We start from the raw sequence: 144,179 nt of genomic DNA, 5'->3' as shown, positions 1-144,179 counted from the left end.
CACTTTGAACAGTGGACGTTACATTTCAGATGTGTTACGACCCGTGGCTCTACCCTTGTTTCGATCCCTGCGAAACCCTACATTTCAGCAGGATAATGCAGGACCTCATGTTGCAGGTCCTGTATGGGCATTTCTGGATACAGAAAATGTTCGACTGCTGCCCTGGCCAGCACATTCTCCAGATCTCTCACCAATTGAAAACGTCTGGTCAATGGTGGCTGAGCATCTGGCTCGTCACAATACACCAGTCACTACTCTTGATGTACTGTGGTATCGTGTTGAAGCTGCATGGGCAGCTGTACCTGTACACGCCATCCGAGCTCTGTTTGACTCAATGCCCAGGCGTATCAAGGCCGTTATTACGGCCAGAGATGGTTTTTTCTGGGTACTGATTCCTCAGGATCTATGCACCCAAATTGCGTGAAAATGTAAGCACATGTCAGTTCTAGTGTAATATATTTGTCCAATGAATACCTGTTTATCATCTGCATTTCTTCTTGGTGTAGCAATTTTAATGGCCAGTAGTGTATTTAGACAACGATTCGTGTGAGTCCTGCATGCGCCAGTAATATCTACACTCTAGCTCTTTGCGCATATGGTCTGATAACTTACCCTGCACGACCAATTGCCTCAGTTGGCAGATCGTCTTACCCTGCTGTAAGTTTTCGGATAGCAGATTACTTAAGCTACCATGTGCTAACTGGTAGAGTGCGGTAAGTATTTCTTAATGCGTCAGCATGTGACTGAAACTTAACTAGCAGCCACAATACCTGTTGTATATTTTCTAAGGTTTCAGTTGACAATTACCGAATACCATTTCAGAGGCACATCATCGGGTTAGGGAAGCGGGCAAAATATTCCCCAGACCGATCACTTAGACCACAGGCACACATCCACATTCAGCTATTGGATTGACAGAAACACATTCTATATTATTTGTATCAGCCCCACTTTCTAATTCTAAACCTGTAATCTGGATTTGCAAATCAAACAAAGTATTATTTAACCGAATGACATGTGCTAACTGCTCAGGGCTTTTCTAGAAGTTTAAGATCCTTTACGCTATTGCGCAAGTGGGCTAATTGTGCATGAATGCGCTTCACTTGCCTCATGGTTGGTTGATTATTTTGGAGAAAGGAGAGGTTTTCTTGTAACTGATTCAATGCTACCATAATAGTTTGTAAATTTTGGCTCAACTCACCAACTGTGCTGACAGAAACGGAGAGTGGTGTGACAACACTACCTGTAACCTGGCTGCCAGCCCCCCACTGTACCGTCAACATTTTGTTGCCTAATGCTCAGCTCATACTCGAGCTGATCCCGTTTTCGGTACGAAATATCGGGATACTCACGTGGATTCATGGTGTGGCTGAGGACAAAAGAGAATAATTAGACGATGCCCCAGAAGAATAAAGTACAAAATTTAAACTGAAGTAGGTTGCATGAAATGAAAATCGTGACAACCCACCGCTAACGGGTCGAAAACAACGTTCTGCTACCAAAGATATGCGATACTTACTGGACTTAAGCAAAACGTGGAATGGAAGACCCACCAATGTAACTTTCTTTTCGTACAACCTGTTTATTTAACAATATACAGGGTGTCCCATATGTACCTTAAATAACTGTTTGTCTAGAAGCAAATTACAAAATGTTTCAAGCAAATTTTCTTTAGCCGTCAGGGGGACATCAATCAGCATGATTGCCATCGTTGTTTTTTACAAAGATATGAACAACGGTATGACTTTTTTAAAAGGCACCCTGTATTTTTTATTCGGTAATTCGTTTCCTCTCCTAAAGGCCTATTCAAAAATGTATCACAGTGTACCATTTACTGAAACACAAAACCATATTAATTACAAAACAGAGCATTGATTTTGAGCCCAGGATCACAAACTAGTTCACTTGCTGAAGTTGTCAGAAAACAAATGAAAACCAAGTAAAAACATAACACAAAATTGACTTTGACTCTCCTGCACCATTGCTCAGGAGTAGAACATCCAAAGTTGCTCAAAGTGGTGACCCTGGTCACCAATACACTGGTGCACTCGTTGAATGAAAAAAATTATTTACTGCTTCCAGAGTTACCTGCTGAAGAGAATTACAAGCAAGCACGATACACTCCTGCATGTCCTCTGGAGTTGTTGGAATATCTCGATGGACGACGTCTTTAATACATCCCCAAAGAAAAATGTACAGAAGATTTAAATCAGTAGACCGAGCAGACCAAGTAACTGTTCCTCCTCGACCAGTCCATCTGGCAGGATATCTTCGGTTCAGAACACGACGTGCACGCAAGGCATTATGTGCCAGACATTCATCGTGCTGATACCACATAAGCATTCTGCTTCTTAGCAGCACTTAATCCAGAAGAGGAGGAAGAATTCGTCTGAGAAAGTTGGCACACACTGTGCCGTTTACCACTGATTAAATAAGGGCCAATAATTGTAGTGCCAAACATCCCACACCAGACGTTAACTCTCCATTGACGCTGATATTCCTCCTGTTTAACCCATCGTCGGTTGTCGAGGGACCAATAATGCATGTTACTTGTATTTACCTGTCCTTTATTTGAGAAGGAACATTCATCGGTGAACAGAACATTATAGAAGAAGTTCGGGTTGGTGAGGATTTGCCGCTGTGCCCACTGACAGAACTGTAGACGATTCTGGAAATCATTCCCACGCAATTCTTGATGTAGGTGTACATGGCGAGGGTGGAACTGGTGATGTGTAAGAATACGATGTAGACTGGTTTTAGGAATGCCAATCTCGTGTTCAAGCTGTCGTGTGCTCACACGTGGATTCATAGCAATGGAAGCGAGAACAGTAACCTCGGCAGCTTCGCCGAGCTACGACGATTGCGTTGTCGTGGGTTGAAACTTCGCGCTTCCTGAAGCATCGCAACAAGACGAGAAAACCTCCGTCGGGGAAGGTGGGTTCTTGTCAGGACATCGCTCTCTGTACAGTTCCGCTGTCTGCGTAGCATTTCGCCTACCTTCAACAACAACAACAAATGAAAACGCAGTTTGTAGGAAGGACAGCCAATCCGTACCCTGCCGACCCAGCGTACGATGCGGGACAAAGGCAGTAGCAAAAGAAGTAGTAGTTTGGTAATAACGGAGGTTTAAATTCTTTGATTTCTAAGTGGAACATTGCGATATCTGTATATACAGTGTGTACAAAAAGGTACGGCCAAACTTTCAGGAAACATTCCTCACACACAAAGAAAGAAAATACACTCCTGGAAATGGAAAAAAGAACACATTGACACCGGTGTGTCAGACCCACCATACTTGCTCCGGACACTGCCAGAGGGCTGTACAAGCAATGATCACACGCACGGCACAGCGGACACACCAGGAACCGCTGTGTTGGCCGTCGAATGGCGCTAGCTGCGCAGCATTTGTGCACCGCCGCCGTCAGTGTCAGCCAGTTTGCCGTGGCATACGGAGCTCCATCGCAGTCTTTAACACTGGTAGCATGCCGCGACAGCGTGGACGTGAACCGTATGTGCAGTTGACGGACTTTGAGCGAGGGCGTATAGTGGGCATGCGGGAGGCCGGGTGGACGTACCGCCGAATTGCTCAACACGTGGGGCGTGAGGTCTCCACAGTACATCGATGTTGTCGCCAGTGGTCGGCGGAAGGTGCACGTGCCCGTCGACCTGGGACCGGACCGCAGCGACGCACGGATGCACGCCAAGACCGTAGGATCCTACGCAGTGCCGTAGGGGACCGCACCGCCACTTCCCAGCAAATTAGGGACACTGTTGCTCCTGGGGTATCGGCGAGGACCATTCGCAACCGTCTCCATGAAGCTGGGCTACGGTCCCGCACACCGTTAGGCCGTCTTCCGCTCACGCCCCAACATCGTGCAGCCCGCCTCCAGTGGTGTCGCGACAGGCGTGAATGGAGGGACGAATGGAGACGTGTCGTCTTCAGCGATGAGAGTCGCTTCTGCCTTGGTGCCAATGATGGTCGTATGCGTGTTTGGCGCCGTGCAGGTGAGCGCCACAATCAGCACTGCATACGACCGAGGCACACAGGGCCAACACCCGGCATCATGGTGTGGGGAGCGATCTCTTACACTGGCCGTACACCACTGGTGATCGTCGAGGGGACACTGAATAGTGCACGGTACATCCAAACCGTCATCGGACCCATCGTTCTACCATTCCTAGACCGGCAAGGGAACTTGCTGTTCCAACAGGACAATGCACGTCCGCATGTATCCCGTGCCACCCAACGTGCTCTAGAAGGTGTAAGTCAACTACCCTGGCCAGCAAGATCTCCGGATCTGTCCCCCATTGAGCATGTTTGGGACTGGATGAAGCGTCGTCTCACGCGGTCTGCACGTCCAGCACGAACGCTGGTCCAACTGAGGCGCCAGGTGGAAATGGCATGGCAAGCCGTTCCACAGGACTACATCCAGCATCTCTACGATCGTCTCCATGGGAGAACAGCAGCCTGCATTGCTGCGAAAGGTGGATATACACTGTACTAGTGCCGACATTGTGCATGCTCTGTTGCCTGTGTCTATGTGCCTGTGGTTCTGTCAGTGTGATCATGTGATGTATCTGACCCCAAGAATGTGTCAATAAAGTTTCCCCTTCCTGGGACAATGAATTCACGGTGTTCTTATTTCAATTTCCAGGAGTGTATGTTCTGTGGACATGTGTCCGGAAACGCTTGCATTCCATGTTAGAGCTCATTTTATTACTTCTCTTCAAATCACATTAATCATGGAATGGAAACACACAGCAACAGAACGTACCAGCGTGACTTCAAACACTTTGTTACAGGAAATGTTCAAAATGTCCTCCGTTAGCGAGGATACATGCATCCACCCTCCGTCGCATGGAATCCCTGATGCGCTGATGCAGCCCTGGAGAATGGCGTATTGTTTCACAGCCGTCCACAATACGAGCACGAAGAGTACATTTGGTACCGGAGCTGCGTAGACAAGAGCTTTCAAATGCCCCCATAAATGGAAGTCAAGAGGGTTGAGGTCAGGAGAGCGTGGAGGCCACGGAATTGGTCCGCCTCTACCAATCCGTCGGTCACCGAATCTGTTGTTGAGAAGCGTACAAACACTTCGACTGAAATGTGCAGGAGCTCCATCGTGCATGAACCACATGTTGTGTCGTACTTGTAAAGACACATGTTCTAGCAGCACAGGTAGAGTATGCCGTATGAAATCATGATGACATGCTCCATTGAGCGTCGGTGGACGAATCTAAAATGAGCTCTAACATGGAAATTAAGCATTTTTCGGACACATGTCCGCATAACATCTTTTCTTTATTTGTGTGTGTGGAATAATCCTGAAAGTTTGGCCGTGCCTTTTTGTAACACCCTGTATACATGTACAGCATACTCGGCAAGGCACCAAATGGTGTGAGACGGAGGGTACTTTTGGTACCACTATCTGATCGCTCGAACCCTGCTCCACTAGCGAATAGTGCGTGGGAAGAATGATTGTCGGTAAGCCTCTGTATTGGCTCTAATTTCTCGAGTTTTCTGCTCGTGCTCAATACGCGAGATATATGCGGGGGGAAGTGACATGTTGTCCGACTCCTCCTGAAAAGTGCTGTCCCGAAATTTAAGTGGTAAATCTCTCCACGATGCAAGTCGCATGTTCTGCCATAGAAGTATGATAGATTTTCCATGGAAAATGATGTCCAACCATAAGTAGGATACAGAATTTTGTGGGAAACTGATATTTCAAGAGTCACAGTCATAATGCGGAGGCATTTCCAATACTTCTCTCATTGTTTAATATCATCAGATTGGCACTGGATCATAATATTTAATTGTGATTACACTGATAAATACGTGGCTCGCCTGATAGGGGAATTTCGCTTTGCATCCAGGGCCATGGTGGAGGTAGCCAGTGGCCTGAATGAATGGACATTTCCATCTTAAGTCCCATGTCACTGCTGAGCCTCCCAAACCTCTCACATGGGGCACAAGGGTGCAGTTGACCTAAGCCTGTACCCCCCTGAGTGGGTTAATAGCGAACCGATACGAAGTGTGTGTTGGGCAGCCTTCACAATCGCATGTGTTGCGAGTGTTACGTGGATATTTGAGAAGGTTCAATATGGCGAGTGTTTGGACTTGTCAATCATTCCCAAACATGTGAATTGGTCAGCTGATTGCTTGGTGGTCACAGTGACACTGACCAATGAGCATCTGGTATCACTGTAGATGAGCCGGACGTAATGGCCGAGCGGTTCTAGGCGCTTCAGTCTGAAACCGCGCGACTACTACAGTCGCAGGTTCGAATCCTGCCTCGGGCATGGATGTGTGTGATGTCCTTAGATTAGTTAGGTTGAAGTAGCTCTAAGTTCTAGGAGACTGGTGACCTCAGATATTAAGTCCCATAGTGCTCAGAGCCATTTGAACCATGACTGTAGATGTTTGGCCAAGTGCAAGTGTGACCGATGCATGCCCAGACCTCTCCCATTTGGTAGGCGCATGAAGATGCGATATTATGGTCAGCGCCGTTCCTGGCACCCACGTAATTGATTCACACTTTGCAATCGCAAGTGTCTGTGATTGGAGGTTTTTTCCACCAGATGTGTCCAGTGTAAGGTGGAAACGTTGTGGTGGATGAGGATGCTTGTGTTGTCAAACGTCGGTGCATACAAGACTTTGGATATATTGAGTGCTACAATCTATTTGTGGCCTAAATTTAATTATTTGCTTTGTAAAATCTTTGTGTTGGTTTACAGACATTGAAAATATGTTTTATTATGAAAAATAATCATCATAAGGTGGTGATCAGTGTCTTAAGCAGTCTGCTTGACACCTCTAAATAGTTCAACAATTAATTTGATAGGATACCAATTATCCTGGACAAATAGTGAGTATTGTGACGAATACAGGGATTAGTGACCACAAGGCAGTTGCTGCTAGTCTGAATACCGTATCACCTTCAGTAGAAGGACAAACTTCGTGTCAGAGCACTGTGCATTGTTGCCAAATTTATTCAGGATGGCGGCGATTTCGTCATCCAAGATGGCGGCATGTAGACTTGACAACATCGCATAACGTCATCCAAGATGGCGGATTTTGGCGGGAGAATAGTCCAATTGTGCTACGTCCACTAACCTAAGCGTCCAGAAGAAAAAATGACAGGAAGTTTGAATTCCAACAGGATAATGCATGCATTATTCATTATCATTTATTAACATTCATTATCATTTATTAACATTCATTATCATTCATTATTATTTATTATCATTTATTATTATTTATTATTATTGACCTGCCTCCACTAGCAAATTCCCCCCAAAATCAAATTCCAGCACAATAATGGCTGCAAAACCTTACTTTTGTTTATTATTATTCATTATAATTTATTAACATTCATTATCATTCATTGTCATTTATTATCATTCATTATCATTTACTGTCGTTCATTATCATTTGTTATTATTATTTATTATTATAGGCCTACCTCCACTAGAAAATTGCGCCAAATTCAAATTCCAACTCGATAATGTCTCGAAAACTGTACTTCTAGTTATTATTATAATTAATTATTTATTCAAGGTGTCCGATTTTCTCGGCAAGAAATCCATTTTCCTTACATCCATAACAAAAATCTATCACAAGTTCAAATCCCAACACCATAATTGATCACACGTACGAACTTTCTCCATCACTTATCTTTTTTCACTAGTAGCCTATCATAATCGTGTCAAATAATAAACTGCTCTTATAGTAACGTAAGTCACGTCCTTTGATTTTGCAGGGGGGAAAGGGACTGAAGACTTTATTTCAAGCAGTGCGGTCATCACTTGTTCTCCAACACAGTCAGCACACACTTGTTTGATATCGCAGTGCAGTCACCACGACGTCCGCGCTCCAACTGAATTAGCTCAAATCCTCGCCACCCCCTGGCCAGCGCGCGGAGACACTGCCGACGCCCGTCACGTGAGGCGGCCGGCCACTCGCGCTGGACTGACGGGACGCTGGGGGCGAGCCCAGCGATCGCTCCCACGTCGTAAACATGTTTTCGCTGGACACGCTGCAACTTGCCGAGATTGACGTCACAGTGGTCTCTTGTCCGCTCACCACGTGTATTCGTCGCCTCTGCACGTTTCCCGCCAAAATTGTGTGCCTCGGGCTGAATCACACAACAGTCGGCTGTTCCCTGCAACACCTATGGCGCCAAAGTTGTTTTCCTGGGCACGTTCAAACCTGTCGATGCCGACCGCTCACCGTCCACCACGTGTCCCTGTGCGAGTGAGAACGCAGTGCTACACTTTTGGCGGCAAAGTTTGCTCGACAGTGGAATCCGCCATGACTATATAACAGCACGTTTGGACCACACTAGAACGCTCGCTAGTAGACTCTCTATAGCGCACGCGTAATAACTGTACAATCGCTGCGGCGCCGCCCCGCTTACGTCACACACCCTCCATACACGCGACGGACCTAGTCTTCTGTAAATACCTAAGTACTTAATCCCATTTCGCTTTTGATCATATTAAACAATTCAATTTACAATTTCATATATGTATGCAAAGGTGTTCAACTACCTAATTTCAACTGCAATTCGAGGACCAGACGCCCGCATCTCGTGGTCGTGCGGTAGCGTTCTTGCTTCCCACGCCCGGGTTCCCGGGTTCGATTCCCGGCGGGGTCAGGGATTTTCTCTGCCTCGTGATGGCTGGGTGTTGTGTGCTGTCCTTAGGTTAGTTAGGTTTAAGTCGTTCTAAGTTCTAGGGGACTGATGACCATAGATGTTAAGTCCCATAGTGCTCAGAGCCATTTGAGGACCAGACAGCCACCTCTTCCTAGGAATCAGCGCTGAGTTGGAATTCTGGCAGTAAAGAAAGGGCACTTCTACCAACCTCCTAGGAACCAGCGCCAAGTTTGAAACCTGTCAGTATACAAAGCTCACTTGCGCTCCCGCCACCAACCTAAGAAAATTGTTGCAAACGAAGCTCATGACCACTAAACTAAGCCACCAGCACTTAACCTCTTCCTATATGTTTCGGCTAAAAGGACTCACCCTGCACTAGGCCCATGGCTGGAGGAACCAATTTACTTTATTTAGGAATGGAGTGTATGTATCACACCGACATGTTCCACAACATACAGACCTGCAAAACACTCATACATAATTCATTTAAAATGCTCCAGACACACACTTGCTAATTGTAAACAGTTAAAAATAAGTCATAGCACAGCCTACAGACATGCGAACCGCTCATAAATAATGCAAAACATTTATGTCCAAATAGCCAAACAACCGCTAATTTTCCGCAATGATTTCAGTGCATAGGCTGATGGAAGGAGGAATGAGTCAACTTTATTTATTTGCGACGTATCTTTTTGAAACTTTCGATATGTAAGACTGACATAAGGCAGTTTCTGAACTCCAGTAGTGCACTACATGTGGCAACCCAACCACACCCACCAACATATTCATTCCAATCCAGACCTCTAACTCCTCTACAGATAAATTTGTCCAGTTATTTGTTGACTCACTCACAGTCTGACTAGATTGCAGTTTTTGCGCAAAAACCACTCAGACTGCGCTGTGCTGCTCGGGGAAGTAAGGAAGGGCTGCACTCTATTTATCTGGAGCCCTTTTATTTAGTCGTTGAGTATATTTGTCACAAAACACTCACACTGATCCGGCTGTGGTCAACTGACGCAGGCCACAAACATGTAAACAACTCCTAATTTCACCACACAGTAGCAAACAGCTCTTAAATAAAGCACCGCACAGTGCACAGACATGCTCGCAAAATAGTGCAACAGACGCACCCAAACACGCTCAGCTGCCAAACCGACCGAAAGTCTCTGCTCGGCCTCCCTCAAACATGACCTCAACACATTCGCATTCGCACCTAACACCGGAGAAATTGATATCGCCTATGCGCCTTAGATTACACTCCAAGGCAGGTACGCGCGCGTGCGGTCGACGGGGAAGGGGGTTCCAGAGTCTCCAGCCAAGTTCAGCTTCCAAGCGCTCGTGACAGCCGACACATGTGGAAGCTGCATTGTCCTCCTCATGTATACCGCGAGGCGTGCATGTACATAAAGATACAGAAAACAGAGCAAGCACTCTCCGAATGTGGAGGTGACTGGACACTCCTTGATTACATTTAGAGGCAATTTTAGAATACAGAACGATAACTTATGTCGCGATCGCATGGGGGCATTTGTACACGGAGTCAAGTATGCGACAACAAGAGGAATGTAGGAAAACGATGGCATCGAAGAGAGCTGTATAAGGAAGGCAGTCAATTTTTTCTCGTTGAGTTCGTATTATAGTGTATGTCTACTGATGTAGCAGTGATACACGCGAGTGAATACTGTATTTGATGCCAAACGTACTGACGTCTGTGTTAAAGGATAACAGAGGGTGTACGGGACGATCGATTGAGACAGAGCTGCAACTAGGTACGATTCAAACGTTGACTCATTTATTCTAGAGAAGCACAAGTTGCTGAAGGTAGATTTTTTTCCCAGTGTTCTATTTGGATGCTTTAGTCACGTGATATAGCCAGCGTTCTGGTCGTATGCGGCTACGTGTTCGGTATGTGGTTTAAAGCACTGTCTACTTGCGATCGTTAATGATGAACCCGTGGGTCATCAGAGGACTTCCGTGTGACGAAAGTTGACACATTCCTCTAAACGCACTTTGATTTACGCGATCCCCACCCTGTCACATGCTTGGTGTAAAATCGAGACTTCAGCGTCATAACTAAGTTAGCTGTGGGTATTTGTGAGGGGCTGTAACCATTGTGTACACACTTACCCGACAGACGGGTGTTTACAGAGCTGCTGATGGGATGACTTGTAATTTTCGCATGTTGGACGCTGCTGTTATACGTATCGGTTTGCTTGTAGGATGTACCGGATGCCAATAACTATCATTTTTATATAGACCTGATGGAGTAACAGTATTATTTCTGACTCGTGATCTGGTGTGATAATTGGGCACTACACGTGTCCGCAGGGATATATTGGGCTTGTATCATAGAAAGGAAAAGTTTTACGATTGGGGTAGAGATAGCTCAGCGTAGGGTGACTGGGGAGAAGGATGTATGTCTGACAGGACGGAAAAGTAAGCGACCTAAGGTTATTGCCCGTTTTAAGTGCTGAACATTCTAGTCATAGGAGTGTGTGTGTGTGTGTGTGTGTGTGTGTGTGTGTGTTTATGTTCTCTCTCTCTCTCTCTCTCTCTCTCTCCTCTCTCTCTCTCTCCTCTCTCTCTCTCTCTCTCTCTCTCTCTCTCTCTCTCTCTCTCTCTCTCTGACCGGAACCTTTGCTGCACCGATCATGGACTCAAGGACAATACTTTACACATGATAGATTGGATGATTTACTTAAAAATCTATCGAACTACGTTGTGTATAAATATCGCTCCATTCTTGTTCTTCTTAACTGTATGCTATTAAATTAAGGAACTTTGAGATCTGTTACTATAGATCGATATGGTGTGCTAAGCTCTAAGACTTGGTTACATTTCGAGAAATGTGGTGCGCTTGGAGGGGTTAGGACTAGGAATGCTCTATTCAGTCAAGAGAGGTAGAGTGTAGCTGTATTCGTCTGGTCGGTTGAGGAATAATTGGGTAGCGATGTTGCGGGATAGGTAGGTCAATGCCGAGGTGAGGATGGTCTTTTAACATAAGAGGACTAGATAGCTCTGTGACCGCCATACGCATAGAGATTGATCGAGTACTATGGGTGAGGTCTTAGAAATATCTATAGCGTTGTTTGGTATAATTTGATCGTCTTTATGTGTTCGAGAATTAAGTGTGAATGGTCGTGCTGAGCGGTCATCTATGAATGTTCGCAATGATACTTGCAAAGTAGAGGATGTATGGTTTAGCTATGATACTGAAATTAAGAAAACAAGCTGTCACATGATTGGCTAGTGTTGGACTTACTGTAAAATGTTTCGCGATATCAGCTGTGATGGATAATATTACAGTAGATCGGTGGTGTCTTATCCATCGTGTCTGTGCACTGGGTACGACATAATGATTGACTGACAATGCTTGCTTGAGTTGGGGGCCAAGTTTTGGTTGATGGACCGCAACTTCCGGGGTTGCTAGCACCAAAAACGGTGATCCCGTACTTGTGTGCAAAAATGACCAATCACTAGAAATGGAATGCAGAGTTATAAGCTATTTGGTCACTGCGACATATGAGTTTAAATGTAGAGGCCGTCAATCACTTTCGAGGGCAGTGGCTACAACGCCAGCAGGCTCTTCTAGTTTCCTTGTGTTGTGGCTGTCCTTTATTTAAAATCATTCAATGTTATGGTATCGACTTTAAGAATATGATTTACAAGGTGCAAGGTATAGTTTCCTGTGAGAGGCCGTGCATCAGTCCGTGTTAATGCCTGTTTAGAATCAGACACTGACTTCGAAGTCGCGGCAGAAAGACTAAATGCTCGGCAGTGTGCAAAAGCGTGTTAGAAAACAGTTTGAACAAGGGCCAGAGGCAGCTTCTCATTCGCTTAGAGTATGGGTGATCAAACTTTAAAGGGGTCTCTGCAGCGTGTGTGTATTTAATATGCTCTTGTTCATATAGGCAACTGTAGTCTGAGGTGTCGGACTTGGCGAGCTGTTGGGAATCCTTGGATGGTCGCACTCTGAGTTATTTGGGGGGGAGTCTTGTGAATTCCGTTTGACCGCGCTGGAGATGGATTGCATTGGTGCCTTCGTGACTTTTTCACTGTTTGATGGTAGAGGATAAAGATGATAGGGTGTTGAGGATCTGTTGTACTTGTACCTAGTTTGAGGGGTACAACATTGCGCGCATTTCCGGCGAATGGTCAAAACAAGGTCCTGTTGTAGTAACTGAGATCGTTCTGTTTATAGACAGGTTGTAGAAGGTAATAGATATGTCTTTCTCCGACTTAAGTTGCAGAGATCAGATGGGTGAAGATAAATGCATACTCATCTATGCTTAGAAAGGGAGAATGCTTTCTTATTATTAAGTGAGTTTTGACAGGAGTGAATATGGTTTTATATATGCGAGTGTTTCAGCGAAGGGTGAATGACTTCGGGTTTGCTGGCTGGGGGAGACACTGTTTACATGTCCTGTTGGAGATGCAAGGGGGATATAGAGATCTGCGCTATTCAGGAATCCATTTGTGCACTGTATGTCGTTAGACAATAGCTGGAGAGCAGGTACAGGGAGGGCCCACTTCAGCATTCTGGTCCTGGGGCTGAGTGGACGGCTGTTTGGATGGACAGCAACGTGGCTTTGACATGCCGCCGGCGGCGCTCGGACACTCGCTTTGTAAGGCGATATGGGATTAGTTTCAGCATTTAGTACGTGTTTTGGTGGTTATTGGATTAAGAACTGTAATATTGAAGCTCATGTCCTCAGCAGGGCCTCTGTGTAATTGAGTACGTGTGTTTACGTATTTGAAGATATGTTTGGCAAATGGTGATGTTAACTTGATGGCGCAATTTAGCCACCACTGTAAAAAACTAGCTGTCTGCTGCTGAAAGAAAGAAAGAAAGAAAGAAAGAAAGGGGTGACCTCGCCCCCAGACCTGATGGATGAGTTATTAGATAAGAGCAAGTGACAGCTGAATGATGCTATGTGTTCGGATACAGGAGTCTCTAAACGGCAGGGCAAGAGTTTTTTATGTGGAAATTTATGCAATCTATAGATAGTGATATTCGACCGCTAGTGACAACAGTTAAGAGAGGAAAAATAGGTACAAATCGACCGCTGGCACAATGTTGCGGCGATGGTAATACTATTCAATTCAAGGTGGAGGTGGTAAATATGGACCAGGCGTTGAATATTGTCATATGTGCTCGATGCTCTGTATAAAAGTTTGACTCTTTAATTGCGTTTGCTATTTCTGGGTGTGTGTAGAATTTATTTTACTGTTGAAAGTGCGAGAAAGATGAGTTGATTGGTGTTTAGATAGAGGCTACGTTTGTAATTCGAAACGAGGGGATGAGAATGGTAAATTGATTGATGGGCATGGTTTGTGGGGTGGTATGTGAGTGTCAAGATAAGGTTGAGGACGTTTGCGTACGTTGATGTGGGACGGGTGTGAGGTTAGGTGTGGTGGGAGGTGTAAATTAGATCGTGTGAGGAGCAATGCGCAGTGTGCTACAGGGTCATAGGAGGTAAAGACATGTGCTGCTATGATGTCTAGCGTATGGTGGCTGTGGTTTGGTAATTATGCTACGTTGATGTAAAGTTGACTTTCACCCGCGTTCGGTGGTAGCGGCTCGGGGTTGTGATGGATTGCGGTCCTGGACGGACGTATGTGTGTGCTTTGACCGCTGACGAGCACGTTGACCGTGCCAACTCACGCTTGCGGAAGCCGAGCAGGGGCTGTGCGAGGTCTGAAATCAGACGGATGGGTGACTTCACGATCCTGTGGGCAGGGTGAGGAGTGGGGGGTACCTGCGCACGCCTGTTGAGTTATTTTGCGAGCGGATCTGCAGGCTCTGCTATGCGTTATTAGGATAGTTTACAAGTACTGAGCGTATCTACACATCTGTGTGAGGAATTATTTAGTAGCAGTTTGCTACAGTGAGTACTGAAATTATGATTGGGTGCGTGTCTGTGGGCTGTGCAACATGGCCCAGGGCACATCTGGGATTGGTGTTTTGTGATAGCGTGATAGATACACTGTATGGTTAAAGAAGTTGTTCGAAAAAATAGAGTGTTCTCAATGATTACATGCGCCTGCATAGCAGATTAGAGTGATTAGTTTTCCGTCACCATCTCGGTTGCATGCAAGTAGTAAATGTTTTCCCGGGCGCGTTAATCGTGTGTGTCAACGAGCTATGAGCTATTATGACAATAGACGTGAAGGCAGGTTCAGACCTGAGACGGCGGCGGTATACATGAGGAGGACAATGCAGCTTTCACATGTGTTGGCTGTCACGAGCGCTCGGAAGCTGAACTTGGCTGGAGACTCTGTCACCCCCTTCTCCACCGACACCGCAAGCTGATAAAAATGCTCTTAATGCCTTTTTAAGAGACAGTCTTCAGTCCTTCCCATCTGATCCTGTAAGTGTAGAAAAGTTGTGGAATGTTTTCAAAGAGGCACAACCACCGCAGTTGAAAGATATATATCACATACATTAAAAAGTGATGGTACTGATCCCCCGTGGTATACAAAACGGGTCAGATAGTTGTTGCAGAAGCAACGAAAAAACCATACCAAATTTAAAAGAACGCAAAATTCTCAAGACTGTCAAAGTTTTACAGAAGTTCAAAATATAGCGCGTACTGCAGTGCGAGATGCTTTTAATAATTTCCACAACGAAATTCTGTCTCGAAATCTGGCAGGAAACCCAAAGAGAGTCTGGTCATACATAAAGCACACCAGTGGCAAGACGCAATCAATACCTTCACTGAGCGATTACAACGGTGAAGTCACTGATGAAGTGCCACTAAACCAGACTTATTAAACACGGTTTTCCGAAACTCCTTCGTCAAAGAAGACGGAGTAAATACTCCTGAATTTGAATCAAGAACAATGCCAAAATGAGAAACATAGAAGTAGATATCCTCGGTGTAACAAAGCAGCTGAAATCACTTAATGAAGGCAAGGCCTCCGGTCCAGATTGTATACCAGACAGGTTCCTCTCAGGCTGTGCTGAAAAAATAGCTTAATATTTTGCAAATACACTCCTGGAAATGGAAAAAAGAACACATTGACACCGGTGTGTCAGACCCACCATACTTGCTCCGGACACTGCGAGAGGGCTGTACAAGCAATGATCACACGCACGGCACAGCGGACACACCAGGAACCGCGGTATTGGCCGTCGAATGGCGCTAGCTGCGCAGCATTTGTGCACCGCCGCCGTCAGTGTCAGCCAGTTTGCCGTGGCATACGGAGCTCCATCGCAGTCTTTAACACTGGTAGCATGCCGCGACAGCGTGGACGTGAACCGTATGTGCAGTTGACGGACTTTGAGCGAGGGCGTATAGTGGGAATGCGGGAGGCCGGGTGGACGTACCGCCGAATTGCTCAATACGTGGGGCGTGAGGTCTCCACAGTACATCGATGTTGTCGCCAGTGGTCGGTGGAAGGTGCACGTGCCCGTCGACCTGGGACCGGACCGCAGCGACGCACGGATGCACGCCAAGACCGTAGGATCCTACGCAGTGCCGTAGGGGACCGCATCGCCACTTCCCAGCAAATTAGGGACACTGTTGCTCCTGGGGTATCGGCGAGGACCATTCGCAACCGTCTCCATGAAGCTGGGTTACGGTCCCGCACACCGTTAGGCCGTCTTCCGCTCACGCCCCAACATTGTGGAGCCCGCCTCCAGTGGTGTCGCGACAGGCGTGAATGGAGGGACGAATGGAGACGTGTCGTCTTCAGCGATGAGAGTCACTTCTGCCTTGGTGCTAATGATGGTCGTATGCGTGTTTGGCGCCGTGCAGGTGAGCACCACAATCAGGACTGCATACGACCGAGGCACACAGGGCCAACACCCGGCATCATGGTGTGGGGAGCGATCTCCTACACTGGCCGTACACCACTGGTGATCGTCGAGGGGACACTGAATAGTGCACGGTACATCCAAACCGTCATCGAACCCATCGTTCTACCATTCCTAGACCGGCAAGGGAACTTGCTGTTCCAACAGGACAATGCACGTCCGCATGTATCCCGTGCCACCCAACGTGCTCTAGAAGGTGTAAGTCAACTATCCTAGCCAGCAAGATCTCCGGATCTGTCCCCCATTGAGCATGTTTGGGACTGGATGAAGCGTCGTCTCACGCGGTCTGCACGTCCAGCACGAACGCTGGTCCAACTGAGGCGCCAGGTGGAAATGGCATGGCAAGCCGTTCCACAGGACTACATCCAGCATCTCTACGATCGTCTCCATGGGAGAATAGCAACCTGCATTGCTGCGAAAGGTGGATATACACTGTACTAGTGCCGACATTGTGCATGCTCTGTTGCCTGTGTCTATGTGCCTGTGGTTCTGTCAGTGTGATCATGTGATGTATCTGACCCCAGGAATGTGTCAATAAAGTTTCCCTTTCCTGGGACAATGAATTCACGGTGTTCTTATTTCAATTTCCAGGAGTGTATATACAACCACTCGCTCACAGAAAGATTGGAAAAGACTGGAAAATTGCTCAAGTCACACCAATACACAAAAAGGGAAGTAGGAGTACTCCACTGAATTACAGACATATATCAGTAACGTCGATTTGCAGTAGGTTTTTGGAACATAGACTGTATTCGAACATTATGAAGTACCTCGAAGAAAACGATTTATTGACACATAGTCAGCACGGATTCAGAAAATATCATTCTTGTGAAACACAACTAGCTCTTTATACCCATGATCTAATAAATGCTATCGACAGGGGATGTCAAATTGATTCCATATTTTTAGATTTCCAGAAGGCTTTCGACACCATTCCTCACAAGCGTCTTCTAACCAAACTGCGTGCCTACGGAGTATCGCCTCAGTTGTGCGACGGGATTGGTGATTTCCTGTCAGAAAGGTCACAGTTCGTAGTAATAGATGGAAAGCCATCGAGTTAAACAGAAGTAATATCGGGCGTTCAGCAAGGAAGTGTTATAGGCCCTCTATTGCTCCTGATCTATATTAACGACATAGGAGACAATCTGAGTAGCCGTCTTAGATTGTTTGCAGATGATGATGTATTTTACCGTCTTGTAAAGTCATCAGATGATCAAAACGACTTGCAAAATCATTTAGACAAGATATCTGTATGGTACGAAAAGTGGCAATTGACCCTGAAGAAGGAAAAGTGCGAAGTTATTCACATGAGTACTAAAAGAAATCAGCTAAATTTCGATTACGCGGTAAGTCACACAAATCTGAAGGTTGTAAATTCAGCTAAATACTTAGGGATTGCAATTACAGATAACCTACATTGGAACGACCACATAGATAACATTGTGGGTAGAGCAAAGCAAAGACTGCGATTCATTGGCAGGACACTTAGAAGGTGCAACAGGTGTACTAAAGAGACTGCTTACACCACGCTTGTCCGCCCTATTCTGGAGTATTGCCGTGTGGTGTGGGATCCGCATCAGGTGGGACTGACGGATGAAATCGAAAAAGTACAAAGAAGGGTAGCTCGATTTGTATTACGGCGACGTATGTGAGATTGTGTCACAGACATGATACGTGAATTGGAGTGGCAATCACTAAAACAAAGGCGTTTTTCCTTGTGACGGGATCTTTTCATGAAATTTCAATCATCAGTTTACTTCTCCGATTGCGGAAACATTCTGTTGGCACCCACCTACATAGGGACGAATGATCATCGCGATAAAATAAGAGAAATCAGGGCTCGGACAGAAAAATTTAAGTGCTTGTTTTTCCCGCGTGCCGTTCGAGAGTGGAACGGTAGAGAGACAGCTTAAGGGGGGGTAGGGCGTCAAACGGGCCGACTTGGAGCAGGAGAGGCACCACAGGACATTTTAATTTCCACTGTCTATACTTTTACAAATAAATTCATAAAACTTTGTCACCATGACCAGGAAGGATTGAGGACTCACACTCGTAGCAGAGGAAGGTCAAAAACATAATAAAGGAAATTTTTTTTTACATATGAAATTTCATCATTTTTTCACTTGGTATTGGCTGCATTTGTTGCTGTTTTCTTCATAAATAAGAGAGATTCTTCGATGAATTTTGCACAGCATGCAAACCATACTTACAGGTGTATGGAGCTCTAGAATTTCCCAAATATGTTAAAAACTGTGGTAAAAATTGAGATAATTAAATATAAAATTCGAGTTTTCTCTAAACACCAAGTTTAAAACGTAACAGCCCATTCATTTTTCCATAGATTAAATAAATTCTAGAGTTTCATACACCTGTAAGTATAGTTTGTAAGCTGTGCAAAATTCATCGAAGAATATCTCTTACTTATGAAGAAAAGTGTACCTATAACAACAAACGCAGCCAACGGTAAGTGAAAAAAATCATGAAACTTCACATTTAAAAAATATTATTTTTTCGTGTTTTTGAACTTCTATTGCTATGAGTGTGAATCCTGAATCCTTCCTGGTCATGGGGACAAAGTTTTATGAATTTATTTGTAAAAGTATAGACAGTGCAAATTAAAATGTCCTGTGGTGCCTCTCCTTCTCGAAGTCGGCCCGTTTGACGTCCTACCCCCCTTAAAGGTAGTTCATTGAACCCTCTGCCAGGCACTTTATTGTGAATAACAGAGTAATGACGTAGATGTAGATAAATGTAGGATAGTGGACTATTTCCCTCTGTTTTTCATATTACAATTCTACTACCTCTCCGTTTGTCTCTAGCAATTGCCAATAAGTGCGCAATATTCTGGGGAAGGATGAAAACCTCCATCTGTCTGTTTGGAGAAATTGGTTTCGTTGGTCAGTTAAGAAAGGGTGGAGTAGTTTAATTTTTCATCGCATTATTCATCAGAAACCAGCTCGAGGGAAAAGTCAGACTGGTGTCTGCTGTGACAGATGTAACGAAAATTACTAATATAATACGCTGAGTAAACTGATCTCTACATCATTGAAAATTTAATCAATTTTTGGAAGAAGTCGACACGGTATACGGAGACATACTTCTTCATTCCGAAAGTTGTTGGTTGAGTGCAGGAAAATGTTTAACTAGTTTCTTTGTACTTAGAACATACAACGAAGAGACCAAGAAACTGCTACATCTGCCTAATATCGTGTAAGCACGCAGAAGTGCCGCAACACGACGCGGCATGTACTCGACTAATGTCTTAAGTAGTGCTGGAGGGAACTGACACCATCAATCCTGCAGGGCTGTCCATAAATCCGTAAGTGCGAGGGGATGGAGATCTCTTCTGAACAGCACGTTGCAAGGCAGCCAAGATAAGCTCAATAATGAGCTTGGTGGCAAGAGGAAGTGCTTACCCTAGGAAAGTGTTCCTGGAGCCACTGTGTAGCAATTCTTGTCGTGTAGGGTGTCGCATTGTCCTGCTGGAATTGGCCAACTCCGTTAGCATCACAACGGACATGAGTGGATGCAGGTGATCAGACAGGATGCTTACGTGCGTGTCAGCTGTCAAAGTCATATCTAGACGTATCAGGGGTCTCATATCACTCCAACTGCACACGCCCCACCTACCATTACAGAGCCTCTACCAGCTTGAACAATCCCCTGCTGACATGTAGGGTCCATGAATTCGTAAGGTTGTCTCCACACCCGTACACGTCCATCCGCTCGATATAATTTGAAACGAGACTCGTGCGACCAGACAACATGTTTCCCGTCATTAACAGTCCAACGTCGGTGTTGACAGGCCGAGGCGAGGCGTAAAGCTTTGTGTCGTGCAGTCATCAAGGGTACACCAGTGGGCCATCGGCTCCAAAAGCCCATACCGATGATGTTTCGCTGAATGGTTTGGACGCTGACACTTGCTGATGGCCCAGCATTTATTCCGTCTCCCTTACTCCACCTCTCACTTTTTTTACCACTGGAGTTAATTTTATTCGGCTTGTGGTTTTATTTATTTAGATATGATTATATGTGTGTGGCAGCAAGTATGTTGGCACATGGTAACTAGTAACTTTGCTTTACGATATTAAAGTTTGAATTTGCAATGTTCAGACTGATATAAAACTGAAACTGAGAGCTGATGGCAGTACTCAAAATTATTTGTAACAAGTTGCTATGGTTTTGATTCAACGTTATTACTCTGTCTTTACTTGGTAATTCTTTTTCTTCGTAAAAGCAAGTAACTTTGAGTAATGTTGAATAAATATTTCACTTTGGCTGTATGAGTCACACTAGCACACATACGTTAAGTTCAGACATGGAGTGTGGTTGAGGGAATAAACACTTTTATCATAAATGTGGCACACCGTGGATAAAATTATTGCTTTCCGCATCTGCTTTGGATAATCATGTAGGGAACATTCAGTTGCTACTGTAACGTAATCAAGAAAGACAGAGACAACTGTATCTGAACTCACTTCCTTGCATCGTGTTCAGAAAAGTCAGTAATGACATTCAAATGATCGTTACAACACTAATGTTGTTTACGTTATGCAGTGGATTTTTGAATACTGTTAATTAGAATAGGCGCGCGGCTAGCCCGCGTTCTCTCAATCTCAGAGAAAAAATTTAAAGTATTGCTTTAGTTTCACAGAGCAGACCTTGCCACAAAATGTGAAAATGATAAAGTCATCACACAGATATTCGTTATATTTTTTGCGGCCGTATGGAACATGTCGCACAGCACCTTCCAAATCAAACTGAGAAATGCACTGAATAATATGATATAGTCTGCCGGCACTGCTGGAAGCTGTACGAAAATGTTAAATATTATTTTGTTACCTCGCTTTACTGGCGAGGAGACTGCGATGCCTGAAATAAGTATTTTTTAAATGTGCCGCGTCTGCGGCCGTTGCCCTCGCAGACTGGTACAGCGGCTTCCGCTAAATTAAGTGCTGAAAATGTCTAAATTATTTGCGGGACGAATGGCTGGCAACTTTTCAAATTATTTTAAAGACATACACTCCTGGAAATTGAAATAAGAACACCGTGAATTCATTGTCCCAGGAAGGGGAAACTTTATTGACACATTCCTGGGGTCAGATACATCACATGATCACACTGACAGAACCACACGCACATAGACACAGGCAACAGAGCATGCACAATGTCGGCACTAGTACAGTGTATATCCACCTTTCGCAGCAATGCAGGCTGCTATTCTCCCATGGAGACGATCGTAGAGATGCTGGATGTAGTCCTGTGGAACGGCTTGCCATGCCATTTCCACCTGGCGCCTCAGTTGGACCAGCGTTCGTGCTGGACGTGCAGACCGCGTGAGACGACGCTTCATCCAGTCCCAAACATGCTCAAGGGGGGACAGATCCGGAGATCTTGCTGGCCAGGGTAGTTGACTTACACCTTCTAGAGCACGTTGGGTGGCACGGGATACATGCGGACGTGCATTGTCCTGTTGGAACAGCAAGTTCCCTTGCCGGTCTAGGAATGGTAGAACGATAGGTTCGATGACGGTTTGGATGTACCGTGCACTATTCAGTGTCCCCTCGACGATCACCAGTGGTATACGGCCAGTGTAGGAGATCGCTCCCCACACCATGATGCCGGGTGTTGGCCCTGTGTGTCTCGGTCGTATGCAGTCCTGATTGTGGCGCTCACCTGCACGGCGCCAAACACGCATACGACCATCATTGGCACCAAGGCAGAAGCGACTCTCATCGCTGAAGACGACACGTCTCCATTCGTCCCTCCATTCACACCTGTCGCGACACCACTGGAGGCGGGCTGCACGATGTTGGGGCGTAAGCGGAAGACGGCCTAACGGTGTGCGGGACCGTAGCCCAGCTTCATGGAGACGGTTGCGAATGGTCCTCGCCGATACCCCAGGAGCAACAGTGTCCCTAATTTGCTGGGAAGTGGCGGTGCGGTCCCCTACGGCACTGCGTAGGATCCTACGGTCTTGGCGTGCATCCGTGCGTCGCTGCGGTCCGGTCCCAGGTCGACGGGCACGTGCACCTTCCGCCGACCACTGGCGACAACATCGATGTACTGTGGAGACCTCACGCCCCACGTGTTGAGCAATTCGGCGGTACGTCCGCCCGGCCTCCCGCATGCCCACTATACGCCCTCGCTCAAAGTCCGTCAACTGCACATACGGTTCACGTCCACGCTGTCGCGGCATGCTACCAGTGTTAAAGACTGCGATGGAGCTCCGTATGCCACGGCAAACTGGCTGACACCGACGGCGGCGGTGCACAAATGCTGCGCAGCTAGCGCCATTCGACGGCCAACACCGCGGTTCCTGGTGTGTCCGCTGTGCCGTGCGTGTGATCATTGCTTGTAAGCCCTCTCGCAGTGTCCGGAGCAAGTATGGTGGGTCTGACACACCGGTGTCAATGTGTTCTTTTTTCCATTTCCAGGAGTGTATTTGCTCAAACTCTATATATTCAAACAAAAATGCATTAATTTTAAACACCTTTTTACACCAACTCGCCCAATGGCTGATGTCAAGCTTCATGAACAAAAGAATCACGGCTAGCCTATACATTTGCTTAAGACGCAAGTGTTACGCGTAACGAAACCCAAAGAGAACAGAGAGATTATTACAATGATTTTTACTATTTATAAATGTACTGAATTGTCCTTTTTATATGAGGCACAGATCATAATCACTAATTCATTTTACAAGATAATAATATGCCATGGATTCAAAGTTAAAAAATGCCTAAAACGTCAAATCATTATGAACGTTCTACATACACATTTAATACATTCGTGAAATGTTTACACAGTCTCGCTTTATTGCCTCACTTGATCGTGTTTATTCGTGTTTAAGTTATTTCTCTTTCGCCATGTGCGTGGCACTAGATCGATACATGTTAACTGGTCTTACACACACGGAAAAAATTCTATCACACGCTTTTTATGACGACTGGCCAGGAGTCGCTACACATTGAAGTCCGCAGCAATTTGCGGTAGGGTTGCACTTCTGTCACGTTGAACGATTCTCTTCAGCCGTCGTTGATCCCGTTCTTGCACGATCTTCTTCCGGCCCAAGCGATGTCGGAGATTTGATGTTTTGCCGGATTCCTGATATTCGCGGTACACTCGTAAAATGGTCGTACGGGAAAATCCCCACTTCGTCGCTACCTCGGAGATGCGGTGTCCCATCGTTCGTCTGCACACTGTAACACCACTTTCAAACTCACTTTAATCTTCATTTTCTGTCTTATACAGGCGTTGCCGACCACAGCACCGTATCTGCCTGTTTACATATCTCAGTAATTGGATACGCAGGCCTATACCAGTTTTTTTTTGGCGCTTCAGTGTATTACAGAAATTATTTCTATTAGTTTCATACGAAACTCACAAAACTCACAAAACGCGAAGCTGACAAAAAATATTTGGCTACAGCAGTGCCGTAGTTCTCATCCGATCTGTTCTCAGTCCAGTATCTTGGTGCCTCAAACAAATCTTCTTCTGTAGCGGTCAATCCAAGGATTGGCTTGCAACAGATACAATGGCAGCTTGTCTCCATTCTGTGCGTCTTTCAGCTTTTCTCTTCATTTCTTCATAGGTGTTACATCCCACATCTTTCACGATTTGATCCATGTACCTCAGCCGTGGTCTTCCTCTTGGTCTTTTTCCCTCGACATATCCCTCTATGATTGTGTTCAGGAGTCCTTTATGCCTTAATAGATGGTCTGTAAATTGCACTCTTCTTTTAACAATGAAACTCCAGAAGCTTCTCTTCTCACCTGCTCTTTCCAGAACCACTTCGTTTGTGACCTTGTCGATACATTTTATTTTGAGCATGCGTCTATAGCACCACATTTCAAAAGAATTTAGCTTCTGGTCTTCCTCTGTCCGAGAGCCCATGTTTCACAGCCATAGCATGCCACACTCCAAACACATGATTTCAAAAATCTTTTCCTGATTTCAAGGCTGATGCTCTTAGATGTTAAGATGTTTTTCTTCTTGTTAAAAGCAGCCTTTTCTTGAGCAATTGTACTTCTCTCTTCTGCCTTGCTCCTTCCATCCTCGGTAATATTACTGCCCAGATAAGTAAATTTACCAACTTGTTCATGCAGTTCATTGCCTACATGAACTTGGACTTTCACTTGATCTTCTTTGTCGCATGCCATTACTTTTGTTTTTGCTTTATTAATTCTCATATTATATTCTTCACCCATAACTTTATCCATTCTATTCAGTAGGACTACAAGATCTTCTTCACTTTCAGCCAGGACAGCTATATCATCGGCATATCTTATCATAGCTATTCGTTGGCCATGAATTACTACACCTGTCTGTGAATTTTCCCTTACTTTTTCAGCGCCTCTTCAATGTATAGGTTAAAGCTAACAGGGGATAGTGCGCAACCTTGGCGGACACCTTTCCGTACCTGCACCTCTTCTTGTTTTGTCCGTCGACGGATAACTGCTGTCTCGTTTTTGTACAGGTTCCATATCATTTTTCTATCTTTATAGTCTATTCCTACTTTTTTGAGTATCTCAAATATCTTACCCCATTCAACATTGTCAAAGGCTTTCTCTACATCTACGAAAGCTATGTATGTTGTCAGGTTCTTATCTAGTCGTTTCTCTATTATTAGTTTTAGAACAAATATTGCTTCTCTGGTTCCTCTATCTTTCCAAAATCCAACACTTGCGGAGAGTGTAGCTTCGACTTTTTGTTCTATGCGTTTTAAGATAGTTGAGGTTACTATTTTAGAGGCGTGAATAACTAGGCTGAGCGTCCTCTAAATTTCACATCTTGTAGGATTTGCCTTCTTTGGAATGGGGATCATAATGTTTTTCTCAAAGTCTGTAGGAATTTTACCCTGCTCGTACATGTTGAAAACAAGATTATACAACTGATACAGTTTTGCTCCTCCAGATTTCAGAAGTTCAGCTGGGATATTGTCTATACCAGGCGATTTGTTGTTTTTCAATTTTTTCAGAGCTAGTTCAAACTCTTCTTTTAATATAGGTCACCTATGTTGTGTGCATCTACTTCTGTTTCTTCTTCCATGATGTTTTCAGACAGTTCTGGTCCGCTGTACAGTTTCCCTATATATTGTTTCCATCTTCTTGCAACTTCATCATCGTCATCCAACATACAGCTAGTCTATGCCAAAACTCAGCTCTGATCGGCCTCGATTACTGTACTTCAGTCGCCGAAATGTTATTAACATTTAATTATATAACAAATCTCAATAACATTGAGGCGTATTCATGAATCTCAAATGCGTCGTTACCTTAAAACAGCTTATTCTCATTACATGAGAGTTATAACACGAAAATACCTAAATACGACTATTCTTTAACCACCAATATAACGTCTCCCACCGTTTTACTACGACAAATCGTACCAGTAACAATTCGTTCTCGAGACATTGAACGTGTTGGTGCTTTGAAGAGCATATATTCAGTGGGTGTAACGTATAACATAAAACCCATTGAATATGGGCTTCTGCTGAACGTGACAAATAGAATACGATGTCTTGCGTTCTGCTTGTGACGTAGGGAGCGTTCTTGCTTACTATTGGTTCTACTTTACCAGGCACGTTGGGCCGGTATTACACTATCATAATTCTTTGACAAGGAAATAGAATCAAATATTCGTCAAATTTCTTTGACAATAACGTGGCGCTAAGAAAGGGTATTACACTATCTTCATATTTTTGGTCAAATTTCAACATGGCGGACAAAATGGCTCAAATGGTTCAAATGGCTCTGAGCACTATGGGACTTAACATCTATGGTCATCAGTCCCCTAGAACTTAGAACTACTTAAACCTAACTAACCTCACACAACACACAACACCCCAACACACACACATCACACAACACCCAGTCATCACGAGGCAGAGGAAATCCCTGACCCCGCAAGGAATCGAACCCGGGAACCCGGGCGTGGGAAGCGAGAACGCTACCGCACGACCACGAGCTGCGGACACATGGCGGACAATAACTTGTTATTTGCGCTCCAGTTGCTAGTACCACAATATGATTGTGTGGTGTGTCGAGATAGTAAAATTATTCAACAAAATTAGTTACAAGAGGTGCAAGTCTTAATATGTAAATTACTTACGAATGGATGAAAGTGTATTTCTGTGTTTGCTCAGTAAAGTGGCTCCTACAAAACAAAATACTCTCTTGAGAAATGCAAATGAAGACAGTCAAACTGTTATTTCTCGATACACTATAGTTTACAGCACAGCACACGATTATCAGATTGCATTTTAAACAAAATAATTCCAGAAACATGTGAAGCGATTTAAAAACCTCTAAAGGAGGAATGTGTGAAGGTAAATAAATGTTTAGTAGACTATATGGGCCATAAGAACTATTTTTAATTTTGAATAATTTAGTTAATGCAGTTAGCGTTCCAACAAGTACAGATTTAATTAAAAGTACGAAACAGATGAAGTGCTTTTTAACTTGTGACGTCCCGAGTTCAAAAATAGACAAAGTAGAATGGCAAGCTAAGAAAGAATTTTTTATTTTACTATGTGACCACATTTTTTTCTATCGTGGCTTGCTGAAAAGCTGCCTGGATGTTTCGATATGTAGAGGTGGATGGCTGTAACTGTGATTGTGGACATAAAGTCGCCTGCAGGATATTCCATCTGTCCATCAACACACAATTAATAGCATGCACTGTGCCTCTCGCTCAACCCCTACCCTAGTCGAAGCAAATTTATTAAAAAAAAGTGAAGCAAAACAACTACTCTGAAGTCATGTTTACAGACACACTACAGAGACGTCAAATCAGAGGATGTTTCAGTTACATGGATATCTTTGCTAGAAATATCCATTTGTTTCCCATTTTTCACTAGAGTTTTCCATTTTCTTTTACTTTATAACATGATACACTTATTTCAATTTGTTTAAATTTCACAACTCATACACATTTCTTTTAGGATTGTTAGCAAAAGCATCTTGTGAATAACTTTGTCACACATTTCAATTGTTTTTGGTTTCATTCTGTTTTCTTTAAGGGATTTCGATTCTGTATGATATTCACCTGCTAGTCACAATTACATTTCTGTTCATGTATCGTTGTAAAGATGTTAAGTTGTAATGATGTAATGTTAATAAATAAATTCCACAAAAAAGCGCGCCCTTCGGGCGCATAATTTTTGGAAGTCGGGATTGCGTTCGAGCTAACCAGACGGAAAAAAAAAAATGTAGCGACGCCAGCGTTCCCAGCTGTTACATTTCACATTGCAGTGAATGGAAGACGAACTACTTTCATGATCAAATCTACAGCAGAGCCCTAGATTTGATCATATTTATTTGACGACAGGCGTGATTTGATAAAGTTCCGTACTACACCATAAAATTTCTTTCACATTAAATATTTGACGTATCAGCTTTGAAAAAGAAATATGGTAGTTTAATGCCGGTCTTGGCGAAATATAGCAGAGCTTATTTTGTGTTTCATGTAACGAAATGGCTTCTCTGCGAGAAATAGCGGGAAGTGACGTCACAAAACTCGCAGAGCGCCACGTCTACATTAGCAAATTCGCCCCGTCTGTCGACGGCTTTGCTGTACCCGCACTCCATATGAGAAACCATAATACGAGCTACAGTGGGAAGTACCCTCTGCCACGTACTTCACAGTGGTGTGCAGAGGGTGAATGCAGACGCAGAGCCTCAGTGGGTGTGGACGTGGCTTTACTCTTCCCGCACTCCATACGAGAAACTGTAATACATGCTACAGCGGAAAGTACCCTCTGCCACGTACTTCACAGTGGTGTGCAGAGAGTGAATGAAGGCGCAGAGCCACAGTGGGCGTGGACGCGAGTTTACTCTTCCCACACTCCATACGAGAAACAGTAATACGAGCTACAGTGGGAAGTACCCTCTGCCACGTACTTCACAGCAGTCTGCAGGGAGTGGATGCAGACGCAGAGCCACAGTGGGTGTGGAGGCGGCTTTACTCTTCCCGCACTCCATACGAGAAACTGTAATACATGCTACAGCGGAAAGTACCCTCTGCCACGCACTCCACAGCAGTCTGCAGACAGTGGATGCAGACGCAGAGCCGCAGTGGGTGTGGAGGCGGCTTTACTCTTCCCGCACTCCATACGAGAAACTGTAATACATGCTACAGCGGAAAGTACCCTCTGCCACGCACTCCACAGCAATCTGCAGACAGTGGATGCAGACGCAGAGCCACAGTGGGTGTGGAGGCGGCTTTACTCTTCCCGCACTCCATACGAGAAACTGTAATACATGCTACAGCGGAAAGTACCCTCTGCCACGCACTCCACAGCAGTCTGCAGACAGTGGATGCAGACGCAGAGCCACAGTGGGTGTGGAGGCGGCTTTACTCTTCCCGCACTCCATACGAGAAACTGTAATACATGCTACAGCGGAAAGTACCCTCTGCCACGCACTCCACAGCAATCTGCAGAGGGTGGATGCAGACGCAGAGCCACAGTGGGTGTGGAGGCGGCTTTACTCTTCCCGCACTCCATACGAGAAACTGTAATACATGCTACAGCGGAAAGTACCCTCTGCCACGCACTCCACAGCAGTCTGCAGACAGTGGATGCAGACGCAGAGCCACAGTGGGTGTGGAGGCGGCTTTACTCTTCCCGCACTCCATACGAGAAACTGTAATACATGCTACAGCGGAAAGTACCCTCTGCCACGCACTCCACAGCAGTCTGCAGAGGGTGGATGCAGACGCAGAGCCACAGTGGGTGTGGGCGCGGCTTTACTCTTACCGCACTCCGTACGAGAAACCGTAATACATGCTTCAGTGGAAAGTACACTCTGCCACGCACTTCATAGCGTTGTGCAGAGCGTCAGTGGGTGGGGGCGCGGCCGATGCGACGTCGCGTGACCCCGCCGTGTCCTCTGGGGCCTGCGAGGTGCTCTCTGTCCCTGGCAAGTGGATGATGGCGGCAGCCATTTCCTCATTGACCCGGTCGCTCGCATTCAGCCGCACCGTCACGTCCGCGCTGGGCGAGATTTCAACGGCGTGATGAGGCCGCCGCTGGGACGGAATGACTCCACTCGACTGTCGGGTTCCCACAGAAGGGCGACCACTATAGAGTCTGCTCTCTTCTGGTGTGCGCGTAATTTCTGGAGTACCGCAAGGGAATGTTAAAAGATGGTCACTCTTAACAGTACATACACAAATAACATTACCGGAATATTCCGACGCTACTTGGAACAATACTGACGTACTGAAATATGGTTCAAATGGCTCTGAGAACTATGGGACTTAACATCTGAGGTCATCAGTCCCCTAGAGCTTAGAACTACTTAAACCTAACTAACCCAAGGACATCACACACATCCATGCCCGAGGCAGAATTCGAACCTGCGACCGTAGCGGTCGCGCGGTTCCAGACTGAAGCGCCTAGAACCGCTCGGCCACACTGGCCGGTAGACGTACTGAAAAACTAAAATATACAGTACTATCGTTCGTTATTATTATTATTATTATACATTTTTGCCCTTAAGTTAGTGATTGAACTCGAATGTTCCATATTATCCAGTTTTTTTTTCCTTTTTTTCATATTTTCCTCTTTCTCTCTTCCCAATAACTCTTCGTTCTTTGCCTCTGTTCGTGTTTCCTTTCTTCTGTTCATGTTTTCCTTGGTCTCTTCCTGGTTTTTACTTCAAATTTCGTGTTCATAATTTTGTTTCTGAATTTCTCTCTTTCATATATCATTTCTTTATAGATTCCAGCTTGTCTTAGGTGTTCTTCTGTTTCGTAAAATCAGTTGGTTTTTCTGATTGAGCTTTTGACTACGTCGAAAATCCTGTTTGTGAGTCTAGTGTTGTTTATTCTGTGTATGTGACCACATAATGTTAATCGACGTTTTCTGATTATGTCTGTGAGTCTGTATGTTCATATAGTTCTTTGGTTGGCCTCTTCATCCATATACCATCTCTATGTTGTTGTTGTTGTTGTTGTTGTTGTGGTCTTCAGTCCTGAGACTGGTTTGATGCAGCTGTCCTTGCTGCTCTATCCTGTGCAAGCTTCTTCATCTCCCAGTACTTACCACAACCTTCATCCTTCTGAATCTGCTTAGTGTATTCATCTCTTGGTCTCCCTCTACGACTTTTACCCTCCACGCTGCCCTCCAATGCTAAATTTGTGATCCCTCGATGCCTCAGAACATGTCCTACCAACCGCTCACTATGTCCCTATGTACCGCTCCAAATTTTTTTTGTCTCTGTAGATGCCTGATGCCCCGATTGTGGTCGTTTCTGATGCATAGAGGGCTTCTGATAGTACAACTGTATTATAGTGCCAGAGTGTCGCCTGTCTTAAGACACTTCTTTTATTGTATATGCATCCATGCGAGTTTGAACACTTTCTGAAGTTTTTCTGTTCGTTCTGTATTGGATGCCTTGTTTGATCCTCCTATTTGTATGTATTCTCGAAGATACTTAAATTTTTCCACTCTGTTAACCAATCCGTATTTTGTGTGCAAGAGTTGTGTGTTGTTGTTGTTCTTTCTTTCCATGTATTGTGTTTTCCCCCATGATATATTTCCTTGTCTGACCCCTCGATGTATCTCAATGTTAGTAATGTTTATTTCATAATTGGTTGTGATCCTGCTTTAGGATTCTGAGGCCATTCTCAGACAATTAAACCCATTCATGTTTCTGGCGACAATTGTGTACATTAACATCTACAGTGTCCTAGCTGCAACAGAAGTATTTCCTCCCAATGGAAACCTGAGATACACGTTTCTGAATATTCAACCTTTCCATCATGCACAAGTACTACCAACTGTTGGGCAGCACTATGAAAATACCAGCAAGTCAATGTACCACTGAACAGGAGTTCAGTGACCATCACAATACATGTTCGTGATTGGTTCACGATATTCCACTATATAACTGAATGTTATATTGTTTCCTTGCATGGTAATTAATGAATAATCATTTTACTATTTACTACAATAGAAAATATTTCATAATTAATTATTTTAGTCAGTAAAATGTAGCCAAGTGTACAAAGTAATTTTCAAAATGAGTACATATTTTGGATACATCTTGCATCTAAAATCATTAAAAAGAATCACCTAAGAGCATTACCACACAAAGAAAAATTTTCCTTCCCCCAGAAAAAAAAATCAGTCCTGGAAAGGATAAGACAAAATAAATGCCCACTCTACTTCACTGTCAGATTATAGCTATTCAGAGGTTTTTTTTGTGAAGATGTATGACCTTTTACGATTATATACCTATACAACAAACGCAAGCGTAATGAAATAAACAAAGAAAGTACGAACAAATAACCACAAAATTATATTATAATCAAAGTTTAAGGGTATAAGAACAGTATACAAGTGAGTACTGGAATAGAGTACTATATTATATGGGCAAAATAACTGGTGAATGTGACAGACAGGCAAAAAAGGGGGGAGGCATTGGGGAGGAAGGACACAGTGGACTGTGGATGGGGAATATTTATACTACATGTATACATATTATCTTATGGCGAGAAAAATATTAACTGGCAGCTACTACTTCAGTAATGTGATGGTCCCAATAGAGCAGATGAAGGCAGAAACTAACATTACTCCAAATTGTAGCTGCCATAAATATCAATCACAGGTCTGCCCCAATAGCTGAGTGGTCAGCGCGAAGGAATGCCGTGCAAAGGGACCAAGTTCGATTCCCGACTGGGTTGGGGATTTTTCTCCGCTCAGGGACTGGGTGTTGTGTTGTCCGCATCATCGTCATCGTGTTGTGTTGCCTTCATCATCATCTCGTCCAACGGGGTGGCTACAGTAAGGGTGTCCGGCTGCCCCTTAAATTAACCATGCCAAACCTGCCATAACCATGCCGAGCTGCGACAATGCGAGACAAAGCCACAAGGAAAAGAAGAAAGATAAATATCGATCACAGAATCCTAACTTAATACTCAATGATCTAACGCAGTTCTATAATACACTCTTGCTAAAGTGGCATTAGTCAGTTAATATTGTCTCACCATAAGATATAAGGCGACCATCCTGATTTAGGTTTTCCGTGATTTCCCTAAATCGCTCCAGGCAAATGCCGAGATGGTTCCTTTGAAAGGGCACGGCCGACTTCCTTCTCCGTCCTTCTCTAATCCGATGAGGCAGATGACCTCGCGAGTTTGGTCTCGTCCCCCGAGCAACCCAACCCAAGATATCAGGGTTGCCCAGAAAGTAATGCACCACATTCTTTTTTCTTCAACAGTTGTTTATTGAACATTATGAGAATTACACACACAAAAGAATGGTGTTTTATCTAGGCATCTTATTTTTCCACGTAATTTCCATCCCGTTCTATGGCCCTCCTTCTATGGCGGGAAACAAGGGCGTGTATGCCCTGGTTTAAATGGTTCAAATGGCTCTGAGCACTATGCGACTTAACTTCTGAGGTCATCAGTCGCCTAGAACTTAGAACTACTTAAACCTAACTAACCTAAGGACATCACACACACCCATGCCAGAGGCAGGATTCGAACCTGCGACCGTAGCGGTCGCTCGGTTCCAGACTGCAGCGCCTAGAACCGCTCGGCCACCCCGGCCGGCGTGTATGCCCTGTCGGTACCAGTCCATGTTGTAATGGTTGTTATTTACGTGACCATTGCGGCACTCCAACCCCAGTTCTCGATACCAGTAATATCGTACTACTTTTATGGGAAGTAGCGGACATATTTTTGTGACAATATTCACATTGATACCAGTAATATCGTACTATTTTTCTGGGAAGTAACAGACATATTTTTGTGACAATATTGACATTTGGTTTTATTAATGTTTAGGTACTGCGATGTATCGATACATTACAGTGATATGGTTTTGTGTGTATTCATTTCTGTGAGACTGTCATAATCTTTGACTTACTTGTAACCGTTTTAGCGCGAATGCGCACAGAGCAGTCTTTGTTTCAATTTGCAGAAGTTAAGTTGTTATTTCGCTTTTTAAAAGAACAGTCGGTTAAAGTGGAAATTAAATATATGAAGATTGATACAAATCTGTTTTCTTGATGATGTGACAATTAAGAAGAAGTATATGTGAATTTACAAGTAGTTTAACAATAATGTAGATCGTTTACACCAAGTCAAAAATTATTTCTACCATACCATTGATCATTAAGAATTTCCTGAGAAACACATTTGTTAGGTCTTCAGATATTGCTAAAATACAGATCTGGACCTTCTAGCAGTCAAAGTGGAATCACCCTAGAATCAACAAGATGAGCCATAACAACTTCGACGAAATCTACGTGGGAATCCATTCAAGGTGAGTGCCAAAATTAATGACTTTTTTACAGTGACTTCATAATTTCCATTCTGACGATACCATCCACAGTAAATAACTTCGTTGTTGCCCGATAAAGCGAACATATGCTGCGTGGGCAACATTACTAATCTGATTTCTAACCTTCTTTGCACGAGGTGGTATTGTTAGAATGTCCTGGTGGGGGAGCCAGTGCTTCACTGTGTGAATCCGCTCCTCATCGTTCTCAAAATGTCTTCCACGAATGCCAACACCAGCTCGCTGCAACATATCAGGTGCGACAGCCGTGGATGGTCTCACCGACTGCTGCAAATCGTGGAGCTCCGCCGAGCCGCCTTCTGATGACCTCACCATCCGTGCCCAGCGACTAACTCTACATATATCGATAGCTGATGCACCACAGACTTTGCACAAGCGTTTGCGAATATTCCCCACAGTTTCCTTCTCTACGATGAGAAATTCAATGGCGGCAGGTTGCTTGTAACGTACATCACCTACAGACGCCATTTTGAAACTGTCCTGCAGCTACGCTATCTGTCGGAAACGACGGAAACCTGGCGCGCTCACTCAGGACACTTGAAATAATACACAAGTAACGTTCCGCATTCGTAGCATTGTTTTCGGCTGAGAAAAAAAAAATGCGGTGCATTACTTTCTGGGCAACCCTCGTAGTATAGGACACAGATGACATGGCCATACATTTGCAGTGCTTAATGTGATGTAGTGGTCCTCCACAGCTGAGTGGTCAGCACAATGGAATGTCATATGAGGGGCCTGAGTTCGATACCTGGCTGTATTGGAGATTTTCTCCACTCGAAGACTGGGTGTTGTGTTCTCATCATCATCATTTCATCCTCATTACCATGCAAGTAGCTGAAGTGGCTTCAATTTTTCGTGTATTTCATTATGTCTGTCTGTTTCATGTAATGTATAATCGTAAAAGATCACATATCTGCAGCCCCGGATCTACGATATTTCCGAACCAAAGAAAAATGTGATAGTGGTCCTCTGCCCCTCTACCCTGCGAGCGTTTGAGATAGGACGACAAAACTTTTAAAAAAGATTTTTCATAACTAAGTTCATTTTGTAGCGCTCATCTTTATGAAGACTTTGATATGTAAAACATATATGTTCGAGGAAATGTAAGACATATTATCTGATCGTGAGTGTGTCGTACTGCAGTGCCATGTCTCTTCACGCAGCATTCTTCTATCTTACGTCACTGTATTCCGGTCTGTGGAAGTCAAATGTCTAAATGTCTTTATTTTATATTGGAAACCATCAAACCTATATTCAGGACAGTGGAAATGAAAATGTCCTGGGGTACCTTTCCCGCTCCCAGCCGACCGCTATGACGTCCTACCCTCCCCCCCCCCCCCTTAAAAAGAAAAGCCCTCAGTTAATACTGGGCTGGATTATTTGTGACAGGGAGAATAAGAACTCTTCAGAAAATTTGCTCTGTTTATTGCCTGTCACCTAATAGCTTTCTCTTTTGTATGATATAAAATTAAATATAGGTAACCTAAAACCAGTAAAAAATATCAGACTAAGAACAGCCGACCAGTTGCAAAGGATAAAGTAATCTTTACCTAGGTTTCAATAGATATAAATCTATCTTCTTCAGAAGACGGCCTGGGGACAATGAACATCGTAATATATATTAAGGTATGAAACATGAGTCAAGAATAAAGTTTAACATATATTAGGAAAATATATGTTGCTTTTGATGGCACTGATCATGAGTTAGAGCATCTCTTTAACACTTTCAACGGTTTACATGAAAAAATTTCCTTCACAAAAGAACTTCAAAATGATAAACGTGAACTTAATTTTCTCGATTTAACAATTTCTATAGAAGATAATTCCTTCCATTTTAATATCTTCCGCAAGGAAACATATTCTGATAATGTCATTCCTGCTGACTCAACCCATCCAAAAGCTCATAAATTGGCATTTTTTCATTCCGCCATTCACCGAATGGTAACCACTCGTTTATCACCTGCGGATCAAAAAAAGGAATTGAATGTCATCAAAGCGATTGCGGTTAATAATGGGTATAACCAGAATATGATCGATTACCTGCTCAATAAGAAAATCTCCCAAAAATGTTCGACTTTGAGAAATATTCTCCCCACGGATACCACAGAAACTAAAAAATTTATTTCCATCCCTTTCCTGGGTAACTTATCGTATAGGATTAAACGTCTTCTAAATAAAAAATATAACTGTAACGTCTCCTTTTCTACAGATAACAGTTTAAAAAGAAATCTTGTACAGTCAGTAGAGATTGCCAGCGATTGGTTTTCTAATTCAGGTATTTACAAGCTAACCTGTAATAACTGCCCCTCTTATTATATTGGTCAAACCGGCAGAGCTGTGAAAACACGATATAAAGAACATCTGTTAGGTAAAAAAGGAACGAATATTCGCAACTCTACCTTTGCTGAACACCTCTTGATAACCGGCCATACGCCTAAACAGTTAGAAGACACGGTTATCCTACATAGACAGGTCAAAGGACGGAGACTAGATCTGTGGGAAGAGCTATTTATTTTTAAACATCTAGAGCTCAAAGACGGCAATATTCTGAATGATCAGTTGAACCTTGCCTGTAAACAATTTTTCGAAGGCTTTAAACCCGTACTGTGTAATATATAACATTAATGCTAGTAACCTCAGTAGTCTATTTCCTCAGGAAGCTATAATGCACTTTCAAATCTTCCAGTTCACTATCGTTTATATAATGTGTTCTTTTCACGATGTATGGCTGCCACTACAGCGGCCCTCATGTAATTTTCTCTTATTCTATATTTCGTAGTAACTGGATTGTAGACCAGGTCTCGTAATTTTCTTAAAAGCCATTACTGATTGTTCTTGATGTTCTGACTTATATACGTTCTATGGGCTTCACTAATATGGTAATATAACTTTATATTTTGGCTATATAGACCACTGCATGTAACTCACGGCGGAAGCGCCACCTGTCTTTTTGATGTATGTATCTACGTTATTGTTCCTATACCTCCCACAATGTCATAACGGGAGTGTTAAATGCTTGCCAATTTATTTATTATCACTCTATTTAAGAACGCATTTAATATTGATGTCTCAAATATTGCTTCAGTACGCCTATCGGCACATAGTTCGCGACATGAGCGCCACCTGCCCTGGCCGCTGTGCTACTACGCTGGCCGATTTTACTCAGTCGCTTAGGCGCTCTGCAACTTCTATGTACCTATTTTATTTGTTTGACAAACCCTGTTGTCAGGGCTATATTTTATATGATTAATGTAACTATGCAGATGTTTGCCTAAACGATAAGGACATATCACTTCATGTTGTTATAATACTGTAAGCACCAAGAATCTTTCTCACATCTTGTAATACAATATTTTCCTAATATATGTTAAATTTTATTCTTGACTCATATCTAGAGGGTTGGATCCCCTCCTTCGAAAGCGTCAGATTGCAAAGCCTGGGCTACTCTCAGGGTGGAATCTCCGTCTTCGAAGATTGTGTCTGCTGGCTGTCCATCGCCGTCGTCGCAACCGCTGCCGCTGCCGCTGCCGCCGCCGCCGCCGCCGCCGCCGCCGCCGCCTGCCTGCTGTTCGTACGTCTGTTCGCCGCCGCCGACGCAGCCGACGCCGCCTGCTGTTCGCCGCTGCCCATCGCCGACGCCGACGCCGCCTGCTGCACGTCCGTCTGTCCGTCGCCGTTCGTCTGCAATGAGTACTCCCACCTCCACCGTCATCTACACCTCCCCCTCCCCCTCTCCCACAGTCACTTCCTGGAGTGCCGCCTCTGGCCTCCCTCCTTCCACCTCCCCTTCCCTGCCTCCACTTACCCACCCCCCTATCTCCTCCCCTGCTGTATACCCACACCTCTACACCCTTCCTCCAGCCTCCACACCCTCAACAGCTCCCACTACTACCCTCGCCCTCACGTACGCCTCTGTTGCCGCCTCTGCTGCCGCCCCTCAGGTGGTTGGCTTCCCCTCTCTCACCGACCCCGTCGCGTCGTCTTCTGCATCTCCCGCACGCATCACGTTGCGCCGAGCCACCATCGCCACCACTGAACCAGCTGCTTCTCCCGGTGCCTCCACTACGCCACAGGGATCTGCCACCCGCCACCTCCCTCTCCTCCCCGTCCCTCTCCCCTCCTCCCAGCCTCCAGTCTCCAAAAAACCCCAAAAGCGCGTCCTTACCGACTCTGCTCCCGCCACTTCCCACAAAATATCAACGCCACCTCCCCCTCCCCCTGCCGTCACCATGGACGCCACCCCTCCTCCTGCCACCCCTACCTTGGCCCCCACCCTCCACACCTTTGTCCTGTCAACTCCCGATCCTAAGTTCCTCGACACTCGTACCCTCACCAAGGAAATACGAAAGTACTTACCTGGTGCTCCCATCTCCCAACTCATTCCCCGCAGGGACTCAGTCCTTATCAAGTCCCCGTCCCCATCATTTCACACAGACCTCCTGCGAAAACTCCCACGAGTTATGTTTGGCCCCCACGCCTCTCTGACACCCTTCCTTTCCGCTTCCACTCCTCGTCAGCCCCAGCCTCCCCGTCGCCCCCCCACCTACACCGCTGTGATCACCAAGCTCAGCCCGGTGATCACAGAGGATGAAGTGTTGGTAGAACTGAACTCCCACCCGGACTTGGAAATCCGCTCTGCCCGCCGTATCCACAATGCCTCTGGTCCCACCTACCTCATGCGGATATTCTCAGAGTCTGCCCCGTCCATAGACCATCTCCTCACCCAGGGTGCCCTGATATACCACCGTCACCACCCTGTTGAATCCTCCAAATCCCCTCCCCAATCCTACCGTTGCCAACGGTGCCTGATGTACAATGACCACCTGACTCCCAACTGCAAAAACCCCCCCACCTGTCCCCATTGCAAGGCCTCCCACTTTCTCAAGAACTGCCCCAACCTCGCTGCTCCTCCTTCCTGTAATACCTGCAATGGCCCCCATCCCACATACTCCCACAAGTGTAAAGCTAAACCCCCTCCAGCCACCCCTGAACTTACAGTCCCAGTTCGTCCCGTCGATCCTCCTGTCCATCCTAACAATTCCCTCCGTCCACCCCCCACGGCCGAGGACATCATCCGGTTCATTACCGTTGTACTCCAAAACATTCACCCTTTTCAACGCCCGCACACCTTCCAACAAATATCCCTTGCTGCTCGCTCTGTTTTCCACCTGAACCCCTTCGCCACTTATTCCCACAACCAAGCCCACTTCACCTTCACCCGCCTCGACACCCTCGTTTAAGTCTCTTCCCTTCCCTCTCTTCCCCCCCTCCTTCCCGTCATGGCGCGGCACGAGTCTCGCATCCTCTTCCAGAACATTCGCTCCTTCCGCTCCAACAAATACCTCCTCATGCACACCCTCTCCCACCACCAGGTCGACACCTTCCTCTTGAACGAAACCTTTCTCCAGCCCCACCATTCTATCCGCACCTCCCCCTATATCCTCCACCGCACTGACGCTCCTGGTCCTCGTGCGCAGGGTGGAGTCGCGATTGGCCACCTTAAGCATATCCCCGTCCGGCCACAACCTCTCCTCAATGACCCCACTGAACACCTTATCCTTAGCGTCTTCTTCCCCTCCCTCACCATTACCTGTGCCACCATCTATGTCCGCTCCACTGCTCCTCTTCCTTATGACTTCATCTCGCACATTGACCGCACCTTCTCCACCTATGTGACTGCCGCCGACCTCAACATCCATAGCCGCACTCCTGCTGCCCTTCGGCGGTGGCATCAGTTCCTCTCCACAATCCAGGGTGACCTTGTTCCCATTCCCCAGCACACCCGACCCGAAAGTAACACCACCCCCGATGTTGTCATTGCCTCCGCCAACCTCCTTGGGCGTATCACTGTCGCCGTCCTTGACCCCACAGGTAGCGATCACCTCCCTGTCCTTCTCACCATAACGTCTGCAAACCGCCCCCCTCCGGCTCCGCAACCTGCACCCCCTCCCAAGGTCGTCCATGACTATCGCCGTGCCAACTGGGATGCCTACCGGGACTCCATCTCCACCCAGGTCGAAAGCCACCCTCTTACCTATCGCCATCCTGACGACATCATCCGCGCCTCGTCCTTCCTTCAGACGGTAATTACTGACGCCGTGGAGGCCCATGTTCCTACTAAAACCATCCACCCACACCGTCCCACTCTCCCCCCGCGGACTGTCCTCCTCCTCCGTGAATCCCGCCGCCTCTATCGCTCCTTCCTCCGCACTCGTGACAGGGATACACTCCAACGCCACCGGCAAATACAGCGACACGTACGGAACCTTATTACAGCAACGAAACGCCGGGACTGGCGCCAGACCTGCACACGACTCAATGCCACCCTCCCTATCAACTCCTCCAAGTACTGGTCTGCCTTCCATCGTCTTACTGGTTCCCTTTCCGCTCCCCACTACCCCCTTCTCCATAACGATCGCCCCCTTCCAGACAACCTCAGTAAGGCCAACCACTTCGCTTCCCACCTTTCCGAGGTCTTCTCCATCCCCGATGATCCCCACTTTGATTATTCTCTTTTCCCCACCGTCATGGAACGTGCTGATACCTCAGTCGCTCCACTTGCTCCTAGTCTCCAGTACTTGGGGCAGTTGCCCCCCTCCGACGTCAACACTCCCATCACAGCACAAGACATTAAACTTCTCCTCCAGTCCAAACGCAACACGGCCCCTGGTCACGACTGTGTCACCTACCGTCACCTTCGAGAAAGCCCCTATTCCTTCCTAACTGTCCTCGCCCATCTCTATAATGTCATCCTCTCTACTGGCTTCTACCCTGACCTGTGGAAGACCTCCCGCGTCCTCCTCTTCCTCAAGCCCAACAAACCCCCTTCTGCTGCCTCTTCCTATCGTCCCATCTGCCTCACCTCCGTCTTCAGTAAGATCCTTGAATCCATCCTCTCCCACCGTATCCATCGGCACCTTGCTCAACACCACCTCCTCCCCCTTACCCAGTGTGGCTTCCGACCCTCCTTCTCTGCTGACGACCAACTCCTCAACCTTGTTCACCTTCTGTCCCTCCAGCTCAACTCCCGTCGGTCCGCCATTTTTGTTTCCCTTGACCTCCAAAATGCCTATGACCATGTATGGCATCCCGGTCTCCTCTTTAAACTCCAAACCTACGCCCTGCCTATCAATTTTGTCCGTCTGGTCGCTTCGTTCCTCTCGCACCGTCCTTCCTATGTCACCCTCCACAACACCAACTCCCGTATCTTTTATCCCACGGCTGGCGTCCCCCAGGGTTCTGTCCTCTCCCCTCTCCTTTATCTCTTGTATACAGCTGATATGCCCAAGCCACCCCCACCAGTTCACCTTCTCCAATATGCTGATGACACCGCCTTCCTGGCTCTCTATCCTACCCTTCAACGGTCTCAACGTACCCTCCAAACCCACCTTAACCAGTTCACCACTTGGTGTAACCAGTGGCTCCTCCGTCTGAACCCCTCCAAAACCCAGGCAATCATCATAGGCCGTACCACTCGCTCCTTTCGCCTCCAAGATTTCTACCTCACCCTTTATGGTCGTCCTATCCAACTCACCCCCACCCTGAAATACCTTGGCCTCACCCTTGACCGACACCTCACCTGGACCCCTCATCTCCTGACCATCCAGCAGAAAGCCCATTCCCGCCTCCGCCTGCTGAAACTCCTGTCCGGCCGGACATGGGGACTGCATCCTTCTACCATCCTCCACACCTACAAATCCCTCATCCGTCCTATCCTCTGTTATGCCAGCGTCGCCTGGATCTCCGCCCCCACCCGCTTTTACAAGGCTCTCCAAATCCTTGAACGTCATGCGCTCCGCCTTGCCTTCCGTATCCGCCTTCCTTCCCCCACACGGCTCCTGTATGAACTGATCCCCTTCCCCCACCTCCCCTTGTTCCTCCAACATCTCCGCATCCTTTACATTGATCGCAGGGTTGATCCCCCCCACCCTCTGGTTTCCTCCTTCCTCTCCACCCCTCGCCCGTTGCCGCGCCTCTATCGCTGTATCCCTCCCTCTCTCCACCTCCACACCCTCCATCTCCTTCATCAGGGCAATTTCCAACGCCTCCCCCTCCCGGATGACGAACTTCGCCGTGACGTATACCCTTCCTTCCAACTATAACCCGGCCTTGTTCCCCCCCACCCCCGCCCCAGGGCCCCTTCTCCTCTTTCCTCCTTCTCCCAGAGCGGATTTTCCTCCATCCCCCCCTCCCCTGAGACCCTGCACCCCATACTTGCCTCTCTCCTTCCCACATCCCTCCCTACCTGGCCCTCTTCCGAGCGCCCCCCATTCCCCTCCCCCATCTCTTCCCCTCCCTCCCTTCTTCAGGTCTCCCTCATCTCCTTGAACCTGGCAGATCCTCTGTATTGATCATCATCAGTGTGCCACGTCAATGTTGTGTTTAGTTCTGTTTTCTCGTGTGCGTCAAGAGGTGTGATTTTCATTGTGTACTGCCGTGAGGTTCGCCGTGAGTGTTACGTTGTGTGCTATGCCATCCGTCAACACCTTTATGCTCTAGTCATACTGTGCCTTGTGTTCTTTTAATCGTCGCAATGTGTGGCTTTTTGTGTGTGCTACTTTTAAACAGTTTTTTTTATCTCCATTTTACAGTCACCCCGTTTTTTGTATATTGCCTTCCATGATGTTCTCCCTTTTTTATATCTATGTTCGCCTTCTTCTCTCCTTTGCTGTTTTTAAATGTCTTCTCTTGTTTTGTTCTATGTCTTTCGGCTGAAGAGCAGCGCATGTGCTGCTGCCAGCCCGCCCCGATGGGGAATTGAAATACAATAAAGAAAAAAAAAAAAAAAATCTTGACTCATGTTTCATACCTTAATATATATTACGATGTTCATTGTCCCCAGGCCGTCTTCTGAAGAAGATAGATTTATATCTATTGAAACCTAGGTAAAGATTACTTTATCCTTTGCAACTGGTCGGCTGTTCTTAGTCTGATTTACGTGGAACCATTGCTGTAGCGCAGCTATGTTTAAAGTAGTAAAAAATATGTTGAAATGTGTGTGAAATCTTATGGGACATAACTGCTAAGGTCATCAGTCCCTAAGCTTACACGCTACTTAACCTAAATTATCCTAAGGACTAACACACACACCCATGCCCGAGGGAGGACTCGCACCTCTGCCGGGATCAGATGCACAGTAAAACCAATAAAGACAGGAGAAGCAAGATAGTAGACGTTTCTTCAATCCTTACGTCATAGCATTTTTTCTCTCTAATCTTGCTACAGCTTTATACAGAGTGCTTTCCTTCATGTGAAAGAGTCTATTATCTCATTAAAGTTCGTCAAATGTTTTGCTACATGAAAAATCAAAATATCGTTGTCTCATACTGGAAAAGCTGTTAATAAGAATAGTAACCAAGACTGGTGTCGTTTCTCGACCTGATTACGTCTATTTTGTCACTGTCTGCTAGATAAAACAAAGTAGGTCTTTCTAATATTGCAGCAACTGTAACAGATGCCAAATAAGCGAGACTGATTTGGCACAAATGGTCATTTTTGTCTACCTCATTTACAAAAATAACACTACAGAACATAGTTCACGAAGTACCAATATGAGATGCGTATTAGACCCACTACAAGCAAAAATTTGTATGTTACGAAATAGTTTCACATTTCATTCATACACTCAAGTATGAGCTCGGAAAATAGTAGTAGTTGTACGAAGTTTTTATATAAATTTGTAATCATCATATTCTTCCATATAATTTGTATGATGTCCCCGTTTCTTCTCCTCTTCCTCGTTCAAACAAACAATGTTGTTATCACTAATTCTGTTACTGTTCCTGCCATTGTCAAAAGTTATTCTCCCGTTGACTTCACTAAACCTGCCAGAATCACTGGTTTAGTTATCCGGCTTTTATTCTCCGCTTAGGCATTATTACGTGTTCGTACAACGCGTTCTCCGTGTTACTCCGAGAATAGATTTAAGTGGTCGCTAACCGTGGACTGCACAGCTGGCCCTTAGTAGTGTAGCGATCTCGCAAAAATTTTATGCCAAAATTTCATTTTCTTTTGTACACCGATAACACACTATGTAATCTTTCTTACCTGTTATTCTTGTTAGTCGTTTATTTCTACTCTGATAGTCTGAATCTACGGATTTCGCTAATTATTAGAACAACACTTATTATTCGCATAGCCAATCAACCACATAAACAATCAGCGATTGCCATTCACCCATTCGGGTTTATTCGGCTCAGCTAGTATAGCCCCGTCCCCTTTTATCTGCGGGCAAGTTTTTGTTTCTAGATGGGACAGAGATTGCCCTGGCAGAGACATCACATGCTTTGTGCGCACATACAAAAATCAACTTATGATTCGTTTAGAAATCATCTTAGAATGTGTTAAAAAATGCTCAAAAACCAACTCTGATGCGTTTCAAAATCATATGAACAATCGATAGACCAAAGTGCGCTGGATGCTAAGCGTTTTGTCAAACGCGGTTTTTTCTTGAAGAATATGAATTTGGCGCCCCCTGAAATTGCTGCCAGGAGCGGATACCCCTGTTTGCCCCCATTCCACAGATCCGGGCTTGTATATCTTTAGAAAAACAATCTTTGTACAGCTACAAACTGTCGCTGTTGTATGGAGTATCTGTTTAGTCTTACGTTGCCCGAGGATGGCCTATTGAGCTGAAGGCTGCATCACAACGAACTGCTAAATAAATATACTGTCTAATGAAGTTTATACACTACTGGACATTAAAATTGCTACACCACGAGGATGACGTGCTACAGACGCCAAATGTAACTGACAGGAAGAAGATGCTGTGATATGCAAATGATTAGCTTTTCCGAGCATTCAAACAAAGTTGGCGCCGGTGGCGACACCTACAACGTGCTGACACGAGGAAAGTTTCCAACCGATTTCTCATACACAAACGGCAGTTGACCGGCGTTGCCTGGTGAAACGTTGTTGTGATGCCTCGTGTAAGGAGGAGAAATGCGTACCATCACGTTTCCGACTTAGATAAAGATCGGATTGTAGCCTATCGTGATTGCGGTTTATCGTATCGCGACATTGCTGCTCGCGTTGGTTGAGAACCAACGATTGTTAGCAGAATATGGAATCGGTGGCTTCAGGACGGTAATACGGAACGCCGTGCTGGATCCCGACGGCCTCGTATCACTAGCAGTCGAGATGACAGGCATCTTATCCGAACGGCTGTAACGGATGGTGCAGCCACGTCTCGATCCCTGAGTCAACACATGGGGACGTTTGTAAGACAACAAACATCTACACGAACAGTTCGACGACGTTTGCAGCAGCACGGACTATCAGCTCGGAGACCGTGGCTGCGGTTACCCTTGACGCTGCATCACAGACAGGAGCGCCTGCGATGGTGTACTCGACGGCGAACCTGGGTGCACGAATGGCAAAACGTCATTTTTTCGGATGTTCTGTTTACAGCATCATGATGGTCGCATCCGTGTTTGGCGACATCGCGGTGAACGCACATTGGAAGCGTGTATTCGTCATCGCCATACTGGCGTATCACCCGGCGTGATGGTATGTGGTGCCATCGGTTACACGTTTCGATCACCCCTTGTTTGCACTGACGGCACTTTGAACAGTGGACGTTCCATTTCAGATGTGTTACGACCCGTGGCTCTACCCTTGCTTCGATCCCTGCGAAACCCTACATTTCAGCAGGATAATGCACGACCTCATGTTGCAGGTCCTGTATGGGCATTTCTGGATACAGAAAATGTTCGACTGCTGTCCTGGCCAGCACATGCTCCAGATCTCCCACCAATTGAAAACGTCTGGTCAATGGTGGCCGAGGAACTGGCTCGTCACAATACGCCTGTCACTACTCTTGATGAACTATGGTATCGTGTTGAAGCTGCATGGGTAGCTGTACCTGTACATGCCATCCAAGCTCTGTTTGACTCAATGCCCAGGCGTATCAAGGCCGTTATTACTGCCAGACGTGGTGGTTCTGGGTACTGATTTCTCAGGATCTTTGAACCCAAATTGCGTGAAAATGTAATCACATGTCAGTTGAAGTATAATATATTTGTCCAATGAATACCCGTTTATCATCTGCATTTCTTCTTGGTGTATCAATTTTAATGGCCAGTAGTGTATGAGAAGCGTCCAGTTAGTAATGCAACACATTTTTTTCTGGGAAAATTTCGTTTGAAAAATGTGTAATTTGTCGTGGGACATTGTAGAGCATTCCCGGTTCGTCCCATATGGTTTCATGTAGTTCTGATACGTGGTGGAGCTATGCATATCCTTCAAACAGGCGTCTGTAATGGAGATACGTTCCAAGCAGAAACCTGTCGTTGAGCTGGTTTTGGCGGAAAACCGGAGCACTGCAGATAGCCATAGGCACTTGCAAATGTGAAAGGAGACCTAGCAGTGAACAAAAGCACGGTGACTCGTTGCCAAGGCGTCATCATCACAACGAGATCGCGCAAACTGGCCAATCAACCGCGCGCAGCGCACAACTGTGACCCCAGCAATGTTGGAACGTGCAGACACTCTCATTTCAGACAATCAACGGAACGCAATCAAGCACTTCGCTCCACACCTGGACGCCTCCGTTGGTATTGCTGACACTCTCGTTCACCAGATGGGGTACTCAGTGGTGTGTGTTCACTGCATTCCTCACCCCCTAACAGAAGACCATAAAGAGCGACGAATGACCTGTGGAATGGCTTGCGAATATGTGGACCATGGGGAGGTTATTTATGCACTCACACACTGTCTCCGACGTTGAGCAATAGAGTGGCATCATGACGGCATAGAGGCCCTCCCAGGAAGGTGGCACTGAACGGAGATTATGTTGAAAAGTAGGTTCAAAATGGTTCAAATGGCTCTGAGCACTATGGGACTCAACTGCTGAGGTCATTAGTCCCCTAGAACTTAGAACTAGTTAAACCTAACTAACCTAAGGACATCACAAACATCCATGCCCGAGGCAGGATTCGAACCTGCGACCGTAGCGGTCTTGCGGTTCCAGACTGCAGCGCCTTTAACCGCACGGCCACTTCGGCCGGCTTGAAAAGTAGGTTTTGTGGCCAGAAGAGTGTGGAATAATGCGATGCATTGGAACCCTGAACAAAGGCAACCTCTTTCACAAAAAAGTTGTATTGCTTATCGAAGGCCTGTCGTAAATATGGCGTGTAAATAAATACAGGGTGGTCCATTGATAGTGACCGGGCCAAATATCTCACGAAATAAGCATCAAACGAAAAAACTACAAAGAACGAAACTTGTCTAGCTTGAAGGGGGAAACCAGATGGCGCTATGTTGGCCCGCTAGGTAGCGCTGCCATAGGCCAAATGGATATCATGTATCATATTGGAACAACCGAAATGAAATGTTCAAACGTACCTACGTTCTGTATTTTAATTTAAAAAACCTACCTGTTACCAACGGTTCGTCTAAAATTGTGAGCCATATGTTTGTGGCTATCAGAGCGCCATCTATCACAAAGCGAAAAAAGTGGTCCAACTAAAACATTTATATTTCTTTACGTACTAAACGAGTACGTAATAAAAATGGGGGTTCCTATTTAAAAAACGCAGTTGATATCCGTTTGAGGCATGGCAGCGTCATCTAGCGGGCCAACCATAGCGCCATCTGGTTTCCCTCTTCAAGCTAGACAAGTTTCGTTCTTTGTAGATCTTTCGTTTGATGTTTATTTCGTGAGATATTTGGCTCGGTCACTATCAATGGACCATCCTGTATATCTCGCAGATAACTTAGTTAATAACGGCAAAAGCCTCGTGAATCTTCTTGGGGACTGTGATGTATACAGGAAGACATCAGCTCCAGAATATTGCAGAGATTTAGAGGAAGACCGAGCAGGATTAGCGAGTGGTACAGCGAATGGCAGCTGTCTCTGAACACAAGTAATTGTAACACACTGGGCATCAACATGTCAAGAAGTACGCAGCTGTAGGGTTTCACTGTTGGTGAAAAATCACCAGACACAGTAACTACCGTAAAACACCTAGGAATGACCATTCAGACCGACCTAAGGTGGAAAGACCACATAAAACAAAAAGCAGAGAAAGCAGGTGTCAGCTTGGTGGAATCTTGAGGAAACATAGGTCATCCAAAAAAGAAGTGGCTAACAAAACATCGTTCGATCGATTCCTCCATTTTTTTTCATAAATCTGGGGCCATTCCTGTATGTTGTTGTTGTGGTCTTCAGTCCAGAGACTGGTTTGATGCAGCTCTCCATGCTACTCTATCTTGTCCAAGCTTCTTCATCTTCCAGTACCTATTGCAACCTACATCCTTCTGAATCTGCTTAGCGTATTCATCTCTTGGTCTCCCTCTACGATTTTTACCCTCCATGCTGCCCTCAATTACTAAATTCGTGATCCCTTGATGCCTCAGAACATGTCCTACCAACCTATCCCTTCTTCTAGTCAAGTTGTGCCACAAATTTCTCTTCTCCCCAATCCTATTCAATATCTCCTCATTATTTATGTCATCTACCCAACTAATCTTCAGCATTCTTCTGTAGCACCACATTTCGAAAGCTTCTATTCTCTTCTTGTCCAAACTATTTATCGTCCACGTTTCAGTTTCTCACATGGCTACACTCCATACAAATACTTTCAGAAACGACTTCCTGACACTTAAAACTATACTCGATGTTAACAAATTTCTCTTCTTTAGAAACGCTTTCCTTGCCATGGCCAGTCTACATTTTATATCCTCCCGCCCCCTTCCCCCCCATCATCAGTTATTTTCCTCCCCAAATATCAATTTCTGCACAGGATTAACAAAAGAGACAGACAAGATCCAATGAGGAGCAGCACGTCTTATGACGAAGTTGTTTAGCCAACCTGTTTCTCAATGTACTTTGTCGATCTTTAAATAAAATTCCCTGTGATATTAGAAAAGAGAAGTTTTTCGGATGAGAAGCAAGCCACGAAGGCTCTGCTTCCCTCGCCCCTTACCCTCTTCACCGCACCTGAATCGGCTGCCTCCTAAATTACCTCTTGTTTCTCACTTTCTTTTTCATGAGTGTTTACCCCCACAGATCTCTGCATCTATATAATTACTCTGCTGTTCACACTTAGGTGCTTCGCAGAGGATTCATAGAACAACAATTTATCAATTGATCCAATCTCGAACAAGCACATGCGAAAAGTGAACAGTTAAATTTGATTTCTCTTCTTTCATTATGGTGGTCATTTCTTTCTATGTAGGTTGGAATCTACAAAACATTTCTGCAGTTGAAGGAGAAAGTTGGCGATTGATATTTCGTGACAAGATCTCCACGCAACGAAAAATACCTCAGTTTACTGTTGATCAAGTTACAGGATTGTGCAACCCAGAAAACTGAACAAATCACTTTTCGTGCACAGGGTTGACTCTTCAGTATCTTTTTGGCTAAAGACTTAGGGTGTCTCCATACAAAGCTCTAGTATTTCCTCCCTGACTCATGAATCCAGGTTTCATCTTCAGTGATGATTCGTTTCAGAAACATTTCACCTTCACGAGGATGATGGTCCAGTTGCTGAAGACAGAGTCTCACGTGTGTGCGCTCGTGCTTTTCATTGAGTTGCATTGGCACCCAGCTCCGACAGAGCGGTGTCATATGTTGAACCGTGAGTAATGTGCATTTGGTTTACCACTTCATCAAAACGTAGTAGTCTGTCACACTATGTGTTTCATGCAGGCAATAAATTACTCAAAACTACAGCCTGAAGCTATTTGCTTCCATTCCACAACGGCAAGAAGAATGTATTCGTGCCCGCAGCTGTCACAACTGATACTGTTTCTAGTGGTGTAGGTTCCAAATGGAATGAAAGTTTCATCATTTAATAACTGTTCTACGATACACGTATCTGCATAATTTGACAAATACTGGACTGGTGCTTTGTGGTGCAGTACTCTCCATTCTTGTCAGTGTATCTGCCTGGAGTGTGAGCTAATAGGGGAGCAAAATGTGGACGATTAAGAATACACAAGACTCTTAAAATCTGGTCAATCCTTGCACTTATGTGTGCCAGATTATCCAAAGTGCCAGACTATTGACAGTGTCTTGAATGTAGTGCAAATGCATGAGCGTCATACTTTACTAAACCTGAAGATACATAAATTTTTATAGAAAAATGGAGTCCTTGAGTGTGTAAATACGCAATAGTACCACTCACTATGGGACGTGTCCCAGATTTTTAGTTGTTGCAATGATGATACATTATGTCAGTAAGCTTTGTCACACAACCACTTTGCAAGCATTACTTGAGTGCTGCATGTTTCTGATTGTTGCATACTGTACACCAGGAAGACGCCTGCAACTGCAGCACCAGCTGTGTGAGATATCTTATATTCTCTCCTCCTATGTCCTTTTCTTCATCTTTTTATTGCAACTTTCCCATACTATTCTGCTTATCTGTTCGTCTAACAGTTTGGTCATAAACAGTTGCTTGACCGGCATTGTAGTCAGCAGCTCCTCCCATTTGACTGATGAAGTCATCCGTTTTTAAGGTATGCGATCATTCGGACTTGACATGTAGTAATTCCTTGGAAATTTACCATAAATAAAGTAGCGATAAAGAAGATTCCAAGGAAATACTACATGTCAGTTCAACTTGTCTCTAATTTCGTGTTCCTGTTGGAGGTCTAGTAGAACGTGTTTTCTTTTAGAATCCACGATACTGAAGTGTACATAAAACTACAATTTCAAACATTAATGGAATAATTTAACATTTTAATTAACTAATAACATTGTTGCAGACAAGAATTCATTGTTGTGTTCGTCATTTCTACTTAAACGACTGGAAGTTGGATGTGGGCCATATTACTGAGTGGCCGGACAGCAGAGGGCTAGATTAGAGAGAGTTTGGTGTACAGTAAAGGAGGTACTAGGAGTTTTTGACTTCTGCTGCTACAGAAGAATGCTGTAGAACAGATGGCTGGATCTAAAAACTAATGATGAATCACTGAATAGTTACCGAGAGGGAAAAGCATTTGTGTAGGAGAAGGGGTCATTTAATAGGAAACATCTCGAGACATCTGGGAATAGTCACTTTGGTATTGGAGAGAAGTGTGGAGGGCAAAGACTGTAGATCAGTGGTCGCCACTCTGCAGCCCAGAGGCCGCATGTGACCCTCGGATTCACACCGTAGTTAATAATAATATGCAGCCAGCAACTAACAGCCGAATCCTGAAAGGTCACTTTATGCGAGAGCTTCTTAAGAGTGTACCGAGCGATGTGGTGCAGTGGTTAGCACGCTGGATTCTCATTCAGCAGGTGGCCAGTTCAAGCCCACATCTGGCCATCCTGATTTAGGTTTTGTGTGATATCCCTAAATCCTTCCAGGTAAATGCTGGGAGGTTCTTTCGCAAGGGCACAGCTGGCTTCCTTCCCCATCCTTCCCTAATCCAGAGGGGCCAATGACCTCAGTGTTTGGTCCCCTCACCCAGGTCAACCAATCAATCTAAGAGTGCAGTTTTCTTGTACTGTGACAAATAAAAATACTTATAGTCACAGTAATGTTTTAAGATGTGCGTAACTGTAATTGACGCTGATGAATTCGGTGGTGAGCTAGGTCGACCGCTTATCTGGCGGGTAGAGGAGTAAGGATAACCCGTGGTCTAGGCGTAGCGTCTTTGATCTATACTCAAAACATCTTCGGTCCCGGGTTCGATCCCTGCCACTGCCTAATATATATAATTGATAAATAATCAGCATTGGCGGCCGAAGACTTCCGGCATAAGAAGTCAGCCTCATTCTGCCAACGGCCTTGTCAAAGAGGGCGGAGGAGCGGATAGAGGTTCAGGGCACTCTCTTGTCCTAGGGGTGGGAAATTGCCCCTAAAGGCGGAAGAATCAGCAATGATCAACGACATGAGGATGCAGAAGGCAATGGAAACCACTACATTAAAGACACGTATCGTGTATCCACAGGACATGTGGCCTGTAATTGAAGAAGTGTCATGATGATCTCTCCATTGGCAAAAGATTCCGGAATAGTCCCCCATTCGGATCACCGGGAGGGGACTGCCAAGGGGGAGGTTACCATGAGAAAAAGATTGAATAATCAACGAAAGGATAACGTTCTACGAGTCGGGGCGTGGAATGTCAGAAGCTTGAACGTGGTAGGGAAACTAGAAAATCTGAAAAGGGAAATGCAAAGGCTCAATCTAGATATAGTAGGGGTCAGTGAAGTGAAGTGGAAGGAAGACTAGGATTTCTGGTCAGACGGGTATCGGGTAATATCAACAGCAGCAGAAAATGGTATAACATGTTTAGGATTCGTTATGAATAGGAAGGTAGGGCAGAGGGTGTGTTACTGTGAACAGTTCAGTGACCGGGTTGTTCTAATCAGAAAATCGACAGCAGACCAACACCGACAACGATAGTTCAGGTATACATGCCAACGTCGCAAGTTGAAGATGAACAGATAGAGAAAGTGTATGAGGATATTGAAAGGGAAATGCAGTATGTAAAGGGGGACGAAAATCTAATAGTCATGGGCGACTGGAATGCAGTTGTAGGGGAAGGAGTAGAAGAAAAGGTTACAGGAGAATATGGGCTTGGGACAAGGAATGAAAGAGGAGAAAGACTAATTGAGTTCTGTAACAAGTTTCAGCTGGTAATAGCGAATACCCTGTTCAAGAATCACAAGAGGAGGAGGTATACTTGTAAAAGGCCGGGAGATACAGGAAGACTTCAATTAGATTACATCATGGTCAGACAGAGATTCCGAAATCAGATACTGGATTGTAAGGCGTACCCAGGAGCAGATATAGACTCAGATCACAATATAGTAGTGATGAAGAGTAGGCTGAAGTTCAAGACATTAGTCAGGAAGAATCAATACGCAAAGAAGTGGGATACGGAAGTACTAAGGAATGACGAGATACGTTTGAAGTTCTCTAACGCTATAGATACAGCAATAAGGAATAGCGCAGTAGGCAGTACAGTTGAAGAGGAATGAACATCTCTAAAAAGGGCCATCACATAAGTTGGGAAGGAAAACACAGGTACAAAGAAGGTAGCTGCGAAGAAACCATGGGTAACAGAATAAATACTTCAGTTGATTGATGAAAGGAGGAAGTACAAACATGTTCCGGGAAAATCAGGAATACAGAAATACAAGTCGCTGAGGAATGAAATAAATAGGAAGTGCAGGGAAGCTAAGATGAAATGGCTGCAGGAAAAATGTGAAGACATCGAAAAAGATATGATTGTCGGAAGGACAGACTCAGCATCCAGGAAAGTCAAAACAACCTTTGGTGACATTTAAAGCAACCCTGGTAACATTAAGAGTGCAATGGGAAATCCACTGTTAAATGCAGAGGAGAGAGCAGATAGGTGGAAAGAATACATTGAAAGCCTCTATGAGGGTGAAGATTTGTCTGATGTGATAGAAGAAGAAACAGGAGTCGATTTAGAAGAGATAGGGGATCCAGTATTAGAATCGGAATTTAAAAGAGCTTTGGAGGACTTATGGTCAAATAAGGCAGAAGAGATAGATAACATTCCATCAGAATTTGGGGGACTATTCAGGAATCTTTTGCCAATGGAGAGATCATCATGACACTTCATCAATTACAGGCCACATGTCCTGTGGATACACGATACGTGTCTTTAATGCAGTGGTTTCCATTGCCTTCTGCATCCTCATGTCGTTGATCATTGCTGATCCTTCCGCCTTTAGGGGCAATTTCCCACCCCTAGGACAAGAGAGTGCCCTGAACCTCTATCCGCTCCTCCGCCCTCTTTGACAAGGCCGTTGGCAGAATGAGGCTGACTTCTTATGCCGGAAGTCTTCGGCCGCCAATGCTGATTATTGGGGGAAGTGGCAACAAAATGACTATTCACGTTGGTGTGTAGAATATGTGAGTCTGGCGATATACCATCTGACTTTCGGAAAAGCATCATCCACACAATTCCGAAGACGGCAAGAGCTGACAGGTGCGAGAATTATCGCACAATCTGCTTAACAGCTCATGCATCGAAGCTGCTTACAACAATAATATACAGAAGAATGGAAATAAAATTGAGAATGCGCTAGGTGACGATCAGTTTGGCTTTAGGAAAAGTAAAGGGACGAGAGAGGCAATTCTGACGTTACGGCTAATAATGGAAGCAAGGCTAAAGAAAAATCAGGACACTTTCATAGGATTTGTCGACCTGGAAAAAGCGTTCGACAATATAAAATGGTGCAAGCTGTTCGAGATTCTGAAAAAAGTGGGGGTAAGCTATAGGGAGAGACGGGTCATATACAATATGTACAAGAACCAAGAGGGAATAATAAGAGTGGATGATCAAGAACGAAGTGCTCGTATTAAGAAGGGTGTAAGACAAGGCTGTAGCCTTTCACCCATACTCTTCAATCTGTACATCGAGGAAGAAATGATGGAAATAAAAGAAAGGTTCAAGAGTGGAATTAAAATACAAGGTGAAATGATATCAAGGATATGATTCGCTGATGACATTGCTATCCTGAGTGAAAGTGAAGAAGAATTAAATGATCTGCTGAACGGAATGAACAGTCTAATGAGTACACACTATGGTTTGAGAGTAAATCGGAGAAAGACAACGGTAATGAGAAGTAGTAGAAATGAGAACAGCGAGAAACTTAACATCAGGATTGATGGTCACGAAGTCAATGAAGTTAAGGAATTCTGCTACCTAGGCAGTAAAATAACCAATGACGGACGGAGCAAGGAGGACATCAAAAGCAGACTCGCTATGGCAAAAAAGGCATTTCTGGCCAAGAGAAGTCTAATAATGTCAAATACCGGCCTTAATTTGAGGAAGAAATTTCTGAGGATGTACGTCTGGAGTACAGCATTGTATGGTAGTGAAACATGGACTGTGGGAAAAACAGAACAGAAGAGAATCGAAGCATTTGAGATGTGGTGCTATAGAAGAATGTTGAAAATTAGGTGGACTGATAAGGTAAGGAATGAGGAGGTGCTATACAGAATCGGAGGGGAAAGGAATATGTGGAAAACACTGATAAGGAGAAGGGACCGGATGATAGGACATCTGCTAAGACGTGAGGGAATGACTTCCATGGTACTAGAGGGAGCTGTAGAGGGCAAAAACTGTAGAGGAAGACAGAGATTGGAATACGTCAAGCAAATAATTGAGGACATTGGGGACGTAGGTTGCAAGTGCTACTCTGAGATGAAGAGGTTAGCACAGGAAAGGAATTCGTGGCGGGCTGTATCAAACCAGTCAGTAGACTGATGACAAAAAAAAAAAGAAGAGGAGTAAGTAGTATGGCCACTGAGGGTTTAACAGAAGTGAGAGAGAAATTTTTTTACTGTGTGTCATCCAGTACTGACAATAACACTGCAGCCACTGCAGGATTAGAGAATATGACAGGATGAATGTTATATTGTGTTCCAGTACTGACAACTCACAGGTTTGTGACTAGTACCGATCAGCGGTTATGGTATAAATTTTGACACAGAAGGAACATGGAGTAAGATTGAAGAGACAGTCATCTTCAAATGCAATATATATTTGTAGGAATGAATACGAAATTAAATTAAGGTTTTTTTAATGCTACGTATTGAGTAGAAGGAAAAATACATTTAAAAGATTTAGTAAACATTTTTGATCCTGTCTCATACTGCATAATGCATTTAAATACGTGTACACTTATTTGTTATTTTTGTTATGGATTGTGAACCCATGAAGTCAACATCACAGATGAGATCTTCTTCATTTGGGTTCACTATTAGTTTCGGCTGGCAAGCTAGCTATCTCCAGATCATAAGACATTCTCGATTAGTGCTGGTGAAGCCGTCCGTAATGACACCAACAATAAACAAGAATGTTTTATGACCTGAAGCTGTCTAAATTGTTGGCCAAAATTACATATTTGTAGGAATGAATATGAAATCAAATTAAGGCTTTTGTAATCCAAGAAGAAAAATGATCTTCAAAACACTTAATCGTGTCTCATACTGCATAGTCCAATTAAATACCCATACAATTATTTTTTTATTTATGTGGGGGTTGAGAACCCGTGAAGTCAAGATGACACATGAAATCTTCTTCGTTTGCATTCATTGCTAGTTTCTGCTGACAAGTTAGATATCTTCATATTATAAGACACTCATGATTAATGTTGGTGAAGCCATAATGACGCCAACACGTATCAAGAGTATTTTATGATCTGAAGGTGGCTAAATTGTTAGCCGAAACTAGTAATGGATCCAAATGAAGAAGACTTCACGTGCGATCTTGATGTCATCGGTTTCCAACCCCTAACTTAAAAAAAATTACGACAGATCGCGTGTCTTTTGGTTCACAATGTCAACAAAGTTGATAAGTAAAGTTATTATTAACGCATGGGATAGTCTAAGCTGACTTGTCACGGTCCGCGCGGATCCCCCCATCGGTGGTTCGAGTCCTCCCTCCGGCATGGGTGCGTGTGTTGTCCTTAGCGGAGGTTAGTTTAAGTTTGATTAAGTAGAGTGTGAGCTTAGGGACCGACGACCTCAGAAGTTCGATCCCGTAAGTGCTTTCCACAAATTTACAATTTGAACTTACCATTGTTACTGAATTACGCATCTGCTCACACAGATAACACAAAAACACCTTGTCAGGCAATTGCAGTGTCAAAACTGTGGGTTCGTTGAGGATGACAGCAATCTCAAACACAGAAAAGTTGATACGAAGTATTCAGAAAGGTGCCGATTTTTAACGATGAGTACCTGGGGGCCAGCGGGAAATCTGTCGTGTCCTTACTGTAGCTAAAATACATGGGTCTCGTAACATGCAAAATTATACAGCGTGTTACAAAAACGTACGGTCAAACATTCAGGAAACATTCCTCACACACAAATAAAGAAAAGATGTTATGTGGACATGTGTCCGGAAACGCTTAATTTCCAAGTTAGAGCTCATTTTAGTTTCGTCAGTATGTACTGTAGTTCCTCGATTCACTCCCAGTTGCCCCAATTGAAGGAAGGTAATTTTGACCTCGGTGCTTGTGTTGACATGCGACTCATTGCTCTACAGTACTAGTATCAAGCACATCAGTATGTAGCATCAACAGGTTAGTGTTCATCACGAACGTGGTTTTGCAGTCAGTGCAATGTTTACAAATGCGGAGTTGGCAGATGCCCATTTGATGTACGGATTAGCACGGGGCAACAGCCGTGGCGCGGTACGTTTGTATCGAGATTTCCAGAACGTAGGTCTCCCGACAGGAAGACCTTCGAAGCAATTGATCGCCGTCTTAGGGAGCACGGAACATTCCAGCGTATGACTCGCGACTGGGGAAGACCTAGAACGACGAGGACACCTGCAATGGACGAGGCAATTCTTCGTGCAGTTGACGATAACCCTAATGTCAGCGTCAGAGAAGTTGCTACTGTACAAGGTAACGTTGACCACGTCACTGTATGGAGAACCAGTTGTTTCCGTACCGTGTACAGCATGTGCAGGCACTATCAGCAGCTGATTGGCCTCCACGGGTACACTTCCGCGAATGGTTCATCCAACAATGTGTCAATCCTCATTTCAGTGCAAATGTTCTCTTTACGGATGAGGCTTCATTCCAACGTGATCAAATTGTAAATTTTCACAAACGACATGTGTGGGCTGACGAGAATCCGCACATTGTGCAATCACGTCATCAACACAGATTTTCTGTGAACGTTTGGGCAGGCATTGTTGGTGATGTCTCGATTGGGCCCCATGTTCTTCCTTCTACGCTCAATGGAGCACGTTATCATGATTTCATACGACCTGTACTGCTAGAACATGTGCCTTTACAAGTACGACACAACATGTGGTTCGTGCACGATGGAGCTCCTGCACATTTCAGTCGAAGTGTTCGTACGCTTCTCAACAACAGATTCGGTGACCGATGGATTGGTAGAGGCGGACCAATTCCGTGGCCTCCACGCTCTCCTGACCTCAACCCTCTCGACTTTCATTTATGGCAGCATTTGAAAGCTCTTGTCTACGCAACCCCAGTACCAAATGTAGAGACTCTTTGTGCACGTATTGTGGACGGCTGTGATACAATACGCCATTCTCCACGGCTGCGTCAGCGCATCAGGGATTCCGTGCGACGGAGGGAGGATGCATGTATCCTCGATAACGGAGGACATTTTGAGCATTTCCTGTAACAAAGTGTTTGAAGTCACGCTGGTACGTTCTGTTGCTGTGTGTTTCCATTCCATGATTAATGTGATTTGAAGAGAAGTAATAAAATGAGCTCTAACATGGAAAGTAAGCGTTTCCGGACACATGTCCATATAACATATTTTCTTTCTTTGAGTGTGAGGAATGTTTCCTGAAAGTTTGGCCGTACCTTTTTGTTACACCCTGTATAGGTTAACAATTAATAATAAGATGGGTGCCGGCCGGTGTGGCCGTGCGGTATTAGGCGCTTCAGTCTGGAACCGGACGACTGCTACGGTCGCAGGTTCGAATCCTGCCTCGGGCATGGATATGTGTGATGTCCTTAGGTTAGTTAGGTTTACGTAGTTCTAAGTTCTAGGGGACTGATGACCTCAGATGTTAGGTCCCATAGTGCTCAGATCCATTTGAATCATTTTTATTGACACAGCCTTCATGATAAACAAGCACGAAAGCGGTTTTAGTAGGTGGCGCCAGGATCGTCGATGTTATCATTGATCGAGCTATAGGCGAATGCAGATATCGATTATTTAAAATTTTCGTTTCGTATCCTCGCTTTGTATTGGCGTGGCTTCCTGTAGTGCACGTGTGATTTGTGAGTGTAATTTTTAACCGAGTGAGTTACGTAAAATATTTTGCTACGCCTATACGAAAGTGTACATTTTCTGATGTCCATTCCTGCAAATATCCGGCTTTCAAGAAAGGGAGAAATAAATTTGAAGCGGAATGTAAGATATGAGGAGGCTGTAACATACGTCTCAGTGGCCAATAAAGGTAAGAAATAACCCGACAGAGTGTCATGGTTTTATTTCATTGTTTCATAGTCATTCAGTTTATTTGTTTTCGGAAGGTTAAAGTACAGTTTACATGCCGTCAGCTGCTGCTTGAATTGTAGGTGTTGGTAGCGATGCGTCGAATGAAGGGAGGTGAATGCTCTTACGTTTTTCGCTTTGTAAACAATTCCGTGTTGTTGACATAACAAAACAATTGACGCCACACTGTCACCACAATCAATGTCTTTAATTTCTTTATATTGCTCAGTTAACCAACACCTGACCATTAGTAACAATTGACAACTAGTTTTAATTCCCGGCAGAAGCACGCAATCTTATTGGAGACCTGAGCGCTATAAAACGAAATCCATGTTGCTTTGTCACTGAAATGTTAAATTTCGTCCAGAGGTGGCCAATATATTGAACATCATATTGCCACTCTGAAGCATAAAAAAATAATAAACTCATTTATTAAAAGTTATCGTATCTTTGGTGGGGAATACTGCAGGTGAGGATACCACCCGTCAGATTTGGACAAGTAACATGGAAGTAGCCAATCAGGAGTGGCGTTTAGGCAGCCGTATTTGTTAAATCTTAAAACTACGCGTAAATATAAAAACAACTGATGCCACACTGTCACCACAGTCAATGTTTTTAATCTAAAATAAAAAGATATTGCTCTGGGGATCACCAGCTGATCACGAGTAACAATTAACTACTATACATACGAAGACAGTAACTTGTTCTCGAAAGAACAGTTACTGTTGATGACTGTGCAGCTTTTCCCTGGAATAAATGATGACTAACTGAAAACCTCAGCTGCCGACAGGTGTTGTTGATATACTTCGATGTGGACAGCTGAAAAATGTGTGCTCCTACCGGGAACTACAGCTTACATGGCAGACGCTCTATCCATCTGAGCCACCGAGGAAACAGATGAATAGCGCGACTGCAGGGATTTATCCCTTGCACGCTTCCCGTGAGACTCACATTCCCAACTGTCCACAATTCTACATATGTATTGTACCTTATAGACATTTGCCCAACCACCCATTACTCACGCACACTTTGGCGATTCCCGTAAGAGTTTGGGCAACCTGTGCGCATTCGCACAGACGAGGGTCAATGGCTGGGTAGCCTTTAACTGTATATATGAAGACAGTAACTGTTCTCGAAAGAACGGTTACTGTTGATGACCGTGTAGCTTTTCCCTGGAATAAATGATGACTAACTGAAAACCTCAGCTGCGCACAGGTTGCCCAAACTCTTACAGGAATCGCCAAAGCGTGCGCGAGTAATGAGTGGGTGGGCAAATGTCTGTAAGGTACATTACATATGTAGAATTGTGAACAGTTGGGAATGTGAGTCTCACGGGAAGCGTGCAAGGGATAAGTCCCTGCAGTCACGCTGTTCATCTGTATCCTCGGTGGCTGAGATGGATATAGCATCTGCCATGTAAGCAGGAGGTCCCGGGTTTGAGTCCCGGTCGGGGCACACATTTCCAGCTGTCCACATCGAAGTATATCAACAACACCTGCCGCGCGATTAGCCGCGCGGTCTAAAAGCGCTGCACTCATGGACTGTGCGGCTGGTCCCGGCGGAGGTTCGAGTCCTCCCTCGGGCATGGGTGTGTGTGTTTGTCCTTAGGATAACTTAGGTTAAGTAGTGTGTAAACTTAGGGACTGATGACCTTAGCAGTTAAGTCCCATAACATTTCACACACACACAACACCACCTGTCGGCAGCTGAGGTTTTCAGTTAGTCATCAATTAACTACTAGTTTTACCGGTAATTTCCGGCAGTCACGTGACTTGTCCACACGTGACGGGTGGTATCTTCATCTGCAGTTCACATGTGTGATGTGTCCTCTTTTTTTTCCTTTGTCCTCCTTTTTGAAGCTGCTTGTCCTGCTTTTTAAACAACTGCATCTGGTCACCCTATGTACAGCTGTAAGCTGCAGTAGTTATGCCAAGACGAAGAGTGTTGCCCAGGATGGACTAGCGCAGAGAGCTGCGTCAAACCAGTATTTGCGACTGAATACCGTAACAACAGCATGTAGCTGTGTGACGTGCGTCTAGCAATCTTACAATTGAGTCTGCACGCGGGAGAGCGGCCAGGCAGGTGACGTCAGGGAGGGAATTATCAGACCGACCAATGGCCTCCAAGCGTCCGCAGCAGCCAATAAGAGTGCGCTGAGCGGTTAGGCTCACTAGCCAGCCAGTGTGTCGAGGGAGCAGAGACCAGCGGACATGGCGGGGCTACGGACTGTGCTGCTTCTCGCGCTGCTCTTCGTCGCTTCGTGCCACCTCTTCTCAGCAGGTAAACACCGCCACTGCAGTCGTGAATCACTTATGACACACAACAAACTTTTTATTTATTTCTTGTACTTATTACATCGAACCAGGGAGTTACACATGCAATAGGGCTGGCGCTTATCGCTGAAATAACCGGTATTCAGTTATATCGGTTTTTTTCAACTCCAGTTTAACTGGACTGTTAAAACCGCTCAAAATAACCGGTTTCTGAAATGATTTTCGGTTCTTTAGTCTTATTATTTCCTAACGTAGTAAATTTAGAAATCAAACAGTTTGAAGAATTCATACTCGCTCATTTTTAAGACACACCGAATCAAAATAAAACTTCCTGGCAGATTAAAACTGCGTGCCGGATCGAGACTCAAACTCGGGACATTTTCCTTTCGCGGGTAAAGGTCCCGAGTTCGAGTCTCGGTCCGGCACATAGTTTTAATCTGCCAGGAAGTTTCATATCAGCGCACACTCCGCTGCAGAGTGAAAATCTCATTCTAGACTCAAAATATTCAATTAAACAGGTTAATAAAAGAAGACTTAGTCGATCCACCACTCGCTGCTTTTCTCGAAAACTGATACGTGATTGAATACTGCAATACAAAAAAAAATCACCAGTGTTCTCTTATTGGTTCTTATTTTTTCCAAACTCTCCTCAAAAATCATGTTGTAATCGTGGACCATTGGGCATTACCAGTAGTCAGTGGTAAAGGATGAAAACGGAGAGTGGAGAATTCTATTTTTCGTGTTAATTTGTCCGTTTTCAAGGGCTACAAGGAGACAAAGGTTTGTTAATTAGACACATGCAGCAGATCGGCTGTTTTCTATTTTTATTGTAAGTATGAGTGAATTGTTATGTTACGGGTTTTCTCCTCATATTATTGTCACAAGTTTCTTGTAGCTTCTTCCATTTTTAATCTTTTAAATCAAATGGAGCATTGTACTTGACTCACGCTGCACTTCGTAAAGACTTTCAGCCTGGGGATGGTTGGCATTCTGTAAAACAATTGATGCCTGACGACGGAGAAACTACCATACAGACTATATGCGGAAAGTCTCGCACATTGCACGTACACACGTGCCATCCAACAAGCCACGCCAATTCTTGCTCGTTTCTGCTGGCGTTGCCGGCCGGAGTGGCCGAGCGGTTCTAGGCGCTTCAGTCCGGAACCACGCGGCTGCTACGGTCGCAGGTTCGAATCCTGCCTCGGGCATGGATGTGTGTGATGTCCTTAGGTTAGTTAGGTTTAAGCTGTTCTGAGTCTCGTGGTCCGATGACCTCAGATGTTAAGTCCCATAGTGCTTAGAGTCATTTGAACCATCTGCCGGCATTATTCATAAAATAGCACTGATTACATTTCCCATTTCCTACAATAACAGAAGATTTTTGAAGTAATGCAAGTTTTAGAAATAAAAATTACCCGTTCTCTAAGAAAGGATTATTTAAAACGAAAAATTTTAGCACTGAAACCACGGTTAATTGATGTTTCGGTTTTTTATTAAGTTACTGGTGAAAAATAGAAACAGCTGTTATAACTGACACCAAACAAATAGCGAAAAATACCGGCTATTCGGATCTAAAATATCGGTACTGGTTTAACCCGTCAGTTTTTCCCGTCCCTAGCATACAGTACCTTTTTTATATCACAGGTACCTGAGAATTAACAATTTAGTATGACATGTAGTATTAGTATTAGAATCTGCGCCACCCTCCCACCGTCCATGGCAACATATCAACTTTTTAGACAGACTAGACACTCTGTCAAAGTGCAAGAACACAAAGAAAGCCGGTGATGTGTGAGCAGCTTTCCCTCACACCCAAATGCAGTTATTAATATTTATGTGTGCCGTCAGCCCACCAGTTAAGATGCAGTGATCCCAGTACTCTGCCTGCTCTGTAGTCTTTGTCACGCAGTAAAAAGATGGTATTCAGTTAAGAAATTTGACTCTTTTTGCATCTTATAGCCTCCATAGTGATACGCTTGTGTTCCCGTTAATGACCATAATTATTGTCATACTTCGAAACTGAGTAAGCAACTGCAAGAAACTTGAAAAGTTTGCAATGAATTACAGGAGTCATAACGCAGTTACGTTTGTTGCAAATTAACTCACACATTGCAAAGAATGAAATGTACCTAACAAAATGAAATCTTTATGCAATCACCACAGAGTTTACAAAGCCTCACCACAGCATCACGCTAATACACTTGCCATTGCAACGAAATTCTGAACCAGAGAATCATAAATAAGCATCTGAGGGCAAGACACATAAATTTCGCTACTAATTAGGATACAACTTGTATACAAACTATACACTTGGCCACCTCTGACTGCCCTCTCTGCTTGATGAACAAAACCTTCACGTGCTTCACTTCAGCCTTAAACTAACGGTTTATTTGTTACTGTATTTATTAGATGATTTGCACTACACCCATTTGTAGTCTTTCTACTTATAATTTTTAAATGAGTTCCTTTGACTCATAGCGGCATTTTTGTGCTACATACATAAAGAAATGCATAAATATTACATGAAAATCATTTGTTTTGCTTACCATCACGTATTCCCTGAGGCATCCCAAACTGACAGTGCTCCTTCAAAAACAATAGTAGCTGCTGAGATAAAGCTGCACTGAATTAGGGGACTTGATAATATACGCCAGCAGCTGGAAATCTAAACCCTAGCAGTGCCAACGTATTTTCAGTAAAGTGTATTTCCAAAGAACCATGAGGGTACTTTGTGAGCACCGCAAAATGTTTTAAAAAAATATAAATTTCCGTTAATTATTTTTGACTGTCTCTTGGAACATACTTTTTAAAGACATGTTGAAGTGTAAGTAGGGTATGCAACCTGAAAGTGTCGAACATGCCATTCATTGTGCAAAGTCACATCTTCTACAAAGGGGGGAGACATTGTGATCACCTCACGTAGGCTTAATTTTTTTGGGTTAAAATAACTGCAGAATCCGGCAGGAGAACTCGTTCAAAACAATAAAAGCTGACTATAAAAATGCTGATAAGTGGCCTACGTAATACATATCGATATGGTATGGAATCCATTGTCATCAAACGCATTTCGGGTGTAGCCCATCACCAGGTGACATTGTGACAAATAATAAAGACAAGTGCAAATAATGATATCATACAAGGCAGCGCAATCAAAGAAATGACATTATATGAACCTCAAATGAAATTAATTGTATACAACTTAAATACACGCCATTTAAGATCATTACAAGCATTGACAGGGACGTTGAATAACTTCAGTACAAAAGTCTAGCAAAACATTTGTCATTGTGTACAAAGAGTAAACCTAACAGCAGCTGATTACAGTTGCAATGTTGAGGTACCGCTAATGGAGCCATAATGTAAACCCTTATCGCTAGCGGATAGCACTTCTGATGCATGTTAAAAAAGGGAATATTAATACAAAAGAGCAAAAGTTCAGCCAGCACTTGTGTGCACAAACGTCAGTTGTAAAAAGCAGTATTCTATTAACAACAACGTCATACAGAACCAAATTATGTGATTTGCTCGTGATTGCAGTAGAGGGTATCACATCTGATGCAAAGTTAATTGAAATAATTATTTTTAAATAAGGCAAATATAATTAAAATTATTTCAAATTTACCATCACAGTTATGTAAGAAAGTCAACAATAAAGTACAACACAACAATTCAGATTTCGTAGAACAAATGTATTACTACATGCCAGCTTTATATTTACAGTAAAACTTCTGAAAGACCGTTCACTAATAAACTTATATGTCGACATTAAAATTCCATAAATATAGTGAAACCTAAACGAAATAATCTGGATGGGTTTTCATTGCTTTTTCCTATTCGCAAGAAAATCATTGAAAAACTCAAAGAACCACCTACTAATGCTTGATATCTGCTCATTTTTTATAAATTCTCACTCTAACTGATTACCCATATACATTTCAATTTTTTCTAAAATATCCAATATTATGCTCTTATTACTAAAATGCAAACTGGACAGCTCATATTCAGTATTTTTAAGCTGATAGTTCTCCTTTAAATGAAATTGCAGCGCTCTCCGATTAATTACATATCCATGTTCATGAAATCTAATTTGAAACTCCCTTCCAGTTTGCTAGATGTAATATTTCCCACATGAACCGCAGAAAATTTTATAGATACCAGTAATACAGAATTTATTAGGTGGTGGTTCTGAGTTGTGTCGCAGCAATTTACCCAGTTTATTATTCGTTTGATATCCCACTGCATTATTATATTTGCGGAAGACATCTGCTATCCTATCTCACATGGACTCATAGTATGACAACGAAACATACTTTTCCGCCTCCTTGTTAACCACTTCATTCTTTTCTAATCTGTCAAATATCTTTCATTCAATTCTCCTGACTGCCGCCGCTGTGACGCCGTTAGATATTCCGACTTGAAGCACCATGTCAGTTTCCTCCTCAATCATATCTTTTGAGCAGCCTAACTCAGCTAGCCGATAAAACCTTCAAGTAAAATAAACATACTTTTGAGTTGGTAGGTGACATGACTCTTGCGATGTAATCAAAATCGTAGCAATTGGCTTACGATATGTTTCAATTTTAACAGTATGTCCTGTTCTGGTGATTTGTAAGTCCACAAAATTTTATTGAATCCATTACTTCGATTTCATGAGTTAATTCTATATTTCTATGTAAAGAATTGGAAATATTCGTTAGGTCCTGAACGTCATTTTCATCACCTGACAAGATTATGAAAACGTGGTCGACGTTTCTGCTTTACACTGTAATCTATTCTCATGCTGTGGCGTATGTATCAAACAATTTGCTCTCTAGAAAATTTATAAAAATTTTTGAAAGGATTCCTGAGAGACTTGAACCCATTACAAGACTATTTTTTGCTGACAAATTTTCTTATTAGGGGTAAAGTTATTAAAAGATAAGGATATATCAAGTGACTCCATTAACTCAGCAGCATATATGTAGGGTCTATTTTTCCAAACAATGAAATTATAATTGTTGTAGTTGGGATTCACAGTCATACAAAACTGTTTGGACATCATCTTTACGCCAGTGACTGTTATAGATTTTTATTATGCGATTGCAGTTTCGGCCATAGGCCATTATCAGCACTTGATAATGGCCTAAGGCCGAAATTACAATATTGTAATAAAAACCTATAACAGTCACTGGCGTAAAGATGTTGTCATTCAAAAACAATGAAATTGTTATAAATAACCTCTGTTTCATAAATTGGCACATTCGTATAAAGATTCTTAACATCGAAGGATGCAAGACGTTCATTTTCAGGCAAGACTGTATTTTGTAAAACTGTGCCATCTCAGAGCTATTTTGGACACTGAACAGTTTTTGGAAGGTACAAAACTCTTTAATTTTTGCTTGACAAAAGATATTTACAGAGTATTTTGGACTTTTACAAGCGCTATCTACAGGACGAATATGATGGTTTTCTTTACGGAGCTTCGTGCTCGTAAAAGTGGCATTGTTAGATCATCAGTGACTTTTTCTTCCTCCATTTAGTATCTGGAAGCATAGTAGAATTGTTAATAGCATTCCTGACAACATTATCAAAAGGCGCAAGTGACTATTTACCTGTACTATTTCATTGTCTTCAAAATATATTTCTGTTTTAAAAATGTATAGGCATCGTTAACGAGAACAACTGGGGAACTCTAGTCAGCCTTCGTAGCGACATCTTATTTTCTACCAGTTTTTACTTTAATTTCTGTCCCGTGTTACACAGGCACTTCAAAGGTCCATTTTTATTACGAGAAAGTGCAAGCGAATTATATGTTTTTCAAAAAATGTTCAAATGTGTGTGAAATCTTATGGGACTTAACTGCTAAGGTCATCAGTCCATAAGCTTACACACTACTTAACCTAAATTATCCTAAGGACAAACAAACACACTCACCCATGCCCGAGGGAGGACTCGAACCTCCGCCAGGATATATGTTTTTATTGATATATTCGCCTGTACAGATTTAGACAACTTTAGCACCTTGCAGCCACTTTTAATCTATGAAATAATTTCTTTAAGTAACTCATAAATAAAGTTTCGTGGCAAGTTAAAGTTTATGATGTGTTGGCAAATGTGCCAACACCTTGTAGATAGAGGAAGCCGAAATGCACACTATCTAACGCAGACGGGCGTGAATTCTGGAACAGGATAAGTATTGAATGCTAATAAGAAAAGTATGCAGCTCCTCGAATACTTAACTTTTATTTATCCTTGTTGTGAATACAACGTTCTTGATGAGACATTTCATACGATCACTATCAAACTATGTAAGGCTAATGGCGCCTTGCTAGGTCGTAGCCATGGACTTAGCTGAAGGCTATTCTGTCTCTCGGCAAATGAGAGAAAGGCTTCGTCAGTGTAGTCGCTAGCAAAGTCGTCGTACAACTGGGGCGAGTGCTATTCCGTATCTCGAGACCTGCCTTGTGGTGGCGCTCGGTCTGCGATCACACAGTGGCGACACGCGGGTCCGACATGTACTAAATGGACTGCGGCCGATTTAAGCTACCACCTAGCAAGTGTGGTGTCTGGCGGTGACACCACAGTTTAAGCCTCTGTTAAGCACTCATAAATCTTCGTGTGAGAGTGTGGTACCGGTCAAATTAACAAATTTTGCTTCGAATTCGTGTTTAATTACTTGGTCTGTTGCAGATGTACAGCGCCCGACACGGTTCACGATCAGTTTTTGCAACTTCCGCGAAGGCCTCTGTTGAACAGTACTACACTCCTAACACACGTATTCGTAGATTAATGTAGCCCCATCATACTTAACTGCTTTGGAGTGAGTAACGCACAAACACGAGCGTGGAAAATATTTGCAAAATTGTTAGTTAAAAGTTTAGATTTGTGTATTACTCTGGTTTCAGTTTTTATCCAAGTCACATCAGACCTAGCTATAATACAATATGCACAACATGAATCACTTTACATCTTAATTTTAGCGTACTACCATCCACAAAACTATATGAATAACCTGAATTGCGTTTCGCCTGATTTGCATGCAACCCGCACAACGTAACTGTCTTGCAGGTCCTCTAATATCATTGCAGTACAGTCGTTTGACTTTCCAAAATTGCTACCTCAAGGCATCACAAGGATTAAAGCAATCAGTCCAGATGCAAATTCTAGGAAACGCATCATTAGAAATCAGACAGTCCTTAACACATGTAAACTCAATTTTGTTACAGTGACATTTCAAAATGGTTCAAATGGCTCTGAGCACTATGGGACTTAACATCTATGGTCATCAGTCCCCTAGAACTTAGAACTACTTAAACCTAACCAACCTAAGGACATCACACAACACCCAGCCATCACGAGGCAGAGAAAATCCCTGACCCCGCCGGGAATCGAACCCGGGAACCCGGGCATGGGAAGCGAGAACGCTACCGCACGACCACGAGATGCGGGCTACAGTGACATTTCAAAGTCACTACCACACTCATTAGAAATTGAATCACATATATCATTACAGCAATCTTTCGGCAAAGTTAAACATTTTTACGAACAAGATATTTTGAGTTAATGTCTCGACTAGTAAAGTTCTCTGCTAATTCGAAGTATTTTTGCTCTTTTAATGGTTTTCCCCCCGTTTGTGAAAAGTCGTTCCTGATATGAGTGGTTTGTCATAAAGTGATTGTTGAGCTAACCAGTTAAAAGCAGTGTGACTAACGGCATCAAGCGCTCTCTAGAAACCACAAAATTGACATAGTGCCAGCACTAATTTCTCTGTACTCATGATTGAACAAGTATTAGTCCCAACGACATGACGTCCTTTTTTGTTCTGGATCTGGATTGCAACCAATCGGCTTTAGCCACTGTAACTAAGGAAAACTTTCGTGCTGAACGAGACTCGCTGACTGCCACTTTTGTCATCGGTGAGCAGGCATAAAGAGTCGCGAAATATCGAAGTTTCCACCAGTAACAGTTGGCAAATGTAAACTTGAAATATAGTACTCTGGCTGGAATACTGTCGAGACTCCCATCTCCCTGTTAACTAACCACGAATAACGTTTCATATAATTTCAAGTAGTAAAGTCTGCACGTGTTTAAGATGAAGTTTTGTGACACAGACTCGAACCCAGCAAGCAATCAGATTGTTAACGAAGTAAAATCAGATGTTAGACATCGAATTTTTTCACCAGCAGCGAGATATTCGAATTTGAAATGAGGATATAATTTTTTTCCTGACCGAGGATCGTGCCCAGTACCTACCGCCGTCTTTTTCTACCCAGGAATTGTTTGCACACCAGTAGTGAGGTGCGAGCATGGTTGACGAGAAATAACGGCACCTTTCGTTGTTGCTGACAAGACATGAAGAGACATTAAAAATGAAAATTATTTATCACCAGTAGTTCGGTGTGTATATACTAGGGCTTGAAATGAAACCATGAATAGTTTTGTTCTGGACCAGGATTCGAACCCACATACAGTATGTGATCAAAAATATCCGGACACTTGCTGAAAATGACTTAAAAGTTCGTGGTGCCTACCTTCGGTAACCCTTAGCCGTGATAACAAATTCCACTCTCGCAGGGATACGTTCAGTGAGGTGCTGGAAGGTTTCTTGCGAAATGGCAGCCCATTCTTCACGGAGTGCTGCACTGAGGAGAGGTATCGAAGGCCTGACACGAAGTCGGCGTTCCAAAACATCCCAAAAGTGTTCCATAAGATTCAGGTTCTAGCATTTGTAGACTTAGAGAAAGCTTTTGACAATGTTGACTGGAATACTCTCTTTCAAATTCTGAAGGTTGTTGTTGTTGTTGTGGTCTTCAGTCCTGAGACTGGTTTGATGCAGCTCTCCGTGCTACTTTATCCTGTGCAAGCTTCTTCATCTCCCAGTACCTACTGCAACCTACATCCTTCTGAATCTGCTTGGTGTATTCATCTCTTGGTCTCCCTCTACGATTTTTACCCTCCACGCTGCCCTCCAATTCTGAAGGTGGTAGGGATAAAATACAGGGAGCGAAAGGCTATTTACAATTTGTACAGAAACCAGATGGCAGTTATAAGAGTGCGGTAGCGTTCTCGCTTCCCAGCCTCGTGATGGCTGGGTGTTGTGTGCTGTCCTTAGGTTAGTTAGGTTTAAGTAGTTCTAAGTTCTAGGGGACTGATGACCATAGATGTTAAGTCCCATAGTGCTCAGAGCCATTTGAACCATTTTAGTTATAAGAGTTGAGGGGCATGAAAGGGAAGCAGTGGTTGGGAAGGGAGTGAGACAGGGTTGTAGCCTATCCCCATTGTTATTCAATCTGTATATTGATCAAGCAGTGAAGGAAACAAAAGAAAAATTCGGAGTAGGTATTAAAATTCATGGTGAAGAAATAAAAACTTTGAGGTTCGCCGATGACATTGTAATTCTGCCAGAGACAGCAAAGGACTTGCAAAAGCAGTTGAACGGAATGGACAGTGTCATGAAAGAAGGGTATAAGATGAACATCAACAAAAGCAAAACGAGGATAATGGAATGTAGTCGAATTAAGTCGGGTGATGCTGAGGGAATTAGATTAGGAAATGAGACACTTAAAGTAGTAAAGGAGTTTTGCTATTTGGGCAGCGAAATAATTGATGATGGTCGAAGTAGAGAGGATATAAAATGTAGACTGGCAATGGCAAGGAAAGCTTTTCTGAAGAAGAGAAATTTGTTAACATCGAGAATCGATTTAAGTGTCAGGAAGTCGTTTCTGAAAGTATTTGTATGGAGTGTAGCCGTGTATGGAAGTGAAACGTGGACGATAAATAGTTTGGACAAGAAGAGAATAGAAGCTTTCGAAATGTGGTGCTACAGAAGAATGCTGAAGATTAGATGGGTAGATCACATAATTAATGAGGAGGTATTGAATAGAAGTGGGGAGAAGAGGAGCTTGTGGCACAACTTGACTAGAAGAAGGGATCGGTTGGTAGGACATGTTCTGAGACATCGAGAGATCACCAATTTAGTATTGGAGGGCAGCGTGGAGGGTAAAATCGTAGAGGGAGACCAAGAGATGAATACGCTAAACAGATTCAGAAGGATGTACGTTGCAGTAGGTACTGGGAGATGAAGAAGCTTGCACAGGATAGATTAGCATGGAGAGCTGCATCAAACCAGTCTCAGGACTGAAGACCACAGCAACAACAACAAGGTTCAGGTCAGGACTCTGTACAGCACAGTCCATTACTGGGTTGTTATTGTCATGTAACCACCCCGCCATCGGCCGTGAATTATGAACAGGTGCTCGATCGTGTTGAAAGATGCAATCGCCATCCCCAAATTGCTCTTCAACAATGGTAGGCAAGAAGGCGGTTAAAACATCAATGCAGGCCTGTTCTGTGATAGTGCCACGCGAAACAACAATGGGTGCAAGTCCCCTCGATGAAAAACACGACCACGCCATAACACCACAGCCATCATATTTTACTGTTGGCACTACTCACGCTGGTAGATGACGGTCACTGGGCATTCGCCATACCCACACCCTGCCATCGGATCACCACATTTTGTACCGTGATTCGTCACTCCACACAACGTTTTTCCACTGTTCAGTCGACCAACGTTTACGCTGCTTGCACCAGGCGAGGGATCGTTTGGCATTTACCGATGTGAAGTGTGGCGTATGAGCAGCCGCTCGACCATGAAATCCAAGTTTTCTAACCTCCCGCCTGTCATAGTACTTGCAGTGGTTCATGATGCCGTTTGGAATTCCTGTGAGATGGTCTGGATAGATTTCTGCCTATTACACACTACGACCCTCTTCAACTGTCGGTGGTCTCTGTCAGTCAACAGACGAGGTCGGCCTGTACAATTTTGTGCTGTACGTGTCCCTTCACGTTTTCACTTCACTATCACATCGGAAACAGTCGACCTAGGAATGTTTAAGAGTGTGGAACTCCCGCCTATGACAGAAGTGACACCCAATCACCTGACCACGTTCGAAGCCCGTGAGTTCCGTGGGGTGCCCCATTCTGTTCTCTCACGATCTCTAATGACTACTGAGGTCGCTGATATGGAGTAACTGGCAGTAGGTGGCGGCATAATGCACCTAATATGAAAAACTAGGTTTCCGGGGGTGTCCGGATACTTTTGATCACAAAGTGTATGTGCCTTTCGACGAGACCTAACGTAGTTTGCAACCTTGGGGAAAACAACGAAATGGTCGAACTATATCGCTCCGTGTCGGTCAGACACCACAAATGAGGAGATTCGAATTCGAATCGCAGTCCAGCGTCAAATTTCGCAACGACTCAAGTTCAAATAAAATAGAGACCTGTGAGCTTCTAACAACCCTACCACAACAAAGGTCAAAATTTAATAATGATTGTGGTGTTGCTCTCGCTGCTAAATACTGCATTATCGAGTAAAAACAAAGTTATTATGTGGCAGGTGTCATTAGAGCACAGTTAATAAAGTCATTTCATGTAATAATGAATAAACTAGGCACTCTTTTCGTGTTTGCCACGCTGGTCTCGTTGTAAATTCATGGCTCAATCGTCGAAAATCTAGGTGGTGATGATTCCAAGCTCGGATGCAAAGAGGCCTAGGTTTTATTCTGCTATATTCAAAAGTTTTATAGATGTGTTTCACAAACCGTTCTTGAAGATTAAACCTTTCAAAGTTAGCACAATGTAAAAAAATAATCAGCACTCCGAATTTAAGTTTAAGAATTCTTTTTTATTGCTTTTGTTGCAATATCACGTAACACACAAAACATCACTTCACAATACAAAACATACTTGAAAACATCGTCCTCACTGTTAAAGTTCACATTTTATAAGCAGAATACAATATGCGTCTTTCGAACATGACGTCCAAGAATTGACTTTTCCAAGGTCGGACTCTCTAACTACTTACGCGCCCAAAAATCAGAGTTAGAAGTACGACAAAGATCATTGTGACAAAAGAAAGAATACATATAAGAATAAAATCATTGCAATATAAACATATCGATGTATCAAAAATGAAATCAAATCTGAATGTTGTCTCAGAAATATGTTAACTACTTTAAAGAAACACAGTAGAATATTGCTGGTATCGAGAGGTTCAGGTGAGGTGCCGTAATGGTTGCGTAATTCAAGTACCATTACAACCTGAAATGACCACTGGCCCATTAAATACAATAAAGTTTCTGGTGTAAGGAGCTCACTGGCGACAGAGTTTCTGCTCGCTGCAACATGTGCCTCTGCTATGGCCCAACCTAAACCAGCTGTCCCTCACATGGTGGCGAAGCGATATGATGTTTATAATGCGGGTCCTGAACGAAGGTGCAACTAGACGTTACTAGACGTGAAGGAGATCTCTTCGGTTGTGTTTAAAATACATGACAGAAGTTGGAATCGAAACCATACCCCGCAACAAAAAAACTATGACGGCATGCGAGACAACTGAAACCCACACTGGCTAGATTCATGATTGTGTCGTAACGTACGATGCGCATAACTTACAAATTATACACGCTAAAAAAAATTCAGTTCTCTACTAACTGGTTATGTCATCAGGCTTCTGACACGGAAATTATGATAGTCTCGTGTTAGCAGGATGTAAAGAAGCTTTTCACCATCCTAGGCTCGGTTCGAAGCCATTACGAAATTTTCACTATTTGAAGAAATTTCTTGCATCGAGGAATACCATTGCAGAGTATGAAGTTACCAAATATTTCGGTTAATAGTGTCGTTGTCGCTATTAACTTCTTCGTTCTACTGCTGCCACACGCGTGCTTAATGGTTCTTGTTCATTTTTAGAAGCAGTTGCCCAGAAACAGGTAAGTACAGGGTGCGGCGCGGGAGCTTCCTTATTTGAAACGCGCGGCACACAGCGGCCGTTGCTCATTGTTGAGTGGGTTTCAGTGTCAACCTAAACTTTTTTTTAAGGTTAGTTTAGTATCGATCATGCAGTGGGCAAGAGAGGAGAGCGCATTCGCCGTTGCGGCCTACTTTTCGACTGGACGTCCGGTCATCAGAGCTCAGCGCGCATTCAGGAAACAGAATGAGATTTTCACTCTGCAGCGGAGTGTGCGCTGATAATGAAACTTCCTGGCAGATTCGCAGGAGAGCTTCTGCAAAGTTTGGAAGGTCGGAGACGAGGTACTGGCGGTATTGAAGCTGTGAGGGCGGGGCGTGCGTCGTGCTTGGGTAGCTCAGTTGATAGAGCACTTGCCCGCGAAAGGCAAAGGTCCCGAGTTCGAGTCTCGGTCGGGCACACAGTTTTAATCTGCCAGGAAGTTTCATATCAGCGCAGACTCCGCTGCGGACTGAAAATCTCATTCTGGAAACATTCCCCAGGCTGTGGCTAAGCCATGTCTGCGCAATATCCTTTATTTCAGGAGTGCTAGTTCTGCAAGGTTCGCAGGAGAGCTTCTGTAAAGTTTGGAAGGTAGGAGACGAGGTACTGGCAGAAGTAAAGCTGTGAGTACCGGGCGTGAGTCGTGCTTGGGTAGCTCAGTTGATAGAGCACTTGCCCGCGAAAGGCAAAGGTCCCGAGTTCGAGTCTCGGTCGGGCACACAGTTTTAATCTGCCAGGAAGTTTCATATCAGCGCAGACTCCGCTGCGGACTGAAAATCTCATTCTGGAAACATCCCCCAGGCTGTGGCTAAGCCATGTCTGCGCAATATCCTTTATTTCAGGAGTGCTAGTTCTGCAAGGTTCGCAGGAGAGCTTCTGTAAAGTTTGGAAGGTAGGAGACGAGGTACTGGCAGAAGTAAGGCTGTGAGGACGGGGCGTGAGTCGTGCTTGGGTAGCTCAGTTGTTAGAGCATTTGGCCGCGAAAGGCAAAGGTCCTGAGTTCGAGTCTCGGTCCGGGACACAGTTTTAATCTGCCAGGAAGTTTCATATCAGCGCACACTCCGCTGCAGACTGAAAATCTCATTCTGGAAACATTCCCCAGGCTGTGGCTAAGCCATGTCTACGCAATATCCTTTATTTCAGGAGTGCTAGTTCTGCAAGGTTCGCAGGAGAGCTTCTGTAAAGTTTGGAAGGTAGGAGACGAGGTACTGGCAGAAGTGAAGCTGTGAGGACGGGGCGTGAGTCGTGCTTGGGTAGCTCAGTTGGTAGAGCACTTGCCCGCAAAAGGTAAAGGTCCTGAGTTCGAGTCTCGGTCCGGGACACAGTTTTAATCTGCCAGGAAGTTTCATATCAGCGCACACTCCGCTGCAGACTGAAAATCTCATTCTGGAAACATTCCCCAGGCTGTGGCTAAGCCATGTCTACGCAATATCCTTTATTTCAGGAGTGCTAGTTCTGCAAGGTTCGCAGGAGAGCTTCTGTAAAGTTTGGAAGGTAGGAGACGAGGTACTGGCAGAAGTAAAGCTGTGAGTACCGGGCGTTAGTCGTGCTTCGGTAGCTCAGTTGATAGAGCACTTGCCCGCGAAAGGCAAAGGTCCCGAGTTCGAGTCTCGGGCAGTCACACAGTTTTAATCTGACAGGAAGTTTCAGAACGATAAGCGTTATGTTCAGGTGACTGAACAGTTTTTTCTTCCATAACTGGAAGAAATCGATGTGGGTGGTGTCTGGTTCCAATAAGATGGCGCCACATCTCGCAGGGCACGAACATCGATGACCGTGTTGCGCGAACACTTCCCCGGTCGCCTCATCTCTTTGAGGGGCGATCTCCAGCTGCCAGCACGCTCGTCAGATTTAGCGCCCTGCGACTTTTTCTTATGGGGCTGTCTCAAATCCTTGGTGTATAGCAGTCGTCTGCAGACCCCGGCTGAGCTTCGGAACTACACTCGTGTTGCCATTGCCAATATCGACAGAGACATGTTGCAAAAAGTGGACCGAAACTTGCGATTTACACTCTCCAAAGGGATTGAGCAGAACGGAGGCCACCTTCAAGATATCATTTCCAAAACGTAGATGTTACTCTTTGTAAAAGAAAAACCATTAAACTGATGTCTCTAGTACTGCCTTATTTACGATTTTTTTAAATAAGGAAGTTCCCCCGCCGCACCCTGTATTTAGTGCACAGCAAATACACTCCTGGAAATTGAAATAAGAACACCGTGAATTCATTGTCCCAGGAAGGGAGAACTTTATTGACACATTCCTGGGGTCAGATACATCACATGATCACACTGACAGAACCACAGGCACATAGACACAGGCAACAGAGCATGCACAATGTGGGCACTAGTACAGTGTATATCCACCTTTCGCAGCAATGCAGGCTGCTATTCTCCCATGGAGACGATTGTAGAGATGCTGGATGTAGTCCTGTGGAACGGCTTGCCATGCCATTTCCACCTGGCGCCTCAGTTGGACCAGCGTTCGTGCTGGACGTGCAGACCGCGTGAGACGATGCTTCATCCAGTCCCAAACATGCTCAATGGGGGACAGATCCGGAGATCTTGCTGGCCAGGGTAGTTGACTTACACCTTCTAGAGCACGTTGGGTGGCACGGGATACATGCGGACGTGCATTGTCCTGTTGGAACAGCAAGTTCCCCTGCCGGTCTAGGAATGGTAGAACGATGGGTTCGATGACGGTTTGGATGTACCGTGCACTATTCAGTGTCCCCTCGACGATCACCAGTGGTGTACGGCCAGTGTAGGAGAAAGCTCCCCACACCACGATGCCGGGTGTTGGCCCTGTGTGCCTCGGTCGTATGCAGTCCTGATTGTGGCGCTCACCTGCACGGCGCCAAACACGCATACGACCATCATTGGCACCAAGGCAGAAGCGACTCTCATCGCTGAAGACGACACGTCTCCATTCGTCCCTCCATTCACGCCTGTCGCGACACCACTGGAGGCGAGCTGCACGATGTTGGGGCGTGAGCGGAAGACGGCCTAACGGTGTGCGGGACCGTAGCCCAGCTTCATGGAGACGGTTGCGAATGGTCCTCGCCGATACCCCAGGAGCAACAGTATCCCTAATTTGCTGGGAAGTGGCGGTGCGGTCCCCCACGGCACTGCGTAGGATCCTACGGTCTTGGCGTGCATCCGTGCGTCGCTGCGGTCCGGTCCCAGGTCGACGGGCACGTGCACCTTCCGCCGACCACTGGCGACAACATCGATGTACTGTGGAGACCTCACGCCCCACGTGTTGAGCAATTCGGCGGTACGTCCACCCGGCCTCCCGCATGCCCACTATACGCCCTCGCTCAAAGTCCGTCAAGTGCACATACGGTTCACGTCCACGCTGTCGCGGCATGCTACCAGTGTTAAAGACTGTGATGGAGCTCCGTATGCCACGGCAAACTGGCTGACACTGACGGCGGCGGTGCACAAATGCTGCGCAGCTAGCGCCATTCGACGGCCAACACCGCGGTTCCTGGTGTGTCCGCTGTGCCGTGCGTGTGATCATTGCTTGTACAGCCCTCTCGCAGTGTCCGGAGCAAGTATGGTGGGTCTGACACACCGGTGTCAATGTGTTCTTTTTTCCATTTCCAGGAGTGTAGTTGCAGCGTTCTGCGGCAGGTGGATCGTAACAAGTAGCTATTTACACTACTCTCCATTAAAATTGCTACAGCGAAAGGAAATGCAGATGATAAACGGGCATTCATTGGGCAACTATATTATACTAGAACTGACATATGATTACATTTTCACGCAATTTGGGTCCACAGATCCTCAAAAATCAGTACCCAGAACAACCACCTCTGGTCGTAATAATGGCCTTGATACGCCTGGGCATTGAGTCAAACAGAGCTTGGATGGCGTGTACAGGTACAGCTGCCCATGCAGCTTCAACACGATACCACAGTTCATCAAGAGTAGTGACTGTCGTATTGTGAAGAGCCAGTTGGTCGGCCACCATTGGCCAGACGTTTTCAATTGGTGGGAGATCTGGAGAATGTGCTGGCCAGGGCAGCAGTCGAACATTTTCTGTATCCAGAAAGGCCCGTACAGGACCTGCAACATGCGGTCGGGCATTATCTTGCTGAAATGTAGGGTTTCGCAGGGATCGAATGAAGGGTAGAGCCACGGGTCGTAACATATATGAAATGTAACGTCCACTGTTCAAAGTGCCGTCAATGCGAACAAGAGGTGACCGAGACGTGTAACCGATGGCACCCTATACACTCGCGCCAGATGATACGCCAGTATGGCGATGACGAATACACGCTTCCAATGTGCGTTCACCGCGATCTCGCCAAACACGGATGCGGCCATTATGATGCTGTAAACAGAACCTGGATTCATCCGAAAAAATGACGTATTGCCATCGCGCACCCAGGTTCATCGTCGAGTGCACCATCGCAGGCGCTCCTGTCTGTGATGCAGCGTCAAGGGTAACCGCAGCCACGGTCTGTGAGCAGATAGTCCATGCTGCTGCAAACGTCGTCGAACTGTTCGTGCAGATGGTTGTTGTCTTGCAAACGTCCCCATCTGTTGACTCAGGGATCGAGACGTGGCTGCACGATCCGTTACAGCCGTGCGGATAAGATGCCTGTCATCTCGACTACTAGTGATACGAGGCCGTCGGGATCCAGCACGGGTTTCCGTATTACCCTCCTGAACCCACTGATAACATACTCTAACAGTCATTGGATATCGACCAACGCGAGCAGCAATGTCTCGATACGATAAACCGCAATCGCGATAGGCTACAATCCGACCTTTATCAAAGTCGGAAACTCGATGGTACGCATTTCTCCTCCTTACACGAGGCATCACAACAACGTTTCACCAGGCAACGCCGGTGAACCGCTTTTTGTGTATGAGTAATCGGTAGGCAACTTTCCTCGTGTCAGCAAGTTGTAGGTGTCTCGACCAGCGCCAACCTTCTGTGAATGCTCTGAAAAGCTAATCATTTGCATATCACAGCATCTTCTTCCTGTCGGTTAATTCCGCGTCTGTAGCACGTCATCTTCGTGGTGTAGAAATTTTAATGGCTAGTAGTGTAGTTCCTTCCATGTCTAGGAAATTCTTTTCAAGTTGATATCGGATATCTCCAATTATTCGTAGATTACGATAAAAGTAAACTAACTGATGAAGACGTTACTTCATAACAGAAACTGCGTTGCATTACTTATTTTACTTGCGCTTAGCAACGACGTTCGTAAAATGCTAAAACTGGCGGTAAAGACCGCTTTGAAAGCCAGAGGATATTAAAGTTATCTGTTATACGGCATAGTCATTCCCTCTAGACGACTTTGTCGACGTCACTTTCTTCAAGTGGCACAAGGAAGAAAATATTGCACAAGATCAACTGTTTTCGTTGCAACAAACTCAGTTTATGTGGTCCAAGGTCACATTTTCACGGAATTGCTCTAACTGTTGTATCCACTTCAACAATGTAGAAAAGTATTCCACCGTTGCAAAACTGACGTCTGACTCAGAGGTTTTCCACTTAGTCACGAACCAGAAATTCTATCTCTGTGGAACATCAGTTTCAGTAAATTGATGGAGCGAAGACTGTTTACCACTACTCTTTCCCACCAGAAAATACGCAGTACTTATTTGACTCTATAATTATACTCAAACAGTAATTCCGTGTGCAAGTAATGCATACGACTCGCAGAATTTAATAGTGCCGTGTTATCCAGTTCTGAATATTCCTGACCTAAACTGTCTCCGCATCATTTCAGGTTACAGCTACTACTACTACAACGTCACAATGCCAACTAGGGGTGGCAAACAATAACTTAAGTGATCATGTTGTTGTTGTTGTTGTGGTCTTCAGTCCTGAGGCTGGTTTGATGCAGCTCTCCATGCTACTCTATCCTGTGCAAGCTTCTTCATCTCCCAGTACCTACTACAACCTACATCCTTCTGAATCTGTTTAGCGTATTCATCTCTTGGTCTCCCTCTACGATTTTACCCTCCACGCTGCCCTCCAATACTAAATTGGTGATCCCTCGATGTCTCAGAACATGTCCTACCAACCGATCCCTTCTTCTAGTCAAGTTGTGACACAAACTCCTCTTCTCCCCAATCCGATTCAGTACCTCCTCATTAGTTATGTGATCTACCCACCTTATCTTCAGCATTCTTCTGTAGCACCACATTTCGAAAGCTTCTATTCTCCTCTTGTCCAAACTGGTTATCGTCCATGTTTCACTTCCATACATGGCTACACACCATACAAATACTTTCAGAAATGACTTCCTGACACTTAAATCTATACTCGATGCTAACAAATTTCTTTTCTTCAGAAACGATTTCCTTGCCATTGCCAATCTACATTTTATATCCTCTCTACTTCGACCATCATCTGTTATTTTGCTCCCCAAATAGCAAAACTCCTTTACTACTTTAAGTGTCTCATTTCCTAATCTAATCCCCTCAGCATCACCCGATTTAATTTGACTACATTACATTATCCTTGTTTTGCTTTTGTTGATGTTCATCTTATATCCTCCTTTCAAGACACTGTCCATTCCGTTCAACTGCTCTTCCAAGTCCTTTGCTGTCTCTGACAGAATTACAATGTCATCGGCGAACCTCAAAGTTTTTATTTCTTCTCCATGAATTTTAATACCTACTCCGAAATTTCTTTTGTTTCCTTTACTGGTTGCTCAATATACAGATTGAATAACATCGGGGAGAGGCTACAACCCTGTCTCACTCCTTTCCCAACCACTGCTTCCCTTTCATACCCCTCGACTCTTATAATTGCCATCTGGTTTCTGTACAAATTGTAAATAGCCTTTCGCTCCCTGTATTTTACCCCTGCCACCTTCAGAATTTGAAAGAGAGTATTCCAGTTAACGTTGTCGAAAGCTTTCTCTTATTCTACAAATGCTAGAAACGTAGGTTTGCCTTTTCTTAATCTAGCTTCTAAGATAAGTCGTAAGGTTAGTATTGCCTCACGTGTTCCAACATTTCTACGGAATCCAAACTGATCTTCCCCAAGGTCCGCTTCTACCAGTTTTTCCATTCGTCTGTAAAGAATTCGCGTTAGTATTTTGCAGCTGTGACTTATTAAACTGATAGTTCGGTAATTTTCACATCTGTCAACACCTGCTTTCTTTGGGATTGGAATTATTATATTCTTCTTGAAGTCTGAGGGTATTTCGCCTGTTTCATACATCTTGCTCACCAGATGGTACAGTTTTGTCATGACTGGCTCTCCCAAGGCCATCAGTAGTTCTAATGGAATGTTATCTACTCCCGGTGCCTTGTTTCGACTCAGGTCTTTCAGTGCTCTGTCAAACTCTTCACGCAGTATCTTATTTCCCATTTCATCTGCATCTACATCCTCTTTCATTTCCATAATATTGCCCTCACGTATATCACCCTTGTATAAACCCTTTATATACTCCTTCCACCTTCCTGCCTTCCCTTCTTTGCTTAGAACTGGGTTGCCATCTGAGCTCTTGATATTCATACAAGTCGGTCTCTTCTGTCCAAAGGTCTCTTTAATTTTCCTGTAGGCAGTATCTATCTTACCCCTAGTGAGACAAGCCTCTACATCCTTACATTTGTCCTCTAGCCATCCCTGCTTAGCCATTTTGCACTTCCTGTCGATCTCATTTTTGAGACGTTTGTATTCCTTTTTGCCTGCTTCATTTAGTGCATTTTTATATTTTCTCCTTTCACCAATTAAATTCAATATTTCTTCTGTTACCCAAGGATTTCTAGAAGCCCTCGTCTTTTTACCTACTTGATCCTCTGCTGCCTTCACTACTTCATCCTTCAGAGCTACCCATTTTTCTTCTACTGTATTTCTTTCCCCCATTCCTGTCAATTGTTCCCTTATGCTCTCCCTGAAAGTCTCTACAACCTCTGGTTCTTTCAGTTTATTCACGTCCCATCTCCTTAAATTCCCACCTTTTTGCAGTTTCTTCAGTTTCAATCTGCAATTCATAACCAATAGATTGTGGTCAGAATCCGCATCTGCCCCTGGAAATGTCTTACAATTTAAAACCTGGTTCCTAAATCTCTGTCTTACCATCATATAATCTATCTGATACCTTTTAGTATCTCCAGGATTCTTCCAGGTATTCAACCTTCTTTTATGATTCTTGAACCAAGTGTTAGCTATGATTAAGTTATGGTCTGTGCAAAATTCTACAAGGTGGCTTCCTCTTTCATTTCTTCCCCCCAATCCATATTCACCTACTATGTTTCCTTCTCTCCCTTTTCCTACTGACGAATTCCAGTCACCCATGACTATTAAATTTCCGTCTCTCTTCACTACCTGAATAATTTCTTTTATCTCGTCATACATTTCATCAATTTCTTCATCATGTGCAGAGCTAGTTGGCATATAAACTTGTACTACTGTAGTAGGCATGGGCTTTGTGTTTATCTTGGCCACAATAATGCGTTCACTATGTTGTTTGTAGTAGCTAACCCGCACTCTTATTTTTTATTCATTATTAAACCTACTCCTGCTTTACCCCTATTTGATTTTGTATTTATAACACTGTATTCACCTGACCAAAAGTCTTGTTCCTCCTGCCACTGAAGTTCACTAATTCCCACTATATCTAATCTATCCATTTCCCTTTTTAAATTTTCTAATCTACCTGCCCGATTAAGCGATCTGACATTCCATGCTCCCATCCATAGAACGCCAGTTTTCTTTTTCCTGATAACGACGTCCTCTTGAGTAGTCCCCGCCCGGAGATCCGAATGGGGGACTATTTTACCTCCAGAATATTTTACCCAAGAGGACGCCATCATCATTTAATCATACAGTAAAGCTACATGTCCTCGGGAAAAATTACGGCTGTAGTTTCCCCTTGCTTTCAGCCGTTCGCAGTACCAGCACAGCAAGGCTGTTTTGGTTAATGTTACAAGGCCAGATCAGTCAATCATCCAGACCGTTGCCCTTGCAACTACTGAAAAGGCTGCTGCCCCTCTTCAGGAACCACACGTTTGCCTGGCCTCTCAACAGATACCCCTCCGTTGTGGTTGTACCTACGGTACGGCTATCTGTATCGCTGAGGCACGCAAGCCTCCCCACCAACGGCAAGGTCCATGGTTCATGGGGGAAGTGATCATGAACGAAAGTATTTTTATTTGAATATGAAGATGTAGTTCATGAGAAACCTGGAAGAATGGGAATTATCAGTGCAAATTAAAGTTGAAACCTCATGAATTATATTTTCATAAAACTTTACTGTATTTGGACGGATCTACAGAAAATGAAGATCTGGGGGATCATAGAAAGTGTTGTAGTGAATACAAAAGTCCATTGGTTATTGTGGAGAAAGAGATTTGGGAGTGAGAAATGTACTTGATTCCAGACAGTTAAATAAACACTTGAAGAGAGAAACAAACTATCCAGAGAATGTAGATGAACTTCTTAATAAATTTGAAAATATATCCCATATGTGAAGTCTTGACCTTACTTCTAGTTTTCATCAAATTTCTCTTGATCCTGGTTCTAGGAAATACACAGTTTTTTTATATGGTGGAAGATGTTTCCAATATTGTGTAATATCTTTTGGATTAAATATGTATGTGGCTGAATTCATTATGGCTTTGGATTACATGTTGGGGAAGAAATTGTTAAATAAACTAACTATATATGTAGACAACGTACTTGTAATTGGTAAAGTATGGAAGGAACATTTGAATATTTTAAGGGATGTGTTGGAGAAATTAAGAAAAAAGGGGATGACCTTAAAATCAGAAAAGTGTAAATTTGCAGTGACTTGACATTTGTGGGACACTGCATAACAGACAGGCAATTTAGCCCAATTAAAAGAAAATCTTGGCCACAGCAAAATTTCATAAACCTAGAAATAAAAAGAGTTAAGGGCATATTTTGGGTTGCATAATTTCTACAGAAAATATGTAAAGTCTCAAGTCCTTAATGCACCATGACTGAATAATTCTCTTACGAAAAATAGTATTTGGATTTGGGATGAAAATTGTCAGCAAGCCTTTGAGGAGATAAAGGAACAACTTTGTGACAGTAAAATCTTACTCAGATCCTGGTGGTTCTCTACCATCTTCTATTATGTATGACAGCATTGATAGTGGTACTCAGGCTTATTTATTTCAAGAAAAAGATGGGTAAGTGGAGCACTGTTCAATATCTTTTGCACGCAGAACTTAACAGGAACATGACAAAAATTACACGGTTATGGAAAACAAACTATTGGCTATTCAGTCAGCATTTTTCAAATTCACAAATTATCTGATAAGGCATGAAATCATTGTGTATTCAGATCATATAGCACTGAGCTATTTACAGGCCTGTAAAGTGTTACGCAACAGGATCATATGGTTGGCACTTTTTCTGCAACAGTTTAATTATGCCGTGAGATATATAACAGGTAAAGAAAATGTTATTGCTGATGTATTGTCTAGACTACTACTGAGGGGTGAGAATGAGAAAAATGGAAAAGAATGTGATAAAAATTTCAAAATTATGTTTTACAAGGGTAATTAAAGATGAGAAGGAGATAACCAAGATTTGTAATGACATCAGTGGGAAACAAAATCATGATTCAAACTGGAAACGTGAGAAAGCTATACTGGTATACGGGAAAATAAAAGTGGGATTATGTTTTAAAGTTTTAGAGGGGACTCGTTTTGAAGAAATAGCCCACACAGTGATAAGTGGAACGTATGTTGGCCAGAAAAATTTGTTGGTGCTCTTACTTGGTGTGCACATGAAAGCTATGGTCATTGTGATGCACTGAAATGTATACAGAAAATTCAAGAAAACATATATTTTCTATAACATAACAAAAAGGGTTAGAAACCCTTTAGCACCTTTTGACAGATGTCGGAGAACAAAAGTTACTAATCAAACATGGGGAGGCTATATGCAAAATGTTCTGCCAGAAATACATTTGGAGTTAATAGTGGTGTATATTTATGAGCAATTAGCAAAATTTCAAGGTGGTTATAGCTATATTTTTGTGATGATTGATCTATTCTCAAAATGCATCAAACTTTAGCTCTTAAGAAAAGCTACAAGCAAGAACATTATCTGTAAAATGTGAAAAGACTATTTTCAGAATTTAGAGAGACCCAAAGGCATAATGGGACACAATTCACTTCCATGGTAGGGAAAAAACTTTTTCAGGGATGAAAACATAAAACACATTTTCTATATATGTTTCAGCTAGGGATCCAACAGAAAGGTATGTGAGAGAGATAGGTAGAGTGTTTAGAACATATTGTGGTAAAATGATTCTGGATGGGTAGAATATGTGAGGAATTCTGAAGACATTTTAAATAGGAGACGATATACTGGCAGAAGTAAAGCTGTGAGTACCGGGCGTGAGTCGTGCTTCGGTAGCTCAGTTGGTAGAGCACTTGCCCGTGAAAGGCAAAGGTCCCGAGTTCGAGTCTCGGTCGGGCACACAGTTTTAATCTGCCAGGAAGTTTCACATTTTAAATAGTTTACAGTATTCCGCTACTGGATTTTCTCCTTATGAAATTAGTAGATCAAACAACTTAACAATATTTTCAACGAAATCATAGATTACCCTGAATGTAGAAGCTTAACTGCATGTGAAAGAGAAGAAATTGTTAGGAAGACCATGGAACAAAAATAAAATTTAAGGAAGCAGAGACATGACAGAAATGTAAAAGTTACAAAATGGTTCAAATGACTCTGAGCACTATGGGACTTAACTTCTGAGGTCATCAGTCCCATAGACTTAGAACTACTTAAACCTAACTAAGGACATCACACACATCCATGCCCGAGGCAGGATTCGAACCTACGACTGTAGCAGTCGCGCGGTTCCAGACTGTAGCGCGTAGAACTGCTCGTCCACTCTGGCCGGCTCCATATTATCCCCATTTTCTCGCATCTCATCTGAGTGGCCCTTGCATGAAATGTGCGTTGGTGACAGTACATTCGATCTGTTGTCAACTTCAAATACTGGTTCTCCGAATGTTCTCAGCAGTGTTCCATTCCTCGAAAACAACATCGCCTTCCCTCCAGGGATTTCCATTCGAGTTCCTGAAGCATCTCCGTAATGCCAGAATATTGTCTGAACCCACCAACAACAAGCCTAGCATCTCACGTCTGAACTGCTTCGATGTCTTCCTTTAATCCGACCTGGTGCAAATCCCAAATACTCTAGCAGTACTGAAGAATAGGTCGCACTAATGTCCCATATGCAGTCTGCCTTACAGGTCAACTATACTTTCCTATAATTCTTTCAATAAACCAGAGTCGACCATTTGCCTTCCCTACCACAATCCTCAAATGCTAAAGTGCGCGTCATTTACGATGGCGGCCGAGTTTAGGTTCGTTCTGCGCATCGGACGTCACAAAACACAGTCAGCCAATGAACAGAGAACGACGTTGCCAGAGCTCAACTGCAGTGCAGAGCACAGACCAGTGTCTTCAGTTTTAGAAACGTTCAGTCATAAATAAAGTAATTGAACAAAAGCAATGTCTCGATAGCAGACTTTCGTTTATAGAAAGTTTGGAAAAAGCATTCTTTATACCAATTGCTTCATATTCTATTAATTAATTAAACCAAACAAGCAATAAGCCTCCTAATTCAGGCGATAGCAAGGTAAGGTGTTTGCATCATTCTCACTAACCGCTTTTTCACAATAAAGAACAGCGGTAATTGTTTATTTCCTATTGTACTTCGACGAAACGTGAGTAATTCATAATCATACCAACAGTGTTTGTCGGTATTTTGCGTGATATTTAAAGTCCTCATGGAGAGATATTGAATGATGAACTGTGTTAGCATAGTGGTTAAAATGTATGGCTGCTAAGTCAAAGGTTCTGAGTTCAAATCTTGTTTGGTGCTTAATATTTTCTTTATTTAAAAACAATATCGAAGTGTCTTACTTCATGAATTTTTTTCGTTTGAATGTAATTTTCTGAAATTTCTAGTAGCAACTAAAATCGAACATACGGAAACTATACGATATGGACTCTGCAAACTCTTCAAAATTTCGTGCAATGGTTTACTGCATCTAATGCTGCACAATAACTGCGTTGAACATCGAAACAAAATTAAGTCATTTATTGGGGGCAGGTATCAGTCAAGAAGATGTGTAAAAATCAAAGTTTTGGGCCAAATAATTTTGTGAAATCGAATGATAAAGTGTGTCAGAGCAGTCGAAACACCAAATGTCTGCACAGGCGAGCAATGCAGTGATGACAAAATCGCACACATCGCGGAATGCGGGGAGCACGTCTCTGTAGCAGCGAAAGGACATTTTAATTTCCACTGTCTATACTTTTACAAATAAATTCATAAAACTTTAACGGCATGACCAGGAAGGATTCAGGATTCATACGCATAGCAGTGGAAGCTCAAAAACGTAACAAAACACATTTTTTACATGTGAAATTTCATCATTTTTTTTACTTACTACTGGCTGCATTTGTTGCTATAGGTACACTTTTCTTCCTAAGTAAGAGAGATTCTTCGATGACTTTTGCACAGCATACAAACCATAGTTACAGGTGTACGAAACACTAGAAGTTATTTAATTTATGAAAAAATGAATTTTAAACTTCATGTTTAGAAAAAATTCAAGTATTGTAGTTAATTGTCTCAAATTTTTCCACAGGTTTTCATAGATTTGCAAAATTCTAGAGTTTCATACACATGTAACTACTGTTTGTATGCTATGAAAAATTCATCGAAGAATCTCTCTTGCTTAGGAAGAAAAGTGTACCTATAGCAACAAATGCAGCCAGTAATAGGTGCAAAAATGATGAAATTTCACATGTAAGAAAAGGTGTACCTATAGCAACAAATGCAGCCAGTAATTAGTCAAAAAATGATGAAATTTCACATGTAAGTAAAGGTATTTTGCTACGTTTTTGAACTTCCACTGCGATGAGTGTGAGTCCTCAATCCTTCCTGGTCATGGTGACAAAGTTTTATGAATTTATTTGTAGAAGTATAGACAGTAGAAATTAAAATGTCCTGTGGTGACTCTCCTGCTCCAAGTCGGCCCGTTTGACGTCCTACCTCCCTTAAGGGTCAGAGAGACAGACAGACAACCAGACGAACAACAAAGCAATCGTATGATGGTTCCGTTTTTTCCAGTCGAGTCACGAAACTCTAAAAAGGACGCATCCAAACCACCTGATTCCTCCGTTTTTTGCTAAGGATTTTCCTTATGGAATGGAAAACAGGAGAGCTGCACTCACTGCCAACAGGTCGCTTTCGTCCATTTCGAATCCACAGTGTGCTCCGTGTAAACATTTGTAACACGGATATGTACAGGGTGTCCGAAAAGTCTTTCCCTGATTACGTTAATTGATAACTCAGGCTAGAAGTAAGATACAAATATGAAACTGGTGTCTAATTGTTTACAAACTATCAAAGTTTTTTTTTCACACATCAGTAAACTTCCACTTCCATTGTTGCCCAATGACAGTACACGTCGATATGACTTTGCGGTCGAAATGCTATCAAGTATTGAGGATGATGATGGTTATCTCAGACGAATTGCCTTTGTCAGTGGAGTAGTGAATCGCCATAATGTGGGCATTTCGGGTTCACAACCCCCTGGCGAGGTCACGGAGTGCACCAGAGGCAGTCCAAAGGTGAATGTTTGGTGCGCGCTATTGCAAGATCGAATTATCGAGCCATTCTTCTTCGCTGAGGCTACCGTCACATCTGCAGTGTATCTGGACATGTTGCAACTGTATGCTGTTCCTCAGCTGCTTCAGTACCACCCCGATGTCTTGTTTCAGCAAGACGGTGCACCGCCTCATTGGAGTTTGGACTTCCGTGCCTATCTCAATATGAACTTTCCTGGGCGATGGATTGGTCGTCATGGGCCAACGGTTTGGCCTCAACGCCCTGCTGACATAACCCCATTAGACTTTTTATGGGGTTATGTCAAGGACGAGGTCTACCGAACACGTGTACCAGATCCTGAAACCCTGCGGCAACGGATAACCACAGTCGTTGAATCGATCCCTCCAGTGATGTTGGCTAATGTGTGGAAGGAAATTGAATATCGTCTAGATGTGGTACGTTCTACCAAGGGTGCTCATGTGGAAGTTTACTGATGTGTGAAAAAAACTTTGATAGTTTGTAAACAATTAGACACCATTTTCATATTTGTATCTTACTTCTAGCCTGAGTTATCAATTTATGTAATGAGAGAAAGACTTTTCGGACACCCTGTATCTCCTCAAACTCTGTCGGACAAGACTGGCTGGCTTCACCCCGATACATGTGACTGCTGGGCGTCCGATGGGCATTGTTGCGAGACAACATTGCCAGGCTATAATATTGGCAACATACACTGATAAGGCAAAACATTATGGCCACTGGAAACTCGAAGGTTGCATGTCTGCTGATGGCATTGCGGACGAGTATGTAAACCGAGCAGAGCTGGACGGGGGATCATACTAGCGAAGATACGCGCCGCAAATGGGTAACTCCACTGAGATAAGCGACTTTGCCAAACGGCAGATTATTATTATGCAGAACCCGTGAATGAGCATCTCGGAAACGACGAACTTGGCCGAATGTTCATGAGCATCTGCAGAAACTGGTAGGACAGTGAAGCTACGAGTAGGCGCTAAGCGACTGGACGTCCACAGAGCGTGGTGTTGGAGGCTTGTCTGCTCTGTAAAGTAGGACAGGTGGTGATATGTGGCACCTCTGGGGAAAGAGCACAACGTCGGTGGAACAATACGTGTTTCGGAGCACACCATTCAGCGCACATTGTCGAGAAAGAGGCCTCTACAGCAGATGACCTGAGACTTGCTACCAAGCAAGGCAGGATTGGGTTACAATTGCCTAGCTTATTTTGCAGTCACGTACACTTTATTTGGAAACAACAACAAATAAAAGGTAACAATAAATTAAGAAGTGTGTCATGGCTGAAGGTCTTAATGGCAGCAAATTGAAAGCTATTTCTCGGCTGAAGGCCCCAATACTGATAATTTAAAACTCTTTCACGACTGAAGGCCTGTATAGCAATCTTAAGAACTAGTTAAACTACTTCAGCTTCAATTACATATGTTAAAATATTTTTAAGAACAATTATCAAAGTCTCACTGCTAGAATACAATTGTCTAATTAAGATTTTTAAGACAAGTAACACTCACGGTTGAGGGCCTTACTAACAACAAATTTAACTACACAACTGGCCATTAAAATTGCTACACCAAGAAGAAATGCAGATGATAAACGGGTATTCATTGGACAAATATACACTACTGGACTTTAAAATTGCTACACCAAGAAGAAATGGAGATGATCAACGGGTATTCATTGTACAAATATATTATACTAAAACGGACATGTGATTACATTTTCACGCAATTTGGTTGCATAGATCCCGAGAAATCAGTACCCAGAACAACCACCTCTGGCCGTAATAACGGCCTTGATACCCAGGGCATTAAGTCAAACAGAGCTTGGATGGCGTCTATAGGTACAGCTGCCCATGCAGCTTCAACACGATACCACAGTTCATCAAGAGTAGTGACTGGCGTATTGTGATGAGCCAGTTGCTCGGCCACCATTGACCAGACGTTTTCAGTTGGTGAGAGATCTGGAGAATGTGCTGGCCAGGGCAGCAGGAACATTTTCTGTATCCAGAAAGGCCCTTACAGGACCTGCAACATGCGGTCGTGCATTATCCTGCTGAAACAAAGGGTTTCATAGGAATCGAGTGAAGGGTAGAGCCACGGGTCGTAACACATTTGATATTTAACGTTCACTGTTCAAAGTGCCGTCAATGCGAACAAGAGGTGACCGAGACGTGTAACCAATGGCACCCCATACCATCACGGCGGGTGATACGCCAGTATGGCGATGACGAATACACGCTTCCAATGTGCGTTCACCGCGATGTCACCAGACACGGATGCGACCATCGTGATGCCGTAAACAGAACCTGGATTCACCCGAAAAATGACGTTTTGCAATTCTGCACCCAGGTCCGTCGTCGAGTACACCATTGCAGGCGCTCCTGTCTGTAATGCAGCGTCGAGGGTAACCGCAGCAAAGGTCTCCGAGCTGGTAGTCCATGCTGCTGCAAACGTCGGCGAACTGTTCGTGCAGATGGTCGTTGTTTTGCAAAAGTCCACATCTGTTGACTCAGGGATCGAGACGTGGCTGCACGATCCGTTACAGCCATGCGCATAAGATGCCTGTCATCTCGACTGCTAGTGATATGAGGCCGTTGGGACCCAGCACGGCGTTGTGTGCAGCATCACGGACTATCAGCTCGGAGACCGTGGCTGTGGTTACCCTTGACACTGTATCACAGACAGGAGCGCCTGCGATGGTGTACTCGACGACGAACATGGGTGCACGAATGGCAAAACGTCATTTTTTTCGGATGAATCCAGGTTCTGTTTACAGTATTATGATGGTCGCATCCGTGTTTGGCGACATTGCGGTGAACGCACATTGGAAGCGTGTATTCGTCATCGCCATACTGGCGTATCGCCCGGCGTGACGGTATGGTGTACCATTGGTTACGCGTCTCGGTCATCTCTTGTTCGCATTGACGGCACTTTGAACAGTGGACGTTACAATTCAGATGTGTTACGACCCGTGGCTCTACCCTTCATTCGATCCCTGCGAAACACTACATTTCAGCAGGATAATGCACGACCGCATGTTGCAGGTCCTGTACGGGCCTTTCTGGATACAGGAAATGTTCGACTGCTGCCGTGGTCAGCACATTCTCCAGATCTCTCACCAATTGAAAAGTCTGGTCAATGGTGGCCGAGCAACGGGCTCGTCACAATACGCCAGTCACTACTCTTGATGAACTGTGGTATCGCGTAGAAGCTGCATGTTCAGCCCATCCAAGCTCTGCTTGACTCAATGCCCGGGCGTATCAAGGCCGTTATTACGGCCAGAGGTGGTTGTTCTGGGTACTGATTTCTCAGGATCTATTCACCCAACTTGCGTGAAAATGTAATCACATGTCAGTTCTAGTATAATATATTTGTCCAATGAATACCCGTTTATCATCTGTGTTTCTCCTTGGTGTAGCAATTTTAATTACCAGTAGTGTATAACTGGATTGTGCTACAACGGCTCGAGGAGCCTGAAAGTGAAGTCAAGTTAATGTATTGGCCACCAATTTCGCCGGATGTGAATGCGGTGGTTGCCATTACGGTCCACAAATCTACAATCGAACTGTAGAATCGATGATACTCAAAATCGGTGATATATTTATTGCCTTACAGAGATGGCCCAACAAGTTATTAAGGAGGTGGTCATATTGTTTGGGCTCGTCAGTGTACAGCAGCTGTAGCCCGTGTAAACACACCCCTAGGCCGAATCTCACACTGCCGGCCAGAGCGCGTTGACCAGCCTCCTCAGGGAGAGACAGGTGCGCCTCCTTATAAAACTGTCATGGTGGCTTTTCTCCCTCATTCTGGTCGTTTTCGTCACTGCCGCTCCTTACACTGCAGGCTCGCATTTATCTAACAGTAACGACGATATAAATCTCGGGTGAACTGCCTGGTATGAGTGTGCATTGGACCAATATTTCCGCAATCGACCACGTTGGCATCATCAGGTGCGCTGATGTACGGACCGGCGGTGGGCCGCTGCCATGTATATATAGGACAATCCCTGTCCTGCTGCTCCCTCAGGCGCTTCCCATATACAGGGTGTTACAAAAAGGTACGGCCAGACTTTCAGGAAACATTCCTCACACACAAATAAAGAAAAGATGTTATGTGGACATGTGTCCGGAAAGGCTTAATTTCCATGTTAGACCCCATTTTAGTTTCGTCAGTCTGTACTGTACTTCCTCGATTCACCGCCAGTTGGCCCAATTGAAGGAAGGTAATGTTGACTTCGGTGCTTGTGACGACATGCGACTCATTGCTCTACAGTACTGGCATCGAGCACATCAGTACGTAGCATCAACAGGTTAGTGTTCATCACGAACGTGGTTTTGCAGTCAGTGCAATGTTTACAAATGCGGAGTTGGCAGATGCCCATTTGATGTATGGATTAGCACGGGGCAATGGGCGTGGCGCGGTACGTTTGTATCGAGACAGATTTCCAGAACGAAGGTGTCCCGACAGGAAGAAGTTCGAAGCAGTTGATCGGCGTCTTAGGGAGCACGGAACATTTCAGCCTGTGACTCGCGACTGGGGAAGACTTAGAACGACGAGGACACCTCCAATGGACGAGTCAATTCTTCGTGCATTTGACGATAATCCTAATGTCAGCGTCAGAAAAGTTGCTGCTGTACAAGGTAACGTTGACCACGCCACTGTATGGAGAGCGCTACGGGAGAACCAGTTGTTTCTGTACCATGTACAGCGTCTGCAGGCACTTTCAGCAGCTGATTGGCCTCCACGGGTACACTTCTGCGAATGGTTCATCCGACAATGTGTCAATCCTCATTTCAGTGCAAATGTTCTCTTTACGGATGAGGCTTCATTTCAACATGATCGAATTGTAAATTTTCACAATCGATTTGTGTGGGCTGACGAGAATCCGCACGCAGTTGTGCGATCATGTCATCGACACAGATTTTCTGCGAAGGTTTGGGCAGGCATTGTTGGTGATGTCTCGATTGGGCCCCATGTTCTTCCACCTACGCTCAATGGAGCACGTTATCACGATTTCATACGGGATATTCTACCTGTGCTGCTAGAACATGTGCCTTTACAAGTACGACACAAGACGTGATTCATGCACGAAGGAGCACCTGCACATTTCAGTCGAAGTGTTCGTACGCTTCTCAACAACAGATTCGGTGACCGACGGATTGGTTGAGGCGGACCAATTCCGTGACCTCCACGCTCTCCTGACCTCAACCTTCTTGACTTTCATTTATGGGGGCATTTGAAAGCTCTTGTCAACGCAACCCCGGTACCAAATGTAGAGACTCTTCGTGCTCGTATTGTGGACGGCTGTGATACAATACGCCATTCTCCAGGGCTTGAGGGATTCCATGCGACGGAGGGTGCATGCATGTATCCTCGCTAACGGAGGTCAGTTTGAACATTTCCTGTAACAAAGTGTTTGAAGTCACGCTGGTACGTTCTGTTGCTGTGTGTTTCCATTCCATGATCAATGTGATTTGAAGAGAAGCAATAAAATGAGCTCTAACATGGAAAGTAAGCGTTTCCGGACACATGTCCACATAACATATTTTCTTTCTTTGTGTGTGAGGAATGTTCCCTGAAAGTTTGGCCGTACCTTTTTGTAACACCCTGTATAGATGGCGCTGGCCCACCTCCGGTCAGTACATCAGCGTATCTGATGATGCCAACGTGGTCGATTGCCGAAATATTGTGTCGTAAGCACACTCATGCCAGGCTGTTCAAATGGTTCAAATGGCTCTGAGCACTATGGTACTTAAGTTCTGACGTCATCAGTCCCCTATAACTTAGAACTAGTTAAACCTAACTAACCTAAGGACATCACAAACATCCATGCCCGAGGCAGGATTCGAACCTGCGACCGTAGCGGTCTTGCGGTTCCAGACTGCAGCGCCTTTAACCGCACGGGCACTTCGGCCGGCAGTGCCTTTTGTGCCCTACGTCCTGCACGAAGATTGATCTCCTGCAAGCCACTCCAAGCGCCTTGGAGGTTGCAAAGTACTGGGCACATGTAATATAAATACAATTTGTGTATATATATGTACATATTTATTTATGTGTATGGCTACTGTAAATTTGTATGTTTCTGATTCGAGAATAACTAAATCTCACATTAATTTCATTTAACAGTTGTCTCACACCAACTGTTTAGTGCAGCTGCAGTTGCGACCGCCCGCTGCCGGTTTGCTACTCGCGAACCTCGTCTGCAGCGACTGAGCGAGATGGCTGGCGCAGCGGTAGCATTCTGCAGTCGTACTCGAGAGAACGGCGATTCAACTCCTTGTCCAGCCATCATGATTTAGCTTGTCCACGGTTCCCTTAATAGCTTCACCCAAATGCCATGATGAATGTGGTGTCACCGCCAGACACCACACTTGCTAGGTGGTAGCCTTTAAATCGGCCGCGGTCCGTTAGTATACGTCGGACCCGCGTGTCGCCACTGTCAGTGATAGCAGACCGAGCGCCACCACACGGCAGGTCTAGAGAGACTTACTAGCACTCGTCCCAGTTGTACAGCCGACTTTGCTAGCGATGGTTCACTGACAAATTAAGCTCTCATTTGCCGAGACGATAGTTAGCATAGCCTTCAGCTACATTTGCTACGACCTAACAAGGCGCCGTATTCAATTGATAATTAATATTATGAAGCATGTACCGTAACGAGAGATGTTCTACAATTGTGGATTAAAGTTAAGTATTCTACCAGTTACCTCCTGTTTTGCTAGTCTTATTTCTCTGACCTGTTCCAGACCTAACGCCAGCCAGCGTGTAATTAAACGCGTGCATTTCGGCCTCCTCTAGAAAAACAGTGTTGGCTCTTCTGCCAACACTACAATGAATCCTCTTAAAAGCGGAGGGCCGATTTCCATTCTCTTCTTTTTATAATGCAAGCTTGGGCTCTGTCCTTAATGACCTCACTCTCGACGACACGCTAAGCTCTGACCTTCCTTCTTTGTTTCTCATCCATCCTGGTTCTGCTGCACGTCTATCTTACCTGTACAATCAATTTTACTTTCTTTTCTAGTTGGCATTGGCGGTTCTAGGCACTTCAATCCGGAATCGCGCTGCTGCTACGGTCGCAGGTTCGAATCCTGCCTCGGGCATGGGTGTGTGTCTTGTCCTTAGGTTAGCTGGCCGAAGTGGCCGTGCGGTTCTAGGCGCTGCAGTCTGGAACCGCGAGACCGCAACGGTCGCAGGTTCGAATCCTGCCTCGGGCATGGATGTGTGTGATGTCCTTAGGTTAGTTAGGTTTAAGTAGTTCTAAGTTCTAGGGGACTAATGACCTCAGAAGTTGAGTCCCAAAGTGCTCAGAGCCATTTTTTGTCCTTAGGTTAGTTAGGTTTAACTAGGTCTAACAAGGGGATTTACTTCAAACTTTGCACACTCGTAGTACTCCGTGACGACAACATTATGTGAGTCGCTTAGATGTCCACTTTTAAAAAAAATTTAGTTGGCAAATGTGGATTGTAGAGCATGACATTTTACACATGCTTGAAATGCTATTTATGCTGAAAGCTCTCCACGTCCTATGGAAAACAGCTCACGAAAAGTGTGGTTAGATTCAAAACTGTCCGTGTCCATCAGTAAGTTGGGTGCAAAACTTGTCTTGTCCCTTTTGGCAAATCGCATTGAAGGCTGGGGTCATGTAACTGTAATGTAAGATGGCTACCACAAGCATGTAAACATTGTACTTGCGTGGTGTCTTACAGCTGTTTATTCTAAAAGCTATACACATTCTTAGAATGCTATAAAAATCCAAGGGGAGCCTAATTATAATTCTGAAATCAACCTACCAGTGTCCGTATGCAAACGTGGGAAACACTTAGGACACACAAACTCGAGCTGCATTACGAATACGTTTGTTCCTGTTAATGAAAAGAAACTGGAGGATGTTGCAAAACTCCTCGAGAAACACTATGGTGAGTCCTGGAGGGAACGTGAATCCTTGTCGTGGTACATGACATTACTAGGTTCCAGCGGGTCAGGGGCATCAGTTGAATCAGAATGCCTAGTAGGAGAAGATGAAGACATTGTTCCAGATATGATGTATTAAGTGGATTGAGGGTCAGTTGTTACACCATGTACTTTCATAAATATTAAAAGAAATTAAAACTGAATACACAGTTTTATGTTCACCCCATATCCTCTCCTCATGTACAACTAGTCAGGTTCAAAACTGTCCATGTCCATTTCAGTTGCATGCAAAAGTGGCCATCTGCAAAGTCAGATGCAAAACTGGCCAAGTCCATTTTTATTTTGCTTATATCTTACATGCATTAAGTTCCTGATTTTTTTTTCAATAGCCCAAATGGTTTTGTACTAATCCATACTTATGTATACAACAGACAGTGTAGGGCAGTGTGTATTTAAACAGTAAAAACAGTTTTTCCACTTTTTCTCAATACCGTCTATGGAGGACATGGACAGTTTTGCATCTAGGCGACTCATGTGTAAGCAGTAGCGCGTACTTCTCAAGCGTTGCTGAGAAAATCGCAAGATAATTTCGGTCGTCAAATATAGCCGGCACGGTAGATCAGCGTGTTCGATCGGAGGGTTTAGCTACCCTCTGTAATTAAAAAAAGTGAGTGAACGAATCAACGAACAACCTGAACGAGTGTGATCGGACGTCCGCCACGAACAAGTTCAACGAACAATATGGAACAAAATGAGATTTTAAAAAAAAAAAAAGTGATTAGCGTTCAAGCTCCGTAATCGCTGGATCGCTGGGTCGAGTCCCGTTTGTCAGTTTTTTTTTTTCATTTCTAACACAGTCATTTTGTTTACTATTTATATAACAATTGATACAATGGGAAAAATACGTGTATTCGGATGGACTTTTATTAAATTTACAATGTTATTTGGCTGCCTACAAATTTTTGCTATCACAAATAATATAATATTCATAACTATCGACTATTAAACGACCGAACGTATAAAGTGATACTGAAAGTGTATATGCTTGTCCCTGATTTGAGAAATCCCTTATACCTAGAAGGAGCCCGAAACGACTTGTTACCTCCAAGTTTTGACCGGCACAGACGGCTTTCGAAAGATATACAATTAGTCGTCGCTTTCGTCATTACGAGTACAAGTTGCAGGGTGGTATTCTTCGTCAAAACATGGAAAACATGAAATTAAACGGCGCCAGCTGCATTGAATAAATGCTATGTTTCCGCATACGCAAGGTCTTTTTTCCGTGGAAAAAACAAACTTTGTTAACAATTTCAAAAGCCTCACTTTCAGCCGATAATTTGCAAGCAAACCATGAATAACGAAGCATTTCCTTAAATATCGGCGCTGATAATTGGTGATGCAGTATCGAGTGTATTTTAATAGCGTCTTCACGAGAAGCAATTTGTCGTTCTCTTTCGATTAAATACGAACAATTTTGAAGACACGGACATGCATACATTTTCAGTATCATTTTGTGCGTTTGGTCGTTTACTAGTCGATAGTTATGAATATTATATTATTTGTGATAGTAAAAATTTGCCAAATAACATTGTAAATTTAATAAAAGTCCATCCGAATACACGTAATTTTCCCATTATACGAGGGCCGTTCAGAAAGTAACCTCCGGTTGATTTAAAAAAATACACCAAGTTAAATAAAAATATTTTAATATACACATCTTACAACTACATCTTTGCACTATTTTTCTACATAGTCTCCATAGCGATTGAGGCCCTTATCGTATCTCTTCACAAGCTTTGAAATTCCTTCTGCATAAAAATCACCCGCCTGAGCCATTTCTTCAAATGCATGAAGAGGTGATAATCACTTGGCGCCAGGTCTGGGCTGTAAGGTGGATGGTTGATAACGTCCCACTTGAAGGACTCAAGAAGGGCCGTTGTTCTGCGAGCAGAGTGAGGACGGGCGTTATCGTGCAAAAAAACGATACCGGAAGTCAGCATACCACGGCGTTTGTTCTGTATAGCCCGTCGTAACTTTTTTATTGTTTCACAGTACACGTCTTGATTAATGGTCGTACCACGTTCCACGAATTCAACCAACAACACCCCTTTGGCATCCCAAAACACCGTTGCCATCAGTTTTCTGGCAGAAAAATCTTGCGAGGCTTTTCTTGGTTTGGTAGGCGAATTTGAATGTGCCCACATCTTTGATTGTTCTTTTGTCTCAGGGTTCACGTACTTAATCCAGGTTTCGTCACCGGTCACGATTCTGTTTAACAATGGTTCTCCTTCGTCCTCATAACGTGACAGAAAGTCTAATGCAGAAGCCATTCTTTGAGTTTTGTGGTGGTCGGTAAGAATTTTGGGCACCCATCGTGCACAGAACTTACAGTAACCCAATCTTGCTGTCACTATCTTGTACAAGAGAGTCTTAGAAATCTGTGGAAAACCAGTAGACAACTCCGACATTGAGAAACGTCGATTTTCACGAACTTTTGCATCAACTGTCTGAACGAGTTCGTCAGTCACCAATGATGGTCTACTACTCCTCTCTTCATCATGAACGTTTTCTCGTCCACTTTTAAATAAACGTACCCATTCACAGACAACTCCTTCACTCATAACTCTTGGTCCGTACACGGCACAAAGCTCACGATGAATAGCTGCTGCAGAATATCCTTTGGCTGTAAAAAACCTTATGACAGCACGCACTTCACATTTGGTGGGGTTTTCTATTGCAGCACACATTTCAAACTGCCACAAAAACTAAACTAGCGCAGGTACGACGTTCACTCCACCACGGCTTGATGCCGACTGACCTGTTGAGTGCGTGAACGCACAGATGGCGTCGCTACTCCCCACACAACCCGCACTGTGACCAATCGGAGGTTACTTACTGAACCGCCCTCGTATCAATTGTAAGCAAAGAAGGGAAAGCAGAAAGGTGGAAGGAGTATATAGAGGGTCTATACAAGGGCGATGTACTTGAGGACAATATTATGGAAATGGAAGAGGATGAAGGTGAAGATGAAATGGGAGATATGATTCTGCGTGAAGATTTTGACAGAGCACTGAAAGACCTGAGTCGAAACAAGGCCCCGGGAGTAGACAACATTCCATTAGAACTACTGATGGCCTTGGGAGCGCCAGTCCTGACAAAACTCTACCATCTGGTGAGCAAGATACATGACAGACGAAATACCCTCAGACTTCAAGAAGAATATAATAATTCCAATCCCAAAGAAAGCAGGTGTTGACAGATGTGAAAATTACCGAACTATCAGTTTAATAAGTCTCTGCTGCAAAATACTAACGCGAATTCCTTACAGACGAATGGAAAAACTAGTAGAAGCCGACCTCGGGGAAGATCAGTTTGGATTCCGTAAAAATATTGGGAGTATAGATTTAAGCGTCAGGAAGTCGTTTCTGAAAGTATTTGTCTGGAGTGTAGCCATGTATGGAAGTGAAACATGGACGATAAAGAGTTTGGACAAGAAGAGAATAGAAGCTTTTGAAATGTGGTGCTACAGAAGAATGCTGAAGATTAGATGGGTAGACCACATAACTATTGAGGAAGTATTGAATAGAATTGGGGAGAAGAGGAGTTTGTGACACAACTTGACTAGAAGAAGGGACCGATTGGTAGGACACGTTCTGAGGCATCAAGGGATCACCAATTTGGTATTGGAGGGCAGCGTGGAGGGTAAAAATCGTAGAGGGAGACCAAGAGATGAAAACACCAAGCAGATTCAGAAGGATGTAGGTTGCAGTAGGTACTGGGAGATGAAGAAGCTTGCACAGGATAGAGTAGCACGGAGAGCTGCATCAAACCAGTCTCACGACTGAAGACCACAGCAACAACATCAATTGTAATATAAATAGTAAAGAAAGTGACTGTGTTATAAATAAAAAAAACTGACGAGTGGGACTCGACCCAGCGATCCAGCGATTACGGGGCTTGAATGCTAACCACTTTTTTTTTTTTTTGTCGTAACATTCCACAGTAGTACATAATTTTCAACTGAGATTTAAAAGTAATAAAACAAACCAAAATTAATTATAGGTTCCTTGACATTTTAGAAAAAACTCCAAATGTAAACCAGATAGTGATGGTCTTCACTTTATCGTATTTGTTGTTCAAAGATCAAATTGTCTCTCGTTTCTTCATGTTCTAAATCGTATAGTCGAAAATGGAGTTCACATGACTGTTCTTCTGAGGAAGTTGGTGTATGTATCATAGTAATTATTCATGCGTAGTAGCTTGTGATGCTGGGCGGAGATGTACGTCAAAAAATCTCCTTCGCTCCTTTCTTTACTGAACAGCAGGTAAAATACCGCGTGTCCCTTCAACCAGTTGACGGCATTTTTCTTCCAGGTAGGGTATAGTTCTTCTACTGGGTATGAAAGGGACGCTGGCGTTATCAAATACGGCGGTTTTCTCTGCATAGTTGCTAACTTTTTTCTGAATGACAACCATATATTATTTTGCATTTCCACAGACAAATTGGTGTTCATCTGTGTCAGTCACGTTGCAAGTGGTACATAAAGGGGAATCAGCCAGGTGAATGGAATGTAGTCTGGAGTTCGTTGGAAATTTCCTGTTCACAACATAGTACCACAATGACCGCACTTTTGTTGGTAAATACGGGTGGTGTATGTTCCTCCAGATATCATGGCAAAAGTGACCGACGTATTTTTGTTCTATGATGTTCTTGGTCTGAAAGTTCATTACGTTTTAGTATATTTTCTTGACTTTGATGACATCTTTCTCGGGTGTTCCCAGTCTAATGTAGCTATATTCTACGAAGAAATGTTTTAGGTGGTAAAGTTCATTTGGGATGTGGTGAACGCCTATTGGGGCGTCCTGGTTGGTCGGTGCTATTTCATTTATCAGAAATGCGGCAACACTGTTAACCGACCGCTTCCACAGTTTATATGGTTTACAGACGTACAATGCTTGTGCTTTATTGTACACGTTTGTGAGATTCAATCCACCGTTGTCAGTCGGTAGAGTCAATGTTTGGTACTTGACTTTGAAGATATGGCCGAGGCTGACGAAGTGGCCAAAAGCGGCCAAAATCCTGTTCGCCACTTCCCTCGGCATTGGCAGGGCTTGCACCACGTAATCTACGTCTACATCATTACTTTGCAATTCACAGTTAAGTGCTTGGCGGAGGGTTCATCGAACCACAATCATACTATCTCTCTACCATTCCACTCCCGAACAGCGCGCGGGAAAACGAACACCTAAACCTTTCTGTTCGAGCTCTGATTTCTCTTATTTTATTTTGATGATCATTCCTACCTATGTAGGTTGGGCTCAACAAAATATTTTCGCATTCGGAAGAGAAAGTTGGTGACTGAAATTTCGTAAACATATCTCGCCTCGACGAAAAACGTCTTTCCTTTAATGACTTCCATCCCAACTCGCGTATCATATCTGCCACTCTCTCTCCCCTATTTCGTCATAATACAAAACACGCTGCCCTTTTTGCACCCTTTCGATGTCCTCCGTCAATCCCACCTGGTAAGGATCCCACACCGCGCAGCAATATTCTAACAGAAGACGAACGAGTGTAGTGTAAGCTGTCTCTTTAGTGGACTTGGTGCATCTTCTAAGTGTCCTGCCAATGAAACGCAACCTTTGGCTCGCCTTCCCCACAATATTATCTATGTGGTCTTTCCAACTGAAGTAGTTCGTAATTTTAACTCCCAGGTACTAAGTTGAATTGACAGCCTTGAGAATTGTACTATTTATCGAGTAATCGAATTGCAACGGATTTCTTTTGAAACTCGTGTGTATCACCTCACATTTTTCGTTATTTAGCGTCAACTGCCACCTGCCACACCGTATAGCAATCTTTTCTAAAACGCTTTGCAACTGATACAGGTCTTCGGATGACCTTACTAGACGGTAAATTACAGCATCATCTGCGAACAACCTAAGAGAACTGCTCAGATTGTCACCAGGTCATTTATATAGATCAGGAACAGCAGAGGTCCCAGGATGCTTCCCTGGGGAACACCTGATATCACTTCAGTTTTACTCGATGATTTGCCGTCTATTACTACGAACTGCGACCTTCCTGACAGGAAATCACGATTCCAGTCGCACAACTGAGACGATATCCCATAGGCCCGCAGCTCGATTAGAAGTCGCTTGTGAGGAACGGTGTCAAAAGCTTTCCGGAAATCTAGAAATACGGAATCAACTTGAGATCCCCTGTGGATAGCGGCCATTACTTCGTGCGAATAAAGAGCTAGCTGCGTTGCACGAGAACGATGTTTTCTGAAACCATGCTGATTACGTATCAATAGATCGTTCCCTTCGAGGTGATTCATAATGTTTGAATACAGTATATGCTCCAAAACCCTACTGCAAACCGACGTCAATGATATAGGTCTGTAGTTCAATGGATTTAATTTAAATAGATGGTCACGAGAGCCACTCTTTGTATCTCATCAAGAGTGTGGAGATTGTGCTGACGTATACAGGCACGGATGGTGTTGACGATTCTTCTGTAATTAACTGCGATGCTCTGCCGAATATTCCTTGTATACTGCACCCCAAGACATTTCATGGTGACAATTTCTTTTATTGGTCCACGAATGGGAACTCCTAATTCGCTTCCAATATTCATTATGCCAGACTTATTTCTATTCAGTTTCGCACCAGATACTTGTTCATGTTTGTTTATTATGTCGAGTGTTTTCTCTATCTCGTCGTTGTCTTTGACAATAAATCCAACGTCATCGGCATATGCCCTGCAGACAATGCTACGGCCACGTCTAGTGAATCCTTGTAGGTTGTGGCTCAAGCGAAAAAGTGATGGCTCGATTGCTATTGCAAAGAGTGACATAGACATCCGGCACCCTTGTCGCACCGAACGTTTCATTACAATGGGCCTACTGGACTGACCGTTTACCATAACTGTCGATGTTGACTTCTGCAGAAGATTTGTAATAATGTTGATAAAACTTTGCGGAAAGTTCATGGCACGCATGGTGTGAAAAAGGTAACCACTCGGCTGGCACCGCTACGTCGTAAAAAACGCCACGCACAGGTATATACGAGGTTTGTTCAGAAAATACGTATAAAAGTTGAATAATAACTTTATTTTTCAGTTATTCAGGTATTACAATATGGTCTCCTTCAAAGTACTCGCCCTGAGACGCGATACACTTCTGCCAACGCCGTATCCACTGTTGATAACATTGCTGAAAGTCTTCAGTTGTGATGCTGTTCAGTTGCCGTGTCGTTTCCGCCTTGACGGCTTCCACACCTCCCAAGTGCCGCCCCCGAAGCACCATTTTGCATTTCGGGAACGGGAAGAAGTCACACGGAGCTAAATCGGGTGAATAAGGCGGGTGGTCTGTCACGGTGATTGAGCTTCAGGCCAAAAACTCGCGCACAACGAGCGACGTGTGAGCGGGCACATTGTCGTGATGAAGGATCCGCCTGCCCCCTTTTGCCAACTCCGGTCGAACTCGGGCCACACGAGCTCCGACACGTGTCAGAACTTCAACGTAAAAATTTCCGTTCACTCTCTGGCCGGGAGGGACAAATTCCTTGTGAACAATGCCCTAGAATCAAAGAAAACAATCAACATTGTCTTCATATTGGACCTCGATTTTCGCGACTTTTTTGTTCTCGGTTCTCCTGCTAGTTTCCATTCCTTGCTTTGAGATTTGAGCTTCACATCGAATTCGTAAAACCAGCACTCATCTCCAGTGATGACTGGGTTGAGAAAGTCCCCTCGTTCCTCTGCTTCCAACCAATCCTCACAGCACTCAACCCTCTTTGCTTTCTGTTCTGGCGTCAAGAGCTTCGGTACGATTTTCGCACAAAATTTCTTCGTTTCAAGTTTTTGTGTCAGGATTTCGTGAACGATTGTTTTGGGTATTGACAGCTCGTCAGCAATCATTTTGACTGTCAATCTACGGTCTTTAAGAACACAAGCCCGAATTCGTTCAACGTCGGAACCCGATGTCGACGGGCGTCCTGGGCGAGGGTCATCGTTTACTTCTTCTCGGCCATGCCGGAACCTTTTTAACCACTTGTTCACGGTTGGTTCCTTCAGAGAATTGTCTCCGTAAACCTGTTTCAAACACTCAAAAATCTCATGTCCTTTCTTGCCTAGCTTTGCAAGAAACTTGATGTTGACGCGCTGTTCCACAATCAGCGAGAGCTCCATGCCGACGGCAGGTGACAAAGGGTCGCTGTCAACAAGCTGCCGCACACTCCCACCTTCACGCAGAGTGGTCTGACTCGAACTGAGCGTTGATGGGATTGATTACAGCAGTAGTCCCACCTGGCGGTGACTGCAACCTGTAACATAAAGACATTGTTCATCTTTTATACGTATTTTCCGGACAAACCTCGTATTTGACGAGCGAAATTATCTTGCGATTTTCTCAACAACGCTTGAGAAGTACGCGCCACTGGTTACACATTTTGCTGTCCTCACGGAGTACTGCGAGTGTAAGAAGTCCTCAGTAAATCAGCGTTCCAAACGCCGTGGCCCCACCTTGTAAGTCTAGGGGGCTGATCACCTCACATGTTAAGTACCATAGTGCTCAGAGCCATTTGAACCAACCTAGTTGGCATTTAAGAGGCTGGTCGGTATTACGTAGTCCAGGAATACTGCTGTCCACTAACCACTGTCCCGCGCTGTGCACTGTCATGTCAGTACAAACACTCACTGTCTCCGAACTGTCCCTCTACTGCATGAGGCACAAAATGCTGTAAAATGTTCTTATATCTTTCCGCATTTATCGTTTCCTCATTGGAGTGTGGCGTTCGCTGTGTTATTCAGTGGTTTGGTATTTAACTAATTTGTAAATGAAAATGATAATCTTATTTTATTACATTGAGTAATTACTAAATAATTTTTCTCCCGGCTAAAGATTTGGTCAAGTTGCTAAAGAACTCCAAGTTAACGTTGTGTTAAAGTGTTGTCTGTAAGTTGTGTAAGTGTTGCTAAATCACAGTTCAGACATCAGATTCTATACAACTATTGATTATGATGGAAATAGTTATCTTCAGCAAAATGATCATTAAAACAACCGAATATCAGCCGCGCGCAACACTGACGTATGTTACCTGAAACAATATTCTTCGCAACTCGTGCTTAATTAATTTCGGCTCCATATATCAGCTAGAAAAGTTTGTTATAATGATCGTGCTATGAGCACTGTTTTTAAAGAACCAATCTGATTCGAATAATTTTCATTAAAATGAGTTCGGGACCACCGGTGCACATTTATTTTTTATACATTTGTATCACGTTCGGCATTTATGCCTGCAGAGTTGCGTAATTTGAATTTGCCGCTGAGATAATTGTTAAGATGGCGGCAGACAATTGATAGAGACTTTCTATTATTAGAGCAAATAAGTAAGTATTTGAAATGCTTATTAAACTCTATAAACTCTACTTCCGTATTGTGCACTATTTAGACTTCATCAAGCAAACATTTGATTTGTTTCTAAGGAAAACACAGACAAAAACGCGATACAAATCGCTATCATCAATGGCTGCGCTCCTTGCAGCGGAAAGAAATAATTAACACAGATAATGCTTACTGAGAGAGGAATTAAAGTTACAAATAATTATTCACTCATATTTATAATAATAATGAACTCTATTTTCAAGTAATAATTAACAAATAATTACAGTTTCTTAACAGACCTCAGTTTGATATGCGTCCGCAACCTACAAAAGCCAACCAACAAAAGGTAAAAACAAAGGAAGACAAACGCAGATCATAAAAGGAATTTACAATTATCATTGTCTTTGTATGATAAACATCGATATATCCAATTACATCATAGAATGTGATATAAATAATTAATATTTATCATCGGTTTCACTGTTTTTTTAATATGTCGAATACATAATGTATATAACTGTTAGAGGCATAATTTCCTCTCGTCGCACTGTAGCTAAAATTTATCTCGTGGATGTTACAGGGGACCATGCCCTAACGACGAGAAAACAATACCGTAACTTGTAACCAGCTCCTTCGTACTTCACTACTGGCACTGCACACGATGGCCATCGGATTGCCACAGGGTACAGCGTGATTCATGGCTCCAAACAACTCGTTTCCAGTCATGCCCACTGGCGTCACTTTGCACTGACTTCTGTGGGCAATGAGCAGCTGCTCAACTGCTGCACACACTCCTTTTTTAACCCCCTACGGGCAGTGACTGTGCTAGCTGGACTGGAGCTCATGAGTGATTCCTTCCGATGATTTCAAGCGATTTTTTATACGACGACACAGAAAATCGGCAACGTTTCCACAATCCAATAAAACTAGAAGCGACGAAGCAAAGAAATTGCATTCACAGTTACTGAAACCTTGCAACTTTGCCATTTAAGAAATATTAGGCTCCAGGAGTAGATAACATTCCAATGGAACTACTGACGGCCTTGGGAGAGCCAGTCCTGACAAAACTCTACCATCTGGTGAGCTAGATGCATGACACAGGCGGAATACCCTCAGACTTCAAGAAGAATATAATAATTCCAATCCCAAAGAAAGCAGGTGTTGACAGATGTGAAATTTACCGAACTATCAGTTTAATAAGTAACAGCTGCAAAATTCTAACGCGAATTCTTTACAGACGAATGGAAAAACTGGTAAAAGCCGACGTCGCGGAAGATCAGTTTGGATTCCGTAGAAATGTTGAAACACGTGAGGTAGCACTGACCCTACGACCTATCTTAGAAAATAGATTAAGGAAAGGCAAACCTACGTTTCTAGCATTTGTAGACTTACACAAAGCTTTTGATAACGTTAACTTGAATATTCTCTTTCAAATTCTAAAGGTGGCAGGGGTAAAATACAGGCAGCGAAAGGCTATTAACAATTTGTATAGAAACCAGACGGCAGTAATAAGAGTCGAGGCGCATGAAAGGGAAGCAGTGGTTGGGAAGGGAGTGAGACAGGGTTGTAGCTCTCCCCGATGTTATTCAATCTGTATATTGAGCAAGAAGTAAAGGAAACAAAAGAAAAATTTGGAGTAGGTATTAAAATCCATGGAGAAGAAATAAAAACTTTGAGGTTCGCCGATGATATTGTAATTGTGTTAGAGATAGAAAAGGACCTGGAAGAGCAGCTGAACGGAATGGACAGTTTCCTGAAAGGAGGATATAAGATGAACATCAACAAAAGCAAAACGAGGATAATGGAATGTAGTCGAATTAAGTCGGGTGATGCTGAGGGAATTAGATTAGGAAATGAGGCACTTAAAGTAGTAAAGGAGTTTTGCTATTTGGGGAGCAAAGTAACTGATGATGGTCGAAGTAGAGAGGATATAAAATGTAGACTGGCAATGGCAAGGAAAGCGTTTCTGAAGAAGAGAAATTTGTTAACATCGAGTATAGATTTAAGTGTCCGGAAGTCGTTTCTGAAAGTATTTGAGTGGAAGTGAAACGTGGACGATAAATAGTTTAGACAAGAAGAGAATAGAAGCTTTCGAAATGTGGTGCTACAGAAGAATGCTGAAGATTAGATGAATAGATGACATAACTAATGAGGAAGTATTGAATAGAATTGGGGAGAAGAGGAGTTTGTGGCACAACGTGACCAGAAGAAGGGATCGGTTTGTAGGACATGTTCTGAGGCATCAACGGATCACCAATTTAGCATTGGAGGGCAGCGTGGAGGGTAAAAATCGTAGAGGGAGACCAAGAGATGAAGCCACTAAGCAGATTCTAAAGGATGTAGGCTGCAGTAAGTACTGGGAGATGAAGAAGCTTGCACAGGGAAGAGTAGCATGGAGAGCTGCATCAAACCAGTCTCATGACTGAAGACCACAACAACAATTGTGGCATTTATCATTTTTTTTAAATTACGTCCTTTAGATGCCGTCCTCCTGTACGAATACACTCGTGAAATCTGCTGTTGAGATCATTTACCGCTGGAACATCTTAACTGGGATTCTGTGAATTGCATCCCGAATTATCTGTTTTAACTCATCCAGGGTTCTGGGTCAAGTCGTGTAAACTTTGCTCTTCAGGTAGCCCCACAAGAAAAAATTACAAACGGGTAAATCTGCCGATCTATGCTGCCAGGTAAAGTTACCGAGATCACACGGTTGCCAAACAATTCTCGCACATATGCCATTGATTGCCGTGCAGTGAGTGATGTCGTTCCATCCTGTAAAAAACCAGGCTTCTTCAACGTTTGGAAAGTTGTTCAACGCAGGTCTAACGAAAGTTCGTAACATCTCCACGTAACTATCGGCGTTGACAGTTATTGTGTTTCCCTGTTCATTTCCGAAAAAAATACGGTCCGATAATCCCATGTGATGAAACACCAAAGCATACTGTCACTTTACTAGCGTGTAAAGGGCGCTAATGAACGTCATTAGGATTTGTGTTTGCCCAGTAACGGCAGTTATGTTTGTTCACATAACTTGTGACATTAAAATGTACCTCATCTGACATCCACAACTTGTTTAGGAATTCGTCATTGTTTATTTTTGTTACCATTTGTTGACAGAATCCTAATCTTAACTGGTAATCGTTGTCCTTCAATTGTTGCACCATCTGTAGTTTGTACGGATGAGCACCCCGGGACATTCCAACCACTGCTGCTAGATTACGAATTGAACGCCGTGGGCTCCGTAAGACAGACTAGCGTACGACATCAATGTTCGCTGGATAACGCACACTTCTTGGTCGTCATGTTGGTTTCTTCTCGAGGGCAGATCCAGTCTCTTCAAAGTTATTAATCGAACATTTTATCGCGTATATCGATGGAACAGCATCATGACATCCTAAATGAGAAAAATATCGAAACTCCCTCTGCGCCGCTACCAAACTATCACTGTTTTTATAAAATACTAGCTGACGCGGTGAACTCTGTTCCGCCTTAAAGCTAATAAATAACCAGATTTCGGATGTTAAGTTCCATTTTTTATTTGGAAATACAAATAAAAAATTAAGTATTTTAATGATTCTTTATTCTTTGTGTTTTTTGGTGCATAGCTTCCACTCTTCAATTAAATACCTTGTGATACACGAAATTTTCTGTTTTATTATCAGGTGTAAGAACAAACAACACAGATGGTTTTCTGACCCGTGAACGTGCCACATGTAATTGACCATGTGAAAAACGTGGATAGTCCAGATTTAAACCACAATCTTTCAAGGACTGGCCTTGTGATTTGTTAATGGTCGTGGCGAATGCAAGACGGATCGGAAAATGAAGTCTTTTAAACTCAAACGGCAAATCGGTTGGGATCATCGGGACCTTCGGAATGAGAACTTCCTCACCTTCCAATATTCCTTTGAGTATCGTCGCGTAAATAACATTGTTCATCAATTTACTTACCACCAAACGCGTACCGCTGCGCAGTTTTGGTTGGTTTATGTTTAGAAGCATGATTACTACGGAGCCAACTTTTAGGCGTAAATTGTGCGGTGGTAAACCAGGCACATCCAAGGAGTTTAAAAATTCAATTGGATAGTCGGTCGCTTCATCTTGTTGTTCTTCTTCAGTCCTTTCATTCGCAATGTTTTGTATCCTTCTTGCATTACGGCTTTGTCGATAAATATTCGGTCGTCTTGGTCGCGGCATTGTTACTGATGATTCAAAGAAAATACTAATTATTTCTTTAAATTTTTAATTAATGATATATATTGATACTTAACCACAGACGTTTAGCTGTCATTTGCGTTTTGTTATTCCATGTCAGATGCGTTGTTGGAATACCACGTTTTATAGTGACGTTTAGCTGACATTTGCGTTTTGTTATTCCATGCCAGGTGAGTTTTCGTTATACCACGTTTTATACCGGTCGAACGGGATAAAAAGTATTCAATGCCCGTCTCCTGGTTCTGAGCTACCTCTCCACCAATTTTCAGCCAAATCGGTCCAGCCGTTCTTGAGTTATAAATAGTGTAACTAACACGACTTTCTTATATATATATATTATGGCTAACACGTCCTACAACTACATCTACATCTACATTTATACTCCGCAAACCATCCAACGGTGTGTGGCGGAGGGCACTTTACGTGCCACTGTCATTACCTCCCTTTCCGGTTCCAGTCGCGTATGGTTCGCCGGAAAGCCTCCGTGCGCGCTCGAATCTCTCTAATTTTACATTCGTGATCTTCTCGGGAGGTATAAGTAAGGGGAAGCAATATATTCGATACCTCATCCAGAAACGCACCCTCTCGAAACCTGGCGAGCAAGCTACACCGCGATGCAGAGCGCCTCTCTTGCAGAGTCTGCCACTCGAGTTTGCTATACATCTCCGTAACGCTATCACGCTTACCATATAACCCTGTGACGAAACGCGCCGCTCTTCTTTGGATCTTCTCTATCTCCTCCGTCAACCCGACGTGGTACGGATCCCACACTAACGAGCAATACTCAAGTATAGGTCAAACGATTGTTTTGTAGGCCACCTCCTTTGTTGTTGGAGTACATTTTCTAAGGACTCTCCCAATGAATCTCAACCTGGCACCCGCCTTACCAACAATTAATTTTATATGATAATTCCACTTCAAATCGTTCCGCACGCATACTCCCAGATATTTTACAGAAGTAACTGCTACCAGTGTTTGTTCCGCTATCATATAATCATACAATAAAGGATCCTTCTTTCTATGTATTCGCAATACATTACATTTGTCTATGTTAAGGGTCAGTTGCCACTCCCTGCACCAAGTGCACCCGTTGCAGATCTTCCTGCATTTCGCTACAATTTTCTAATGCTGCAACTTTTCTGTATACTACAGCATCATCCGCGAAAAGCCGCATTGAACTTCCGACGCTATCTACTAGGTCATTTATATATATTGTGAAAAGCAATGGTCCCATAACACTCCCCTGTGGCACGCCAGAGGTTACTTTAACGTCTATAGACGTCTCTCCATTGAGAACAACCTGCTGTGTTCTGTTTGCTAAAAACTCTTCAATCCAGCTACACAGCTGGTCTGATATTCCGTAGGTTCTTACTTTGTTTATCAGGCGACAGTGCGGAACTGTATCGAACGCCTTCCGGAAGTCAAGGAAAATAGCATCTACCTGGGAGCCTGTATCTAATATTTTCTGGGTCTCACGAACAAATAAAGCGAGTTGGGTCTCACACGATCGCTGTTTCCGGAATCCATGTTGACTCCTACAGAGTAGATTCTGGGTTTCCAAAAACGACATGATACGCGAGCAAAAAACATGTTCTAAAATTCTACAACAGATCTATGTCAGAGATGTCGGTCTATAGTTTTGCGCATCTGCTCGACGACCCTTCTTGAAGACTGGGACTACCTGTGCTCTTTTCCAATCATTTGGATCCTTCCGTTCCTCTAGAGACTTCCGATACACGGCTGTTAGAAGGGGGGCAAGTTCTTTCGCGTACTCTGTGTAGAATCAAATTGGTATCCCGTCAGGTCCAGTGGACTTTCCTCTGTTGAGTGATTCCAGTTGCTTTTCTATTAGTTGGACACTCATTTCGATGTCAGCCATTTTTTCGTTCGTGCGAAGATTTAGAGAAGGAACTTCCTCTGTGAAACAGTTTTGGAAAAAGGTGTTTAGTATTTCAGCTTTACGCGTGTCATCCTCTGTTTCAATGCCATCATCATCCCGGAGTGTCTGCATATGCTGTTTCGAGCCACTTACTGATTTAATGTAAGTCGTCTGTTGTCTATTCCACTGTCCCATGATTACTGAAATGGCGGACTGTTTACTCGCGAACTGTCACGAACCCGCATTGCTGCCACCTGCCCATGGCTGCAACTACTCATTTCAAAAATTCCCATTATTCTGTGTCACCCTATATCTACCCTCCGCAATGCTTGATAGTTCCTCTCCATTTAGCTGTCTTCGTGCCATTATGTTTCCACTTCGCGGTCCTATCACCAGCACTGAACTTGGGCACGTTCACAAAGGTTGAAACATCCCTAATGGATTTGCTACTCAGGTGACACTGACCAAATATCCCACATTCTAACTCACTGAGCTTCCCTTACCGAGACGTTCTGCTCTTACTTCTTCTCAGCTGACAATACTCCACTCCCCCCCTCCCCCCCTCCTATTCGTCTATATTGACGGATCCGCCTCTCGTGAAATCTAGTGGCCAATTCCACGTTACATAGGAATGTCTGGTCACTCTTCATCAGATTTTGTAATTTGGAAGAAAGCAAGCTACAATGCATTTCCAGATACAATCAAACATCAGAATTAAAGTTCCTAATGGTTTATTCAGCCCAAACGTCGATTCATATAGATTACACTACGAAGGGTATACTCAAGAGTGTGACGGGTACCGTCAAAGAGAGGTGACAGTCTATGTTTAACTGTAGGATTGCCCACAGTATTATCCTATAGATGTGTATCATGTACCAACGCTCCATCTACAACTACATATACATCTACACGCAGCAAAAGCTGTCGATTGCATGGCAGAAGGCACTTCCCATTTTACGAGTTGTTAGAGCCTCTTCCCATTCCATTCACGTATGGAATTCAGAAAGTATGACTGTTTAAATACCTCTCTGCGCGCTGTAATTGATATAACTTTGTCCTCACAATCCATACTGGAGCAATACATACAGGGTTGTAGTATATTCCTAAAGTCATCATTTAAAGCCAGTGCTTGAAACTTCATAAGTACGCTTTCTCAGTTATCATGTATTACTAAACTTGTCACTTAAAGCTGTATTCGTAACTAATTAAGGAGGCTTTTGTGCTATAGTTCAAATTTAAAAAAGCTTGCCATTTCGGTTTCTTCAGCATACCCATGGTACTCCCCCATGGTTCAAACAAGAGTGTGGTCATTAGTGCTGGCCTCGTCTGTATATGTTCAATATCACCTGTTGTGGTACTTGGGACAGGTCCTGCAGACTTGAGCAACATTCTATAGTAGTCATATGAGTGATTTGTTAGCAGTGTCCTCTGTACAATGATTACTTTTCCTCAGTGTTGCACTTGTAGACAAAGTCTGCCATCTGCTTTACCTCCAATTCAGCCTATGTGATCGTTCCATTTAATATCCCAACAAAGTGTTACTCATAAATATTTGCATGAGCTGATCGATTCCAACTTTGACACGGTGCTATGGTTTGTTTTTCGTTTTTATAGTGCACAATTTAACATTTATGAGCTTTTAAGACAAGTTAAATATGTTTGCCCCACTTTGAAGTTTTATGAAGATCTAACTGAACATTCGTGCAGACACTAATTCATTACAGATAACTGTGAAACGTCCCAGGTTACTGTTGCTGTTGTCCACTGGATCGTTAGCATACAACATGTTCATGTTCTTCTCTGGGAAACACCTGAAGTTACTGCTACATATGTTGAGGACTCTGCGTCCAAGGTAACATGCTGTGTCCTCCCAAACAAGGAAAGCCCTCAGTCGAATCATAAACTTCGCTTGATACCCCATTAGATGGTAGCATTGATGGTAAGTGTTGATATGGTACCAAGTGAAACGTTTTATGGAAATCGAGAAATTCGTGGCTTTCAGGACGTCATGTGAGAAAAGTGCGATTGGGTTTCAGATGATCAATGTTTTCAGTATCCGTACTGGCTGTCATGGAGGAGGACGCCCCGTCGAGATACCTCGTTATGCTTGAGCTAAGAACATCGTCTAGGATTCTATAATAAATGGTTAACAATGGTATTGGATGACAGTTTTGTGGATCACGTCTAATACCCTTCAAAAAATGGTTCAAATGGCTCTGGGCACTATGGGACTCAACTGCCGTGGTCATCAGTCCCCTAGAACTTAGAACTACTTAAACCTAACTAACCTAAGGACATCACACACACCCATGCCCGAGGCAGGATTCGAACCTGCGACCGTAGCAGCAGCGCGGTTCCGGACTGGAGCGCCTAGAACCGCACGGCCACCGCGGCCCTGATACCCTTCATGTGGATAGGTGTGATCTATATTTTCTTCCAATCACTGGGCACAGTCTTTTATGCAAAGAATCTGTGGTATCTTGAGATATAACTCAGCTCTAAATTCTGTGTGAAATCTGACAGGGACTCTCTCAGGACCTGGTGGTTTCCTTAATTTCTCCATTTCAGCTGTTTCTCAACACCACAGACACTGATATCTCCATCACTCATATTTGCAGTGGTGCCAGAAGTGAACTGGGACAATACATCTGTGTGTTCCTCAGTAAAGGAACATTTGAACAGGAAGTTGGAAAATATTTCGAGTAGATTTCCCCACCATGTTATAGTTCTGGGTGGAGATTTTAATTTGCCGGATATTACTGGGAGACTCGAACGTTCATAAGGGGTGACAGGGACAAAGAATCCAGTGAAATTTTTTTAAGTGCTTTATCTGAAAACTACCTTGAGCAGTTAAACAGACTCGTGGCGATAACATATTAGGGCTTCTGTTGACAAACAGACCCGAACTATTTGAAACAGTTAACGAAGAACAGGGAGTCAGCGATCATAAAGCGGTTACTGCATCGATGATTTCAGCCGTAAATAGAAGTATTAAAAAAGGTAGGAAGATTTTTCTGTTTAGCAAAAGCGACAAAAAGCAGATTTCAGAGTACCTGATGGCTCAACACAAAAGTTTTGTCTCAAGTACAGATAGTGTTGAGGATCACTGGACAAAGTTCAAAACCATCGTACAATATGCGTTAGATGAGTATGTGCCAAGCAAGATCGTAAGAGATGGAAAAGAGTTACCGTGGTACAACAACCGAGTTAGAAAACTGCTGAGGAAGCAAAGGGAACTTCACAGCAAACATAAACATAGCCAAAGCCTTGCAGACAAACAAAAATTACGCGAAGCGAAATGTAGTGTGAGGAGGGCTATGCGAGAGGCGTTCAGTGAATTCGAAAGTAAAGTTCTATGTACTGACTTGGCAGAAAATCCTAAGAAATTTTGGTCTTAAGTCAAAGCGGTTGGTCGATCAAAAGAAAATGTCCAGATACTCTGTGACCAAAATGGTACTGAAATAGAGGTTGACAGACTAAAGGCCGAAATACTAAATGTCTTTTTCCAAAACTGTTTCACAGAGGAAGACTGCACTGTAGTTCCTTCTCTAGATTGTCGCACAGATGACAGAATGGTAGATATTGAAACAGACGACAGAGGGATAGAGAAACAAAATCGCTCAAAAGAGGAAAGGCCGCTGGACCTGATGGGATACCAGTTCGATTTTACACAGGGTACGCGAAGGAACTTGCCCCCCTTCTTGCAGCGGTGTACCGTAGGTCTCTAGAAGAGCGTAGCGTTCCAAAGGATTGGAAAAGGGCACAGGTCATCCCCGTTTTCAAGAAGGGACGTCGAACAGATGTGCAGGACTATAGACCTATATCTCTAACGTCTATCAGTTGTAGAATTTTTGAACATGTATTAGGTTCGAGTATAATGACTTTTCTGGAGACTAGAAATCTACTCTGTAGGAATCAGCATGAGTTTGGAAAAAGACGGTCGTGTGAAACCCAGCTCGCGCTATTCGTCCACGAGAATCAGATGGCCATAGACACGGGTTCACAGGTGGATGCTGTGTTTCTTGACTTCCGCAAGGCGTTCGATACAGTTCCCCACAGTCGTTTAATGAACAAAGTAAGAGCATATGAACTATCAGACCAATTGTGTGATTGTATTGAAGAGTTCCTAGATAACAGAACGCAGCATGTCATTCTCAATGGAGAGAAGTCTTCCGAAGTAAGAGTGATTTCAGGTGTGCCGCAGGGGAGTGTCGTAGGACCGTTGCTATTAACAATATACATAAATGACCTTGTGGATGACATCTTAAGTTCACTGAGGCTTTTTGCGGATGATGCTGTGGTATATCGAGAGATTGTAACAACGGAAAATTGTATTGAAACGCAGCGAATTGACGCACGGTGCAGGGAATGGCAATTGAATCTCAATGTAGACAAGCGTAATGTGCTGCGAATACATAGAAAGAAAAATCCCGTATCATTTAGCTACAATATAGCAGGTCAGCAACTGGAAGCAGTTAATTCCATAAATTATCTGGGAGTAGGCATTAGGAGTGATTTAAAATGGAATGATCATGTAAAGTTGATCGTCGGTAAAGCAGATGCGAGACTGAGATTCATTGGAAGAATCCTAAGGAAACGCAATCCGAAAAGAAAGGAAGTAGGTTACAGTACGCTTGTTCGCCCACTGCTAGAATACTGCTCAGCAGTGTGGGATCCGTACCAGATAGGGTTGATAGAAGAGATAGAGAAGATCCAACGGAGAGCAGCGCGCTTCGTTACAGGATCATTTAGTAATCGCGAAAGCGTTACGGAGATGACAGATAAACTACAGTGGAAGACTCTGCAGGAGGGACGCTCAGTAGCTCGGTACGGGCTTTTGTTGAAGTTTCGAGAACATACCTTCACAGAGGAGTCGAGCAGTATATTGCTCCCTCCTACGTATATCTCGCGAAGAGACCGTGAGGATAAAATCAGAGAGATTAGAGCCCACACAGGCATACTGACAATCCTTCTTTCCACGAACAATACGAGACTGGAACAGAAGGGAGAACCGATAGAGGCACTCATTGTACCCTCCGCCACACACCGTCAGGTAACTTGCGGAGTATGGATGTAGATGTGGATGTAGAAGCTGAGTATTTGCGCTTTTTCCGTTGTTACTATCTGTAGAATAAATACTTCATTGTACCACACAAGCAGCTTGTAGTGAAACTGCGTGCTTATGGAATATCGTCTCGGTTATGTGTCTGGATTTGTGGTTGCCTGTCAGAGAGGTCACAGTTTGTAGAATTGACAGAAAGTCATCGAGCAAAACAGAAGTGATTTCTGACGTTCCCCAAGGTGTGCTACAGCCCTTTTTCTGTTCCTTATCTATTTTACTAGTACTCTTTGAGCTTTCTGTAACAATAATTTTATAATAGTAACATTAGTTTCTTTAAATTCCCGAGAAAATCTGAACAACTCTGTACTACTAGGATACTATAATAATTAACAGTCACTCGTCATATCAAATATTTATTGCACATTTCCTAATTTTTGCAAGGTGTGATTCAGAAGTTTCAAGACTGATTCATTTCTGACTAGAAGAGCACGTGCGGACTGGTTCCGCCAGGTGGGGGAAGTAGTGGAGGGTCTGGAACTGAGGCTGCGGCAGTTGCCTGTGGAGCCCTGGAGAGCGTGCGTCGCTGCAGTGTGAGTGCATGTCATTGACCTTGGTCGAAAAGTGGGAGAGGCGAAAATGGAGCAGCACTTGGAGCAACTGAACAAAACCGCCACAGAGACTCTCGGTATGATTCAAGAGGCCTTTAAGGAAGAAGCCATGTCCCGTGCAGTGGTTTTGATGTGGCACAAACGTTCAACAATGGCCTCAGCAATGTTAGAGATAGTAAGGGAGTGATTCACAAGGAGTTTGTTGCTCTTGGACGGACTGTCACAGGTGACTATTACGCTGGAGTGCTCCGCCGCTTGAGGAATCGAGTTCGCCTTGTCCGCCCGGCGATCGAGGGCGATTGGATTCTCCACGACGACAACGCGCCCGCCCACACGTCGCGCGCCGCCGACGAAGTTTTGGTCAAGTCCAGCGTGACAACACTGCCGCAGCCACCCTACAGCCCCAACTTGACTCCAAGTGACTTTTTCCTCTTCCCCCGAATCAAGACAGGCCTAAAATGGAAGCGATTCGACTCCATCGACGCCATCCAGCAGGCTTCGACGAGAGCCCTTGACAGCATGGCTCCCGAGGCCTTCCAGAAGGGCTATGAACAGTGGAAGACGAGCTGGCAGCGCTGTGTTGATGCTGAAGGATCGTATTTTGAAGAAATTTAGTCCGCTGTACTTACATGTTCAATAAATTTCTAGTTTGAGCTAAGTCTTGAAACTTTTGAATCACACCATGTATATCACAAGAGAGAAGAGTCAGCGGTATTTACTGTTCTGAACGTTTTGATAACATTTGAGACAGTCCAACTGTAGTACAATTGAAGAATGGTACACTTAGATTGGAAAGGCACATTATTTGGGTGGCCACAGTCTTGAAATGTGGTTTAGCAAAAATTAACGACCTCCAGTCGACTTAATTGTTACCGCAAAGCTATTTGCCAGCCCACACATAGAGAAGTCAGCTTTCCGTACCATTCTGTCGTTGGGATGTGCAATGTAAATACGCTGCACACAACACAGCTGTTAAACATAGCCCTTTGAAAATGTTATTTCATGACAATAACATGTCACAATAATTGCACTTAAAGTCGGCGAATATTGTCTTACTTCACTTCACATTATTTCGTAATTTGCAATCCAAACTTAACCTCACCACTCACTGTCTCGTCAGCCATGTCTCACAACATTGCCTTGTAAGGTTGAAACACGCCAAAAAATCAATCACAAAGTTATATTCTGCATTCATTGTTCTTGGCTGTGTTGCCAACTATACATATACAAGTTATTAATACATTTTCATAACACGATTTCTACCTAAACTCCCTTTCCGTATTACAAACGGATTGTACATGTTTCTATACAATTAATAATATTTTCACAAACAGATTTACATTATGACATCACAAGATGCATTAAATGCAGTTAACACAAGTTTGTCTTATTTACACATGTTTGACAAGGATTATTCTTTCCTGCTACCATTCTCAATACGCATTCCTACCTAGTGGTGGCTAGCTGCAAATAACTTCACTGTTGTACTGCGCAGCTATCAGATGGCACAAACATGCACATCCTGTTATTAGTGCTGGTGTTACTGTCACCTACACATTCCTACATGTTGCGTAGTATAGGACACAGATGACGTGGTCATTCATTTGCAGTGCGCCTCCATAGTTGAGTGGTCAGCATAACAGAATGCCAAGGAGGGACTGGGTTCGATTCTTGGCTGCACTGGAGATTTTCTCTGCTCAACCAAACTAAGTGAAGACGGATTCTTTTATTCTGCAAGCGGAGATCAGACCATGCGTTTTCCATTGTGGTGGAGGGTTGAGAAACACACAATCCATAGTTTGAACACACTGTTTGAGTGTGGTTGTTTGTGTTTCTTGCTAAGGGTAAAAATTTGTAGATAATGTGTGTCAGAAAAGAGAGGCAATAATTACTACGGAGGGTGTAACCAATATTCAACTTACCTCAAGTCTTCTGAAAACTGACAAAATTTTTATCCCAAAAGCAGCATCACAACTACAAGGGAGTGTGAAAGTTTTCGATGACGCTTGTCTGCGTAAAATCTGTTTCCAGGGAGAGATGGGTGAAGGACATACTACTGCTTGCATTTAATGTACACGTCTCCTTTCTATGTGTGTTGTGTGCTGGAAATCTGTTTCTGCTGCAGAAAGAACAATTTTGCTGAAAAAGACAACTTTGTAATAAATGTTATCATTTTATTATATATTTTTATACATTTTTAATATAAACTGTCGAAAATAAAGACTGTCGTTAAAGTACTTATTTTTCTCTACACAACCCAACCTAGGTCAATAATATGATGGCTATGGTTACAGTATGATCTTAACACTTCCTTCGATAAAACTAATCACCATTAAATGGCCATGAATTTAGTGTCAAATTGTATGGAGTGACTATTGGTAGTTAGCATTATGTGTTGAGGAAAGTTTTATTTTCTGGTATGATCTTTGAAAGATGTGGAAAAAGTTATCTTGCACACACTTAGTAGAACTCTTAGTTTGCTGCCACAATAGATATCCGTATCGGTTGCATAGGAAACATGGTAACCTAGCCAATAAGAGCATAAGTAATCTTATACAATTACGGTACTCATAGGAAAAAAAGATGGAAAATATGGGAAAAATGTGAAATGTGGAGAAAAGGAAAAAGTGGGGAAGACGTGGTTAATGAGTGAATATCAAAACTTGATGCTGATAACCGCATTGTACTCATTTTCGTGTTAGGTCACCACCTGCCTGTGGATGAATGTAAAACACTGTAAGTGACGGAACCGTTACTATATACCACATGTGTATTCAACTACAAGGCTACTGTGCAATTCACGTTTTAGTACGTGGCAGAGGGTTCATTAAAAGACTTACACTCTAGTTCTGTAGCATTTCACTCTCGAAAAGCATTCGGGAAAAACGAACAATTTGATCTGTGTGAACTCTGCTTTCTGTTATTTTATTACAATGATCTTTTTTCCTCATGTAGGTGTATTTCAACAAAATACTATCGTATTCACAGGAGAGAGCTGGTGATCGGAATTTCGTGAAAAGATATTGCCGCAGAGAAAAATGCCTTTGTTTTAACGATTTCCACTCCAGCTCACGTACTATATTCATGAGAGTCCCCTATTTCGCGATAACACAAACCGAGCTGCCCCTTAAAATTGTTTGAAATTGTCTTTTCTAGGTATGTAGTTGAATTAATAGGTTTCAGCCTCGCGTGATTAACAATGAAACTGAAATTTAACGGATTCCTTGCAGTACTCATGTAGATGACTTCACACTTTCTTTATTTAAGGTCAATTGGCACTTTTCGCACATTATAAATGTCTTGTCTAAATCATTTTGCAATTGGTTTTGATATTCTGATGATTTTACTAGATGTTAAATGACAGCTTCATCTGTTCGCAATCAAAGGTGGATGCTCAGATTGTCTCCTAAATCTTTTAAGTAAGTTAGAAACAGCAAAGAGCCTTTAACACTTCATTGTGGAACGCCACATATGATTTCGGTTTTACCTGATGACTTTCTATGACTTACAAAGAACTTTGACCTTTTACATGATATCTCAGACATGAGGAATGTACAAGATAAGTCGGTTTTATGGGTGGTTCACATTGCATTATAGATACTCATTTGGAGTTACTCTGAAACAGCCATATGACAGTACTTAATCATAGTGCTGTGCAGCAAGTTAGAATGCTGGAGGTGCCATGTCATGTCAGAGCCATTCCTATCTGAGGCAGTAATGCTACCTGTAACAGCCACCTAGTGCCTGTACGTGTCCCATAGTTCGATGCTTCACATTTACTGTTATCTATTATTATTATCTTTTTAAATAAACTAATGCACTCTTGTTGCAAAGAGAAACTAGTCGCTATAACAAGAGCGTCCTAATGGAACACTGTAACAGCCTCATATTGACGATAAATAAGTTATCCTTAGACGCCATATTATTAAAAAGCTGGAGAAACACATTTTGGATTCTGTCTACACAATACCACGATTCATGAACTCTTGGGTGTAACTTGTTTACGATATTTTGTTGCATTCGGGTAAAGCAATTACTGCATACGACTAAGTTATCTTTAGCATGTGGGGATCTAGTGCTTTTTGTTTGGTATCACAAAGGGTTAACGAGCAAATCCGCATTGGAGCAACAAAGTACGCTCTCATGCAGAGCAAAACGAGGCAGAATAGCCCACGATTGTTTCATGAGCACCTAGGTGGTGTATTGCAGAGACTGAACGAGTCAGTAAAAAGTCTTATCCATAGAACAAGGAGAATCAACGTAGACACATAGGAGTTGATGGCTGTCTTGTGTATAAAACAATACATTCCATACAATCAGGACCAAGAATGCATTATAAACCGTGCTGTGTATGCCTATAGTCTTAATTATGTATACCTATTACCCAGAGGAGATAATTAACATAAACATGATATGTTGTAAACATTAGTGTTGTATTTTGTATGTGTTTTATGCCATAGAAGTCTATACTTTTTAATGGACCATTTTTGGTAATGGCAGGAGGCACAACAAAATGCGGTGACATATCACACACACCTGACTAGATCAGTATTAAAAAAATTACTTTAAGGTTAGTGCAGTAAATGGGAGTAATATATGAGTATGTTGCTCTACGCTACACAGCATTACCTTTCTAAAAAATAGGACTGACTGGCGTAATTTAAACCACCTCTTGGTCAAGTCTTTGTTATTAATCTGATTCCATTGCTCTGCTGGAACACTGGATATTATCTGTGACCAATTTACTTTTCAGAATCATGATGCAGTGTATATGGAGCAGTTTATTTAATGGAACATTTGTTAATGGTGGGTGGTAGAACCACACACAGCAATACCGTATTTTAAAAAAAGGGTATCAACATGTCTATTGTAGACTATATTTGTTAATAGAGACTCCAAGACATTGTGGAAGGGAGGAGCTCGATCTGTTTTTATTTGGGAACGATATCTGATATCATGTAGATATTGTACTAAGCACAATATAATTACAATTAAAGGTTTCTTTGATCATTGCCATGTAGAGCTATAATTCTACCTACTCCAGTATGCTGATCATTAAAAACTATTGTCCTCAAGATGCACAGCAAATTACGACTTCTTGATGGCTGTCTTAAATATGTTGCTATTGTGGTCTTCAGACCTGAGACTGGTTTGATGCAGCTCTCCATACTACTCTATCCTGTGCAAGCTTCTTCATCTCCCAGTACCTACTGCAGCCTACATCCTTCTAAATCTGCTTAGTGTATTCATCTCTTGGTCTCCTTATACGATTTTTACCCTCCACGTTGCCCTCCAATACTAAAGTTGTGATCCCTTGATGCCTCAGAACATGTCCTACCAACCGATCCCTTCTTCTAGTCAAGTTGTGCCACAAACTTCTCTTCTCCCCAATCCGATTCAGTACCTCCTCATTAGTTATGTGATCTACCCATCTAATCTTCAGCATTCTTCTGTAGCGCCACATTACGAAAGCTTCTATTCTCTTCTTGTCCAAACTAGTTATCGTCCATGTTTCACTTCCATACATGGCTACACTCCATACATATACTTTCAGAAACGACTTCCGGACACTTAAATCTATACTCGATGTTAACAAATTTCTCTTCTTCAGAAACGCTTTCCTTGCCATTGCCAATCTACATTCTACATTTTATATCCTCTCTACTTCGACCATCATCAGTTATTTTGCTCCCCAAATAGCAAAACTCCTTTACTACTTTAAGTGTCTCATTCCCTAATCTAATTCCCTTAGCATCACCCGACTTAATTCGACTACATTCCATTATCCTCGGTTTGCTTTTCTTGATGTTCATCTTATATCCTCCTTTTAAGACACTGTCCATTCCGTTCAACTGCTCTCCCAAGTCCTTTGCTGTCTCTGACAGAATTACAATGTCATCAGCGAATCTTAAAGTTTTTATTTCTTCTGCATGGATTTTAATACCTACTCCGAATTTTTCTTTTGTTTCCTGTACTGCTTGCTCAATATACCGATTGAACAACATTGGGGAGAGGCTACAACCCTGTCTCACTCCCTTCCCAACCACTGCTTCCCTTTCATGTCCCTCGACTCTGATAACTGCCATCTGGTTTCTGTACAAATTGTAAATAGCCCTTCGATCCCTGTATTTTACTCCTGCCACCTTCACAATTTGAAAGAGAGTATTCCAGTCAACATTGTCAAAAGGTTTCTCTAAGTTTACAAATGCTAGAAACATAGGTTTGCCTTTTCTTAATCTAGCTTCTAAAATAAGTCGTAGGGTCAGTATTGCCTCACATGTTCCCATATTTCTACAGAATCCAAACTGATCTTCCCCAAGGTCGGCTTCTACCAGTGTTTCCATTCTTATGTAAAGAATTCGCGTTAGTATTTTGTATCCGTGACTTATTAATCTGATAGTTCGGTAATTTTCACATCTGTCAACGCCTGCTTTCTTTGGGATTGGAATTATTATATTCTTCTTGAAGTCTGAGGGTATTTCGACTGTCTCATACATTTTGCTCACCAGATGGTAGAGTTTTGTCAGGTCTGGCTCTCCCAAGGCTGTCAGTAGTTCTAATGGAATGTTGTCTACTCCCGGGGCCTTGTTTCGACTCAGGTCTTTCAGTGCTCTGTCAAACTCTTCACGCAGTATCAGATCTCCCATTTCATCTTCGTCATCCTCTTCTATTTCGTCTTATATATAAAACAACACATTCCATACAACAAGGACGAAGAAAGCATTATAAACTGTACTGTGTATGTCTATAGTTTTAATTATGTATACCTATGACTCGAGTAGATAATTAACATAAACATGATATGTAGTAAAATTAAGTGTTGTATTTTGTATGTGCTTATGCCATAGAAGTCCATAGGTTTTAATGGGACATTTTCGCTAATGGCAGGAGGCATAACAAAATGTGGTGACATATCACACAGACCCAACTAGATCGGTATTAAAATCATTACTTCAAGGTTAGTGCAGCAAATGGGAGTGATATATGAGTATGCTGCTGTACCCTACACTGCATTGCCCTGCTAAAAAAAGGGACTGACTGGCGTAATTTAAACTACCTCTTGGTCAAGTCTTTGTTATTAATCTGATTCCATTGCTCTGCTGGAACACTGGTTATTATCTGTGACCAATTTACTTTTCAAGAATCATGATGCAGTGTATATGGAGCAGTTTTTTTAATGGAACATTTGTTAATGGTGGGAAGTAGTACCACACACAGCAATATCATATTTATAAAAAAAAAGGGTACCAACATGTCTATTGTAGACTATATTTGTCAATAGAGAATCCAAGACATGATCTTTAAAAACTATTGTCTTCGAGAGGCATAGCAAATTACGAGTTCTTGATTTTCAAATACAGCTATCTTATTGTCATCAGCAGCTCTATTTCTGAAATTATTACATAACAATTTTAAAATTGTTCTGAAGGGATGAGGATACTTTGTAAGTATTTTCTGTCGAAAACATTATGAAACATCTACTTATATATTCTTAAAGAGGGTAGTTATATTGTACCTAAGGTTCCATCTCGTTATTCACCTTACCAAAATTTGGTGATATGTAACACAGACCAAACTAGACGTCTATTAAAAACATTACTTCAAGGTTACTGCGGCAAATGGGGGGTGATATACGAGTATCCTGCTGTACCCTAAAGCTAACAATGGAAAATCCAGGATGGAATAATGACAGTATTATGAAAACGATAGATTGCTATTCACATTAAAGTGGAGATGTTGGGTCTCAGATAAGTACAACAAAAAGACTGTCAAACAAGTAAGCTTTTAGCCAAAATGGTCTTCATTAGAAGAATACAAAACACACACACACACACACACACACACACACACTCATGCAAATGCAACTCACATGCACATGACCACAGTCTCTGGCTGCTGAGGCCAGACAGTGAGCAGCAGCACATGATGGGAGAAACAGTCTTGGTGGTGGGGGTAAGGAGGAGGTGGCTGGGATGGGGAGGGGAAGGGGCAGCAGCGTAGAGGTGGGAGACTGTGAAGTGCTGCTTGTGGGAGCATACAGGAACGAGATGGAGAGAGGGTGGAGCAGAGACTGTGTAGTGCTGGAGTGGGAACAAGGAAGGGGATAGGTGGGTCCAGGACAATGACTAACGAAGGTTAAGACCAGGAGGGCTACAGGAATAAAAAGCTGGTTTTCGAAGGAAGGATCCAGATGGCACAGGCTGTGAAGCAGTGACTTAAGTGAAGAGCATTGTGTTGGGCAGTGCGCTCAGTAAATGGCTGGTCCAGCTGTTTCTTGGCCACAAGTTGTTGCTGGCTGTTCAAGTGGAGAGACAGCTTGTTAGTTGTCATGCCTACGTTGAATGTGCTGGGTCTTTCATACATAAATTAGCAATAATAGGTGACAACAGGCTTCCCAATCACAACTTCATCTATCTGATCATAGTACTGGTCATCGAATAAAAAGTAAATAGAAGTCAATGCACATCGAAATAGGTTCATTAATCCAACACCAAACCTAATCTCACTCAACTATAATGAATCAGACAGACGTGGATGATGAGGGAAACCATTCAAAGATAAGTGATATATTAGAGTCATTCAAACGTATTCTCTCTAACTGACATAAGAAATTCACCTATATGATGCTCACACAGCCCTACTAGTGGGCTCAACTGAGTAGTTAGGTATTTGCCACACTGTATGTCAGAGCAACAATGTTACAATCGTCCGAAGATGAACTCCTTCCTTGTTTATCTTCAGAAGACGATATAATCTATCAGCGACAGCACAGTAACAATTAAGGTTCTTGATACTCTATTACTACAATGAACTTTTCTTCAGGAGGCTGTTAGTCTTTCACTCAACACTTTTCATAGGCTGACTGTATTAGATAGTAAACAATACATTTTCTGAACGTAAGCCTGCTTATCCAAAACAGCTGTAGCATTGCATTTGCTTGTGGATAAAATAACAATACTTGGACAAACTCTAAATGAACGTAAAGCAGCCCTCTCAGTACAGTCTGGAACCGCGCGACCGTTACGGTCCCAGGTTCGAACCCTGCCTCAGGCACGGATGTGTGTGATGTCCTTAGGCTAGTTAGGTTTAATTAGTTCTAAGGTCTAGGGGACTGATGATCTTAGAAGTTAAGTCCCATAGTGCTCAGAGCCGTTTAAACCATTTGAACCACCCCTCTGAGTTGCTGTTAAGTTTCTCTTGGGCGGACATACGCCAGTCAATACATGACAGACTTCCTGCTCTCAAGCATCAGGAAGTAGTTTAGGAACGGAGTGTTCGATAGAACTAATAAAATCAACGACTGGCAAACGCTTGGGAGTTGCTGCAGAATTTAAACCTTTCTGTAGCAAAGATAAAGCTGCATTGTCAAGAGCTCTCTCTGTGTGATTGATCATAGAATGCTGAGATACAGTATCCAAGCAATGAAAACTTCCAAATTTTGCCACATGCCAACCAGTTACAGAATGACGCTGGTAGCCAGACTGCGACCATGAAGTACTGTCCCAAGAAAAAGCCGAAATTTTTAAAGCAATCATTAAATGGAGCCAAAACAATTCCTTGGAAACAAAATCTAGCTGTCGATGAGTGTAATGTATTCTTGCACAAATAGGAGGTAAGCCAATTTGTTGCTTGATGTGACTGGTGGAAGGGCGGTTACTGTGATGCACGATTTTGCGAAATGTTGGAACAATACTATGATCTCGACACCTCAACAGAAGCGCCGGTATAAACTGAAACCTTATTTCACTACTGCAAAGTCTGTCCAACCTTCACAAGCAATGATTCATTTCTGCCCTGTAGAAATAAACAATTGGAAACTGGAGTGACTCCTGGTATATACAATGTTCAGATAACTTAGGGGAATGTAGCTAAATGACATATACAAAAAGTGCTTACAGAAATGTGATGACAACACTGTATTATAGTATTTCTGTCAACAGGACAATGCACCCATTTTGAAACATACACTATGATGTAACATATACTAGTAATGCAGGGATGATGCAGATGTGTTATTTAGCAAAATATTTTGTTGTGGTATTTGTTTCACAGTTAAAATCTTAGTATAAATATATTTGTTGTCAACAACACATTGCAGAAATTTAACATAGGATAACGGCATAATTTATTAAATAATGTGCTGTGGTAATTGGTAACCATCATAATATTTACATATATGGAAATGCAGGTATTTGAAAATTAGGTAAAATTGCGAAAAATCATCCCAAAATTGTAAATAATAATTAATTGTTAGTGGAAGAGGTTAACCATACTTACCTGTCTTCTTATTCTTTTTATTCTGCTTGGTGGTAGTGGCTGGTCTCCACCTAGTACTTCATGATGATCCTTTCACATCAATGCACAGACCTCGAATGATGAGGCTCATGCTAATGTACTTGTAATAAAATAAGGAGTGGACAGGGGAAAACTTGATTCCTAGTGACCAAGAGGGAAATGGGGGAAAGGTTTCCCACCTTATTAATCCTTCCCATTGGCCTAAATCAGTGAAGTGAGAGAGACATCGTCTTATTTCAGTATCTATGCCTGAACCCATTGCAATTGAGCGAGAGGCATAGTTGGGGTATCAGGTTATATCTCATACCACAAACAAGTCCCAAGATGTGGGGATTCCACATGGGTGGGGGGTAGAGCCGGAAAGTCCCTCTGACATCGAAGGTATCAAGCCGAATTGCCTCAGCCCAATTGCCTCAGTTGTATTCTGACACCGAGAGTGACTGTAAGATTAGGTTTTTCTGTTTTGAAACTTCCCTGTACCACTATTATTGCAGTGTGTAGCCATACAAGGGCAGACTGGACACTGCGCTAAGGCTATTGTATACAAGTGATTGTTGTTTTCTCTTGTGCTTGCAGCCGGCGCTGGTGCGGTGAGGATGAAGCGCGGGACCTGTGACAACAGCATCGACGCCGTGAACACGGTGGCATGCAACACCTACTGCGTGGCCCAGCTCAACGGCTACTCTGGGGGCAAGTGCTTCCTTGGCACCTGCATCTGCCACAAGTAGACATCTTCTCCCTCTGTGGACTAACAAACAAGTGTCGCTATCATCATGCCCATACGTTGTAATGTTGCTTTTGTAACTGTACTTGTAGCCATCAGTCCCAAGAGTGGGGTGATGCTGTAGTGGCAGATACACAGTGTATAGCTTGCAAATTAGTATCAAATAAATAACAACAGATACTTAGAACAAAAAATACGTTTCCAGAACTGGAAAATCCTCTATTATAGAACGATCATCTACGTCTACACTTATGTCTACACTCTCATAACTACCTATTGATGTGTAAGATTATTTGGTAAGTAATCCCAAGGAACACTATTCGTCAACTGATATGGTTCCAACAAGATGAGGCCCCACGTCCCTTTGGATCAGACATTTCCTGAAAAGTGGACAAGCCAAGGAGCTCCTATTTCGTGGTGGGCACGTTCACCTGATCTCACCCCAGTTGATTTCTTGTTGTCGGGCTATATGAAAAGCCTTGTATACGAGACGCCTGACAAATGTGAAGAGGATCTCCTGGCAAGAATTTTCGCTGCCTCTGAGACTGTTCCAGCGATACTGGGGTTACTGAAGCGGCCACAACAGACGTTGGTGCAACGTTGCCATGCCTGTATTGACGCTGGGGTACCCAATTTTCAACAACTATTGTGAATGTAGCAGCTTGTGTAACTTCTGTAAGTTAATGGAATTCACTATTACTGCACTTAGGATTTTCAACCTGTCTGCCATCAGTTTAAGTGTGCCATCACTAATGCATTAACAGGTATTATTATCTGAGTGTACTGGGAGTGTTCAGCGAGAAGTCTGGAAGCTGAGGTCGTTAGTCTGAGCGCTGCGTGGGGCTAAGGTGAAACCTGATTAGATTTTCGCTGGTGACTTTCAACGGAGTCGTTCCCAGACTTGCTTCAAATTGGTTCATTTACCCTTCTCCACCATCACTGAAAGTTTCTGACACCATCATGGAATCCCACGTATCAGCACAACCAGTAGTTCCGCTAATGTAAACGTTCAGAGTCAATCGTTTCTCACTAGAGCACCTACAGGGAAATTGTCACCTAAAGAAAGCGCCATCCAAACCAAAACAAGTCCGACCACACACATCCAAAAGGAAATCTGAAGAAACGAAAAGGGGTAAACATGTAGAATACTGCCAACAGTTCTTCCTGCCATACCGAGAACGTAAATCAACAACATGTGTCATGCAGAAGTTACGTGCCTTGACAACATGTTCATCATTATTTCCGAAACATCAGTCAGGCCTGGTGGTCTAGTGGTGAACTATGCACCTAGAAACCGATAGTTCATGGGATCGAATTCCAGTGAGGCAACGCATTTTTCCATTCTCATTTAACCTAGAGCTCACCTCTTAATAATGTGAAGGCTCGCCAGAAACGTCGCATGGTTCTGATCCTACTGAAAGTCCCCTTCCCCCAGTTGGATAACTAGGGCACTTTGGGCCACTGACCCACACGAAGTCGTTACCATTACACCCAAATATAAAGTTTTCTTGTTGCACCTCATTTCTTTATTGTGCGATTGGAACAGATAGCTGTCCCTGTAATTCTTTCAAGCGCAGTGTTTAATGAGATTTTTACTTTCCCGATTTCCTCTTCCGACATAATCTTCAGGGCATTGCATACAATCACATGTGATTGATTATGGAGAAGTTTCTCCGCAACTACGTTGCGTGAAGTCTGCAGTTCCATAATAAAGATATTATGGGCTCCATGCATTCAGTAACCATTTAATGTTTGTGCGAGGACCATTAGCTGCGTTTCAGTCTTTTTAAGGTTGAATTTATTTCTAGATTTGTGTATCTTCTTACCAGAAAGTGACGGTAGCAGTAGGTACAGACAGTCTGATACTTTTTCAATTCTCGTTTAATCCTGTGCAGTATGCTTTCTCCTACTTTCGAAGGATGTTATATCGCTATATTACATACTCTACATATTTGAAATGTGCCACACCAGTTGTCTACTAGGTTATATTGTAAATTACTGAACGAAAAAGGGAAGTAATACACTGAAGAACCACAGAAGCTGGTATAGGCATGCGTATTCAAATGCAGAGATGTGTAAACAGGCAGTACATGGCACTATGGTCGGCAACGCCTGTATAAGGGAACAGGTGTCTGGTGGCACAGTTGTTAGATCGGTTACTGCTGCTGCAATAGCAGGTTATCAAGATGTAAGTGAGTTTGAACACGGTGTTGTAGTCGGCGCACGAGCGATGGGATACAGCATCTCCGAGGTAGTGAAGGAGCAGGGATTTTCCCGTACGAACATTTCACGAGTGTATCACGAATATCAGAAATCCAGTAAAACATCAAATCTCCGACATCGCTGCAGCCGGAAAAAGATCCTGCAAGAATGGGACCAACAACCACTGAAGAGAATCGTCCATTGCGACAGAAGTGCAACTCTTCCGCAAACTGCTACAGATTTCAATGCTGGGCCAGCAAGTGTCAGCGTCCAAATCATTCAACGCAGCATAATCGATATTACATGGGGGCTTAATTAAATATTACTGCAAATACTTTTTAATTTTAGTTGCTGACTGTACGATTACGAGGTCTCGTAAACGGTTGGCCCTGACTAGTATTTGTACGCAATCTGACTGCATAGAACAACAACAAAGAATGAAACGAAGTTTCCGTTAACACAATTAATTAATTAAGTCCCCAGCAACTATAAAACCTACGAAACAACAAAACACAAGTGTAGCTGTTCTGTGTGTGGAAGCGTGATTCAACGTACACATCTGGCACGGTTCTTCCTCAATAAGAGCAGATATTTTAAACACCATTTATACTGAAGCAATTTAAAAAAAAAAAAAAAAAAACAAACAGAAATACTATAATTGCACATAGAAACCAGAAATACAGACTAATACAAAAACACGAGCCAGATGCTTTGTTGACTGAACCTGTGACCAAGAGGCATTATTGTTTAAGACATTCAAATAATAAAAAAAAGGAATTTTATTTACCTTCATATATATTGACGAAAAGCACACTCTGATCATTACAGCATCCCCAATCCAACAATATTTGGTGTCTAGCCCATCAAAACAATGTGACAACATCTGAACAAGCACTCTCCATGGGAACTTCTCAACAATCGACTCACCACTGCTACATCTCAATAGCACTCTCCACCACGATTTCTCAGCAAGCACTGCCTACTACGACTTCTCGACAAGAACTGCCAGTGGAGGCGGCTGAATAATACTCTTTGGCGCAATCTCTGGCGCTGTGGCTCAGTGTAGCCACCTTTCATATGCCCCTCCTCCACAGGCCAGAATTTGATGGTATTTTTGCCAGCATTGGTGGTGAAAATACCACCAAATTCGTCCAAAAAAATACAGACAAAAATAAAAGATAATATTAATAAGTAAATATCACTTCACTAAAAAAATTTTGGCTTTGCACTGACCATTCCATAACCTAATATATAAAATACAGTAAGGAATACAAATGCTTTCATACATGTGATTTTACATAATAGCTTACACAAGTACCATTCAATCAATGGCACCAGCAATGTCAAATAGGTGTAGGTAAGAGTCTCATAACATTTCACAAACAGTAAATACACAAAAAAATCAGTTTATACAAATATTCACATAAAATGCTTTCCATAGTTCAATAAACAAGTAGTTGACAGTTCCAGCAGTAGCACCCAGCAATGGTCAACAGGTGCAGACACCAACGAGTGACATTATTTCAGTAGAAACAGTTCCATCAGTGGCACCCAGCAATGTTAAACAGGTGCAGACAGCAAGAAGTAACATTATTTCAGTAGAAACAGTTCTAACAGTGGCACCCAGTAATGGCGAGCAGATGCAAACACCAACAAGTGACATTATGTCAGTAGAAACAGTTCCATCAGTGGCACCCAGTAATGTTGAGCAGGTGCAGACACCAACAAGTGACATCATTTCAGTAGAAGCAGTCCATCAGTGGCACCCAGTAATGTTGAGCAGGTGCAGACACCAATAAGTGACATTATTTCAATAGATGCAGTCCATCAGTGGCACCCAGTAATGTTGAACAGGTGCAGACACCAACAAGTGACATCATTTCAGTAGAAGCAGTTCCATCAGTGGCATCCAGTAATCTTGAACAGGTGCAGACAGCAACAAGTGACATCATTTCAGTAGAAGCAGTCCATCAGTGGCACCCAGCAATGTTGAACAGGTGCAGACACCAACAAGTGACATCATTTCAGTAGAAGCAGTTCCATCAGTGGCACCCAGTAATCTTGAACAGGTGCAGACAGCAACAAGTGACATCATTTCAGTAGAAGCAGTCCATCAGTGGCACCCAGCAATGTTGAACAGGTGCAGACACCAACAAGTGACATCATTTCAGTAGAAGCAGTCCATCAGTGGCACCCAGTAATCTTGAACAGGTGCAGACACCAACAAGTGACATCATTTCAGTAGAAGCAGTCCATCAGTGGCACCCAGCAATGTTGAACAGGTGCAGACAGCAACAAGTGACATCATTTCAGTAGAAGCAGTCCATCAGTGGCACCCAGCAATGTTGAACAGGTGCAGACACCAACAAGTGACATCATTTCAGTAGAAGCAGTTCCATTAGTGGCACCAAGTAATGTTGACAGGTGCAGACACCAACAAATGACATCATTTCAGTAGAAGCAGTTCCATCAGTGGCACCCAGTAATGTTGGACAGGTGCAGACAGCAACAAGTGACATCATTTCAGTAGAAGCAGTCCATCAGTGGCACCCAGCAATGTTGAACAGGTGCAGACACCAACAAGTGACATCATTTCAGTAGAAGCAGTTCCATTAGTGGCACCAAGTAATGTTGACAGGTGCAGACACCAACAAATGACATCATTTCAGTAGAAGCAGTCCATCAGTGGCACCCAGCAATGTTGAGCAGGTGCAGACAGCAACAAGTGACATCATTTCAGTAGAAGCAGTTCCATCAGTGGCACCCAGCAATGTTGAACAGGTGCAGACAGCAACAAGCGACACCATTTCAGTAGAGGCAGTTCCATCATTGCACCCAGCAATGTTGAACAGGTGCAGACAGCAACAAGCGACACCATTTCAGTAGAGGCAGTTCCATCATTGCACCCAGCAATGTTGAGCAGGTGCAGACAGCAACAAGCGACACCATTTCAGCAGAGGCAGTTCCATCAGTTGCACCCAGCAATGTTGAGCAGGTGCAGACAGCAGTCCATAATATTCACTATCACTAATCACACTGTTCATCAGAGTTCATCAGCAGAAATTAAACATCTCCTAGTGGCACACATCAATGTTGAACCAGTGCAAGCATGAACAACAGTTTGAATGCACCCACAATTGCTTTTACAAAATCATTATCAATGCTCTTACACTAAACATACAAATTATAACAAACGCACAAATGATATCAGAGAATTGTCATATTAACTATTACAAATACACAAATATCAGTAAACCTATAATATTTATGGGTGTCAGTGCAAGCCACAACAAAGAAGTAAAATAATATTTAGGAGATAGGTCGGTACCAATTATTTGGGATAGGAAAGGAAAACACACAAAACACACTCACTCATCTTTCATCCACATCAAGTACTACTGTGTAATTGAATAGCGTTAACTGTGTAAATCCAATTCTGTAAAAATGTGATGTTCAACTTGTGTATCAAATAGTAATGGCAGCAGTGTGTAACAGTTAATAATAGTTAGTCAACGTCATAGTCATCATGTCACGACCTATGTTTGCCAAGCCAAATCAAATGTACAGTTGCTGAACAACTGTCAGTGTGCCAAGATATGCAAATACTTCCTCTCGCCAAAAAAAAGTAGGTACTGCTTAGTGATTTAACAAAGTGTGTGTGTAGACAATCTTCCTTCTACTTGAGTGTTCTAGTCTGCCATCTTCATCCTCCTTGTTCCATATAAACCAACAAAAAAAATATGCTCCTCACTTACTTTACCTCTTATCCACCAAAACTCCAATAACCATCAGCATCACATAATCTCAATACTTCAATAATACCTCTTACGTCGATACATATAAACCTTATCATCAATATCATTTACCTTACCTCTTGTCCACCAAAACTCCAATAATCATCAACTTCACATAATCTCAATACCTCAATAATACCTCTTCAATACGTCGACACATATAAACCTTATCGCCATTATCATTTCACTTCCATAGCAACTCTTTCCTCTAGTCAGTCTCCTCGAACAAGTACAGACGAAGTCCTAGTGCAAACTTCAATTCATCATCCCATACAATCCGAAGACACAGTGTCCACACACAACCTCTGTGTAGTCCACCTGAGCCAAATCTTCTACTCATTATGAATTATAAAATACATTTTGGTTACCTTGTCCATCATAAAATAAAAGAAATTCATACATGACCTCTAACAGCCTTCAGTTTGAATAACTTTCAGTAAGTAGGTTCGAGTACGTAGTATGAAAGATCACATAAGACTTTGAATGAATAAATCGTAATATTTCACAGTGTGTACACCACTTCAAGAATCATGGCAAAACAGAAGCAAACATGTGGAGTATTTCTTGTGTCAAGTGTCACTTGCTATTTCAATTGCTCACGAAGAATGCAGTGTAATAACTGTTAATGGTCTAAACCTAGTGTTGGTGTGTCATATCGTTAGCTTCCTTCCTAGTAACATAAATTTATACAGCTTCCATAAAACCTCCAGCTCATGTGACTTCAATGAAGTTTATTGTACCAATGTCGTTCGTAGAATTATAGCAGTTCAATATAAGGCACTGAGCGTAAGCAAAACATGCAATAGCGAGTAAATATACCAGTAGAGAACAGAATGTCAAGCACAATCCCTACAACGAGGCTCTGCCAAGCAAACAATCTATAATTAATACCATAGTGTGACCTAAACTCCATGTTCGTACACCGCATATCAGCATTTCTATATACCAAATTAAAGAGTAGTTATGACAACAAACAGCAATGTATAAATATGCAATCCATATGCAAAGCAGCAAATATGTATCATACATAATAAGCAGGTCATTAGCATCATCAGCATAAGCAAATAAATGCTCATATGTAATCTTAATAAGTAAACATGAAGGCGCAAGCAGATAAATCACAAAGTGTAACCTACATACATAACCATATCAGCACAACTAATCAGGTGACAATTATAATTTAAATAAATAAGCACAGCAGGTACATAATTAAAAAATCTGACATCAGTGAAAAAGCATAGCTGCCAAGCAATGCATAATATACACAAGTAACACCCCTGTTCATTAATCAATCATTGTCAATATCAGTTAACACGGAGTATGAATCACGTAATCGCGAGCAGCAAATTATGTCTAAAGTACGTACCTAAGTGGAAATATGTTACCTGAAAAATAAACTCAATTAACAGTTACCTTTTTGGTTTATTACTTTTTTCTTCGAAATTACATTCTTCCTGAAATTTTCTCCATAGCAAGTCCTCTTAACGTCGGAGACACACAGAATTTACCTGAAGTTCTTAAATATTTAATACAACCGTATCCTGAAAAATACTGAACGTTAATAACATAATTTCCCAAGTCACTATAGCTTTATACTGAATTTAATCGGAGGAATTAGACTGTGTATTTGTTTACAGCTGTCAGTGCATTCGCACTGAGCGCTCGATCAGCTGTAGGTACGCGTGACGTAGGAAGGAATTGTTTGCGGTCAACGACTGCCTTGTGTGGCGCACAGGCTTGACTGTTGCTTTAAGTATGTGCCGCCGCCAGAACACGGCGCGGTATCCTTGTATTCTCTGCATGTTTACGTATAACTGTTGATGTCTCAAAAGTATGTCATTCCACAAAAATTTTAACGTTCGATATATGATGTATTCCCTTAGAGCGCCGAGATTTAAGAGTTTCTACTTCGACAGTGTTATCATGAATAATTTTGCGAACTCTATATGGACCGTTACAAAGCAGAAAAAATTTGCGACACAAGCCCTTTCCTTTATGAGACAAACGATGAGACTTAATTAACACCTTTTGACCAACTGACAAGGTTTTTAAACGACCAGGACGCTTAGCTGATTTCTCTCTTCTAGCAGCCGCAGACGCAATATTTTGTAGAGCCAGGTTCACAACTTCAGAATGCCGCAGTTTCCGTGTAGACGGAAAAGGAACAATTTCAGAAATGCGATTTGTCGGTGCTTTGTTTTTTAATATCAATATAGGTGGTAAAGAAGTTGAATCATTAGGGAGTTCATTCAGAATGTTTTGAAAAATATGAAGATACTGATCCCACGTTCTGTGATTCTGATGACAGTAAAGACGACACAATTTATTGATTTCCTTCATCCATCTCTCTGAAGCGTTAGACTGAGGGTGAAAAAGTGAAATGAAAATTGGTTTAATCTTACGACGCCGTAGAGTACGAAGCCAAATTTTAGAACGAAACTGTGATCCATTATCTGATATAACCTTATCAACATGACCCATTTCTTTAAGAAAATGTTTGATGAAAGCATTAGATACTGAACGAGCTGTTGCTTTGTGTAAAGGTGTAAAACACACATATTTCGATGTCAATTCCACTGCTACCAAATGTACCCAAAACCATTAGTAGAACGAACCACTGGACCGAACAAATCGACTGCAGCCATGTCCTTTAATTTCGCTGGAATGATAGGAAACAACGGTGCTCTGTGAGAAATAGTTGGCGGCTTAGCCTTTTGACATAATTTGCATTTGGCAAGAACAGATCGAATACGTTTTTCCATATTACTGAAGTAGCAATTTTCTCGTAATTTATGAAAGCTTTTTCTGGGACCAAAGTGTGCATAACTGTAATGTGTGTACCAAATCAGTTTATGGACCCACTCATTAGGAATACAAACTAACCAAACAGAGTTGTCGACCGATTTTCGTTTAAAAAGAATATCATTGCGAACTAAATAATACTGTCTAATCGCTACGCTTTCCTTTCTCCTCCACTTCTCCTTAATGTCCTTCCAGATTGGATCATTGTTTTGCTCCTTAGCGATGTCCTGGAGCTAAGACGAAATAAAAATTTCAAACGCAACACCTTGAATATACATCAAACAATAATTGTTTTCTTTGCAGTCTTCTTCAGCACTTTGTTTCAAACCCACAGGTGCACGTGATAAAGCATCAGCAATAATATTTGAAGAACCCTGTATGTAAACAATACTAAAATCAAATTCCTGTAGATACAGCGCCCATCGTGACAATCTTCCATGAGTTAATTTTGTTGACATAAGAAATTCCAGAGCTCGATGATCGGTGTAAACCCTAGTATGTCTGCCATACAAAAATATGCGAAATTTTGTAAAAGCCCAAACAACAGCCAAAGCTTCAAGTTCCGTAATCGAATAATTCTTTTCTGATTTAGAGAGAACACGACTTCCAAATGCAATAGTTTTCTGTACTACAACGCCGTCTTCTTCTATCTCTTGAAATAAGTGTGCACCTAGGCCTTTGTATGATGAGTCCGTCGCCAAACAAAAATCTTTAGATAAATCCGGATGTGAAAGAAGTGGAGCAGCAACTAAAGCATCACGAAGTTGTTCAAATTCTGATTGAGCTTCCTCATCCCAACACCAATTAGAATTCTTTCCAGATAGTTCACATAAACGAGGTGTGGCCAAATCGTCCAATCTAACAAAGCGTCTAAGAAAATTACAGACACCAAGGAAACTACGAACATCACGTTTTATAGTAGGAACAGCATAATTACGAAGAGCGTCTAGTTTCTCTGGATCAGGAAGAATACCGTCTGTAGAAATAATATGACCAAGAAATTTCACCTGAGAACGACCAAATTCAGATTTTCCCAAGTTCACTGTAATGCCAACTCTTGCAAAAATACGTAATAATGACTCCAAAATTTTGTTGTGCTCATTCCAAGAACGTTTAGCAATAAGAATATCGTCAACATATGAAGTAATATTGTCATGAAGATAAACAGATAAAATTTCGTTTAACTACGAATGAATGCTGCTGAAGATACAGTAAGTCCAAACGGTAATTTCCGAAATTGGTAACAGTTACCAAAGGCTAGAAATGCAGTGTATTTTCTACAATCAGGGTGGAGTTCTATTTCTCAAAAACTTGCGCGCATATCAATCGTGGACAAAACTTTAATTCCATGGAAATGTTGAAGAAGTTCATCTAAATTTTGTGGACGGTCAGTTTCAGGAATGATAATTTTATTTATCTGTCTGGAATCCAGAACCAAACGAATTGACCCATCCTTTTTAAGAACGACGTGTAATGGGCTGGTATAAGGACTGACTGCTGGCTCAATAATGCCTTGATCTAACATGTATTGAAGTTCACTCTTAACCTTGTCTCTGTAAGCCAAAGGAATAGCGTACGTTTTTCCTCGAAATGGTGTGTGTTCTTTTACTTTAAATAAATATTGTAAGCCTTGTATAGTTCCTGTGTGATGACTAAATACTGTAGCATGTGAAGTCAAAATTTGGTGCAGTTCTTCTCTTGCAACGTCATCTGCCACTTCAGCTGTCTTAACCTTTTCATTAATTAAGTCTTCACTCTTAATTATATCATCCATCGCGTCTCTGTATCTATTGTCGTTGTCATGAATGAACACATTGTCGTCATAATACTCAGCGAAAACATCAGAAGTAAGAAACCTTAAACATTTTGTATCTGATTCAGATCTTGTAAAACACTCGAAAAATTTCAAACGTTTCGGCATTCCGGCAACAGTCAAATTCACACTTCCTTCTTTAAAGTTTAAAATTGCCTTATGTGTGTTAAGAAACTCCATACCTAATATAATTTGTGTACTGAGTAATGGAACAATAATAAAATTAGCAGAAAATTCGTATCCTTGACAAATGAAATTTAAGTTGGTCTGTTTTTTGACTTCCACACTTTTTCCACAAATAGCGCCTCGAATTCTAGTTTTAGAAACAGTTAACACAGTACAAGCAATAGTTCTTACACATATACGAAAAACTGATTCACTAATGACATTCAATGGGCTCCCAGAATCTAAAATTGCAGTGAACTTATTCTTACCCACACATACTTCAATAACAGGATGTAAAAATGCGTCTACATTATGTTCCTTTTCGTCTAGCAAAATGTCTCTCATGTCTTCCAGGCGTACGTAGTGTAAAGTCGTAGTGTCATTACTTTCTGAACCGTCTATATTGCTGCCGGAAGCCGAAGCTATAGTCATTGTCGATTGCCTGCCTCACGTCTTTGATTATTCGCGTCATTTCGCGGATCAATTTCTACGATTTGCACTTGTCTCTCTGAAGTTCTGTCACGTGGAGGATGCCAATTAGGTCCTTCCTGTCTGTTGGATGCAAATTCTTGGTTGTGTCTGTTATTAAAATTTCTATTTTCCTGTCTGTCTGCATAACTACTTCTTGTGTAATTTCGACTGTCACTTCTGAAATTACTGTTAGATCTACTACCCTGGTTATTTCTGTAGTAAGAATTTCTATTATTGTATGCATAATTTCTGTCTTGATGATACCGATTACTGTTTCCGTATGATTGATCATTCCGGTAGGAACTACCGTTATTATAATTGTCTGTGTAATTTCTGTTAGAACGTCTGTTATTGTCATAAGGCTGGTATCTACTGTCCTGTCTGTTTCGTCTGTCATTCTCAAAATTACCCATATAACGTCCGTTCCGATCACTATCCCTTTTCTCTGAAAATCTATTGTAATTACTGTTACTGAAAAAATTACAAGAAGTCCCGTCGTCGTTGTCATACTCAAGTTCTTGTAGCAACGTCTTAAAAGTCTCAATGTCGTCTTTACATCTTCCGGCTAAAGCAATTTGTCTTATCGATTGTGGCAGCTTAGTTAAACAAATGCGAATTAATTCAGTCGGGCTATAAGGGCTGGAAAGGAACTGATTCTTTCGAATCATGTCTTCAAAGTATTCTGCTGGCGTGCGGAACTCAGACTGTTTAAAATTACGCTGCGTAATAAGACTATGTTTGACTCTGTCTTGCGTGTTTTCGGACCAATATGCCGATAGAAATGCATGATAAAAATCATTTAGATTATTACAATCTCTAATAAGTGCACGCATGCGCGTCGCCGGTTCGTTTTCTAAATATCCACACATAAATTCCAGTTTGTGACTTAGTGGCCAATTTGGTGGAAGTGCGTACATAAATTGATCTAACCATGAACATGGATGTATGTCGTTCTTAGAATTGCGAAACATCTTAAATTTCCGAACAGTTAAGAAGTGTTTATAGTCAAAGTTTTCTCCTCGTGGCGACAAAGACCTACCGCGTCTGTCCCAGTCCGAATGTCGATTATTGTCAAGTTCGCGCGCCTGGCGCTCTCTTGTTGCATCCCGTAAATGAAACAAATTATTTTCTTCAAACCCCTCTGCTGTCTGTGATTCTAAATTTCTTCTGCTGTCTTTTCCTACGATTTCGCCTTCAATTTGTTTCACTTGCTTTCGTAATGCCTCAAATTCTCTTTTGACGCGTTCATTAAATTTTCCCTGATTTTCAACATGCTTATTTATCTTCTGGTACTCTTCGGTTTCTGCAAATGGCAATGGAGCTGTATCATCTGAATCTCTGTCCCCATTTAAACTAAGACTTGTCAATTTATCTGAAATCTCCTCAACTCTTTCCGATAAGTCACCTATTTTTTCCTTGTGTTTATTTACGTCTTCCGTAAGTGTCGCGACTCGGGTTTCAGTATTGACACATTTAGTAGTTAACTGTTCATATTGTTGTGTTAGGTTATTTATTCTGTCATTTGGTACGGATTCCTCGATTCTCTCAAATATTTCTTCCTTATCGTGTGCACGTTGTAAATTTAACTCTGAAAATTTTTGTACTATCACGCGATCTCTTTCTTCCTGTTCTCTATCCTGTTCCTTTCGTCTAATCTCTACTGCAAATAATCTATTATTGTGAGAATTCAAAATCGGTTGTACTTCTTCTCTAATTTCTTTCTTTAATTCATCTTTCATGTTTTTGAAACATGTCCCTATTCGTGAGTCTAACCGTGTTTCCATTGTTCCCATCTCAGTTCTAATTGTTCCTATTTGTGATCCCACTGAGTCTAACCGTGTTTCCATTGTTCCCATACCAGTTTTAATTGTTCCTATTTGTGAGTCTAACCGTGATCCCAAATTTAATATTGCACTCATCAACTGCTCCATATTAACTTGTTCGAAATTCCTTTCGCCCCTAACATTTCCCGCAAAATCAACTTCTTCCGTCAAAGCTGTAAAGCTATCAGTGTTCGACACTATTCCAGAATCTTCTGTCGTTAATCTCGTATTCTGAAAATTTTTTGATTGTGAAAAATTTTGAACTGGTTCCGGACTATTTTCCCGACTTATTAAATTGTTTTCAACTTCATTATTCATCATACTGTTCTCCTGTGCTGGCGAGTTCGCCATGTCAACAATTTCGTCATTCTGACTATCCATCATTTTTGCCTTTTTCATCGATCGCGTAATCATTTACAAAACATACAAAACTCGTCACTATATGAAAATTACACTCAATGACACTTTATCACCAACAATACCATTCACACGAAATGCTTCCCTCAAACACGATTAACGAACAATTGAAATCTTCATAATTGCACAAAATTGTCAAACCCGTATACAAGACAACAAAAATTAAATTCTGCAAAAAATACCATTAGAAGAATGACAATTACCAAATCTACACATGCAATATAGACTACAATTACTAAACTACAAATTACTACAACAATACTACTGTCTGCTATTTTTACAATCAGAAGAATTCCAAGGGACGATCCGAAGCAGCGGTCGCCACGTGCATGGGGGCTTAATTATATTATGAATGCAAATAATTTTTTTAATTTTAGTTGCTGACTGTACGATTACGAGGTCTCGTAAATGGTTGGCCGTGACTAGTATTTGTATGCAATCTGACTGCATAGAACAACAACAAAGAATGAAACGAAGTTTCCGTTAACACAATTAATTAATTAAGTCCCCAGCAACTATAAAACCTACGAAACAACAAAACACAAGTGTAGCTGTTCTGTGTATGGAAGCGTGATTCAACGTACACATCTGGCACGGTTCTTCCTCAATAAGAGCAGATATTTTAAACACCGTTTATATTGAAGTAATTAAAAAAAACCAGAAATACTATAATTTCACGTAGAAACCAGAAATACAGTCTAATACAAGAACACGAGCCAGATGCTTTGTTGACTGAACCTGTGACCAAGAGGCATTATTGTTTAAAACATTGAAATAATAAAAAAAAAGGAATTTTTTTTACCTTCATATATATTGACGAAAAGCACACTCTGATCATTACAGCATCCCCAATCCAACAATATCTGGCGTCTAGCCCATCAAAACAATATGACAACATCTGAACAAGCACTCTCCATGGGAACTTCTCAACAATCGACTCACCACTGCTACATCTCAATAGCACTCTCCACCACGATTTCTCAGCAAGCACTGCCTACTACGACTTCTCGACAAGAACTGCCGGTGGAGGCGGCTGAATAATACTCTTTGGCGCAATCTCTGGCGCTGTGGCTCAGTGTAGGCACCTTTCAATATGCGCTTTTGGAACCGAAGGCCCACTCGTGTACCCTTGATGACTGCATGAAACAAAGCTTTACGCCTCTCTTGGGCCCGTCAACACTGACATTGGACTGTTGATGATTAGAAACATATTGTCTGGTCAGAAGAGTCTCATTTCAATTTGTATCGAGCAGATGGACGTGTACGGGTATGGAGGCAACCTCATGAATCCATGGACTCTGCACGTCAGCAGGGGATTCTTCAAGCTGGTGGAGGCTCTGTAATGGGGTGGGGCGTGTGCGGTTGGAGTGATATGGGCGCCCTGATACGTCTAGATACGACTGTGACAGGTGACGCGTAAGTAAGCATCCTGATGCCCACTGTGCACTCCGACGGACTTGGGCAATTCCAGGTGACAGTGCGACACCCCACACGTCCATAATTGCTACAGAGTGGCTCCAGGAATACTGTTTCGAGTTTAAACACTTCCGCTGGCCACCAAAATCCCCAGCATATCCGGGATGCCTTGCAACCTGCTGTTTAGAAGGGGTATCCACTCCCTCTTACTCTCACGAATTTATGGACAGACCTGCAGATTTAATGGTGTCAATCGCCTCCAAAACTACTTCAGACGTTAGTCGAGTGTACGCCACGTCGTGTTGTGGCGCATCTGCGTGCTCGCGGGGGTCCTACTCGATGTTAGGCAGGTGTACCAGTTTCTTTGGCTCTTCAGTGTATTTGAAGTTTTTGGTTTAAAAATATGGAAACATTCGCACTAAGTGGTCACGAACAATTCATGGGAAATATTTCACCCCTGGAACGAACGAACGAATGAACGCTCTTTTTTGTGTTGACCATTTCACTAGATTGTCACACAAGATAAAACCAGGAGAACAGATGTTTCTCTATTAGCAATTCGTAAGACACCGGATGCTGTACCTTCATTGTTTCCAGGACTACCATCTTGTACACGTGGGCATCTTTCATCACAAATGAAATAACAAAATAAAAAAGCAAATACGTGTATAGGGGCACTAAATTTCATTGTAAGGTATGAGCAGAATAAGATAGAGAACTTTCACGATTCTGGGAATAGATTGGGAAACCCAGATTCAAGTGACGTTTCTTAGGTTGCTATTAGGGTCTTTATTTTCTTTTACGGAACTTTTTCGAGT

General features: G+C 43.0%; 1 long non-coding RNA gene and 1 other non-coding gene across 2 annotated transcripts; both read left to right on the top strand.

Moving 5' to 3' along the window:
- Positions 1-60,852: 60,852 nt before the first annotated feature.
- Positions 60,853-128,650, top strand: LOC124720388. The gene is made up of 2 exons (XR_007006146.1): positions 60,853-60,984; positions 128,311-128,650. It is a non-coding gene; the product is annotated as an uncharacterized LOC124720388 (long non-coding RNA).
- Trnas-uga lies at positions 85,109-85,183 on the top strand. The gene has a single exon. It is a non-coding gene; the product is annotated as a tRNA-Ser (tRNA).
- Positions 128,651-144,179: the final 15,529 nt, after the last annotated feature.

This window comes from Schistocerca piceifrons, chromosome 11 (assembly GCF_021461385.2).
Source record: "Schistocerca piceifrons isolate TAMUIC-IGC-003096 chromosome 11, iqSchPice1.1, whole genome shotgun sequence".
Lineage (NCBI taxonomy): Eukaryota > Metazoa > Arthropoda > Insecta > Orthoptera > Acrididae > Schistocerca > Schistocerca piceifrons.
This window is presented reverse-complemented; position numbering and strand designations above follow the sequence as displayed.